Source organism: Pleurodeles waltl, chromosome 8 (genome assembly GCF_031143425.1).
Source record: "Pleurodeles waltl isolate 20211129_DDA chromosome 8, aPleWal1.hap1.20221129, whole genome shotgun sequence".
Taxonomy (NCBI): domain Eukaryota; kingdom Metazoa; phylum Chordata; class Amphibia; order Caudata; family Salamandridae; genus Pleurodeles; species Pleurodeles waltl.
Window position 1 is genome coordinate 1357270141 of NC_090447.1, and position 144179 is coordinate 1357414319.

The 144179-nt window shown below is 44.8% G+C and overlaps 1 protein-coding gene and 1 long non-coding RNA gene across 2 annotated transcripts; one reads left to right on the forward strand and one right to left on the reverse strand.

Annotated features, from left to right (window-relative positions):
* Positions 1–406: 406 nt before the first annotated feature.
* Positions 407–65838, reverse strand: LOC138248638 (inhibitor of apoptosis protein-like). Its single transcript, XM_069202371.1, has 9 exons — positions 65606–65838; positions 26302–28745; positions 26092–26191; positions 14266–14344; positions 6800–6845; positions 6175–6417; positions 5479–5733; positions 1555–1596; positions 407–776 (listed from the first exon to the last, which is right to left on the reverse strand). Exons 2-9 carry the CDS (start codon positions 27227–27229, stop codon positions 583–585), a joined length of 1887 nt encoding a protein of 628 aa, XP_069058472.1. The 5' UTR covers positions 27230–28745; positions 65606–65838; the 3' UTR covers positions 407–582.
* Positions 29780–54796, forward strand: LOC138249230 (uncharacterized). The gene is made up of 3 exons (XR_011194795.1): positions 29780–29925; positions 29965–30193; positions 54230–54796. It is a non-coding gene; the product is annotated as an uncharacterized lncRNA (long non-coding RNA).
* Positions 65839–144179: the final 78341 nt, after the last annotated feature.

Sequence of the window (144179 nt, forward strand, 5' to 3'; positions counted from 1 at the left end):
ATCATAACCCCATCTATCCCTTATGATCATCTGTTTCTGATAGATACATGTAACTTCAGATTCCTCACCTTTAGAATATCCCGAGCCACCAGACTGGATTCAGATTTAAACAGTATTATTCCTGTATGGCGGTAAGTGGCATTGTGCAGCTCTGCATTTACTTCAACCACTACAGTGGCCCCCGTAAAACGATCTCCAAGTATATTAAAACAAATGGCCATTGCACCATACCTATTTATCATCTTCTTCAAGAACTTCTAAAGAACTACATTTTGTTTCAATTTCCATTAGGAAGTTTCATGAAACATTTATGCCAACTGCCAGACCGATTTGAGTAACTGAGATCTTATGGCGGTGGCATTATGCTTCTAGTTGTGCAGGACATTTAACACAGTCAACTTTATAGTTACTGTTGTGAAACTTATTTATTGTAAATGTCTTACGATACAACATACACAAATAAACAATGTCACGTTATGATACATCTTCAAGTGGTTGTATTGCCTTTCAAGAACTGGGTACTTTTAAAATTGTTTTAATTTGCGCAGTTTCAATGAACATCAGGGTTTACCTTTCCTTTCCTCAAGAAAGGAAAGTGCGAACTGTGCCTTTAATTGTGCCCCTACAAATAGGACACTTCCTAAGGGAAGGTGCACAATCCTTGCATACCACCAAATGGCCACATGGAATGAAAACAATAGAAACTTCTTTATCCATGCAAACTTTGCATGTTCTTTCTTCTTGCAGCCGTCGCAGCTGTTCTTCCATAGGTAAACCTAAACAGAAATTACAAGAATAAGTCCCACTGAACATAAAACTGTCTGATGTTCAGAGATGATGAGATGATGGAATCAAGAGAAATGCTTTTTTTATTTTTTTTTAGAGAAATGCTTTTTTTATTTTTTTTATTAGAATGTTGGAGTCTCCTTTGACACAAAACTGTACAGCACGAAATGAACATTCCGTTTGTTTTCTTGATTATAAATTGATTTACAACATTTTGCCCTCATTGGATGAACCGGTTGAGTGTAAAGTCGGTAAGTGGCATTATGCTAGTTAGGCTTTCAACTCACCTTGGTGCAATGCTTATGAAATGAATAACTGATGAGAAAATGTAGAAGGTGAAAACTGAACAAGGAGTAGTTATATGGCATAATAATAATGACTGACATGGTAGTACGATCAGTTTGCCTTGTAGTGTAATTTTACATTTCTTAGGTCCGTCCGCAGGTTTACCTTACACAGTTGAAATAAACTTCTTAAATAAATGCCACATAATAAGATTTTTCACATGCTTTGGCAAACTGAGAAATGTCATTTCCTTTGCGGAACTATCACATATGATGTTTGCTGCGGACACCAAAATTACATCTACAAGTTCAATTATCTACTCCTTAAATGAAAGCATATTATTTTATTTGCTTGCATTAACCAGGAGAGGCCAACAAGAATGTATTGAAAATACAAGCTACAACACTGCACTTTCAATTGTTTCAACCGCTAACTTTTAGGAGAAGGTTTTACTGAAGGCATAAGAAAATATAAACATTTTACCTGAAACATCTTCACTTGGTGTGTACTTTAGCGTATTTTCAACTACAAAAAAAAAAGAAAAACAAAAAAAAAAAAAGAAAATTAGGAATATTTTCTTGACAAACACTTAACATTGTACTTAAATGCTGTTAATGTGATGAATAACAATGTTATACAAAAACAAATATTTAATCTGTTACAAACAAGCTAAATAAGTAAGTCATTATGCCAAATACAGCACATTTCTTTCCATCATATCGATGTCCTAACACTGCATCTGGTTTTCAATTGAAGCATCTACACCTGCCGTACAAGTTAAATCAAAATAAACTAATCACTGCATAATTGCTTTTAATAACCTCCTAAAGGATTACCATTTTTGCTTCAGGAATACTGCATCACAGAGATGCCTACCCTTCAAATATAAAATGAGGTGCTCTGGATCACGGGCTAGGATGTTTCTTGATCTTACTTAAACTCTCTTCAGCTTCAAGAAGGTCAATCACCAAGTACTGATACACACAATGGAAAAAAAGAAGGATTTCTCAAATACTTTGGTGTATATCCTCTCAACAACCGCCATCAGTTCATCAAAATTGCAACCTCAAGATCCTCGAAACTTTTTTTGTGCAGATCCCCAAGGGGTCCATTCAGTCTGTCAAAGTCAACTTCCACGTAGACTCCTTAAAATCTTACTCCACAAGCAGCATCAAGATGCTACCAACACGAAATCTACCTGGAAATCAGCAAGATTCATTCAAAACATGCATTGGCCTCATTCAGAACTGTATGACCAGCACCCATCTAAAACTGAAAACTTAACTAGACTGAATTAATGCTGTTCGATAAAAGCAACACATACAAACAAACAAACAAAAGCCTGGCTCTCCAAAATGAACATAGAGGCTTCACCCCAGGATACAAAAACAAAGTCACATGGTTTCACCTTGGACTGAATACTCGGTTTAAAAAAGAAACAATTGCCAAGAAACCCGGGACCGCATGAGACCTGATAAACCTTATGAGGAAAATTAAACCTATTCAGAATGGCTCACACCCGGTGAAGGCAGGCACCTGATCTACAGCCTCCGAAATAGCACTCTGCTCCCTTGAAACAGTCTACATGCTGAAAAACATCTCAAAGGTTTGAAGATGTCATGATGTAACCGCAATCATGAAAGATCTAGACTGGCCCACCCTCCAATACTCCATCATCTTCAAGATCAGCTGCATCACATTCAAGACCAACACAATGGCACTCCTACATATCTGGCCAAGAGATTAACAATCTTAGGAGGGAGGTGCCATGCTAAAAACTAAGAAATCACTCGACCGGAAGCAAAGCAAATAAGAGAAAGCTGGACGATAGGCCTTCTCCTTTTGTGCTCCTGGCATCTTTTTGACTCCTCTCAGCATTAGATTGGCCTAACCCTCCTTCAATTCAGAAAATCTGAAGACTCACCTTATTAGAGAACACTATACTGCTACACAACAGGAGCCACCAACCTGGAAGGCACTGCCTCCGTTTCTTGTGATGAAAAGGTCTATTAAAAAGGTAGTTCCAGGTCACGAAGACAGCCATTAATGCCACTCAACTGATACCCCACTTGTCTAGAAACTATCTGTTAAACAAAATTGATTTCACACTTATCTAGCTCTTTAAATGGTCACTGCTAAGTGAATGTTATTGTTAAGAGAGAAACCCTCAAGCAGTATAGCCAGCCCACAAAGAGATTGAGACCACATTCCTCCCTCCTTGCTTAGAACAAAAAGCATCATAAGTTTTGCCCATTGTTGAATGTGCAGTACGGTACAGATTCTGCAGGGATGGCCTCCTTAGGGGGCACTGCTCAACTGCATGTACAGTCTCAGTTTTAAAGTCAGTAACTGTTTTTCTTAAATTTTTGATTCAAAGAACTAACTTTCCAAAATCTTGTTTTTAAATCAGTCCAGGATCTAAATGGACCTCAACAAACTATCCTAACAATTACTATGTGAAAAATATCCCAAGAAAGACAGCTCAAAATTTACTTCATAGGTCTTTGTGCTGCTTTCATTTGATAAATAAAGAACAGTCAGTGTGAATTTTAGGCTAAAAAACAGTGACCAAGGAATGTGTAGTGTCATGAATCAGACCCTCAGAAGTGGTGTCCCAGGGGCCTGAGGCGATGCATACCCCATGAAGCACCTTAAATCTAGACTCCGATGGAGTGCAATAGGGATGCAGTGTGCCCAAGTTAATGCCAGAAACAGCAGGAACCAAACAGGTTGCTCAGAATAGGTGCAGTCTGATGCACGAAAAGGGCAGCAAATGGCTTTTTGAGTTCCAAGTGTTCTACTTCTACATCCTGAATACAAATGGCTTATGGACACCTCTGCCAGTTTTCAGTTGAGCCAGATGCCTAAAGTACAGTGCCCAACCAGAAAAACTTGTAACCAAATCTGCAAAACAAAGGTCCAAAGAAGCCATCTGCCCACTCCTCTGAAAAACGTGGAAGAACGACAATCCAAAAGGATAAGCTGTCTGAGAAAGCTGGCTTGAGTGGTCCAAGTAAACTCAAGAAAAGCTACACTGTCTCAGGTGTAGAATCAGATTTATGAAAGCCAGTGCATCCTTTGGTATCAACAAAATGGATGCCTCTTTGGATGCCCTTTATTGGATCCAAAATCGAAGGCCGAACTCTTGGTAGCCTTAACAATCCATACCCATAATGTGTGGTGATGAGACAGGAAGAGATAATGCGAAGGGTAGAGGATATGGTGGGCAGTTCGTCTCTTGGGTACTAATGTTTGATCCAGGCAGAATACCAGTTACAAGTGTTGTGGGTGTTGGTCTGTGCTACGCCTAGAGGCACTTTTACACTGTGGAAGCACCACAGAATGTTCTATTGGGTCACATAGGTAATTTTGCCATGCTATGTCAGCACATAAGGGCATGCCCTGGAATTGGAATGACTGGCACTTAAGACTGAGTGCAGTGGTACTTCTATGAGAGCATCTATTTTAGTCCTCTCTAAGCAAGCTTTACTTTAATGAGGCTGGAAAAGACCAGCATAAAGAGACCTAGTCATTCCTCTTTTAAGATGAGTAGTAGGGAAAGGGGGCGTGTGAGGAAAGGTCTATTTGCTGTGGCTGCAAAGTTTTGCCTTGAGGAAAAGGCAATTAAAGAAATTACATCACTCCTGTTCTTTACAGCTCAAACTGAAACAGAATCAAAATGAGCACAAGTGAACTCAAGATGGCGGTTAACCAAGTACTGCCAGTATTATCTGTAAATTGCACCTTTAATGTTACTTTAAGTCTGCGACACTGAATCAGTAAGCCAAATATCAGAAGGATTCCATAAAGCACAGGGAGTTACACAAAATAAAAAAGCAGCACAATACCCAATCTACACTGTAATAAGTCCAAACTCTTTGATTGGATGGGAGAAACTAAAGAGTGGGGGTAGGGCAGCTAGAGGGAGCCCTGTGCAAGGCTAAGCATGCTCATGAGTTTCAAATTTATCTTGTTGTCAAAAGTATTCTGGTCTTCTTGCTTTCACTAGGCCCATCACATGAAGTCCAGTACCTAGCAGGTGAGTTTAAAGATTAAGACAAGGCAAAGGGTCCCCATCATGAAATCAAATGGGTAATGCCAATTAAGTCAAGAATTGTAGGTAAAGGATACAAAAATACATCAAAGGGTTTATTTTCTTAACTTCTACAAACCTATTTAATGAGCTATGTATATATTTTCTCTCTCACCAAGCATCAGTAATTGACAATGTTGGCCATGTAGCAAAATTTTCAATCCACTTTCATGCCAATTCAGTAGCTGGTATTTGTATTGTCAAATGGCGCCCAAATGTATTATATACACACCGCATACATGACTAATTTGTTCCCTCCTCCCAACACTGAAAAATAAAAAGAATTTTCTGTAAAAGAAGCACATTACACTCACCAAAGAGATCTCTGTACAAGAGGGGATCACATTCCTTCAAACAATTTCGGAAAATAGTGGCTGCAGCATCACCTTTGACCAGAATCATATCTACGAGTTCTCGAGCTTGAAGAACAGTCTGAGTCTTCTGTTTAATAATATCATGCTCAAATTCATTTATAACACGTGCTGATAACAAGCTTTTCAGAATGGGAAGTACACCTGTTAGACGCTGGAATAGTGCCATTCGATTCTTTCGGATTAAAGACAAGTCATCTACAAAAGCAGAAATAAAATTTGCTGTTAAAGATCATTAAATTAATTTGCCATGCTGCTTAGTCCAAATTCACAGCATCAGCAAAACAATACAATTGTTCCCAATAAGATGGTGCCATCATGCATTGAATGTTGGTTAGGAAATTCCTTATTCCTCAAGAGCACCCAAAGTTCGCTGCCAACAACAAACTACTATTTCAATGTACTCAGTATTTGTTTCAAGACAGCATTGGTCTTCCACTTTTCTAACAACTTAGATGCATTAGCTGGCCAAGACAGAATCCAAGAATCATGCTTGATAAATATCCAGAAAGTCTATACATGCTATGCTTACATGAAACAGGTCAGGGTGGCAAGGCGCTCCTCCAACTACTTTAAACCCCTTATGCTCCCATATGAAATTGTTATACATTTTTAAGAAAGAAATATTTAGTAAAGTACCGAATATCATTTCTTCTGCTTTCCTCTCACGCTCTTCTTCAACTTTCTCATCCTCTGCATTTAGGAGATCAGACACAAGTTCATTCACGGTCTTATAATTTTCATTGGTTGCCAGGATTTTACTCTGCACAGTCTGCCTCACAAGTCTTCTGCTAAAGCCCATCTCCAAGGCAGCTTGAACAACAGGTGTGTTCATCATTATACCATCCTCTGTGTTGTTTTCCCCAGGATCCAAATGAAAAACTGTTAGGAGTTAAATTCATTATTACAGCGGTCTCTCCAATTATACAGACAAAAACATCAATTATATTTTTTGCTGTGAACCTGAATACGTATCATCAAATGTTTATGAAGTCCGAAATAGTGCGCTTCTGAGAACGCTGCACAATGTACTTTTGCTTAAGCACTTTTTTCATTTGTTACTCTATAAAAATGGACAGACACTAGTTCTCGCACAAAGGCTACCATGATAAGATGCAGAAGATCATTCTCATAATCTGAAACAGACTCGTAAATTCTACTAATCTTTAAATGTACCAAAGGGATGTGAATTTCTTTTTCAAATCTAACTATATCACACTTTCTAAAATGAATAAACTTAAAACAAGTAACAATATACACGTACTTGGCCTCTCCGTCTCATTGACTGGGGTTTCAGAAGTCGAATACAACTGAAAATAAAGGAGACAAGGTTAAAGTTATTAGGTTTAAAAAAAAAAAAACTGATTGCATGCAGTTCTGCTACCAAGCTTAAACACCAGAAACAAACTTACTTAATTAATCATCAACTCATGGTAATACATGATAATTATTTACATAAAAGGGCATGATCTTATAAAATTAATTAATAGGGGGGAGTGTTTATTGGAACCACTAAACTGTCATTTTGTATCTCCGTATAATGTATAAACTGTAAGGTGTATACAGGTCAGAATAGAAATTTATAATTCTTTATAGGAGGAAAAGAAAAGCTTTCCTAGATTAGCCTTTAATTCGCAGTCAGAGTGATGCGAACTGAAGCATTCAAACCCCACCCTAGGCCTCACCCCGCCAATTTTGTATACAAAATTGAGAGTAATGACCTTAATTTCGATTTCCTCAGGAGTTTCCATCTTTTCCGTGGAGGCAGGAGGGCTGTTTATGAATGTAATGAAAATACACGTAATGGAGGACCAGAATACATGTAAATAACCATCACAAGGTCTTTCCTGATCTAGGAAGAATTTGTTCTACAGATAATGCACCTGTAAATCTAGTGTGGAGTCACAGCCCAGATCTGGACCCATCCCCACATTGCTGCTCTGCAACTTTCTTCAATTAGAAGTCCCAAAGTATAGCAATCACCACCACTTTGCCTCTAGTGGGATAGGCTTTGGGCATACGCAGAAGGCGTAGACTGGCTACTTTTAATGTGACGAATTAAACTCTACACTAAGCCATAAACTGTCTGCAAAGTGTACACTGCTTGAGAAAGATTTGCTTGGGATAAATTGATGATCATGTTGGTGTACTTTAATAATGGTCTCTTTAAACATCTACTGCGTAAACTGGTTCTCTTATAGGAGAAAGCAGATAAGCAAAGGTAGAATGGCTCTGGCTTATATGAAAATCATACAGTGATAAACCCCTCCCCCCCACAAATTCTCAAAGACCCCATTTTTGATTGACAATCTGTAAAACCTTTCATTCAAAAATGCGTCTTAGAAGCCTAGTGTCACTAAATGGCAAGGTTGGTGTTACATTTAATCTGTTTGAATTAATGCATATTAGAAAGGACTGGTTTAAACCTAAACTTATAATTGAGGACATTTAATTTCACAGAGGGGATTCATTTTAAAAGCAGCCTTTGGTTGGTACATAAAAGAAAGTTAAAGTCTCTTTTAGGCATATTCAAGGACTGACGCTATGGCTATACCCCATATGCACAATCACTTCCATTTATTGGCATAGATAACCCTGCGTTTGAGGCAAAGCACTTCACCTCCTTCAGAATTTTAATCCAATCCCGGGAAAGCATTATATGCCCACCTGCAGCTATTTTAGAGCACTACAGTTTATGTTGTTGAAAGTTCACACACGGAATAAAATGCCTGTTAACAGCTCATGTAAGAAGCAAGGGGATGCCATCCCACACACTAAGATCTTGGACCCTTGTAAGGACAGTTTCCACCTAGATTATCATTTTGGGAAAACGGTTTTAAGACATACATTTCTGTACATCTATGAACTATATATCTGTGTTGCCTTCTTGACATGTTTAGTTTCACATCTCAATAAGTTTGCACGTGATTAGGAATAACTAATAGAAACTGCCGAACAGAGATGGTATGTCCTTTACTTCGTACTATTAAAAAGCCAATAAGCAGTCTTATTAAAAAAAAAATGTGACTGGAGATGCCTTTGAACCTCCCCAGCCCCATCACACCTCTAATCATGACAGCAACCACTTGCGTGGCTTCTGAAAAATGAGAGGTACTGGAGTGTTTACACCACAGCGATCAGGATCATCTTCTCCATGGATTTCTCACCTTCAAATATTACCTTCTTCAGAAGGGTGACAGAAGAACTTGACCTGTTGGTCAAAGGGGCAATCCCCTAGCAACTGGATACCCTACTGCAAGATTTTTTTTTTGTTTTCTTTTAGTACTGACTGGAGAGAGATCCTAACATTGTGGATGGTAATTGTAATTTGTCTTCCCAGCTCTCTACTGGTTAGCAGGGTCAATCCTTTAGACAGTCTTGCAGAGATCGGCATGTACAGCCACACACTGGGTCAAAATAGATGCCAGAAGATACAGCTACGGCTAACAGAATACGGTCTGTGAAAGGTACACTATTGCAAAACAGTTCAAAAAGACAGATTTTCTGTGCTTGGGAGGAATTCCGATTTGCTGCATTTTATCTAAAATCACACATTTGCAGGACTGTGTAAAAACACTTTAGAATTTTGTGGTAGGACTTTCAGGATACAATCTTCCACCTATGGATAGGTTAGAGGCACACTTTCAGAGTGGATATCAGGCCAAATGCAGGCCTCAAAAAATCTACTCGCCCACTCGCTAGAGCAAGTCATATTTTAGCAGGGCAAGCTATTTTCAGGACCTACTCGCTCCTTCTGGTTGGTTGACAAAGAACAGGAGTTCTTATCTTGTCACATTTGCTCTGTACTTAGTGACAGAAGTCTAAAGTCGATTTCTTCTTATGATTACTTTTCCTTCTGGCTGCAGAATTCCAGGATTTTATAAGGTGAACTGTCTGACCTGCTCTACAAAGAGTGTGAAATGAAAGGCTGTAGGGTGTCAGGTTTTTCCTAATACAGAACATTTAAATAACTAAGTTAACTGTACAAAAATGTCAAAATATATATTAGTAGTCCTGAAAGACCTTTTTTGTACTAATGTGTGATGAATGAAATATTTTAAGACAATGAAAACAAATCAGAACACTTTACTTGGTAATGTGCAGATGATTAATACATTTTATGAAACCCAATTTTCACAGAGTATAGTTTTAGCAGTAAAGCCGCAAGTTAGTGGAAAGGTTTTTGGACATTTGTTGGAAATGTACTGTCTGCAAATTATAGTGTGCTAGCAATATATTTATTAACAGTGAGTGTTTAAAAATAAACTGAGAAACACTCTGGCCCGGATGACAAAGCTATTAGTAAACTTTAATGGCAAGTCATGGATCACGTGTATCCTATATGTGGGCTAGATTCTTATTATAAATGGAGCAAACATTTATTTCACTTAACCAAACAAAAAAGGGTTTTTTTGTACAGCAGAAATGCTGAACTCACATATTTGAAGGTGCACTTATAAGTAAAAATGAAGGCAAAGTCAACTCTGTAAAATAAATTATTAGCCGAATATCACATAATTTGTGCCGTTTATGAATCAAGTACATTACAGTTATGTTGGGTAGATTATTCAAGTTAACTCGACCTGCAGGTCTAGTAACATCTTTATTATTTTTCGAGGCCTGAAGTGGTAAAGCCTTGTAATGGGATTGACTGCTGTACGATAACAACCTGAGTTTCCTCACAATGGTAATATCGAAATATACATAGTATGGGTCTACTGAGCATACAGATTAGATACAAGTAGAATATTCTCAACTTCCATTTATTAGCAGACTTTAATTCACCTTTTTTGTAAGTAAAATGTACCAGTAGTCTATCCATTTTACCCTTTGATATCTGAGCACGTTTAACTTCCTGTTTATTATTCAAGAGTAAGTGGAACTCCTGGTGCAGCCAATGAAGATGGCTTTGAGGGTGGAAGGTTGGGTAGTACGATTTTGGTCTTCAACACACATCTATTTTATACGACTGACTGCACAACCATCCTTGGTGGCCGTGGTGAGGATATGCAACTTCCTGGTTATTTATTGGTGGACAAAAAAGGAAGGGCTCTGTCATCTGGTGTTTGTTAGAGGCTATGAAAGGTAGCTCATTTACTTTCAAATTGGACCCGCTGCCATTGTTGGTACTGGGAATTTTGGCAAGTATTGCTCTTGTTAATAGGGTGCTGTAATATTTCGTTGTGTGCCCCTTTACCCAGTACTTTCTTCATATTGAGACCTTGTAAATTACTTTCTGCATTCTAAGCCCAATCTTTTATTACCCAAGCTTTATCTTGTAGACCTAGCTGCTGCATGAGGCTGAAAAAGGAGGTAGATGAACTGAATAATTGGGTCTAATCCACGTTTTGAGCAGCTACTTTGATGCTTTTGGGCAACAGGCACACTTCGGTCTCAAGGAGTTGACATGGCAGGGGCAGAAAGGGTCGTTGCTGCACTTATCACCAGACCTGAAACTCCCAATTTCTCAATGATAAATTCCACAGGTCTTGTCCTTTTAAGCTCTGGACATGCAGTGTTTAAATGATTGCTGCAATGAACTATTGTATCTGGTGACGGGACAAAATATTTTGTTCTGAATTCATACCTTTAATTCCCATTCACAAAGCATGCAGCAGAAGATGAAATGAAATACTTGAGCATTGAGAAGACTAATACTGATATTACAGGGTAGTGTAATCCTAAACAATAGCTGATCCAGTTCTCTTTTTGTGGTATAGGGATTACTTCTTAATTAAGGCTGAACTGAATTAGGTTTCAGTTTTTCTTCTTCTGAGAAGGCCTGGCACCAAATACATAAAAGTGCAGGCAGCTCCAGCATTTAACAAAATGACTGGCATTAAATCGGAAATGTTGAATTTGTGGCAGCTCCGTTCAGGGAGGCTAGAGATACAAGTGCTCCACTGTCAAATGGGAGTTATCTCAGGCAATGTCAGAGAAACTTTTATCTCTAGAGTGGGCTTCTGTATCGTGTGCTGTTCTCGTGAAGTGAGACCATCATTTATATGTTAAGATAGGACAAGGCCCACAGGTCTCAAATTGAGTTAAATGGTTGTCCTCTTGTAGATCAGCTGAAGTGAAAAAAGACAAGAGGATTCTATACTTAATGTGGAATTTCTAAAGCAGTACAACTGTTGATTGGGGGAACTCAAGGTCAACTTCATTGATGATAAGAAGTTTGAAATCAACCATAAGGTAGTCCTCAGAGGCAACTGATTAACCTGCTGTTTGATTTATGCTGGGAACCTGGCTTCAGCCTTCCCATGCCTTTGCCCCTCAGGGGCTTTAGGAGAAGCACAGCCCAACAGATATATCATCGCCCGCACCTTCGCCAACAAATGGTCCATGGAAAACCCAGAAAAATGTCATGCTACTACTACTGAATCACATGGCTCATCTAATCATGCGCTTCTAACTTCCTTCTTCCAGGCTCCTGGAATGTTCCAGCTCTTGGTTGGGATGGAGAGGTAGGGGAAGAAGAAATTCTCAATATTCCACTCCTCACCACAAACAAAAGATAATGACTCACGAAAGTACATTCAGCAGTCAGCTACATAGTAATATGACAACAAATTTATTACAGAAACCAGGGAACTCTTCATACCCACCAAACATTGCCTAAACTACTCAGTAGTAGGATACATGATCACCCAGTCCAAAATTAATAGTTCAGTGTCTGCAAGGACGAAGTAAAACACTTTAACAGCACTGCTAAACATACCTATATTATGCACATCACACAGAAAGATACAATTCAATAGAATCCACAGAGGACCTGGCAAACATAATCCAGTCACTGACAGCCATATTCTTGTAAGATGAAAGCCTCTCATCATCAATTGTGATGAACATTATAATGCAAATAGACTACCATGCCTAAACCCAAAAATTCAACTTGAACCCACACAACTTTGAAAAAGACAGCTCAAGCACAAACCTATCATTCTTCGGAAGGCAGATTAGAAAGTGAGTGTGAACCAACAAAATGAGCATGAAAGAAACAGCAGTAAGTGATTTTGATTTGTGATGCCTTTTGTTGGATTCCTGAGGTAGTCAGAGTTTACTACGAGGGGCAATGCAGTTTAGCACTGGTGTTCCAGGGCCACAGGAAAGCTGAACTACAAACTTAAAAGCAGAGAAGATCCCTTAAGACATGTGACACTCAAGGCAGCGAGATGGATTACCATCTGGCCAGTGTTCTACCAACCTAGGATATATTTTTGTTTCAATGCAAGTAAATACATTTAGGAAAAGCAGAGAAATCTGGTAACATTTTCCCTTTTTAAATATAAACCAAAAACAGCAAACATATGAAGAAATCACTTTTGAGAGAATTTGATAACTACCTAAATTACTTTTAAATGATTAGTAAAGCAAAGAGAAGGATACATGCCATAGAAAAAAAAGAATACATTATTTTGCATCTAACAGCCCTTGGTTGTTGCATAATAGCAAAATGTAAACAAATGTCCGGTATTGTTTTGCCGAGAAAGGTGGCCACCCTATAAGCGAGGGCAAGCAGTGATGTCTTACTCCTGAACATAAAGGGGCTTAGAAACCAAATATAGTAAAAAAAACTTAAATAATACATAAGAAAAACTTAACATCCAGTCAATGCTTTACTTAAAAAAGGTACTTTAATGACTGGTAAGCAAACAGTGTATATAAAATATGAAACAAAAGAAAAACAGAAGGGCCTAGCATTTCTCGGCCTGCAATGCAACCTTAAATGTGTATTAGTACCCTTGCAGTAGTTGCTTGAATTCTGCTCACCACTGAGCATTATATAACCAATGTTAATCCATCGGAGATGCTTCCAGTCAGCTCCATAATGTACGGAAGCACTCCGGTCTCTCAACTAAAAATAAGCTTTTGAGTGAAGGCATACAAGACGTTATACTTTTACTTTGTATACTTTTGCTTTACCGATCTGTGCTATCCCAGGATGCTCTAGAATAAAAGGTAGGCACACCTAAAATAGTCCAGACCTATAGTTTTCAAAAATGGCCGTTCTGTGGAATTGTTTGCAAATTATTTGATTTCCCTTGGTAGTGCTTACTAACAACTTGGGTCACAGTCGAAGCCACTCCCATAACGGTCCCTTTTGTCATTGTTGGCAATAGGTGGCAAAATAGTGGGGTACTTCCGACTATATCGTCAAAGGCTGATTTTTAAAAGCAGGGAACTGTGTGTTAAAATTGTACAGTTGCAATAAAACAGTTCCACTGGTGAGTCATCCATAGTTACCAGTCACACCAACCACAAGTTATGGTGGCAACAGTGGCCACTGAGTAGTTGAAAAAAAGTGGTGATCACCATACTTCTAGACTCTTAAGGACAAGAAAGATACATTCACTGTTCTGGGTTCAAGACAGCCTCCATCTGCCCACTGTGTAGGGCAGGCAGACCAGAAGACAATCTGCCCAATGAGAACAGGTCAAAAAAGAACTACAACAAAAAGGATACCAGGCACCATTCTCAAGGAATTGTAAGTAAATTCATGCACAGTTTAGTCCCAGGCAGAATTCTGAATACTAGTTTAAAAAGAAACCTGGATAGATAGCAACATATATACAGATGGAGTGAAGGCTGACGTCTGGCAAATGAAAAGCAGGAGCGTTTACTGCAAACAAAGCATTTGAACATAGTAACAATTGTATTTAAAGTGAAGACAAAAACAGAATAATCAATTTTATTAATTGTCTCCAGCCCCGCATAAGAAAATCTTACCTGCTCAAGAAGGTGAGGAAATCTTGCTTGTATCTGATCGACAAACTCTTCTTTCTTTATGAGTAACAAATACTCACACCTAAAATAATTTTTTGATTTAAATGTGTATTAATCTCTATAAAAATGTACTTCACGAAGAATGTCAGGCAATGACCAGTGAATAAACAGAATGGGTAACTTTATGAACTAAACTCAAAGTATAGTGTAGTAATGTTAGCTCTTTAACAACACAAAAGGATGATGGACAGAGTGCTGAAACTTTTCACACACTCACTCCAGTCACAGATCTGGGTTTAAGGTTAGTTCTTTCCATCAATCGAAACATTACAGGACACGATTTAGGAACTATTAACACTTCCTTTATGTCTGGGGTTAGCTAAATGCACTACCACTTTGGCTCAACTGTGATCCATACCTGGTAAGCTCTCTGGCCAGAAGTTATTTTTTATGATGTCAAATTTAGAAAAGAAAAACATGTTGGATGTTTATGTTCATGGCAAGAGTGAAAAGTGGGACTCAATCTAATCTATAGTATAGTATAGTCTGATGTCAATTCCAAGTTACTAATATCAACAAGCCATACTAAATTAGGTTTCAGATAACTGAATAAATGAATATGTTCGATGGCATGTGTAGCTGCAGATACACATGCTGTGCACTGTTCCTGCCATCTAGCGTTGGGCTCGGAGTGTTACAAGTTGTTTTTCTTCAAAGAAGTCTTTTCGAGTGATAGGACCGAGTGGCTCCTCCCTTTCGGCTCCATTGCGCATGGGCATCGACTCCATCTTAGATTGTTTTCTTTCTGCCATCGGGTTCAGACGTGTTCCTCTTCGCTCCGTGATTCGAATCGGGAAAGTATAAAAATCCTCGAAAAAAGCGTTGGTATTGTTTGCGATCGGGAACACCACAGACACCGACGAGACAACCGTTTCAGTGGCCCTTTGGGGCTTCTGCGCCCAGGTCGGCCCGACCACAGACGTCGAAGCTGTCCGGAGTGCCAGGCGAAGTATCCATACACAGACCAGCATCTGGTCTGTATTCTGTGCCTGTCACCAGAACACAGAGAAGATACTTGCGAAGCCTGCAAGTCCTTTCAGTCGAAAAAGACCTTGAGAGATCGGAGGGCGAGGCGCATGCAAAAGGCGTCAAAATCATCGGAACACCTCGACGTCGAAGAGGAGGAGATGGCTATCTCCATCCAGGGATCAGAATCAGACGACTCAGACAGAGATTGACCGCCTACAGCAGGCCAAAAAGTGAGTACGCCTGCCCCGACCCATCCCCAAAGTCAACCGAAAAAACGTGAGGCCTCGGGAACACCACTGCCTGAAGGCCATGGCTCGACCCATAAAAAAAAGTGGCAACCAAGTAACACCTTCGGCACCGAAAAAGGCCAAGATCGTGCCTAAGTCTTCCGACTCGAGCCGAGAACCCGGTGTCGAAAAAAGTCGACATTGCTTTGTCGAATCAACTAAGCCTCGAAAGAGCCTTTCGGAGCCGAGGCCAACCATCACCATGGGCATTTCAGTGCTGAGAAAACCGGCTTCGGAGCCGAAAAATACCTCTTACACAGAGGAACATGGGCTCTCCACACAACTAAAGGAGAGGCACAGATCTGAAGAGGAGCTCGACATGGAAGAGTTTGACCAAACGCAGGCACGGATATAGATCCAAAAGGATACTGGAAAGATCCAAACTGCCCCTCCTCTCAAATTCAAGAGAAAGCTGGCTTTTCAACCACAAACAGAGATTGAGACTGATCAGCCAAGAGCTAAAGTGGCTAGGGAGAAATCACCAACTCGCCATAACTTTTTCCCCCGCATTCGCCACAAAGGACAGGGTCACCAATTGGCACGCCCACTGCACAGTTACCCACACATACTGTGCAAACGCAAGATGACGTAGACACCGGAGACCTCTACGATTCCCCTCTCTCGGACAATAGCCCCGAGTGCTACCCCTCAAAACCATCTCCACCGGAGGATAGCACCTCGAACACCCAGGTCTTGGCCAGGGCTGCTGCATTTCATAATGGCAGTATGCATTCTGAGCCACTGGAGGATGACTTCCTCTTCAACACCCTGGCCTCCACGCATGCATCATACCAGAGCCTGCCTATGCTACCAGGCATGCTTAAGCATGCACAGCAAGAGTTTCAAGAGCTGGTAAAGGGAAGAGCCATTACACCGCGGGTGGAAAAAAAATACAAACCACCCCCGTCGGACCCAGTATTTATTATGCAACAGCTCCCACCGGACTCTGTAGTGGTTGGTGCCGCAAGGAAACTGGCAAATTCACAATCATTGGGCGATGCACCACGTCCAGATAAAGAGAGTCGCAAATTTGAGGCAGCGGGAAAGAGAGCGGCGTCGCAAGCTGCCAACCAATGGCGTATCGCAAATTCACAAGCCCTCCTCGCCAGTTACGACCAAGCTCACTGGGATGAAATGAGTGACATCATCCAGCATCTACCTAAAGAGTATCAAAGACAGGCTCAACAGGTGGTAGAGGAAGGGCAAGCAATTTCGGACAATCAAATTTGTTCGGCATTGGATTCCGCTGCCACTGCCACAAGAACTGTGAACACAGCAGTCACAATTAGGAGACATGCTTGGTTAAGATCCTCAGGATTCAAACCGGAGATACAGCAGGCAGTATTGAACATGCCATTTTACCAGCAACAACTGTTTGGGCCACTAGTGGACACAGCCATAGAAAAAATGAAGAAAGACACGGACACGGAAAAAAGCCATAGGCGCGCTCTACTCGTCCCAGTAAGAGGGACATTTAGGAAACTGTAATTTAGGGGAGGTTTCAGACAGCAACCTTCAGAGGCATCCACCTCTCAAGCAAAACCCACCTACCAATCCCAATATCAGAGAGGGGGTTTCACGGATCCTTCGGGGGACAATTCCCAAGATCAAGGGGAAAGTTTCAGCCCACCAAGCAGGCCCCTAACTACAATGACTTAACTGTCACCCTTCCCCAACACACATCACCAGTAGGAGGAAGACTAACATTTTACCACAAACATTGGTCAGACATAACCACGGACACATGGGTCCTATCAATTATCCAACATGATACTGCATAGAATTCACACATTTCCCTTCAGATATTCCCCCAAGAGCGCAAATTGTCGGCACAACATCTAGACATGTTACAAATATTGGTACAAGCACTATTAACAAAACAAGCCATAGAACTAGTACCTCACCAGCAAAAAGGAACAGGGGTTTATTCCCTAGATTTCCTTATTCCCAAAAAAGACAAAACACTGAGACCAATTTTAGATCTCAGGACATTAAACCTTTTCATCAAATCAGAACACTTCCACATGGTCACACTACAAGATGTAGTCCCCTTACTAAAACACGGAGAATACATGGCAACACTGGATCTAAAAGACGCGTATTTCCATATACCCATCCATCCATCTCACAGAAAATATCTCAGATTTGTCATACAGGGCAAACATTACCAATTCAAGGTACTGCCCTTCGGGATAACAACAGCACCCAGAGTATTTACAAAATGCCTCGCTGTAGTAGCAGCTCATATAAGGAGACATCACATGCACATATTCCCATATCTAGACGATTGGCTAATAAAAGCCAACACTCAACACCAGTGTCAAAATCACACGCAGTATGTAATAGATACCCTACACAGACTAGGCTTCTCTATAAATCTCACTTACAGCCATCCCAACTACAACAATACTTGGGAGCAAAACTCAACACACAAAGAGTAACTGCCACTCCAAGCCCACAGAGAGTTCAATCATTTCAAACTATGGTGTCAAATATACAACCAAATCACCATTACACAGTCAGATTTGTCATGAAACTCCTAGCCATGATGGCATCATGCATAGCTATTGTCCCAAATGTGCGGCTACACATGCGGCCCTTACAACAGTGCCTAGCAAAACAATGGACGCATGCACAGGGTCAACTTCAGGATCTAGTGTTGATAGACCGCCAAACACACTATTCGCTTCAATTGTGGAACCCTGTAAATTTAAACAAAGGGTGGCCATTTCAAGACCCTGTGCCTCACGCCATTCTCACAACAGATGCTTTAATGATTGTTGAGGTGTGCTCCCCACCCAATCACAATATACAAGGACAATGGGACAATCAACAAAGACAACTACACATAAATCACTTGGAACTGCTAGCGGTCTCCCTAGCACTAAAAGCTTTTCAACCCCTTCTAGTTCACAAACACATTCTTGTCAAAACAGACAATATGACAACAATGTACTACCTAAACAAACAGGGGGGGCACACACTTGTCACAACTATGCCTCCTAGCACAAAAGATTTGGCATTGGGCAATTCACAACAACATATGCCTGATAGCACAATATATACCAGGCATTCACAATCAGTTAGCCGACAATCTCAGTTGAGATGACCAGCAAACTCACAAGTGGGAAATACATCCCCAGATTCTACAATACTTTCACCACTGGGGAACACCAGACATAGATCTGTTCGCAACAAAACAAAACGCAAAATGCCAAAACTTCGCATCCAGGTACCCACACCCTCAGTCCAAGGGCAATGCTCTATGGATCAATTGGTCAGAGATATTTGCTTACGCTTTTCCCCCTCTCCCACTCATTCCTTTCGTAGTCAACCAAAGGAGTCAAAACAAACTCAAACTAATACTCATAGCACCAACGTGGGCTCGCCAGCCATGGTACACCACACTGTTGGACCTCTCAGTAGAACCGCACATCAAACTCCCAAACAGACCAGATCTGTTAACACAACACAAACAACAGACCAGACACCCCAATCCAGCCTCGCTCAACCTAGCAATCTGGCACCTGAAGTCTTACAATTTGGTTATCTAAACCTTTCAAATGAGGGTATGGAAGTCATTAAACAGGCAAGAAAACAGACAACAAGGCATTGTTATGCTAATAAATGGAAAAGGTTTGTTTTCTACTGCCAAGCAAACCAAATCACACCGTCAGATGCCTCCATACAAAACATTGTGAGTTATTTACTACACCTACAAAAAGCAAATCTCGCCTTTTCTTACATCAAAATTAATCTCACTGAAATCTCTGCTTACCTGCAGATTAAACATACAAAGTCACTTTTTAGAATACCAGTTATTAAAGCCTTTATGGAATGACTAAAAAGGATCATACCTCCAAGAACCCCACTGGTGCCCTCTTGGAATCTTAATATTGTACTTACACGACTCATGGGGCCACCTTTTGAACCCATGCATTCTTGCCAAATCCAATTTGTTGGACCTGGCTTTTTGACAGGGTCATCCCCAAACGTTTTGCTTCCTTCCTCCTATTTTTTCTGACCTGTTCTTGTTGGCTTTTGAACTCTGGGCACTTTATCACTGCTAACCAGTGCTAAAGTGCATATACTCTCTGTGTAAATTGTACTGTTGATTGGTTTATCCATGATTGGCTATTTAATTTACTTGTAAGACCCTAGTAGAGTGCACTATATGTGCCTAGGGCCTGTAGATTAAATGCTACTAGTGGCCCTGCAGAACTGATTGTGCCACCCACTTCAGTAGCCCCTTAACCTTGTCTCAGGCCTGCCATTGCAAGGCCTGTGTGTGCAGTTTCACTGTCACCTCGACTTGGCATTTAAAAGTACTTGCCAAGCCTAAACCTCCCCTTTCTCCACATATAAGTCACCTCTAATGTGTGCCCTAGGTAACCCCTAGAGCAGGGTGCAACATGGGTGAAAGGCAGGACATGTACCTGTGTAGTTTACATGCCATGGTAGAGTAAAACTCCTAAATTCGTTTTTACACTACTGTGAGGCCTGCTCCCTTCATAGGCTAACATTGGGGCTGCCCTCATACAGTATTGAAGTGGTAGCTGCTGATCTGAAGGGAACAGGGAAGGTCATATTTAGTATGGCCAGAATGGTAATACAAAATCCTACTAACTGGTGAAGTTGGATTTAATATTACTATTCTAGAAATGCCACTTTTAGAAAGTGAGCATTTCTTTGCACTTAAATCTTTCTGTGCCTTACAATCCATGTCTGGCTGGGTTTAGTTGACAGCTCCTTGTGCATTCACTCAGACACACCCCAAACACAGGGTACTCAGCCTCACTTGCATACATCTGCATTTTGAATGGGTCTTCCTGGGCTGGGAGGGTTGAGGGCCTGCTCTCACAAAAAGGACTGCCACACCCCCTACTGGGACCCTGGCAGACAGGATTGAACTGAAAGGGGACCTGGTGCACTTCTTAGCCATTTTTTGAAGTCTCCCCCACTTCAAAGTTACATTTGGGTATAAAACAGGGCCTCTGCCCTACCTCATCAGACACTTTCTGGAGAAGAAACCTGAACCAGAACCTGCATCCTGCCAAGAAGAACTGTCTGGCTGCCTAAAGGACTCATCTGCCTGCTTTCTACAGAGGACCGCTGCCTTGCTGAACTCTTGCCTTGCTGCTGAAGTGCTCTCCAAGGGCTTGGATAGAGCTTGCCTTTCATTTGGATGCCTTGTGTGCTGAAAAATTTGACGCACAGCTTGCTCCGCGGTGAAAAATTCACCGCACGCCGATTCTGAAAGGCGCCGCTCGACGTGACGCCTGCGGTGCAACCGTAACTTCGACACACGGCCTCGTCTGGACAACGCCGCCCGACTTCAGAAAGGAAAATCCATGCGACGCCTGCCGGGAGGGAGAACATTCCACGCACAGCCCACCAGAACGACACGCAGCCGGAAAACAAGCCTAGGATTCCATACACAGACCCTGGGACATCTGGTAATCCCGCGAACCACAGAAGGAGACTGTCCGCGCGCCGGAAAACGACGCACGACTTCCCCGCGTGAAAAATAACGACGCAAGTCCGTGTGTGCAGGGGAGAAATTTACGCACACACCATTTTCCACGTATCTCTTCCTCTGCGGCCCCTTTGCGGAGATTTTCCACTTTAAACCAGGTACTTTGTGCTTGAAAGAGACTTTGTTTACTTTTTAAAGACTTAAGACACTTTATATCACTTTTTAGTGATATCTTTACAAATTCATATTGCATCTTTGATCGTTTTGACCTGCAAATACCCAGATAAATATTATATATTTTTCTAAACACTGTGTGGTGTCTTTTTGTGGTGCTATACTGTGTTATTGTATGATTTATTGCACAAATACTTTACACATTGCCTTCTAAGTTAAGCCTGACTGCTTGTGCCAAGCTACCAGAGGGTGGGCACAGGATAATTTGGATTGTGTGTGACTTGCCCCGACTAGAGTGAGGGTTCTTGCTTGGACAGAGGGTAACCAAAAACCCCATTTCTAACATAGTTCTTAACTTGGAAGGTAGCTTTTCTAATAGCCATCACTTCACTACGACGAGTTAGCAAAATACAAGCGTTCACTATCGAAGAACCCTTTATACAAGTACACAAACAAAGTGGTTTCCACACAAATCCAAAATTTCTGCCAAAAGTCATTTCACAGTTTCATTTAAACCAAACTGTGGAGCACACAGTCTTCTTCCCACAGCCAGACTCAGTAGCAGAAAGAGCACTGAATACATTAGACATAAAGAGAGCACTAATGTATTATATAGACAGAACAAAACCATTTCGTAAAACTAAGCAATTGTTTGTTGCTTTCAAAAAAACCCAATGCTGGTAACCCTATATCCAACCAGGGCATAGCAAGATGGATAGTCAAATGCATACAAACATGTTACCTCAAAGCTAAAAGAGCTACTCATTACACCAAAGGCACACTCCACAAGAAAGAAAGGAGCAACAATGGCCTTTCTAGGTAACATACCAATGACAGAGATTTGTAAGGCAGCCCCTTGGTCTACACCTCATATGTTTACCAAATACTACTGTGTAGATGTGTTAGCAACACAACAAGCGACAGTAGGACAGGCTGTACTGAGAACATTATTTCAAACAACTTCAACTCCTACAGGATGACCACCACTTTAGGGAGGGTTACTGCTTTGTAGTCTATGCACAGCATGTGTATCTGCAACTACACATGCTATCGAACGGAAAATGTCACTTGCCCAGTGTACATCTGTTCGTGGCATGTTCCGCTGCAGATTCACATGCGGCCTCCCACCTTAGCATAGTATTATTTCTGAATTTGCAAACTGACATCCCTAACTTATTTGCTGGGTCAAGCCTTGATCCCAGTCTCCCTAGGACCCAAGTAATACTGTCCTACATGGCTACTCATGTTGTATGATATGTGCTTACAGTGGATTCCTGTTTTGGGCAGTGCTTTAAATTGGCCCTTACTGTCAAGTATTGAGTACCTGCCCTTAATTAAAGAGTGCTGGCAAGTAGGTACTCTGGTATAGGGTACCTGCACCTCTATAATTCAATTTCAAGAATTGTCTTTAGGCAAGAATAGATGTCAATACTGCTTCTGTTGCATATCTTACAATAGCCTACTCAGTACAAATGATGAAATCAATACTGTCTATTTGGCCTTCAAAAGGGTGTGGGAGCTAGAGAGCTCAACAGCAAAGAAACTCACTACCTTTTCAACTGTTAATGAATCGAGGAAAGGATGGAAAAAGCAAACAAGCACAAACATTTGTGGAAACAAGCCTAAAGGAAGCATACCGCACAAAGTGATCGTGAAAGCTTTATCAGCGTCATTGTGTAGGTTAGACTTGTTTTGGACTTCTTTTCATAGGCAGCTGTATGTGTTAAAAAAGCCAGTGACAAGGTCTGACCTTTAAATATTGCAATGGAGCAGGGCAGGGGCTCACAGGAAGGAGAGGTGAAGTTGTGTCTGGAGAGAGGGAACACTGCAGGAAAACGGTGCAGCAGCTGCCTTAAATGGATGAGAACTGTAGACTTAAGTAAAGTGGCTCTGCAGAACCCAGTGGAGAAGGGTTCCTTCTGCATTACAGAGAAAGCAAGAAGTGCTTGAGTCAGGAGCAAGTCAGAGCAACAGATTCCTGGAAGAAGGGGCACTGAAGGATCACTGAGTGAGGGAAGTTAAAAGGCAATGGTAAACATACCTGTCAAGTTTCCCAGCTCCAACTGTGAGTAGCTGCTCTAGGTTTTTATTTTGTATTATGGGGCTTGTGGTCCAGGGTCTATAAGATAAATAGGACTACAAGTTCCAGAAGGCAAAGAAAAACATGGACTGCAGCAGTACATCATACACAGCTGTGGGGATCTTGGCAGGTATAGATAAAGAAATGAGGCATGCACCAAGAGGGTGTAAATGCTGCACTGCAGAATCCTTTGTGATACAACAGACAGGAGATATGAAACAAATGCTATGGAGTGCTGGAGCACTAAGGAGGGACGGACTGATTCAAGACTAAGTAGGGAAGGGCCACTATGCAAATTTAAAAGTTAGGTAAGGAGATGGCACAAGCTTGGATTTAACATTATAGGAGTCAGAAGTGGGTGTGAGCTGCAGGAGGAAGGATTGGGAAGCCTAAGAGAATAGTCTCCCCTGTATTTCTCATGCCCCCGTATAAGATACAAGGTGTGATTTATTTGAATAAGCTTTCCCACCCTAAATACTCAACTTCTCTCCCAAAACCGTAAGTCACACATGGAGGCTTAAGGAGGCCACCCACCCACTCCCTGAAAGTCAAATATTTTGCTCTGGGAGAATTTGAAGACCACTGCCATGAAGAGATTCTACTTATGTTCCAGGTCTACAAAAAAAGGAGACAGTCATTTTCTGCATTACAAATGTATTTGTTCAAGTGAAGCTGTTTTGTGGCCTACTTATACAGTCCTCAAAATCTCTCCGTTTTTTAATGTGATCTTAATCGTTGCAATGGTTGTATAGCTTTGGTACATGCCTTTCACTTTTTTCTGGATTAGGCGAATTGTTTTTCCTGTACAATTTAAAAATTAAGTTTGGTGTTAAGCACTCACCCACTGTTTAATTAGGTAGGCATATAAACCCCAGATTTTGATTTCCGCCTTTAAGGAAGTATATAACATTGTTCTAGATGCCCTTGCAGACTGACCTCCTGCTTTATAAAACAATAAATATTACTGTAATGGGGACTTATGGAAAACTTCAAAACCTTTTTTCTAGCTGGTTTCAACTACAAAATACTCTCTAACCAGTAAAAATGTTCAGCTGAACATCTAACTTTCTAAGGACTAATTTCCAAAGATAAACTTCATGCCAAGATAAGCATATTTCAATCCAGAGCATCATCAATAACAATATGGTACAAAAAGGCATGTAAAATGTCTTCAACTTTATCCTACAAGTTAAAGACCCCAAAGTTATTTGCCCCCAGTACTGATTTCGAGCCACTTTTAAGTAGGACATATTTCAATAGTTGTATCTGATAGTACTTCTGATAGTTTTAAAATGTATTTTCTATGGACCACAGTTTGAGCATGTGATGAATGTCACCACTCTGCTTTAAGTTTTATCTAGATTCAGACTACACAAAATTCCAAGGTTGAGCTTATTATATTCTCACTATATTTAGAAATGACAGCAGCAGAACATGCACATACATATTCAATGATGAATACATTGAACTGGGAATGTCCTGAAAGGGAAACTATGAAGCATGCAACAAAATAGGCAAGTTTGATAGACTGTCCACTAAATGCTCTCAGGGGCAGTAGGGGGGTGGCATTTTAGGGTCTGGGTGGAAAAGTTATGACCGAGGATTAACACAAACATTCAGATACATCTTTTAAGAAATAAACACTAATTTTAGTCATCAGAGGTAGGGTAACCCAATATGGAAAAAAGGGCTCAATTAAAATAGATAGCAGCAAAAAAAAAAAAAAAAAAGAAAAAAAAAAAAAAAAAGGAGGCGAGTGGGGCACAACTCACTAAATGTCAAACTCCTTTAACTATGAAACAATGCTTTTCCAATTCGAAGATAAGGCCATGACTCACTTGGCAGAGTAGTTACTTTAAAGATTGGCTTTTGCCCTTAGGCAATTAATAATACATGCAACTCTACAAAAAATAAATTCAAAGTTTGCTTTTGATACTCGTATCAAAGCAGTTCTTAACTCTATAAAGGAGATAATGAAACAGATTTTCAGCCATGAAAGAGGGTCCCATAGGCTCACTGAATGCAGGACTGTGGACATGAACTGTTTTTTTGCAATGATCACAGTCTTCGAAGCAATAGTTACTATGATAATTTAAATCAATGAGGAATGTTGGATCGGTGACCAAAAGAGTGCCCACAGCCTCCACAGACCGTGTTTGCTACCCGCATGGTCATCCTACAACCTTAGCAATGTTAGCTCACAAACTGCACGACATATAGCGTAAGACATTTTAGTCAAAAGGTAGAACTCATCTACACAGCTCATCTTCTCATACACTCTGCCACCGATGTCCTGATGGGGCTTCCAAAAGGAAAGGAAGATGGCTGAAGATGGAGGAAAACCTCCTGATCACAGTTCCACTGAGTTAGTTTTCACCATTAATTACAGACGTGAGAGAATCCTTCCCAGGAAGCATGAAAGTTAAAATAAGACTCTAATGTATGCTGCAGAGTTCAGACAAATAATGGTTATTTTTATCTCTTAAGGTCAGTGAGCAAGTGGCAGAAGTGAATTCTCTACTACAAATGCAATCCTACATTTCCTGAAGTGACAAGTACATTAAAGCACTTCACCAAGTTAAGTAATATCACTGTTTCACAAAATATGAGTTAGAAAGGAAGTAGTTTTACAAACAACAATCACACAGGGAAATTGGGAACATGGCAAAACAAGAATTATTACTTTGCAACAGTTCTACAGCCCATAAAATTTGTAAGAGTGCATTGCCCAAACAAGGCGCAACAAACACCAAAAGCTACTGAAAACACAATTGCAACTGTACCTTGGAAACCACTTGGCATGCTCAATCCATGGGTCATCACCTGATTCCCAACATCTCAGTCCACCATCACAGCAAAAGCATTTGACGTCATCATTGCTACCTCAATATAGTAAAACAAATAAATCATATGCAAAGCATGCTTTCCATAAATAATTATTTAAATTAACAAATACCAACAAAAGCCAAAGTCCTTGGATGAATGAAACTTACCCACGTAATAAAAACCAGCATTTGCTAGCTGGTCTGGTCGGACTGGGATTCTTGAAGGCCAACTGATGAATGTTTTGACTCTGGCAGCATAGGTTTGCATGCTGACATTGGAAACATTTAATCGCGACTGTTCTGCCATCTGGCTTTCCAGAAATGGACAGCTCGGAAAATGTCTGCGATGCTCTGACAAAGCGTTATCTTTAGGTTCCCAATTATTGAGTTGCCCTCCACAAGTGAAACAGGTAACTCTGTCTCCAGGTCCAGTGTAATAAAAGCCTGCCCTTGCAAGTTCTGTTGGGGAGAGAAAAGGAAGCGGCCATACCTTAAAGGTGCTCAACCTGGCTTCTTCTGTATTCAGCAAAGAGATGGGCTGGTGGGGCCGAATATTTAAAAACTCTTCAATGCCTTGGGAAGTTACTGGATCCTGAGAAAAACTGGAGTAGGAAGTGCTGAAATATCCACTCCGATCTAAAGTGGATACTAAGGAGGTCGACTGTGGAGACTGCAAGAGGCTACTTGTAGCTGGAGGAGAGAAAGCTGAGTGAGATGATGACCCAAGATTGCTAACTGAATGCAAACCCTGAAGGAAGCTACAGCTCGGATAGAGTTGTTTGTGTTTTTCCAGAGCGTTGTCTCCTTTTTTCCAGTTATCAAGCATCAGGCCACAGCTGAAGCATTTTACTTTATCATTCAAGCCAGTATAATAAAAGCCTGCCCGGGCCAGACTCCGCTCGGACACTGGCATGTTCGGAGGGAAACTGGAAAATGTGGAGAGTCGATAGAGTTCACATGAGAGGTCATACTTGAGCTCGTGCACAGTACTGTTGCTCATCAAATGTGTCAGGAATGGACTGCTCTGCAGAAGATTCATAATGGAATATTTGAAAAAAATGGGGAAGGTCTCCCTCTGGGAGGTAGTTTTGTGCATTATTTCACTTTGTCACTTTTATTGTCACTACGCAGCCACAAGTCAAGAATCATAGTGTGTATTTTTATTGATTGTTACTTTTACATAAACAAATACAGGTTTGACCTCAATTCAATCTAAATCTGTCTTAATGCTCCGCTGGTAAATGTACTAATACAAAGGTCAGCTCCACAAAAAGAAGAAACTTGGACTTCTTCTTGTAGGAAGCCTATGTTCAAGCACACAAGTTCACGTTCAGTGGGAGTCTAAGAAAAGACTAAATTGCTTTCGATGGCGTGTAGAGAAGACACTGGATATACATAACTCTAACTTACTGGCACCCTCTCAAAAAGCTCAATCAAGAGAAGGACGAAACAGATTGCCAAAAGGTTTCGTGAAGGACTAGAGTTAATTTTACAAACAATTACTACACACACATCCTTGGTAACCAGCAAAAGTTAAATGAGTCCTGCATAAACTTTTAAAAAGTCATTTGCAGATCTGCCAAACTGTTAGCAATTGTAATTTAAACTAAATCTTTTCTGCAATAGTCTTAATGTGTTTTATCTGCAATCGGAAAAACCCTCAATGCCTCCAAAGCAGGCTTGGTTTAGCCATGCTCCATTGACAAGGCATCTGCAGTGCTGTGAGAATAGGGCGACAAAAGAAAGAGGTCATTGCTTTCAACGGGGAAAGCAGTGACAATGCCATGTAAAAGGTTTCAGATGACAATTAAAATCTTGTATTTTAGCATTAGCTCTAGCTGTGGTTAGTCTAAAGATTAAATGCAAAGCTGCGATACACCATCAGGATCCATGTCCCCTCAACACACAATTGAATATAAAATGCACTTTCTGCTTTATTTCAGTACTTCCATAACCATTAAATATTCAACTGTTGTTTTCTCAGGGTTTTCACAATCCACAAGAATAAGGTTTAACCTGAACAATTTGGCAAAAGCTAGATCACCAAAAAAGAAACTTTACAATGGCCAAAAAAGATCCATTTACCACTTTTCAATCCAACATCTCAACTGTAGGTTATGTGGCCCAAGTGAATGTTCATTCACATGTGTCACTTTAAACACACACTAGGCTATCGGACTTGCTGTAGCAAAGCTTTTACCTAGCTGTGTATGCAGAGCCACTGAAACAAAGGCAGTAGACAAAGACTTGGCATGATGTATATTGCTTGCTTTGTCAACACAGCAGTATTTTTAAATGAAAAGCTTTTCAGATGACTTGTCTCTGGTTCTCTCAATCATTCGCTGCCTTATAAAAATGTTTCAGAACCCTCCAAGGGAGGGGTTCCATCACGGATTCTTTATAGACCATTATTTGTGTATCTGCTCCTTAAACAAGAACAAAATAATTTACCACTTCAGTATCTGGTTTCTTTTTTGGTTCACAAAACTACCTCCCAGAGTTTAGACCAACATCCCCTTTAAGGGGTTTAGGGTTCCATTTGAAAGAGTATGGCTCAACAGAAGAAATAATGAAAACGAAATGAATCCAGTGTGTATTTTGGCTGCAGAACTCTGAAAAGAAAAAGAAAAAACACACGTTAGAAACAAAACCCATTTTAGTTACTGATCTTTCAATTAAAACACAAAAATAAAAATAGTGGAAACATTTTCAAGACACTATTAGACTCTAACTGAAATATGCAATTCTGATTCTTTTCAGGGTAAGTTTTATTCCTGCCCATCTACACAAGCCCTTGTCAACGTTTAGCTCTGTTCTGGTTTGTTTGTTCGAGCAGTGCACAATCTAAAACTAAAAGCAAACACAAAAAGAGTAGCAGAAGCAATTAAAAAGCTTGTTGTAGGAAACACGATATATAAATATGAAAACATAATGCAACAACAGTCAACATCAAAAAGTGCTACACAGTGGCATGTAGTGCAAGAACATTGTAGGCCCAAATCTTGTACTAACCAGAAAAAGGTGAAGCGTTCACTTGAGGACATAGTAGAATAAATAACCTGAAAGGGTTGCAGTTAAAGGCCAGTTGAAGGCCAACTCTTGTTTAGTAAGTAAGAAGGAATTTATGACTTTAGCACATGGGCTCACTGGCACGTACCTTGTGTTTCCAAATAGATTGCAACTTGAATAGACAATGGGTGTGGGAAATCTAATTAGTTCCGAATGTACGGAGGTCTTAGATTCACAATGGTAAAGCACACGCTATTAAAACATTATTTGCTGCAAATATTCATGCATTCAAGAACAAAGAATTGTTAGTTTGTCAAGCACTGTTACAGCTACAATTAAGAGTGTGTAGAGGATTAGGTCAGAGCTTGGGGTTACAGGGGTTGTAGTGTTTTTCTGTTTTCAATCTGTAACTGACAAGTGAATTATTTTTTGCAATAAAGAACGTGTAGTAATATAGGTTAAAGTTTAGGGTCATTGGGTCACAGGCAGAATGTTGTTTTTCCACAACTAATGTATACTTATGTAGTGATTCAATGTTTGACATTTTGTAAAAAAGGTATTGCGGACTGTGAAGCAGCAAATTGAGACAGGCTGTTTACTTGTGTTGACTCCCTGTTGCAACAGTAAAGAGCTGTTTTTACACCGCCAATAGGCATTTATCTTTCTTTTTATTTTTTAAGTTACCCTGCAACAAGTTCCATGAGAGTGTGGTTATGATTTTGATACCTTTTCAAAAGATGATCATGGATGGCGTGGCCTAACATGATGGCTGAGAGGATGTAGGTCCTGTGAACAGAAAAAATGATTACTGAGAGGATGTAGGTCCTGTGAGCTGAAATCTGCAGAATTCTGCTGGGGGAATGGACCTCTCCTTTTCAAATTTAAGTATCCCATCTTCCCTGATGGAACCTGTGCCACTGGTGGCCCCTGAAAGAATCTGAGGCTTGTAAACCGGAGCCGCTGGGATGCAGTCACCTGAGCACAAGAACCAACAGCGATTTCCCATCTGTGAGTAGGTGCGCACCAAAACTGAAGAGCGAGAAGGTTGAAGGTGAGTGTGAACTGCAGTGGAGGCTGGTGACCACTGTCTGTCAGATACAGTATCTCTGCATGAAAAGATGGGTGTAGGTATGGCAGCCCCTGGGGATAGGATGTGCACTGTGTCTGGCTGTAGCGAGTGACTGATTTGCACATGAAAGACACAGCGGCCTGCCGTGGTGTAAACTGAGGACAGGACGACCAGTTCCGGTACTACCCAGAGGTTTCCTTTCAGTCAATGGCGGTCTCCAGGGAGTGGTGGGTGTCGTGAGTAGGTGAGATTGGACAGCAGTCCTGCCTCTAGTCCTAAGAAGAAGCGTCAGCCCTCACCACTGCCCCTGACAGGGCCAGAGGTGCTGCATGATGCAGCGGTTTGCTGCATGTGGCATAGCGATGCAGAGAGCACTGAATTGTGAACAGGCTGCCTTTTAGATGGAGAAAACACTCAGACTGCTTGCAACACTAAGGTAAAGCCCTTATTGGGCACTAATCATAGGTGTATGGTACACTGCCCAGGTGCCACAGAGCCCTTGAGCTGACTCCACCCCCACCAGATTACTCCCACGTACCTTTTAGTTAAATATTATGCCTGTTTGTATAGTGGCTCAGTGAAGGACCCTTCATTGAGGAGACTCCAGATGAGAAGCTGGTGATCAAATACACAAATAGAGGGCACAGGAGAGGGATGACTGAGAACATACTAGTAGGACGTTAAGAGACAACAGTCCCCCGTTGGCTTGGAAATAATAGAACACTTAGAGAAGTCACTGCATAGTGTGTCATAGGTGATGCACAGTACAAGCGGCGAGGTCTCTGAACCGGCAAACACGTTGGAGGTGCAACTAGGGGAACACCATTACGTAGCACACTATGTACCCGGCCCTGCAGCAAAGAACTAAACCACTGATTGAATTGCAAGGAATGCAGGAACAGAAAGAGCAGATGGTGAAATCCTCTAGGGCAGAACTCTCGACGGCGATACAGGGATACTGAAAGGCCTTGGAGGGTAAAAAAAAAAAAAAAACAGCCTCGGTGGATGTCAATTTACTACGTGCTGTCCAAGCTGGTAGACAGGGTCCACATGGATGAGGGCACAATGAGTGGGCTGTAAACCAAGGTGAAAGTACTGAAGGCGCAAATGGCGAAATTAACATCTGCAACCAAAATCCTGAACAAAAGGACTGAAGACACTGAAAATCAATCACGGCAGGCTAACTTTCATTTCCTTGGGTTTACGCAACAGGTATGCAATTTTTTTTGTTGAGGAAAGGATCCATCGAGAGCGGATACCCACTGGACAGTTTACTGTGGGGGGAGCACACCAGACCCTGGAGGCTCACCTTCTTCCTGAGGCTCAGCTGCAAGCTTGGATACCTGACATACTGAACTATACAGACAGGGTCTGTATCCTTAAGGCAGCCTGTCTGGTAATGCAGACAGTATTTGAGAATCACACCATCAGTGGTCACATGGATTACACTTGGAAGGGGTAGGTACAATAGAAATCTTTTATAACGGACAAGCGAAAAGTCAGGGTGTTAGAAATGCAATATATATTCTTCTTTCCTGCATGACTGAAAATCATTGCTCAGGGTAAGAGGCACTTTTTTTGACAGCCCTGAAGGAGTGTGGACTTGGCTAGAAACATGGGGCAAGGTGGTAGATTGCCCAGTCAGGGCCTCTCAGGACCGAAGAGAAAGCCCCTCATGAACCACTGTTCAACAGCATAGGTGGTGGCAGGGGTGTGGCCATGGCACAGACTTTGACAGGCCAAGCGAGTAACAATTAGTGAGGAGGGAAGCATGTCAGGGAGAGTTTTGGAAACAGCAGGACTATGGTAAGAGCAGATGAGTCCTCTTTTGAGGGACCAGACTCTCCTACAGGTTATACGGCATCAACTCTGGGTGAAGATGTTGGTGCCAGCGAGGTGGAACCCACCTCTCCATAACTCTTGGATTTGGGTGGCACTGTGGTCTAGATGGCTTTGACAAATGTTCAGACAATGGTACGATAATCTTCTAACTCTGAGTGAAATGAAATCCTATAAGACATAGGGGAGCTATTAAGGGCAAATGAAGGGGGCATTTGCACAGATTTGAGACGAGTCATCCTGCAGGTGTGACTGGGGCTGCCTGAAGGACCAGCCTTAGCACTGGTTGTCCTATCTTATTCAAAGGGGGAAATGATAAGAGGTCTCACATGCTTTTATTAGGGTGTTGATGCTGGGGTAATTGGACTGCTTGAAAGGGTTCCCAGTTTTGAGAGGTGGGTTAGGCCTAAAAATCTGATGCCCTCACTGGGAACATCTGAGTAAAGGGTCACTGCTCCTATTATTAGAGCATCTTTCCAGTATTATTAGAGGACCTGAAGAGTTTGCAAGAGTGTTTGGGCTACATACTACTAAGACACAATTTTTCTTCTGGGACGACGGGCCCAACCAGGTGTGGCTCTTCCCTGCGAGATAGGGCTAGGATGGGGAATAAGGACATGCACCGATAACTTTGGGATATGGGAGAGACACGCTGCCACTTCGGCACAATATGACCTTAATTAGGCTACACTGATGGAAGGTTTAGACTGCTCAATTGACTTTTAGATAAAAGTGCTGCTCTCCATAATGGAGCGCTTATCGGAGGTCAAAATGGTATTTCTGTCCTGAAGAACCAGTCCAATTTCAGCCACTACACTCCTTTGGCTTGTTAGGATCCTCAACTCTAGTGTGGACAGGAAAAGAAGCCAAGTGAAATCAGACATGCTAAAAGTCCCTGGTTGGAGGGAGGGCTGGGACTGCATTATCTGTTTTTGTATTATGCGGTAACGCAACTGTGGCATGTCACCAGCTGGTTTGATGAAGGGCCCAATTAGGAAAAATGTCTGCTTGCAGATGTGAATAGACCCTACTGCCTCCCGGAGCTCTTTATGATGGGCGGGGAGTCCCTCAGGACTCTCTGTAGTTAATTAAGCTGACAGCAAGTGTATGACAGTCAGCATGGCACAGAGTGGTCTCCAGAATACTGAAAACATCTCCCTTTGCACAGAATATGCTGCTTTTGGCCCTGAATTTTTTTTTTTTTTTTTTCCACACAGAGCAAAACTTACACCTTTCTAATTAGCAAGGATTTATCCAGCTAGGCCCATGGTGTGTGAGATGTGCGCTGTCCTTGGCTGATTTCCTTAATATGATCTGGACTTGTCTGCAGATATTGGGGGTGTGGGTGGAGGTACAGTCTCACATTACATCACTTCCATTAGAGGGGTCTGTGAAGCTGTGCCTGCTTGGTATATTAAGGAAGCACAAGCACCACAACATGCAAACCTCTATGACAGCGCTGGACAAGGTGCTAACTAAGGTGCATGGGTTGAATGGGCCTATGTTTTGGGTATTCATAGGACTAGAATATGGTATCCTGGGAGATACATCCTGCTGACATGCTAGGAGAGTGTAGGTATACCAGAGCATAGTCCGCGCATAAGGAAATTATATTTTTGCAACCTCATACCTGAATCCCCTAGGGCTGTTTTTGCTAAAATAAAACGTTTTATTTATATAAAACATTTTTTTTTAATGGCTGGGTTAAATCAGTTCCTATGAAATACTTCAATGGTTTACTGGTATGAATACGTGATCTAACCTTTATAGGGCCAGGATCCTAATGATGCAAGCAGAATCCTATCATTTTGACCAACGTTTCTAAGTGGTCCCAAACTTTCACTTATAATGCACACATTTCACACTTTAAGCACTGTAAGCACTGTAAAATAGTTAATCCCATGTATTAGTCCTACAGCCTGCCTTCCAAACATATTGACACAACTTGCATGCACCAACGTGTGCAGGCACGATATACCAGCACTTACATGAAGAAATTAAAAATACCATTAAGCAACAGAAAAACAACATCCAAGCCCATAAAGGGACGTATTGTTTGATAATCGTATTTATCACTGGATATAGTTTGTTGGGGAAGGCTTCCAAACACAAGAGGTCCTTAAATAGAAATGAGCCACAGGTATAGAGTAACAAGGTGCATGACCTACTTAAAGGAGGAGAAATGTATTAGCTTACATCTCACCTACCTTGGAGGCAGACGTGCTGACTGACCAACATGCTGCACATACCTGCAGAAACCATGACAACCCAAGGTGAGGATACAATCCAAGCTACATTGCAAACAGTTTACGGGCGGGCCACTCACTCTTTTCTGTTAAGCCAATGTATATTTATACATGCATCTTTTAAGGGAATAGGATCTGGCAGGCGGAGAGGATGGGTAGAGGAGAAGGTGGTTGGTTGACTAGACTTTAGGATGCGGGCAGCAGCTATGTAGAGGAGCTGTAGCGAAGTCAGGGAGGGGGCGAGAAGCCGGCAGGCTAAAGTGTGCCAGGTGCTTTGTGGTGACTTTTATGTGCGGGGCAGTGCCTCAATCCAAATGTTATTTTGTGGTTGTCAAGATGACTACTACTTGCCACCCACAAACGTATGTTCAGCTAGTGTTGTTTATGCACTTTTTCTTTAACAATGTACCACCAGCATCCAATTCCTGCTGCTTCCATGCTAATAAACGGCACTGAATGAGCATTTTTGTTAACACAAATAACTGCTGCAGTCATGAACATAATCTACTTTAGTACTACTGGCCAAGTCAAATTGCAATAGACCAAAATGTAAATATCCATAAAATGCAGTAAACTGGTCCCAAAATACGGTGGCGAACCCAGAAAGCCAATTCCTGATGGGTACAGGCACCAGCAAGCCACTGGCTTTAAAGAGCTGACTAAAAGCCCCTTTCTCCATCTTAAGCATACATTATTTGTGTGTTCTGCTGATCAGCGGTTGTCAAACTATTAAAAGCAGATTCAGGCAGACTTACAAATATGAAGGAAGCTTAACATGCAATGGGTGTTGGGGTGGGGTGGTACGTGAGCTAAAGCTCCTGTCTATTTTTGCTCATCACATGAGCACGGTCTCTCCATTTCGCAAGTTCAGAAACTTACACAACCTATTTGTAATGATCAAAACTGCTATTGAATCTAAAATAAATGTATTGCAGACAAGCAATTTAAAACTGCCAGGCCATCTTTCAATGTAAACGACTTCAGCAGAGGGCACAGGAATCTCCCACAGGTGTGCTCAGTGGGAGACTGTACCCTGCTTTATGCAGAAATATCCAAGGGGTCCCTTGGACCACCAAGCTCACTACTAAAGGATGCCTTCACACCGACTCTGCACTGCATCATATGTGACGCAGTCATTGCAATTCCTGGCAGCCCATTTGCCTCTGCTTTCAAACTGGGGTGTGGGTCCACAATATACAGCATGGAATATCATGATACCTTAACAGTGAGCAAACTATCGAGGACATAAATATCTACAGGTAAGTATGTATAGGGTTTCTATACCTAACTCCATTCATATGTACCTTGGAAATGTATTATTTTCAAGGTATGTAAATATGGAGTGAAGAGTTGTAAATCTATACATACACACCTCATCTTGGCCATCAGACTCTGTTACAGAGGCACTAGTGCTTTGTGAATGTGTGTGTGTACCAACGCCCAAATAGCTGTCTGACAAATATCCAGGACAAGCACTCCTAATGCCAACACAGTGGTTTAATGTTGGCTTTGGTAGAATGAGCCCATAAGCCTTTTGGAGGCTGCTCCTTAGCCAATGCACAGCAGATCTTAATGCAGAGAACAATCCATTGTGAGATTCCTCATCTTTTGCACTGCCGTGCCCTTTCTTGCCTCAGAGAAGCCCACAAAGATGATCATCCACAGTGTTCTCTGATGGGATCTATATAAAAGCTTAGTGCTCTTAGTGTTCAAATGATGGAGCCTCTCTTCCTCCTTAGAGGGAGGAGTTAGAGCAAAAAATGCCAAAAGAGGGAAATCCTGCCAGACATAAAATGGAGTGACCACCGTCAGTAGAAAGGCAGCTCAGGTCCTCAACACCAACTTATCTGGGAAGAATATTGTATAAGGTGGGTTAACAAAAAGAGAAGGCAGATCACTCGTATGACTAGGCAATTTTATGGGGATGAGAAATAACTCAAGGACAACTGTGCAGTGCCTCAACAGAAGAGCACATAAAAAAGTAAGCACTTAATTTAAGCTCGCTGTGTCATCACAAAGGGTGTTGGTGGAAATACATATTGCAAACTTTTCAAAAATCTCACCACAACAGCTGATTTAAGTAAAGTTAGTTTAACCGACAACCACAAAGAGGCAGAAAAAGCTGACAAATAGGCTTTAACAAATTTGTCCCAATGACTGGTGTACACTGATTTCGTAGACTGATGCCTCGCCGCCAAGGTGCCATCAATGACCTCAGGAGGAAAGCCAAAGGAGGTCAACTGCTGTTGCCTGGATATGTACATTGTGCAAGCACATGCGCAGCATCCTGCCCTGCTACAACAGAAGATACTTACAAAGTGACAGCTTGATCAGAGGACACATGCTGATGCCCAGGAGTTCCAGATAACACATGCTCCCAGCAAGATGTGGCGTCACTAGGATGACTTGGGTCACGTTGTTCATGATATCTTTCAGAACTCTGAGCAGGAGAGCCAGCAGTGAGAAGTTATACAGGAGCCCCAAGGCCCACTCACCAAGAGAGACATTATTGGAAAAGTGATTTCATTGTGTGTTCTTTTCAGTGGCGGAAAGATTGAGCCACTGTTCTCTGTTGAGGTAGGACGTCCACCTCCACACGTAACTGCCAATTATGGTCTTCTAAGCATTGTGGCTGAGTTTGTTTGCCCTTGTGTTCACAAAGATTCCTCCAGGTGGTTTACTGGCAGAGAAATTCCCTGGCAGTCCAGCCACTTACAGAGGCATACAGCCTCCTGGCACAGGAACAAAGACTCCACCTGGCCCTGTTTGCTACAGTTCCATATATTGGTACTGTAGTCCACGAGCACCTGCACCAGCTTTCCTCTAATGGAAGGCGGGAAAGCTTTGAACGCCAACCGTGTCGCAGTAAAATCCAACATATTTAAGGACCTGTTCTCCAGCAATCCACTGACATATCCACATCCAGTTCCATGAATGTTGCCAAATCTGAGTTCTCTATCAAATGGGGCTCTACGCATCACCTTCCCAATCACTTCTTACCGGATTGCAGCCGTCAGCCGTCTGCTTAATCAGGTAAGGTATAGAATGTGTCAACCCCCCCCCCCGCATCAGTACACGCCAGGGTATCGTCACCAAGCATATTGATGTATAATCATTTCTTCCAGTTGTCACCGTCCGGTACCCACCATGTGGCATTTTGTAGATTTTTTACAAAATAGAGGTCATATCCAGGAGGGCAACATCCCCTCCCCACCCCCGTTCATGTCATGCTTAAAGACAGACAACGCTGTCCTACTTCGCTTCCCAGCCCATACTAACGAAGTCAACAAACTGTTCAGTTTACAAAAGAATGGAGGAGTTAGGGGGAACAGCATGTTTTGAGTAAGATAGAGACAGCAGAGAAGAAAAAGCATTATGGGCACGGTCATTCTTCCTATGACGGACAGGGGGAGCACGTTCCAGAATCATATTGATACCTCCAAGCCAGTCACAATTCTATCAACATGTAGACGTTTATGTGATGCCTGTGTGTGTGTGACCTGCATACCCAAGTACCTGAATTCCTTTCTCTCCCATCCTAGACCCACCTCAGGTTGTTGATCTAAATGCTTCCAGACAAGAGAGCCTACAGGGAAGAGGAGGGTCTTCCGGTTATTGACTTTAGGGCCAGAGACCTTACCAAAACCATGGAGCAGGCACATCAATATCGGCACCGACCTGCTAGGAGAGTGTAGGTATACTAGGGCTTTGTCCACGTACAAGGAAATTATATTGTTGCAACCTCATAACCGAATCCCTCATGGCTCCAACTCCTTAGGCAGCAACAAAGCCAATGGCTCAATCGCCAGAGTGAAAAGGAGCAGCGATAGGGGGGACACACCTGCCTGGTTCCCCTTCTAACTGACCATGCTTCTGAGAGATCTCCCCCTACTTTAATACAAACCAAGGGATCAGTGTACAGCAGACGCACCCAACCCGTAAAGATAGGTCCGAACACTATCCCTACCAACACTGCCATCAGGTATGCCCATTCCACAGGGTAGAAAGATTTTCCAGGTTTAGGGAGACCAGGGCCAATTCACGTTCATCCCCCAAAGGTCTTGTGTAATACATGGGTGAGTCGTCTGAGATCGAGTGTTGTGCTCTGGGCCAGCATAAAGCCACACTGGTTCTCCCAGGCTGGTTGCCAAGAGTTTGTAAAGTATTTTTACAACAGAGTTTAACATGGTGATAGTCTTGTATGAGCAGAGGTCCACCGCATCACCTCAGCTTTCAACATGAGAAATATGGTGCCTTCCCTCATGAGGATGGGAGTGTTCTGCTTTTTTGTGCCTCACAAAGGACTTCCAGTAACTTCTCTTTAAGCACTGCAGAGAAGGTTTGATCAAACTCTACGGAGAACCCATTTCCGCTAGAAACCTTGGATCTATCAAGAGCTTCAAGTTCTGATCCCAGCTCCTTGCCAGTAATCTCTCCCTTCAAGTCCTGGGCCGTATCCAGCTCCAGGACCAGCAACCCCACACCGTCAGGAATCCCTTCAACATACCTGGTGGCCCCCTCCCCCACCAGCTCTGTACACCATCGGGAAGTGCTCAACAAATACACTCAGTATATCCTGACGACCAGTCACGAGGCCACCACCAGGGGCACAAACATGCAGTATGGTGGGGGGAAATCTCCTGCCTAAGAATCCACTCAAGAAGCCTACTGACCTTATCACCTTCTTATGCAGGTGCTGTCTATACTTCCAAAGGGTGCATTTATCTAAAGTGCTTCAGGTATTGTGCAACTTCCGACAGGTCTGCAGGACTACTGCACGTGCCTCCGCAGAGGAGGTCTCTGAGCCCTGAAGGTGTGCAAACGTCATTACTGGACCAAAAGGTCTGACTCTAGCTGTCAGCAGACCCCTAAAGTGGTTCCAATACATGCTCCCCTCATGAGTACCTCCCAATCTGCAGCCCTAGAGGATGCAGTTCCCCAATTAGTATCCAAATAAATAGTGAGAGATGTGGCCCTTGCATCCAGACACCCTGCATCAGACAAGAGGTCAGAGGGCATGCATCTGGTGCATACACGGCGTCCTACACTGCCCCACTGCATGCATAGGAGCACTGGTGCATGATCAGAGAGGATCCGCCTCAAGTGTGTCACCGTGACCAAGTTCTTTAAGTGCATCCCTGCTATCAATATGTGATCCAGGCCACTAAAGGTGTCATGAGTCAGGGATTGGCAAGTGTATTCCTGATCCCCAGGATGAAGCACACACCAGCTATCACTATACTCGAGGTTGTGCATGACCGAGTTGAGGGAGGCGGTCATCAAAGGCGTAGTGCCCTGCTTAGGTGGACAGGGATCCAAGTTGCCATTGAGGACACAATTCTAATCTCCTGCCCAGATCATTGGGGACCCCACACTGCCCTCCAGGAGACCCTGCATTTGTTCAAAGTGCCCGTCAACATTTGGGGCATATATGTTCAAGATCGTGATATCCTTGCTGTCTAGTGCTCCCTGAAGTAGGAAATAACATTTCTCAATGTCGGTCTCACTATAAGTGTCCTGAAATGGGACACGGGTGCAATCAAGATGGCCATTCCTCTCTCATATGAGGAGTGTGTAGCTGTGAACAATTGGCCTCTCCATTTCTTCCCCAGTTTATGCGACTCCACCCCTGACAAGTGGGTCTCTTGCAAGCACGCTATTTGTATCTTGTGCCTTCTGAGGAATGAATGGACCCCGTGTCTCTTGGCGTAATAAGCTACTTGATCGTAGCTTGGCCTTTACTACCAGAAAGCCCTTCCTGGACCCCTGGATTTTATTGGTAGTCTGGATAGAGATACGTTATTTTTCAAAATGGGCAGCATCAGTTTCTTGGGCCACATGGAGAATGCAGTCCCTATCCTTGTAACTCAAAATATGAGCAATAATAACTTGTGGGGGCGTCGCAGGGGCGTCACCAAGGCCAGGTAGCTCTTTAAATTGCAAACAGTGGGGACAACCCAGTAGGTTTCAAGACATCTTATTTCCAGCGCTCCACAAAGGCCTCTGTTGCATTTTCCTCCAGCGCTCAGGAAACCCAGGAAGGCGCACATTGTTGCGGCCCTCCACATCCTCCACTCTGGCCCCCCAGGGATCTTGCCCAGGAGGTGACCTCCACAACCTGTTTCCGTATAACAGCACTCTCGGACTGGAATTCAGAGATAGATCTCTCCGAATCTCAAATCTCATCTGACATCTTGCGGAGGTCCACTCAGGGGAGGATGACCTCCAGAGCCACTGTCGCTATCTTTCCCTTGAGGGCCACCCTGGATCCCTGTATCGCCGCAAGCAGCTCCGACCGCGAGGGCTCATCCGAAGCTGGACCAGGCCCTCCATCCTCCTTGTGTCCATCCTGTTGCATCTGTCGCTGCGAGACATGTGCTGGGACAGCATACTGCTCCATAGTATTTCCCTGTGAGGGAGCAGACTGTCTGTGCCTCTCCAAGAGGAATGATCTGGGGTGTACGAGTGACTCTCCTCTGCAGCCTGTCCGTGGCCTCCGGTCTCATTGCAGGACCGAGCTACCAATTGAGCAGAACAGCCCTTTGCTGCTCTGATCTAAACTGTAGTCAGTGAATCACCCTGGGCTCCAATGTGATGTAGGGGAGCCAGATCAGTATTCGTAGGGCAGAGAGTCCCTGATCATGGCAGGATTATTGAGGGTTATTCAGGGCCGGTCAGGAGCCCCTCAGAGACGCGTCCTGCTAGCCATCTTGCAAGGCCTTGCCCATGCTTCTTTTTAGACTTAACCAAAGACTCCGACCAAGACTATGATCTGCTGCTAGAACAGGACCTTCCTTTCAACTTGGACTTCAAGGCATGGAGTCTTTGGATGTCTGGCAACATACAGCTGTGCGATCCATGTGGCCTATGGATTTACCTGGTCACAGTCATCACAGGCCCTGGAATTGTGACCAGACCCAGGCACCACAGGTATACTTCCAGAGGGTCTGTCACAGAGTTCTGTTCCCGACAGTGCCAACATGTCTTGAACCTTGTGGTCTAGTAACATTTTCCTGGCACACTGGCAGAATTGTGTTGAAAACGGTCTAGAAGAGATCAAAGAGTAGCACTAGATCTCCATCTGAAGGTGCAGAAAAAAAAGGAACTATGTCAGCCTGCACGGGTGGGCTCCAGAAGCGGATCCGTTCATTAATTACAGGGCGGAATCACATTAGTGTGGGGAAGCACAAAGCCACCTGCTAGCACACAAAACAAGCATTTTCAATGCAACGGGTCTCGCATTTGTTTGAGTTAGAGCTATTAGCGTTGTAAAGCAAAAATGCAGCCCAATCGCGCTGCGTGGAAAATAAACAGATAAAGTAGTCCGGACTCCAGGCTGAGAACATCGAGCCTTGTATGATTTTGGTACTTTACCGGTGCATTGTAGGTGGGCTAAACACCAGAAAAGGCATGATGTATGCATGCCTTTCACAAATGAAAGCAAGTGGATTTTAAAAGGCAAGCCCACAAACCAATACAAGTGACTGACGTGGCATGGGCGTGGTTTGAAGCCCAAAGAGAGATTACAGAATGGACAGAGCACTTTGTACTTGCCCATAAAAATAAAAATAAAAGACACTGCTGCTGCTGTTGTACATCAGCTCTGCGTGTGCTAGGAGTATTGTTAGTGGGGCACTACTGAAAACTCATTTTTCAACAAGCTCAGTAACTCAGCATTATGCTATGTCACCCTGCAAGCTGTGTGTGTGCCAACGGCAGCAGGGCACATATGAAACACAGCTGCAATGTAAATTGGTCCTCTCCGTGCTCGTTTTGCCGCGTAGGCCAGCTCCGGCACATACCCCCAACCCAGGTAGATTTGTCATCTGTTCAAACACTTATAAGCACTGTGGAAAGAAGGAAGGATAAGGACTGCTGCCACCTGGCACTGTTTCAAATTGGGAAAAAAAGCACGCAAACATACTTCTTCATACACATTTGTTTTCTGCTCATTATTTATTAGTAGCCAATTGCAGCCAGGAATTTTATGCAATCCAAAAACGGACACAATCATGACGGAGTCATTTTTGTCTAAATTGCTAATCAATGCTGCAGATACATTTACGGATTTGTGAACTCCGGCTGATGCCTGCTATCCCTCTGCAATACATAGACACATTTGCACAAATGCAGCAGAACATGCCATGTGCGCAGATGTTTTGACGCAAATAGGTGTGACTTGATTCTCAATTTTCTATCAACATAAATTGAGAGTTTGAGAAACATCTAATGCTCTCTGCGGAAAATGCTATCTTTCATAGTTTTCTGTAAAAGCATTGGCAAATTCCCTCTCAATAAAAAACTTTGATTTGCACCAGGCACTCAGTACCGTTTAAAGATGGCTGTGTCACAGCTCAGTCGCTAATCTGTGCTGTCTAAGCCTGTTTTCTGTGTCTCTGGCCCGGGCACTGTTAGACTGGAGGCAGATGGCGAGCTCTCTGCGCTGGTCTGCACACACACCTGGGGGTTGTTTCGGGAGCAGTAGCGGAAGCCAGAGAGAACAGCAAGGCCAGGTTGTGAGCCGGGCACAGGCAGCTTTTGAGGTTGGTGGCTAAAACTGCTGTTGCTTGGGGAGATGAAAAACGGAAGCTGGTCGGAGGCTATTCTGATTCCTGCTAACAGATGTTATTGCACCCCAGTCCATACCAACCCAAATTCCAGTGCCCCCCATTGTTGGGCCGGGAGCTGCTGCAACTTTTACTGAGTTCTGGATAAGATGGTACACGCTGTGATGTACAATGAGATCCTGGGCACGGCCACTTGCTCCCACATGGGCATCATTCTTTGGTAGGCCAATACTTTACGCCCCCTGCCCCCCACCCCCCAGTTCAATTACCAACTGTTTGTGATGGCAACTAATCTTGACAGAACATCCTCCGCATAGCGTGCCTGCTGTTACCAAAGCATACTCCGGAGAAAAGCTGCAAAACAGCTCCATCAGCCTTGATCACCCCAATCGATTCATCAGTCAACTTTGGTGATGGTAAATGTTTCAGATTGGTCTTGCTTGTTTCTCAAGCATACAAGATGATGAGCCCACTTTTTTACAGTTCTTCCTCCCACTCACTTTAATTCATGGGCCCAGTTCAGGCTTATACACTAGCACATTTAATTTTTCAACAAACACATAATGATCCAAACCACTGGCAGGATATGCAGCTGAGGTAGGACTTCCTTCAGCTCTGCCTTACCTCTAGATTGAGCAGGTACAAGACCTCCCCATTTGACTCCCTTGTTGCTAATTCAAGCAAGAGTCCTGCCTCCCTGCTCCAATCGTTCTCGACTGAGTTATGAGCCTTGCATTATCCCTTATTAAATACTGTTTGCAACCTGCATGGTTGTGTTACTTCTTCCAAAGCTCACGCTCCTTAGAATAAAGCCACTGCAGATGAACAGCCATCGCACAGGAAACAGGCGCTCCATCTTCTCACGCAGGCTTTGACAGAGGTGCAGAGTGCTTGTGGTCATAAACCTGTCACTGACACCAAGGAGAGATGCTGGAAGGAAGGAGGCTCTTTCATGCACCTTCAGCTGTAACTCTGTGTGGTGTTCCACTGTTCCTCGAACTACGTGAGGATGCAGATACCGGGCACATTTTCAACATATTCTCTACATAGTTGGTAAATACCTGCCAAGGACTGCTCATCACCTGTGAGCCGTTGTAGGGTGAACCCAGCTTAATGTCCAAAGCAGCAACAGTAGCCTATGTGCTGCACCATCAGATGTAGACAACCTACAGCCTCCTAGATATGATTTAGGTTTGATAGGGCTTGCAAATACCCAAGCAAAGGGTGTCCTGTCAATATAGCAGAAGACAACTAGGAAATGTCTGGTCGGTAAAGAAGAAGTAGCTAAGAGAAGAAGATAAGCATGTGTATAGGTATGTTTCAGTAGTTTACAGAATGTATTAAAGCAGCTGATACCACAAAGGTGGGTGGGTAGATAATTCCATGATCTGGCAGTGACCACTGGGAAATCCAATACACCTATGACAATTTTGCAACCCAAGGGATAAATGAAAATTGTCTCAGGTGGAGCAGAACGTCCTGCTATTCACTTGATGAGAGAAGTCCTACATATAGCTAGGAGAGGATAAGGCTTTACCGCAAAGATAACAGGCCTTAAAAAAATCATATTTTACAAATGGGTCGGTAAAGAGTTTTTAAATGATAAGAGATTCTGGATCATGTGCTTAAATCAAAACAATAATCCATTCACAATTACATGTATTTACTGAACTATGTGCAGCCAGCCACGTGTGTAATGGTTTACTGAACCATTCATCTAAGCAATATCAAGCAGTCACTAAATTTCTTGGCTACTCAGCCGTGCCCCTTATTTGTTAAAAATATGCTAATATCTGGGTATTATTTTGCCTATAAACCATTTATGTGTGGCATATAGCAACATAACTACTATTAATAAAGAACATCCCTCTTATGATCAGGGTGCTGAGGCACACGTATTCAGAGATGAATGCCTTTGTTATGGAAACAGTACATCAAACCATGGGTGACTGTCAGATATAAAAAATAAAAAAAACCTAGAGACTTCTGTCCCCAGACATTTGTTACAGACACCTTCCACTGAGCCTATGACTGGTGTAGGAAAGTAGCCTCTTTCTTGGCATGGTTCTCTCCATTTTCTGCCTGTTGTCAGTGTGTTTGACGGTGTTCACTGCGATCCTGCTAACCAGGACCCCAGTGATTATGCTCTCTCGCTTCAAACATGGTTACATGAACCATTTTCACCCCACATTTGGCATACTGGTGTCCCCATGTAAGTCTCTACTTTATGGGACCCAGGTACCCAGGGCACTGGGGTACCAGGGGATCTCCATGGGCTGCTGCATGTATTATGCTGCCCATTGGGAGCCCATGCACAGTGTATCTGCAGGCCTACCATTGTAGCCTGAGTGAAAGGGTGCATGCACCCTTTTCACTACAGGTCACTGCAAGTCACCCCTATGGCAGGCCCTTCTAGTCCAGAGAGCAGAGTGCAACTGCCTATGTGTAAGGGCACCCCTGCACTAGCAGAGGTGCCCCGATGAACTCCAGTTCCATTTTCCTGGACTTCATGAGTACGGGGACACCATTTTTATGTGTGTACTGGGCATAGGTCACTACCTATGTCCAGCTACATAATGGTAACTCCGAACCTAGGTATGTTTGGTATCAAACATGTCGGAATCATACCCCAATACTGTTGCCAGTATTGGAAGCATGACTCCATGCACTATGGGGACTCCTTAGAGGACCCCCAGCATTGCTCCTACCAGCCTTCTGGGGTTTTCCGGGCAGCCCAAGCTGCTGTCACCCCTCAGACAGGTTTCTGCCCTCCTGCTGCTTGAACAAATCAAGCCTATGAAGGCAGAACAAAGGATTTCCTTTGGGAGAGGTGGGTAACCCCTCTCCCATTGGAAATAGGTGTTACATGGCTTGGGAGGGGTAGCCTACCCAAGCCACTGGTATACTTTAAAGGGCACATTTGGCGCATAAACCAGTCTACACCGTTTCCGGTACCTCCAGTCACTGCTCTGGCATGAAACTGGACATTGGAAAGTTGAGTGACCACTCCCCTGTCCATCACCACCCCATGGGTGGTGCCCAGAGGGTCCCTGGGTTCTGCTATCTTAAATCCAAGGTTGGCAGGGACCTCTGGGAGCATCTCAGTGGCCAGGACAGGCAGGTGACGTCAGAGCCTCCTCCTTTTAGGTGGTCGCCTGGCGAGGTGACCAATCCCCCTTTAAGGGCTATTTAGGGTCTCTCTCTTGGATGGGTCCTCAGATTCGGCTTGCAAGATTCCAGCAGGACTCCTCTGCAACCTCTACTTCTAGCCACTGAAACTGCGATGACCCTCCGGAAACTGACAGTCTGCATCCACAACAAAGACTCTGCTTGCAACATTGTTTCTACAGCTCCTTCCAGCTTCTGCAACATTTCCCCGGCTGTGCAAGTCTTCGGTCTGCAAGAGAAGAAGGAATCTCCCTTGGAGTGAAGTAGTCACTCCCCTGCATCCGCAGACACCAACTGCAACGACGACCGGCTGCGTGGATCTCCTCTCATCCTGTGCTGTGTGGATCCTGCATCACGGGTGGTGGTCCAGAGTAGTCCTCTTGGTCCTCTCTGCCAGCTGTCCAACTTTGGTGGAGGTAAGCCCTTGCCTTCCTACGAAGGACAGTACGCCTGTGCACCACGTCTTTTGCAACTACCAAGGGATATTCAGGCTTTGTGTAGCCCCAGTCCCCATTCCTGAGACGCACAGCCCTCTGCATGCTTCTCCTGCGGTATGGGACCCTTCTCCAGTTGTGCAGCGTGGGCTCCTCTGCAACTCCTGGTTCCTCGTCCAGTGGGTCTCCTGTGGGGGCTGCTTTTGATTTTGTGGACTCTCTGCCTTTTTGGGAGTTCCCTTAGGTCTCCCCCATGGGTCGAGTCCTCCTGGACCAGCTTCACTGCAACTTCTGCCTTGCCAAGGCTTGTTGGTGGCTTTTCCAGGCCAATTCAAAAACATAAAAAGATCCCTGGTCTGTTCAGGGGCTTGATTAATTTTTTCTATTTATTTATTTTGTTTTCTGTATTTCATCCCTGATATATGTTTTTTTGATTTACATGAATGATTCAGTCTTTGGTGCTTTTTTCTACATATACATGCCCTGAGGAAGGTGGCTGTGAGATTATAAATATTTAAGAAGGTTTAAATCCACTGAAACGCGCTTTGGCACTTGAGTACCGAAGCGGACAACGAAGGACCCTAATTTTATAGGTCTTTTGATTGATCAACAAATCTGGACCCGATGGAGAATGGACAGCATTGTGAACTTGGGCAGTCTTTGACAACCAATGAGTATTTGACTGTCAAGAAACTCTTTAAAAGATTTGTATCACAGTTCATTTACGGACAAAGATTTTTTTTAAAACTCTTTTGGAGATTCATGAACATATAATCGCTAGACGCAGATCATTATATTGCACTTCTATGTAGACATTTGTGATATTGATGCAATTATTTGGTTTGAAATTTGAATATTTGTCATGTGTTTGAGTTGAGATTTGGTTAGAATGCATTTGCCTTTTATATATTTTTTTGTTATATGTTGTCTTTATTCTTTGTTTGTGTAAGTTTATGTTGTGTTGTTAACCCCTTCGCTGCCAGGCCTTTTCCCCCTCCTGTGCCAGGCCCTTTTTTGCCTATTTGGGGCAGTTCGCGCTTAGGCCCTCATAACTTTTTGTCCACATAAGCTAACCAAGCCAAATTTGCGTCCTTTTTTTCCAACATCCTAGGGATTCTAAAGGTACCCAGACTTTGTGGGTTCCCCTGAAGGAGGCCAAGAAATTGGCCAAAATACAGTGAAAATTTCGTTTTTTTCAAAAAAATTGGAAAAAGGGGCTGCAGAAGAAGGCTTGTGGTTTTTCCCCTGAAAATGGCATCAACAAAGGGTCTGCGGTGCTAAACTCAGCAGCTTCCCAGCTTTCAGGAACAGGCAGACTTGAATCCGAAAACCCAATTTTTCAACACAATTTTGGCATTTTACTGGGGCATACCCCATTTGTGCAATTTTTTGTGCTTTCAGCCTCCTTCCAGTCAGTGACAGGAATGGTCATGAAACCAATGCTGGATCCCAGAAACCTAAACATTTCTGAAAGTGTAGACAAAATTCTGAATTCAGCAAGGGGTCATTTGTGTAGATCCTACAAGGGTTTCCTACAGAAAATAACAGCTGAAAAAGAAAAATATTGAAATTGAGGTGAAAAAACCATCAATTTTTCTCTACGTTTTACTCTGTAACTTTTCCCTGCAATGTCAGATTATCGAAAGCAATATACCGTTACGTCTGCTGGACTCCTCTGGTTGCGGGGATATATAGGGTTTGTAGGTTCATCAAGAACCCGAGGAACCCAGAGCCAATAAATGAGCTGCACCCTGCAGTGCGTTTTCATTCTATACCGGGTATACAGCAATTCATTTGCTGAAATATAAGGAGTAAAAAATTGCTATCAAGAAAACCTTTGCATTTCCAAAAAGGGCACAAGATAAGGTGTTGAGGAGCAGTGGTTATTTGCACATCTCTGAATTCCGGGGTGACCATAGTAGCACGTGAATTACAGGGAATTTCTCAAATAGATGTCTTTTTTACACACACTCCTATATTTGGAAGGAAAAAATGTAGAGAAAGACAAGGGGCAATAGTACTTGTTTTGCTAATCTATGTTCCCCCAAGTCTCCCGATAAAAATGGTACCTCACTTGTGTGGGTAGGCCTAGCACCCGCGACAGGATATGCCCCAAAACACAACGTGGACACATCACAGAAAACAGAGCTGTTTTTAGCAAAGTGACTACCTGTAGATTTTGGCCTCTAGCTCAGCCGCCACCTAGGGAAACCTACCAAACCTGTGCATTTCTGAAAACTAGAGACCTAGGGGAATCCAAGGAGGGGTGACTTGTGTGGCTCGGACCAGGTTCTGTTACCCAGAATCCTTTGCAAACCTCAAAATTTGGCTAAAAAAACACATGTTCCTCACATTTCTGTGGCAGAAAGTTCTGGAATCTGAGAGGAGCCACAAATTTCCTTCCACCCAGCGTTCCCCCACGTCTCCCGATAAAAATGATACCTCACTTGTGTGGGTAGGCCTAGCACCCGCGACAGGATATGCCCCAAAACACAACGTGGACACATCACAGAAAACAGAGCTGTTTTTAGCAAAGTGACTACCTGTAGATTTTGGCCTCTAGCTCAGCCGCCACCTAGGGAAACCTACCAAACCTGTACATTTCTGAAAACTAGAGACCTAGGGGAATCCAAGGAGGGGTGACTTGCGGGGCTCAGACCAGGTTCTGTTACCCAGAATCCTTTGCAAATCTCAAAATTTGGCTAAAAAAACACATGTTCCTCACATTTCTGTGGCAGAAAGTTCTGGAATCTGAGAGGAGCCACAAATTTCCTTCCACCCAGCGTTCCCCCACGTCTCCCGATAAAAGTGATACCTCACTTGTGTGGGTAGGCCTAGCGCCCGCGACAGGATATGCCCCAAAACACAACGTGGACATATCACAGAAAACAGAGCTGTTTTTAGCAAAGTGACTACCTGGAGATTTTGGCCTCTAGCTCAGCCGCCACCTAGGGAAACCTACCAAACCTGTACATTTCTGAAAACTAGAGACCTAGGGGAATCCAAGGAGGGGTGACTTGTGTGGCTCGGACCAGGTTCTGTTACCCAGAATCCTTTGCAAACCTCAAAATTTGGCTAAAAAAACACATGTCCCTCACATTTCTGTGGCAGAAAGTTCTGGAATCTGAGAGGAGCTACAAATTTCCTTCCACCCAGCGTTCCCCCAAGTCTCCCGATAAAAATGATACCTCACTTGCGTGGGTAGGCCTAGCGCCGGCGACAGGAAACACCCCAAAGCGCAACGTGGACACATCCTAAATTTTGGAAAAAAACAGAGGTGTTTTTTGCGAAGTGCCTACCTGTAGATTTTGGCCTCTAGCTCAGCCGGCACCTAGGGAAACCTACCAAACCTGTGCATTTCTGAAAACTAGAGACCTAGGGGAATCCAAGGAGGGGTGACTTGCGGGGCTCGGACCAGGTTCTGTTACCCAGAATCCTTTGCAAACCTCAAAATTTGGCTAAAAAAACACATGTCCCTCACATTTCTGTGGCAGAAAGTTCTGGAATCTGAGAGGAGCTACAAATTTCCTTCCACCCAGCGTTCCCCCAAGTCTCCCGATAAAAATGATACCTCACTTGCGTGGGTAGGCCTAGCGCCGGCGACAGGAAACACCCCAAAGCGCAACGTGGACACATCCTAAATTTTGGAAAAAAACAGAGGTGTTTTTTGCGAAGTTCCTACCTGTAGATTTTGGCCTCTAGCTCAGCCGGCACCTAGGGAAACCTACCAAACCTGTGCATTTCTGAAAACTAGAGACCTAGGGGAATCCAAGGAGGGGTGACTTGCGGGGCTCGGACCAGGTTCTGTTACCCAGAATCCTTTGCAAACCTCAAAATTTGGCTAAAAAAACACATGTCCCTCACATTTCTGTGGCAGAAAGTTCTGGAATCTGAGAGGGGCTACAAATTTCCTTCCACCCAGCGTTCCCCCAAGTCTCCCGATAAAAATGATACCTCACTTGCGTGGGTAGGCCTAGCGCCGGCGACAGGAAACACCCCAAAGCGCAACGTGGACACATCCTAAATTTTGGAAAAAAACAGAGGTGTTTTTTGCGAAGTGCCTACCTGTAGATTTAGGCCTCTAGCTCAGCCGGCACCTAGGGAAACCTACCAAACCTGTGCATTTCTGAAAACTAGAGACCTAGGGGAATCCAAGGAGGGGTGACTTGCGGGGCTCGGACCAGGTTCTGTTACCCAGAATCCTTTGCAAACCTCAAAATTTGGCTAAAAATACACATGTTACTCACATTTCTGTGGCAGAAAGTTCTAGAATCTGAGAGGAGCCACAAATTTCCTTCTACCCAGCGTTCCCCCAAGTCTCCCGATAAAAATGATACCTCACTTGTGTGGGTAGGACTAGCGCCCTCGAAAGGAAAGGGCCCAAAACACAACGTGGACACATCACATTTTTTTATAAAAAGCAGTGCCTACCTGTGGATTTTGGCCTGTAGCTCAGCCGACACCTGAGGAAACCTAGCAAACCAGTGCATTTTTGAAAACTAGAAACCCAGGGGAATCCAAGATGGGGTGACTTGCGGGGCTCTGACCAGGTTATGTTACCCAGAATCCTTTGCAAACATCAAAATTTGGCCCAAAAAACACTTTTTCCTCTCATTTCGGTGACAGAAAGTTCTGGAATCTGAGAGGAGCCACAAATTTCCTTCCACCCAGCGTTCCCCTAAGTCTCTCGATAAAAATGGTACATCACTTCTGTGGGTAGGCCTAGCGCCCACAAAAGGAAATAGCCCAAAACACAACGTGGAAACAACATATTTTTTCGCAGAAAACAGAGGTGTTTTTTGCAAGGTGCCTACCTGTGGTGTTTGGCCTGTAGCTCAGCCGGCCCCAGGGGGGGGGGGGCAGAAATGCCCTAAAATAAATTTGCCCCCCCAACCTCCCCCGCCGGGAGCGACCCTTGCCTACGGGGTCGCTCCCCCTGCGTGACATTGGCACCAAAAAAACAAATCCCCGGTGCCTAGTGGTTTCTGCCCCCTTGGGGGCAGGTTGACCTAAACTCAGCCAATCTGCCCCCAAGGGGGGCAGAAATGGCCTAAATACAATTTGTCCCCCAGGGGAGCGACTTTTGCCTGATGGGTCGCTCCCCATCTCTAAAAAAAAAAAAAACAAAGAAAAAAAAAAAGAAAAAAAAGAAAAATTCCCCTGGCGCCTAGAGGTTTCTGCCCCCCCCCGGGGGCAGATCGGCCTAATGATAGGCCGATCTGCCCCCCGGGGGGGCAGAAATGGCCTAAAATAAATTTGCCCCCCCAACCCCCATCCCCCCCCCCGGAGCGACCCTTGCCTACGGGGTCGCTCGCCCTGCGTGACATTGGCGCCAAAAAACAAATCCCCGGTGCCTAGTGGTTTCTGCCCCCTTGGGGGCAGATTGACCTAAAATTGGGCAATCTGCCCCCAGGGGGGCAGAAATGGTCTAAATACAATTTGCCCCCCCAGGGGAGCGACCCTTGCCTGATGGGTCGCTCCCCATCTCTAAAAAAAGAAACAACAAAAAAAAAAAAACACAAAAAAAAAATTGCCCTGGCGCCTAGAGTGTTCTGCCCCCCCCCCCGGGGGCAGTTCGGCCTAATAGGCCGATCTGACCCCCGGGGGGGCAGAAATGGCCTAAAATAAATTTGCCCCCCCCGGGAGCGACCCTTGCCTACGGGGTCGCTCCCCCTGCGTGACATTGGCCCCAAAAAACAAATCCCCGGTGCCTAGTGATTTCTGCCCCCTTGGGGGCAGATTGACCTAAAATTGGCCAATCTGCCCCCAGGGGGGCAGAAATGGTCTAAATACAATTTGCCCCCCCAGGGGAGCGACCCTTGCCTGATGGGTCGCTCCCCATCTCTAAAAAAAGAAACAACAAAAAAAAAAAAAACACAAAAAAAAAATTGCCCTGGCGCCTAGAGTGTTCTGCCCCCCCCCCCGGGGGCAGTTCGGCCTAATAATAGGCCGATCTGTCCCCCGGGGGGGCAGAAATGGCCTAAAATAAATTTGCCCCCCCCAAACCCCCCCCCCCCCGGGAGCGACCCTTGCCTACGGGGTCGCTCCCCCTGCGTGACATTGGCGCCAAAAAACAAATCCCCGGTGCCTAGTGGTTTCTGCCCCCTTGGGGGCAGATTGACCTAAAATTGGCCAATCTGCCCCCAGGGGGGCAGAAATGGTCTAAATACAATTTGCCCCCCCCAGGGGAGCGACCCTTGCCTGATGGGTCGCTCCCCATCTCTAAAAAAAGAAACAACAACAAAAAAAACACACAAAAAAAATTGCCCTGGCGCCTAGAGTGTTCTGCCCCCCCCCGGGGGCAGTTCGGCCTAATAATAGGCCGATCTGCCCCCAGGGGGGGCAGAAATGGCCTAAAATAAATTCCCCTCCCCCCCAGGGAGCGACCCTTGCCTAAGTGGTCGCTCCCTTTGCGTGAAATTCACGCAAAGAAAAAACTCCCTGGTGTCTAGTGGTTTCTACCCCCCTTGGGGGCAGATTGGCCTCATCAAAATAGGCCAATCTGCCCCCAAGGGGGGCAGAAATGGGCAAAATATAATTTTCCCCCAAGGGGAGCGACCCTTGCCTAAGGGGTCGCTCCCCACCAAAAAAAAAAAAAATGAAACAAAAATAAAAAAATGGTCCCTGGTGCCTAGAGGTTTCTGCCCCCAGGGGGGGCAGAAAAGGCCTTCCCGAAAATATGCCCCCCTGGGAGCGACCCTTGCCCAAGGGGTCGCTCCCTTTTGTCAATAACAATAAAAAATAAAAAAAATCCCTGGTGTCTAGTGGTTTCTACCCCCCTTGGGGGCAGATTGGCCTCATCAAAATAGGCCAATCTGCCCCCAAGGGGGGCAGAAATGGCCATAATATAATTTTCCCCCAAGGGGAACGACCCTTGCCTAAGGGGTCGCTCCCCACCTCAATAAAAAAAAATGAAAAAAAAAAAAAAAAAATGGTCCCTGGTGCCTAGAGGTTTCTGCCCCCCCTGGGGGCAGATCGGCCTAATAAGGCCGATCTGCCCCCAGGGGGGGCAGAAAAGGCCTTTTCAAAAAAATGCCCCCCCTGGGAGCGACCCTTGCCCAAGGGGTCGCTCCCTTTTGTCAATTTCTACGAAGAAAAAAAAAAATCCCTGGTGTCTAGTGGGGTTTCAAAAACCGGATTGCAAGCAATCCGGCTTTTGAAACCCTCGGAGGGACTTCAAAGGGAAGGAAATACTTTTCCTTCCCTTTGAAGCCCCTCCGGGCCTCCCAAGTGATTGAAAAAGAAATGCTTTTGCATTTCTTTTTCAATCGCGCTGGAAGCAGAGCTTCCAGCGCGACGAGGGAGGCCCCTGTGACACATCAGCGCGCGCGCGCTGACGTCACAGGGGGGGGTGGGGGGGGGGGGGTCGGGGGTGGAAGGGGAAGGTCTTCCCCTTCCATCCCCGACTTGGGGGGGGAAGGGGGGTGCACGGGGGGCACGCTAGCGCGCCCCCAAGTTCCCCTGTGCCATGGACGAGATGATCTCGTCCAAGGCACAGGGGAACTGTAGCCTTGGACGAGATCATCTCGTCCAAGGCACAGAAGAGGTTAATGAGAATTGTATTATTTGTGTTAAATATGATGTATTAAATCAGGAGTGCATTGTAGTAGGTTAGGTCTGGCTTTATTTAAATTTTCTATTAATGGTAGTTATATATTTTAGTTGTACTTATATATTTTGTCTGTGTTCTTTTGATAGGAGAGTACTGTTTCTTTTTATGTTTTTGCATTTGTTTCCCTGAGTTACTCTCTTTTACCGTTTCAGGGACGCCTTCTGTGTGGTTTTTTCCAGGACACTGACCAAATGCAATCATCCATCCGGCTTGGGACATCAACTGCATCCTCCAGGAACTCTTCACCTGCTCCAGGGCTGCATTCTTGACCGTCTTCGTCCCACCGTCGACTAACTCCTGCAAAGCACAACTGGGTGGGTAGTGACTCCTGCCCCCACAGGACTCTTCTGTCACTTCTAGACTTGGTCCACTTCTTTCACACGTCTTCCTCTTCAGGAATCCACTGCTGGTTTCTTGCAGTCGTGTCTGGTTGTTGCAATTTCTTCTATTTCTTCCTTTTGGGTGGTTTGGGGAAAATCCAGTAACTTACTCCTTTCCTCCTGGTCGCTGGGGAGGCACTGTGGTACCTACCTTTGGGGTTTCCTAGTTCCCTCAGCGCCCCTCTATACAATCCACTTACCGAGGTAGGGGTCCTGCATTCGCAGGACATTTTTTTAGTATATGGTTTGGACTCCCCCTAGGGTCACTATTGCCTAATACTATTTGCACTGTTTTCTATTGCTTTGTATGCCTATTTCTGATTACTAGTGTACATATCTTGTGTGTTACTTACCTCCTATTGGAGGGTTGCCTTTCTCAAACCTTTTGGTAATTGTGTCACTAAAATAAAGTACCTTTATTTTTGTAACACTGAGTGTTTTCTTTCATGTGTGAAAGCGTTGTGTGACTACAGTGGTATAGTATGTGCTTTGCATGTCCCCTAGATAAGCCTTGGCTGCTCAACCACAGGTACCTCTAGACAATGCCTACACTACAGTAATAGGGGATACCTTGACCTGGTATAAGGTGTACCCACAACTCACCATGCCAGCTTCCCACATTGGTGGTGCAGCAATGGGATACGCACTTGCAATTGCCTTACCACTCTGTACTTTCCACAGGAAAGCCCACTTACTGACTGGGGTACACACTGTACGTAGGGTCAGGGAGCTGGTCTCTTAAGCTTAGGTAAGCTAGGGATCTAGGCATAGCCCTTGCTCTAAACTTCTTTGGAGAGACTACTAGTTAGGAACACTTGCACCACAACATGTCTTTGGAGGAGAATACATCTCAGGCCATGGACTCACTCTATGTGGGCCTCACTTTACAGTTGAGGGAGATGTGCTCAGAAAGGAAGTTGAAAACAGGGAGGAACCCTAACAAGAGTCTGCTTTTGGGCCTGCTCCTCCAGGATGACCAAGGCCATGCTCGTAACCAGGAGGAGGATGCAGACTCTAGCCCCCCAGTGTTAGAAAGACAGAGTCTAGACACTGGAGAGTGTTAGCAGGGTTGCTCAGAGGATCACAGTTCCTAGTAAACCCTCTAGCCTAGCTGGGAGCACTTGAGCTAGTGGGAAGGGAAACCATAATAGTAGGGGGCCCTTTGTGCCAGAGGGTTAGTTAAGAGGATCACTAAGAATGGGGACAAATCCTCCTCTGCTCACTCTCATGTCACTTAAGTCGCTGAGTGGACACACTGTTCAACTCCAGAAGAAGGATTTCCTAGATAGGGAAATCAGACAGCTAAGACTGGAGGAGGCCAAGCTGAGGCTGCAGCAGCAACAACTAGTCCTAGATAGGGGGGCCTTGGCAGTGAAGCGAGAGAGACAAGGTTTGGGGTTAGCACCCCATGGTGGCAGCAGCTTTAGTTTCAGGGAACCTAGGATAAGGGAGGCCTCTTGATTCCAGAAATCTAAAAAGGTTGTTCCCCCCTACAAGGTGGGGGTGACATTTACAAGTGGTTCAGTGCACTGGAGACGGCCTGTAAGGTACAACGATACATCAGATGCAGTGGGCTGCTACACTGTGGTTCTCCTTCTCAGACAAGGGGAGAGACAGACTTCTCACTGTTAGGGAGGTAGATGCTGAAAACTATTCAGTTTTGAAATCTCCACTCTTAAATGGATTTGGTCTCACCACAGAGCAATATAGAATCAAGTTCAGGGAGACCAGGAAAGAGTCCTCCCAGGATTGAGTGGATTTTGTGGACTGTTCTGTTAAAGCTTTGAAAGGCTGGTTACATGGCAGCAAGGTCAGTGGCTATCAGGGCTTATACAATCTTATTTTGAGCGAGCATGTTTTCAACAACTGTGTGTCTGATTTGTTATACCAATACTCAGTAGACTCAGATCTGACCTCTCCCCAAGAATTGGGAAAGAAGGCAGACAAATAGGTCAGAACTAGGGTGAGCAGAAAACCTCACACAGGGGGTAACAGCAAGAAAAAGGGAGCAGATAAGTCTTGGGACAAAGACAAAAGTAAGGAGTCTTCGTTAGGCCCACAAAACTCTTCGGGGGGGGCTGGTTCTAAAACCTCTTCTTCTTATGTTAAAAAACCTTGGTGCTATGTTTGCAAAAAACAAAGGCCATAGGCCAGGAGACAGCTCCTGTCCTAAGAAAGGCACCAAGCCACTCACCCTACAAGCAACACTTTACCTCTAGAGCCCCTAGCAACAGCAGTAGGGATGGGTCTGCTAACACTACTCAATCCAAGGGTGTAGCTGAGCTCTCTTTAGGAAGTGTAGTGGGGGGCTGGTCTAGTTGGGGAGACAACAGAGGCTGTCTTACTCTCTGATGGGGGAATTGATCTAGCCACCCTTGCTGCTTGTCCCCTTAATATGGATAAGTACCGACAGCAGCCCTTGATAAATGGTGTTCAGGCAGAGGCCTATAGGGACACAGGTGCCAGTGTCACTATGGTGACTGAACAAATGGTGTCCCCTGGGCAACAGCTACTTGGCCACCAGTACCAAGTGACTGATGCTCATAACAACACTGTATGCCACCCCATGGCAGTTGTTTTCAGGTGTGTGTGTTGGGGGAGGGGTTACTGGTCCAAAGAAAGTGGTTGTGTCCACAGCCCTACCTATATGTACATATAATAATATGTGGGAGTAAGTAACCTCCCTACAGTGAACTTTTTTTTTTTTTTTTTTTTTAACTACAGGTGTCTTCTGACGTCAGAACACATCTATAATAAGAAAAGGACACACTGTGTCACTAGTAATAAGTAGTTACAAGTGACATGTGATGTCATAGTGTTCAAGGAGCACAGAGGCCTTCCCACAGCGTGAAAGAAGTTGGTGTGCATGAGCCCGAATACCGTCTATATGCCAACAGCAGTTTGTAAAGTAAAATGTCTGGTTACAGAGACAGTCTTTAGGGGTCTGCGTTCCAACTTCCTTCATTATATTTGAGAAGGAATAAAAGCTGCCCTAGACAGCCTGCAGGAATGAAGAGAGCAGGTCTGTTGGGATAAGAAAGTACCCCCACCCGAGTGCCCCAGCTTTAACACCATCTGAATCCCTGGTGCTGATTTTTGTTTTCCTGAGAGAACACAGATCATGAGTGTGCGCAATGACATATGACTGTCTCACAGAATACAATTTTTTTGTTACGAGTGGGGCACCCAAAGTGCTAGCCTCACAGTGGTGAAGGGCTACTGCCTTTGCAAGGAGTTAAGCAGCACGACTGTGGTGGTGGCAGCATACTGTTTAGAGATCAATAAACATGAACTGGCTCTCTCACCCGAATTACTAGAGTGAAGCTTACAGGCTCACTCGTGTAATGTTTGGCTACTGTGTGCTTAACTCACCCTTGGTCTTCATCAAGTAAGTATATAGTGCTGAACAGTACTTGCTTGTATGTTTTTGCAGGGTATATGTGTGCCTATGAATGGTGCGAGATATGGACAATTCTGGGTGCCATTTTGGGACACCCAGTGCTGAGTGGAGGAGCATGAGGAGGTAGAGGCCTTCCCCTAGACAGATTTGTGCATTGCTGCATTACCGTGAGCTGGGTGGGACACACACTAGAGGAAGGAGAACCAGACTCTCCAGCACACTTCAAAGTGTGTTCTTTTATTCAGAGAAATTCACTGAAAAGGAGCCTGGACACATCTCAGGAAGGAAATGTGGCTGATAAGGAAATCATAAAGAGTAAGGTTGAGGTCCTTGGTAACCTTTTGATAAACATATTACTGTGGCAGACACCCAGATGTGAATCTCTGGTCCCTCCCATTGACTGTGTTGTGCAGATATCAAATTTGGAGTCGCTCCTGTGACAGACTGATTCCTGGATGAAAAGAAAGGTCAGAAGAGAGGCTGATCCGTATGGACTTTTTTTTTTTTAGGCGCGAAACATGCAGACCTTCCATAGTGGTTGAAGTCAGTCCCTTCTTCCATCTTCTTGTTTTTTGGTAGAGTGGTGGAACATTATCTCCTTCCCACTCACTAGTATTTTTTAATCTTGACCAGGACCCTTCCTTGATCAATAAATTATAGGTTTGGAGGTTCTTGAGCAAATTGTATTGCTTTTTTCTCTCCAGCTCTCTTCTTGGCCATAGGTTTAACTGTATCCCTACTCGCTCCAACCACGGCACGGATTACCAGTGAAGATCTCTGGCAAAGAGCCCACTTGCCGGCCCATCAGACACTGCAGTGCCAGTCTGAAGAGGATCAAGCCCTATGATGAAGCATGACATTCAATGGATGTGTGAGGGCTCTTGCTTATATATATCAAAAAGTGACTAGTGGATTTTTGACTCTTTTTCAAATAGTGTACTTTTTTGTTTTTGTATTACTATTAGGGAGGCTGTACACTGCACCACTTAATCTCCCTGTCCCTCATAAGGTTGTATTGACTTTTGCCTGTGACAAGAGCTAGAGGCTAAGGCCTGTCAGCCCCCCAGCTGGGTGAGGGGACTTCACCCAGGAAAGTCCAAGAGCACCAGTGTCTGCCTGCTTGCAAAGACTAGTGAGCCCTGTGAGGAAGAGGATAGTTGGAAGGAGCAAGGTTCAGTGGGGGAGCCTGGTGATTAGAACCATGTAGCAAGGTGTGAGGAAACAGTTGGTACACTGATCGGGTCATGCCTGTGTGCAGTGTGAGTAGACCACCCCATATGTCAAACGGGGGAGGCTGTGAAGATTGCCATACCAATCGGGTGGTCACCATGTGTGGCGTGAGCCAGCAAACATGTATGGCACCTGGGGGCCACCCTGGAGATTACTGTGTCGATCCGGCTGCCTTGTGCGGCATGAGTCGGCAACCTTACATGACAGAGAAAACTGCTGTGAAAAGGATCCTTCTGCTGTGCTGATCAGGATGTCCCTCGAGTGAAGAGCAGGTGAGATTACCCCAAATGCTAGAGGGGGCCACTGGAAAAAGACAAGGAGCTCAACCTGGTGGATGCTATTGTTGTGAGGAGAAAACGCTGTGCTGATCCGTGCGGGCGTAAGCCCCTGACTGAGGATTGGAATCAGGAACTGCTAACAAACCTTCACTTGAGAGAAAGGTCAAAGGGGGCTTACGATTGTGTCACAGGAACACTGAGGACACCAAGCCGCAGCCCCTTAAGAGCCACGTGTGCAATACTTACACAAGCTGCCACGCCTGCAAGAGACAGACTCTCAAGGACCTTAGTCAGATGATCCCTGCTCGTGCAGATAAGACTGAGCTGCGTACCAGAAAGCCCTGGTACTGCTATTGTGAAGAAAGTAGGACTTAGGGGACTGACAATAAACACTAGAGCCCTTATGGCGGGGGCTGATTGTATTGTTTGTGTACGTCATATTTCCCTGTGATCTTTATAAATACTTCTTTCACCATAAAATGAAGTAGTTGACTTAAATCATTTACTGCTGCTATTGTGTGTGTGAGGTGTGAGCCTGTGTATCTACCACCCCACCCCACCCCATGTAGCCTTGGACTGCTCGGCTCGCGAAAACACTGAGAGTCAAGTGCTTATGGGGTACTTGGCCCAGTTGCTCAGGATCCATAAGAGATAAGTAATACACCAATTATATACACTAGTATGCAGCAATAGCAATAAAAACAGTTAGAAAACAGTGCAATTAGTGAAAATCACAATGGTTAGAAATGGGCCTAGGGGAAACACAAACCATATACTAAGAACGTGGAATGAGAATGTCGGTTTCCCACCTAGGCAAGTGTAGTGTGTAGAGGGGTGCTGGGAGTATTAGAAAACACCAAAGGTAAGTAATAGAACCCACCTCAGAGCCCAAGAAAGGAGGAGTAAATCACAGTGACTTTCCTAGAACACACAAGAACACGAGAAAGAAGATATTGCAAGAACCAGAAGAGACTTCAAGACACAAAAGGTGGATTCCTGGACCTAAAGACCTGTGGAAGAATGGGACTAAGTCCAAGAAGCACAGAAGAGTCCAGGGAGGACAGGAGCCCCTGCTAACCCGGATGAAGGTGCAAACGAAGAACCACTGGTGAAGAACAACAGTCAGTACTGCACCCAAGAAGATGGATGCGGGTTCCTGGTTGGTTCAGATGATATCCCACAAAGGATGGATGACTGCAGTCTGGTTTGCCTCGCTGGATTCCGCCAAAAAGCCTTGGCACACGCAAAGCTCACGGTTAGCGGAAAATGGCACTGCCCAGGACCAGGAGGGACCTGGTGGACTCTACCCAGGAGGGGGGAGTCAGAGAGGGCTCTCAGCAACTCAGAGAGCCCACAGAAGACCAGGCAGCGCACACAGGAGTCCCCCAGCACGGGGACAGAGGAGTTGCAAAAGGAGGCCCACGCAGCACAAAATCAAAGGATCCCACGCCGCCAAAGAACCACTCAGGAAGTTGTGCATCGCAGCAAAGAGTGCTGGGGGCCGGAGCTACATTGTGCACAAAGAATTTCGTTGAAGGATGCCAACAAGCCTTGGCAATTGAAAAACATGTGGTGCACAGGGGTACTGTCTTGCGTGGGAAGACAAACTCTTACCTCCACCAAAGTTGGACAGTAGGACGTCAGAACCATCTGGACCACTTCAGTCCACCACCCGTGATGCAGAATCAATGCAACTCGTCAGGAGAGGGGCCCCACGCAGATGGTTGTCGTTGCAGAGAGGTGCCTGCTGAAGCAGGGGAGTGACTCCTTCACTCCAAGGGAGATTCCTTCATTCTTTTAGTGCAGGCTGAAGACAGGCTGTCCTCTGAGGATGCACGACCGGGAAACAGTTGCATTTGCTGGCCATAGCTGAAGATACAATGTTGCAGAAGTCGTCTTTGCTTCTTTGTTGCAGTTTGTGGAGTTCCTGGAGGGTCCAGGTGCATTTCTTCGGTGAGAAGGTGAAGTAAAGGATGCAGAGGATTGCTGCTGGAATCTTGCAATCCGAATCTGAAGAACCTCCCAAAGGAGAGACCCTAAATAGCCCTGAAAGGGGAATTGGTCAGCTGAACAGGTAACCTATCAGGGGACGGCTCTGACGCCACCTGCTGGCACTGGCCACTCAGATGCTTCCAGAGTTCGCTGCCAACTTGTAATCCAAGATGGCAAAATCCAGGGACCCTCTGGGGGAGCTCTGAGCACCCCACCTGGGGTGGTGATGGACAGGTAAGTGGTCACTCCCCTTTCCTTTGTCCAGTTTCGTGCCAGTGCAGGGACTGGGGGTGCCTGAACCGGTGTAGACTGGATTATGCAAGGAGGGCACCAAATGTGCCGTTCAAAGCATTTCCAGTGGCCTGGGGAAGGAAGCTACCTCTCCCAAGCCTGTAACACCTATTTGCAAAGGAAGAGGGTGTAACACTTCTCTCCCAAAGGAAATCCTTTGTTCTGCATTCCTGGGCTTGAGCTTCTCAAGCAACAGGAGGGCAGAAACCTGTCTGAGAGGTGGCAGCAGCTGGGGCTGCCTGGAAAACCTCAGAAGGCTGGAATGGCAATACTAGAGGTCCTCTGGGGAACCCCCGGAGTGCATGAAATCATACAACCAATGCTTGCAAAAGACTTGGGGTATGATTCCAACATGTTTGATACCAAACATACCTATGTTTAGGAGTTACCATTATGTAGTTGGACATAGGTAGTGACCTATTTCCAGTACACGTGTAAAATGGCATCCCCGCACTCACAAAGTCTGGGAAAATGGTCCTGGAGGTCATGGGGGCACCTCTGCTAGTGCAGGAGTGCCCTCACACACAGGTACTCTGCACCCTGCCCTCAGGGCTGGAGGGCCTTCTATAGGGGTGACCTATAAGTGACCCGGTGCAGTGTAACTGGCAGTGAAAGGGTGCATGTACCTTTTCACGCAGGCTGCAATGGCAGTCCTGCAGAAGCATTTTGCATGGGCTCCCTATGGGTGGCAAAATAAATGCTGCAGCCCATAGGGATCCCCTGGAACCCCAATGCCCTGGGTACCTAATTACCCTATACTAGGGACTTATAAGGGGGGCACCAGTATGCCAATTTTGGGTGAAATACTGGGTTACCAGTATGCAACAACCATAATTTAAGGGAGAGAGCATAACTAGTGGGGTCCTGATTAGCAGGATCCCAGTAGACACACTCAAACACACTGGCAAACAGGCCAAAAGTGTGGGTAACCAAGCTAGAAAGAGGCTACTTTCCTACAAGGTTAGCATCCACAATAATGATTTACTAGCTTTTATACACCGACTTTTACATGAATTACTCAAATAGTGAATCTAGAAGTCATTAGCTCATAGTGCCTATGCTTATGCCAACTTATGTACAATATCACAAATTCAAGTCAAGGTACTTTGGCTGTCGATATTTTGATCCCCTAGGCAAGTATCAGGTTCATCCTAAACCTTCGTTAAGCTTGAGTTAAAAGGGTTACAGAGTGTTTGTAACCAAAACGGCAAAGATAAATCTGACTCACGTCTCATATGAGTGAAAAGGCAATCAACGGAGATCTGAATCTCTAATCAAGCGCCAATGCCATAAAGTAGTAGTAGTAGAGTGGACTAGTGTCACAGTGTAATAGAGTGTCGTGGAGTGGCAGAGTGTCAGAGTGGAAAGGCACAAAGAAGAGTGAAATGGCATAGAGTGAAGTAAAGTAACGTGAAGCGGCATAGAGAAAGTTGGGTAGAGTTTTGTTGAGCATAGTACATTGTTGTATAGTAGTTTGGCATACAGGGTTGTGCAGTGCCGTAGAGTAGAGTATCATAGATTGAAGTGGCATAGAGTGGAGTGGAGTGGTATAGAGTGGAGTAAAGTGGAATGAAGTGGCGTGTAGGGAGTTACAGAGTGGAGAAAGTGTTAGAGTTTCATAGAATAGAGTTTCAGAGTCTAGTATCATGGAGTGTAATGTCAGAGAGAAGTGTCAGAGTGAAGTTGGGTGGTCTAGAGTGAAGTGGCATAGAGTACAGTGGTGCAAAGTAGATAGGCGTAGAGTGTAGTGGTATAGAGTGCATTGGTTTTGAGTAAAGTGGTGTAGAGTGCATTGGCGAAGACTGCACTGGTTTAACGTACAGTGCATTAGTGTAGAGTGGTGAAGAGTAGAGGGGAGCAGAGTGGAGTGGCACATCATAGATTGCAGTGGTGCGGAGTGCAGTGGGGCAAAGTGCTGTGTCATAGAATGGTGCAGTGCATGGTAGAGTGGTGTGGCACATCATAGATTGCAGTGGTTCAGAGTGCTGTGTCAGAGTGATGCGGTGCAAGGTAGAGTAGACTGGTGTAGAGTGTAGTGGTGGTGTGCAGTGATGCAGAGTAGAGTGGCATAGAGTGTAGTGGCATATAGTACATTGGTGTAGAGTGCAGTAGAGTGGCATATAGTTGAGCGGTGCAGAGTAGAGAGGAGTATAGTTCAGTGGCAGAGTGTAGTGTTGCAGAGTAGAGTGTCATAAAGGGCAGTGGTGTAGAGTAGAGTGGCACAGAATGCATTGGCGTAGCGTGCAGCGATGTAGAGTGATGCAGAATAGAGAAGAGTGGCGTAGAGTACAGTGGTGCAGAGTAGAATAGAGCTGCATAAAGTGCTGTGGCATAGAGCAGACTGCTGCAGAGTACAGTATATTGGTGAAGAGTAGATTGTTGCAGAGAGGAGCATAGTTATGTAGAGTGCAGTAGCATATAGCGGTGCAGAGCAGATTGGAGTGGCACAGGGTACATTGGAGTGGTGCGGGTAGATTGGACTGGCATAGCATAGAGTGGAGTTGCGTAGACTGCAGTGGCATAGAGGAGATTATTTCAAAGTAGAATGAAGTGCCCTACAGTGGAGTGGTGTAGAGTAGATTAGAATGCAGTGGTGTAGAAAAGAGTGCAGTGGGACAGAGTACAGTGGCATTGAGTACAGTGGTGCAGAGTAGAGTGGCATGGAGTTCAGTGGCAGAGAGAGCAATGTTGCAGAGGGTCGCAGAGTACAGCGGTGTATTGTAGAGTGGCATAGAGTGCTGTGGCGCAGAGTACAGTGGCACTGAAAGCAGTGGAATAGAGTGCTGTGGTGCAGAGTAGATTGGCATAGAGTGCAGTGGCATAGAGTTCATTGGTTTTGAGTAAAGCGGTGAAGAGTGCACTGGCAGAGTGCAGGGGTGTAGTGTACTATGGTTAGAGTAGAATAGCATAGATTGCAGTGGCGTGGAGTGGTACTGCATAGATTGCAGTGGCGTAGTGTAGAGTGGAGTGGAGAAAAGTGGTGTAGGGTGCAGTGGTATAGGGCAGATTGTTTCAGAGTAGAGTGAAGAAAAGATAATATACTTCAATATGCTTAAGTATGTAACGATAACAACAACATAACTAATAACGCTAGGCATAACGGCCCAAAATGAAATATGGCTTCTCCCTGTTAGCCAAGCTGTAATCAAGCTCTTCATTACCTAGATAACAAAACATTAAAACATAAATGTTAGAAAAATATACCCTTCTAATAGCTAAATTGTTGTGTGAAAAGGTCAAATCTGGGCTCAATCTCGACTTCACTGTTTCACCAACTGGTGTGATTTTAGGCAAATACAAATATTGTGTTTCACTGAGTCTCCTTTCTAGCCTGCAGGCATCAGGGTGAATGGGACTCTGTTTCCTCTTTAGATCTTCCTCATTGTCTTGCAGTTCCTCTTGAAGGCGTCCTGCAGTGCTGCTCTTCAAGGCGCCAGCAGGTGATGCAGACAGTAATCATCAAAATCTATTTTCTCCTTCTCCTGGCCTTTGTTCTTATGAGCACCTTAATGCCCACAGCTGTGAACAGGACAAACAAAAGGGCAGGGGGCGCAGGGGGCCTCCGGACTCACCTTCATTCTGTTACCATCAGATTGGAGGATGGTTGATACAGGGTTTTTATAAGTAGCGCTTTTGTGCGCTAATGGCCCTCTGAACAATAGAAGTGAGAGGGGACTTTTTTGTCCCCTCCACCTTCGTCCCCCGTGTCCCCCACCCTCCAAAATCTGGGGGGGGATACATCCACCGCGTCCCCCACACTTCCTACGCCCATGGTTGTAATCTAGTTTGGTAATGGGTGAGAATATGCGTATATGTGATTGCCTGTGTCCCTCTCGCAAGGTAAGCAATGGTAATAAACGAGTTCTACAGCCCTGGGCCTCTAAACTCCTGCCAATCACTCCAGGTCAGGCCCACCTAATGTCCCTCGTTCACCTTCTCACACACCCGTCCACTCACCTACAGGGAGTCGCGCGTCGGTCCGGATGTAGGTCACATCTTCGACTGCAGCTGAACAGTCAGCGAGCTGCACCCGCACAACCAAAGGTTATGCGCCAGCTCAGCTCAGCCGAGCATCGGAAATTCCCCACCCCAGAGTGCACTAAAAGAGGGCGTGCCCACAGCCGCAAGTGACTCCAGCTTCCGCCGGAACTAAATGTCATACCAGCTAGCAAGTAGCGTTTTAACCCCATGGCGTTAAAGGAGCTGTGGCAATAAGCTGATTCCCCCGCGGTCTAGTGTTTGACGCCCCTTCCTGTTAAACGTCACAATTTCCGAGTTTCCGATAAGGGGGACAGAGTGTTCTTGAAATTCACGGTGTGGTGTAATAGAACATTTTGTTTCGTTTCTTCAGCTCGAAATGAAAACGAGAGGGTCGGCAGCTCACTACGCACTACTGTGGAAACTACCCAGTTTTTTATCGCGCGGATGGATTACATCATTCAAGTACTCGAGCGGCAACGTGGAATTTGGCTAGAAATATCTGCCTCGCTAGGGCAAGGAAGCGGTGTATTTATACTTCGTGCTCTATACATTTTTTTTTCTTTTACATTGCACGAACTCAACCCAAATGTATTGTGGCTTTTCACAGGAGTACCAGTTGCTTTGGCAGGCACTGGAAGATTAAGCTATTTGCCCAGAATCACAGGATGTTGAGTTGTCGCCGAGACTCGAACCTGGTACCCCTAGCTTCGAAGACGGCAGCTGTGGCTGTTATGCCGCAGCCTCTCCAATTCTGCGTTTAGTTCCCAATCATCTGCCGGGTAGCTGTTCCTGGTTTTTATTTTTAGCCGACTGCTCACTGTTTTTTCGGTCTCGTAGATTATACAGAACATGTACCGAAAGTCGTGGTGGGTAAAAAAGCAAGATCGGCAGAAGGTGTCGCCCACAACGTGTGTGTCTGCCTGACATTTAGGGTCATTTTTGCACTACTTAAGATATCCCAGAGATTGAAGTGCATGAAAATGGTATGTATGGTATTGGTGGTATTCAGTGTGAAATTGTGGGGTGGGGTCCGAATCATAACTAAAACAAACATAACTACATTGTAGTATAGAAACTTCTCAAGTCATAACACTCCCTCTAGGAATGTACGATTCGGTGCGTTTTTGGGAGTAAAGTATCGCGAGTGAAAAAGCTGGGGGTTTCCGAAAGAATAGTCTAGTCACTTAAACAGTTAAGCAAAGGGGAATTCCGTTCCTACACACGTATTCATCTGCACAAGTTGTTTACAGTCATATTACTCACCGCTTTCAGTTATTTCCTCCATATTGAGTCACAAGCGTCCCTCTTTTGCATTGAATAGTCTAATTTTCGGGGATGCGTTACGTCCAAAGACGAGCAATAGCTCTGTGAATGATTTTCATGTCGTTGCTAATATTATTATTGATATTGCTATGTATGGCATGTATTCATTCCTTCTTGCATTTTGCTGAAGGACGGCTCTCATGAATCTTATCAATTCTTTTTAATAGGTTATTGTGAATCAGCTTGTTTCAATTTAGGAATATTATTTAAGACTATAGCTGTTTCACAGAGCTTGTGAAGAGAAAAGGGGCAAGCAAGATTGTCCCCCTCTCCGTCATTGCTTTTTGTAAGTGCCGCTCCCATGTTGCCGACTTTTATCAGTCATTGATTGTTAATGGCGTTCATGACACAGATTATTCATACTGCACTACATAGGCATATAGTATTATATTGGTTCGGCTGTGAAGTGAGTCTGCATGGGGAGGAGCACATCTCTTTTTGTCTGCCTTAAGTAAATGGGGACTTGCAGAATGCCGGGGTAGATCTAACCCCCTTGCAGTTATAGGACTACTGTTGTGCCTGACTAGTTAGTCCTGGTGACTCTCTGGGCTTCTCAGGCCTTGTGCTGGGCAAAGCGGAAGCTGTGAGAGCTGTGCCAGCCTGTAGAAAGCGAATGCCAGTTGCAGTTCAGTCCTGCATGACCCCTCTGCCCCAGAGTATGCCATTGTCCAGCCTGATACCACAGTGTGTATCCACCAGCCTCTATAACCACAGTGCACTGTGTTGTAGCTTTATGAGTGAACGGTGTGTGTATGCTGAGTAGCATGTGGAACACTTGGCTTTAGTGAACTCCTAGTCGGGATATGACTGGCCTGGAAAACACACAGTCTGTAGTTGCTGCAGTACTATAGAAGTCTTTCACTCTTTACTTGCTGTCCTGAACACTTTTTGGTGAAGAGGAAGGGATAAAAAAATTTCTAGCTTACGCGTCAAGAATTTTCAATTCTATTAAGGACACGGAGGCGAGGATTATGCTATCTCTTTCTTTACTGTATAAAAATAGCAGCCAATCAAATAACTACAAACAAAAAACTACACATCCCATGATGCTGTTCATCAAGTATCACATGCTTCAATCACTGCACATGACCTTTGTCCATATTAAACATGACCTCCATGTCATATCCTCTTTCTTTGACCAGATAACCTTGAAACTTCTAAAACGAAACGCCCTTCCGAAATGTAGAAACAAAACTTTTCCAGGACGATCCCTACATGACCGGACTTCATAGTAAACTGGAAGTCGAGACAACCTTCTAATGGCTAAAGAAGAAGAACATGTTCCTCAATACCCACCAAAACAGGCAATCAGGCATTCTTCTGATCTGAACCTAAAAGAATAATGATGAAAGGTAATACCTCATAGTGCCGACATAGTCAGTAAAATATATCAAACTTATTCAATAACCCAGGGCGGGCATAATAGTAATACAAAATCTGACACAAGTATGCATTTTTATACATGTATAACATCATAATACGCTTAAGAGAGGGATAATCCTCACCTCCGTGTCCTTAATAGAATTGAAAATTCTTGACGCGTAAGCTAGAAAATTGTTTATTCTATGTCAGGACTGGAGGCTCCGATTATGCACGTTCAAAGCTGATTAATTACAACAGATGCAACATCTACCACAGGTTTATGGTAAAAACATTTAAATGTAACCTCAGAAGACCAGTCTGCTGCCTTCATAATATCTTCCAGTCTAGAACCTAAAGCATAAGATTTCAAGGCCATAGCTCCAAAATGACTAGTATCTATACCTGCCTCACTCATTAACCATTTTATCCATCTTGATAGAGTGGCTGAGGAAACTGGCTTAAAAGGTTTCTGCAAAGAAATTAGTAATTGCCGATTAGCAGACTGCCTAAGTTCCTCTGTAACCACCTCATAATCTTTTAAACGTTGCACAACACAGAGTTTAGGATTATCTGAATACATAGGATAGGTTACTGATCTGCAATTCGTTTTTGTCCTTCTGGTAATGGTAAAAGTAACGCCATTAGGGGAGTAAACTCTACCCGATAAATCCAAAGCCTTGACATCAGAAACCCTCTAACAAGACATTAAGCATAATAACATAGTTAATTTGGCTGAGATCTGTTTACGAGAAAGATATTTGTTACTAGGCCAGGAAACTAGAAATTTTAACACAATGTTCACATCCCATAAGACCGGATACTTAGGCTGAGGAGGATTGAAAAGACGAATACCTCTCAATAATTTACAAATTATGGGATGCTCACCCACCGGTTTGCCATCAATATGTCCATGACCAGCAGAAATGGCTGATCTGAAATTATTAATAGATCTATATGCCAGACTCGAAGAGGCCAATTCAGCAAGAAAGTTAACAATCACTTCAATACCTACCTCCATGGGATTACTACCCCTTCCGTTGCACCAACTATTCCATCCGCACCATGCTGAAGAATATCTTTTGTGGGTGCCAGGGGCCCAAGCTTGTTTGATAAATTCTGCAGCTTGCTGCGAAAGGCCTGGGGTTTTCCATCTTGCCCCGAAACCTTCCATACCATCAGCACCAATTTCCCTGCTAAAATCAGTGGATGTTGAAGGCCCTCCGGATTCAATAAAAGATTCAGACCAGGAGGAATGATTAGCGGGAGAGCACAAGCTAATTGAAGAGCAATTGGGAAACAGGGTTTCGACCTCCAAAATGGTGTCACCAGAATCAGGTCTGACTTCTGTCTCCGAGCTTGCGACAGTACCCTGAGAATCAGCAGAAAAGGAGGGAAAGCACACCCCTCAAAGTGGGACCAGGCTTGCAGGAAAGCATCTGTCGCTAGAGCCAGAGGGTCTGGGCGCCAACTGAAGAATTTCGGAATCTGGGTATTGAGCCGAGATGCAAAAAGATCCACCTCGCAAGGACCCCACTCTTTGACTATCTATTGAAAAATCAAAGGATCCAATTTCCAATCGCTGGGATCCGTCAAGTACCTGGAGTTCCAGTCCGCAATAGTGTTGTGGACTCCCGGAAGGTACTCTGCCATCACAGTTAGTCGATGGTTCAAGCAATATTGCCAGAACTCCTTGTCAATCTCTGCTAGAATCCTGGACTTCGTTCCCCCTAGCTTGTTGACATATTGGACTGCTGAAATGTTGTCCATTCTCAAAAGAATGCAACAATCTGTTTTCAGGGGGGAAAGGCTCTTTATAGCAAAAGACCCTGCTAGGAGTGCCAAACAATTGATATGTAGGTTTTGTTCCATCTGAGACCAAAGGCCTCCAGTCACTAGGGACCCGCAGCGTGCTCCCCATCCCCACTGACTGGTGTCTGATTCTATCACTACTTCTGGGTGTGACCCAAAGATGGCTCTGCCATTCCAGGCTTCCATGTGCTGAAGCCACCAATGAATCTTCTCCTTTACTTCTGAGGTTAATGGAATCGATTCTGAATAGCTCAGACCCTGACGTAGGTGTCTGACCTTCAACCTCTGTAGAGCACGGTAGTGCAGGGGGGCTGGAAAGATTGCCTGAATAGACAAGGCCAATAGACCCACTATTCTGGCAATGTTCCTCAAGGAGATGGTCAGGCTGGCTAAGGCTGATCTCAATTCCCTCTTGATATTGGGAATCTTTAACGAGGGAAGGATCAACTCAGAGAGAACTGAGTCTATCTTGAAACTCAAGAACTCTATCACTTGAGTCGGATTCAAGAACGACTTCTGCACATTGATCAAAAAACCTAAATCCTGTAACAGACTGATTGTCCAATTCAAGTGTATCTGAAGAGAACAGGGTTCCTGCACCATCAATAAGATGTCGTCCAAATAAATGATCAAACGTACATCCTGGGTCCTCAAACACTCCACCACTGGTCTCAGCAATTTCGTGAAACACCATGGTGCTGATGACAGGCAGAACGGTAGGGCTTTGAATTCTAGACAATGGCCCTTCCAAAGAAACTGAAGGAACCTCCTGTGAGGGGGGAATACCGGAATCGATAAGTAAGCATCCTTTAGGTCTAGGCGGACCATCCAGCCTCCTTCTAATAGAATATCTCTCAACATGTGTATCCCTTCCATCTTGAAGTGTCTGTACACGATCCAAGAATTGAAATCTTTTAGATTTAATACCAGTCGATGACCTCCACCCTCCTTGTCTACCACAAAAATGGGATTGCAAAACCCTGAGGGGTGGGGACATGAAAATTCTACTGCTCCTTTGTTTATTAACGCCTGAACTTCTGCATCTATAAAATTCTCATCTGCGTGGGAAAAATGCATTTGAACTGGAGGTCAAAGTTGGATTGGAGTACCAATAAATTCCAGATGAAAGCCTGTGACCGTCTGAAGGATCCAGGGATCCCCTGAGATCTTTCTCCAGTTGTCCACATACAGACCCACTCTGCCCCCAAGAATAATTTGTGAATGGGAAATAATGTTTACCTGTATAGGCAGCTTCCTGGATTGCTCCTTGCTGACCCCTGCAATGTCCTCTGCGGAATCTGGGTCTACCACCTCTGGAGCAAGTGGGATAGAATGTAGAGTCGGATTGTTCTCCATACCAATTACCACGTCCTCTAGGATTGTAGTTCTGGGGACTAGAAAAAGATCCACGGCCGGGCATTCGCCCACCAAAATGACCAGCCCTGACAAAATGCCTCTTTTAAAGACTTTTTTAAGAGACATTTGTGCTTTGTCCAATGAAGAAAAAGTGGAACAGAATTTTGCTAGTTCTTTGATGAATGAGGAGCCAAAAAGCAGACCTTCTGCTGCTGGACCTGCTTCAGAAGAAGCTAAATCCACTAATTTAGGGTCAATTCGCATAAGAACAGATTTCCTGCGTTCCGCAGAAATAGCGCAATTGGTGTTACCCAGATGACAAACGGCTATTTGAGCCCGTCCCATCAGAACTTCAGTGTCTACCGGAGTGCCTGACTCTTTAGCAAGAAGGGCCATGTCCAAAATTGTTGTTAGAGGGCCAGTTAAACCTAGAAGCTTGTCTTGGCACAGACGCCAAGATCTATCCAGACCTTTTTTAGGATCCTTTCCAAACTTTTTCATAAAGGTCACCATTGTAGGATCAATTTCCGGAGTGTCAGAAACTTTATTATCCAAGTCTGGTCTAGGACATTCTGCTCTCAGCCGAGAGCGAACCTCTTTATCAAATCCACGTCTCAGATTAGCATGGATATATTGAGCTACCTCGTCTGACGGAAGCCAATTAGAAGATCTAGGGTGAATTATTTCAGAAGGGTCGAAGTCCAAAACCTGAGAAGCAGAGGGTTGTTTCTTTGACTTTTTACTAGGACCAGGATTGTTAGAATTATCAGAGTCACTGTCTGAAGAGCTCTTATCTGAAGAGGATGGAGAAGTATCTCTAGCACTATAATTATGTTCCGCCACTCGTTTCTTGCGGAGTTTCTCGAAAATATCCCCATGAAAATCCCCAGCCGGGGTATCAGAACCTTCAAGATTCTTGGATTTGATCTTAGATTTAGTCTTTGCCTTAGGCTTATCCCCTTCGGGTAAAGATGAGGTTTGACTAGTCAACCAGCCCTGTGACTGAGCGTATCCAAAAGGTTGACCTGAAAAGGGTCGTAACGCTCTCACTAGGGCATCATTAACGGACTGTTGAACCCTTGAGTCCAATGCTTCAACCAGATCAACCTCTAACTGGTTGTTAGAATCATCAGGATAATATCCTGCATCTTGGTCATTCCTCTGAGCCATATCAAGATAGGGTACATTTCTTTAGTAGTACCTGGGCAGCAATATAAAATTCTAGGGGGAATGTAAAAACCCCTTGCAGGCACTAAATTCTGTAAGGCCCAATAAGATGTGGAGGGAGCTGCCTGCAATAACACTCTTGGCAATGCCTTAATTAATTTTACAACCCTAACGTTAAAACGCTGGGCGTCAGGGAGTTAAAATATATTTTAATAAGAGGCCACCAGTTTCCTAAACACACCGCTGAAATCACGAGCCGATCGCCAACAATACAGGAAAGATCGGCTCGTGAAAACACGCGTGCACGAAACCTGTCGTGCCAAAAATAGAAAGAAGACTGAGCGCGTGTAACTCCCGCTCCACCTTAAGTAAACAAAATAAGGGCACCGATATCGGCACAAAGCCGAAGGTTAATATAAATATAAAGGCTAGCGAGCAGAATCGTGTCGCTATAAGCCTACACAAAAATAAACACAATAAGCATTAAATACTTTTACTTATACGGAGAGAAAAGGAAAATGCACTTATCTGCTGCGAAGCAGCAAAGAAATAGGATATGACGTGAGGGGTCATGTTTAATATGGACAAAGGTCATGTGCAGTGATTGGAGCATGTGATACTCGATGGACAGCATCATGTGATGTGCAGTTTTTTGTTTGTAGTTATTTGTTTGGCTGCTATTTTTATACAGTAAAGAAAGAGATAGCATAAACGGAGCCTCCGGTCCTGACATAGAATTCAAACCCACATGTGCACTTGATGCACTGACCCATAGCAGATGTCTGAATCAGATTATTTAATTCCCATGAGTAATCCTTCTGTGCAGCATGTCTGCGTTGGAACCCATAATTGATTTCCTATTTTTTTTTTAGCGTTTTCATGTTTGACCCAAACTGGTCTTCAAGTGCAAGAGTTGGTGGAACATGCTCCACTTAAATATATAATACTGTGGATGCCTTCCACGTGCTTGGAGTACTTTGCAGTTCTCAAACATATATACTGGCTTGTGAAGTACCAGGGGTGGTGAAACACGTCTGCAGCAAAGTCAAGTGTGTAGTACGAATATGTTGTGTGAAATGCATCTCTACTTACAGAGAGGTGCCAACTCACCGCTATCAAAGGAGCACTGGCCAGTGAAAAGTATCTGTGCAGATAGGAGCTGTGATTGTTCTCTTTTGCCATTGAAAACTACATGAACACTTAGAGCCTAGAGAGATCACACTCATTAGTGTTGGGAGGACCAAATGACAATTCTTTGTGCTTGAAGACAATATTCAACATTACAATCTTAACTCACAGTACCAATTGATAAGGGAAGTATGCTAATGTTGCAGGAACTTTTCCATGTTCTATAAACATCTCAACAATTCTCATACATTGGGTTCTGCAGCCATGTATTCCTCAGGGATCATTCACCCACCACTGTTTCTTGAGCAGTCTGTACTTCCACCTAGAGTGTGTGAAGAATGGGTAGAGTTCTTTCAGTATTATATTGTTGCCCTGGAAGGAGTGACCGTTAGCTGGAGCAGAAAAAAAGATTCTACTGGTAAGCGCTACAAGGACAGATAAACCGCTAATGTTCAAATATATACCAGTATCAAAGAAACACACAGGGACCCAACATTCCAGATGTTTACATGGAAGCAAAGTTGAGGACGAAGAACATATTTCTGGAATCTGTCAATTTAGTAATTACCAAGTACAAATTTCATACTCAGCCACAGAGACCTTGCAAGACTGTGAAGGAATTTGTAACAACACTACAAGAGTTAGCTACAGAATGACAAACAGACCAGTTAATTGTTCAGTGTTCAAGTAAAAATATGCAGGAGCGTTCATGAATGGCTAGGAACCTGACTTTGAAAAAAGTTATATAAATTGCATGAACCCTAAGGCACTTAAAGAGAGGGAGGCGAAATTGTTCTTGGCTCGATCCAAGAAAAAGAAGGAGAGGCGTCATCGGAGGGAGTCTTCTTCGAGATCCTCGAGATCTCATCACCATCATAGTGACTCTCTGCGCCGTCACGGATCTCGGTCGAGCAAGGGACGGTCTAGATCAAGATCGGCTTCTCCGTCAGCTCGGCGCCGTCCGACGTGGGAGGTTAGCCCGACCGTCACCCCTACGACCCCGACGTCACCCGGGTCAGTCTTTGAGGTCGAGCCTCCTCAGAGGCCAGAAGGTTCTCCTGGCCAGGAGTTACTTGGACCTTCTTCGGCATCTATGACGGCACCAGTGCAGCAGCAATACCCGGCTTTCCCGACTCCAGGAACGGACCCTGCGGCGTTCTTAAACGCCATGTTTAACATTTTTACTTCCATGGCGCCGGGTGGAAGTCATGCAGCTCCGTCAGGCCCTTTTGCCTTTAATTTGGCGTTACGGCGTCTTATAAATCGACGCCCTTCACCCTTTTATCTGCTGCACCTGAAGCGGCGCCGATGCCCTTGACGTCGCCCAGACCGACCACCTGCTACGGCGCCGTTGGATTCGCCTCGGATCCGATCAACAGTTAAGCATCGTGTGGAGCTGGAGGGTCCGGCTTCGGACGGATCCGAGGTTCGCCGCCGAAGGAGTTCTTCGGCGTTGGCCGACGCCGGGTCTGGAGTCAAGGCTTAGATCTAGACGTCTGGCTCTGCGTCTATTGGAGGAGGAAGAGTATGCAAGACAGCACCTGGAGGAAGGTGAAGTTTTGGAGCCCTCTGGTGACTTCCAGGGTCTGGATACAGCTAGTGGCTTGGACACTTCCCCGGAATGGGATCTAGCTTCTCCTGGAGCGATCACTGAGGAAGCAGCTTCATTCCACGCTGTTATTCAGAAGGCTGCAGACTTTTTAGATCTTCCCCTCCCTACTGCGGAAGTCAAAAGAAATTTGTTAACAGAGGTTTTGCACCCGGCTTCTGCTTCTGCTGAGCCTCTTTTACCCTTTAATGAGGTGCTGCTGGACCCCATTAAGGACATCTGGATGAAACCTGTGTCCACCGCTGCTGTCAACAGGGCGGTGGCTCGTCTCTATCGGGCGGCGCCTGGTGATCCGGTGTTTCTCTCCAGACAACCCACACCGGAGAGTCTAGTGGTGCAAGCCTCATGTTCATCCAGATCCTCTCCTGGCTCGTTTCCCAGAACACCTGCGGACAGGGAATCAAAGAAGATGGACCATACTGCAAAAAAGACCTTTTCATCTTGCAGTATGGCCTTAAAGTCATCCAATGCGACCTGCATACTGGGGCGTTACATCCATGCCCTTATGGAGGAAGCGAAGGGCCACCCTAATTTGTCCCAGGAGATGTTGCAGCTGCTGGCGGATACTCAAGCGGCAGCGACTCAGGTGATCCAGTCGGGATTGGATACTTCAGACTCGGTGGCTAGAGCTATGGGCACAACCATAGTTTCTAGGAGACAGTCTTGGCTACGGTCATCTGGCTTCTCGTCTGACGTGCAGGCAACTCTTCTCGATCTTCCCTTTGATGGCAAGAGGCTCTTCGGCACAAAGGCGGACTCTGCCCTGGAACGTTTTAAGGAGAGCAGAGCTACTGCAAGATCTTTGGGACTCCAGTCTTCTGCTTCATCCTCCTTTAGAGGTTTTCGGAGGTTTAAAGGATTTGGACGTGGCTCTTCCTTTCGTGGAAGATTGCAAGGACCACAGCAATCTGCTTCTACCCTGCCATACAGATCTTTCAGGGGCAGGGGCAGAGTCCGTACGAGAGGAGCCACCATGCAGCACTCTGCCTCTTCCTCTTCCTCGGGAGGGGTGCAGCAAGGAAAGCAGCCGTAGTCCTCCTCCACTCCCTGTCCACTTGTCTTCGGTAGGGGGGAGACTTGCCCATTTTCTTCCGATGTGGGAGGTTATAACATCGGACTCCTGGGTCATCGATATTGTGAAGAAGGGGTACGCTCTTCCCTTTCGGGAATTCCCTCCTCCCTTCCCTCCCCGCCCATCCTTCTGTTCGGAAGACCATCTTCTCCTATTACAGCAGGAAGTATTGTCCCTATTGGCAAAAGGTGCGATAGAGTTGGTTCCCGAGCAAGAGAGGGGTCAGGGCTGTTATTCAAGACACTTCCTGATTCCCAAAAAGGATGGTCGGTTGAGACCGATTTTGGACTTGAGGGTTTTGAATTGGTTCCTCAAACAGGAAAAGTTAAAAATGCTGACCCTGTCACAGGTTCTTTTGGCATTGAACGAAGGAGACTGGATGGTGTCGGTCGATTTGCAGGACGTGTATTTTCATATTCCGATCCTCAAATCGCACAGGAAGTATCTCCGCTTTGTGGTGGGATCACAACATTATCAGTTTGCGGTCCTCCCGTTTGGTCTTACTTCAGCGCCTCGAGTCTTCACAAAGGTGATGGCGGTGGTAGCGGCAGAGCTCAGAAGAAGGGGGATAGCGGTATTTCCCTACCTGGATGATTGGTTGATCAAAGCCAAGACTCCGGAGCTCGTGCGGCGCCATCTCCAGTCGACAACTCAATTATTGTACAACCTGGGTTTTTCAGTCAATGTGCCCAAATCTCACCTAGAGCCCTCTCAACGCCTCCTGTTCATAGGGGCAGTATTGGACACGACATTGAATCTGGCCTTTCCTCCACCCCAGAGGGTCCAGGACATTCAGGCGTTGATTCCAATGTTTCAAAATGGAGCTGTAGTTTCAGTTCTCAAGGTCCTTCGTCTGCTCGGTCTGTTTGCTTCTTGCATACTGTTGGTCACTCATGCACGCTGGCACATGAGGGCTTTTCAGTGGTGCGTCTGCAGGCAGTGGTTTCAACACAAAGGGGATCTCGAGGAGTCGATAAAGATCTCCAGAGACACTGCAGTGGATCTTCAGTGGTGGGCAGCGGTCGACAACCTGTCACAAGGAAGGCCGTTCTCACTACCCCCACCAGTGGCCTCAGTGGTAACGGATGCTTCCACTTTAGGGTGGGGAGCTCAACTGGGGGCCTTTGGTCTCCGGTAGAACAGAGATTACACATCAATCTGTTAGAATTGCGGGCAGTACGTCTGGCTCTCAAGGCCCTCCTCCCTTCCATTCGCCGTCAGTCAATCCAAGTTCTAACAGACAACACTACAGCGATATGGTATATAAAAAAACAGGGAGGAGTGGGGTCGTATCTTCTCTGCAGAGAAGCTCTTCGTCTCTGGTCCTGGCTTCAGGAGAAGAAGATCTGCTTGGTTGCACATCATTTGGCCGGAGTCCTGATCGTGCGTGCGGACATTCTCAGTCGACGCAATTCGGCCGACCACGAGTGGCATCTTCATCCAGATCTGGTTCTGTATATCTTCTGGATGTGGGGATATCCACAAATAGATCTGTTTGCAACTCAAGAGAATGCGCAGTGCCCGCTATTTTGCAGCCTCCAGTATCCGGTGCAAGGAGCTTTGGGGGACACGTTTCAGATGTCCTGGAAGGGTTAGTTTCTTTACGCGTTTCCCCCCATACCCTTGATTCCTCGAGTTTGGAGGAAGATCCGCCAAGACCGAGCTCAAGTCATCCTAATAGCTCCGGATTGGCCAAGAAGGGTGTGGTATTCGGACCTTTTCCAGCTCTCTCAGTGCCCGCCGCTCCATCTCCCTTGCAGGGTGGACCTCCTCTCGCAGTCGCAGGGGCAGATTCTACACCCCCACCTCCAGAGCCTGCATCTTCATGCCTGGAGATTGAACAGGGCAATCTGAGTTCCTTTTCTCTCCCACCAGATGTGGTGGATGTTATTTTATCGGCCAGACGACACTCCACCAAGTCAATATATGCTAATCGTTGGGCTAAATTTGCATTCTGGTGTGGAGAGAACAGTTTAGATCCCTTAAAAGCTAGTTTATCTGACATTTTGTCATTTGCACTCTATCTGGCACAGAAGGGTTGTGCGTTTGTCACAGTCAAAGGTTATTTGTCTGCTCTATCCGCTTTTCTGTGCCTTCCTGATCAGCCATCCTTCTTTAAATCTCCTATTGTTTTAAAGTTCCTAAAGGGGCTCACTAACAAGTTTCCACCAATGCCATTCGTTATGCCTCAGTGGGACCTTAACTTAGTCTTAGCGTTTCTAATGGGGTCCCCGTTTGAACCGATGTACTCTTGCTCTTTACGGTTGCTAGTATTCAAAACTCTTTTCCTGGTGGCCATAACATCTGCCAGAAGGGTTAGCGAGCTTCAGGCTCTCACTGTAGAACCCCCATACCTTTCTTTCTTTAAGGACAAAGTGGTGTTAAGGACCAAGGCGGCTTTCCTACTGAAGGTTGTTACACCCTTTCACCTGGGGCAGTCGATTACTCTCTCTTCCTTTTACCCTCCACCTCACCCATCCAAGGAGTAAGAGAGGCTCCACCGGCTGGATCCACGAAGAGTGCTGAGCTTCTACATCGCCAGGACGAAAGAGTTCAGACAGGATGATCAGCTCTTCGTTGGATACGTGGGGAAGAGGAAAGGTAGAGCGGTCCACAAGAGAACGCTATCGAGGTGGATCATTCTATGTATTAAGATTTGCTATTCTTTGGCGAAGAAAGAATCCACCAGGGCCAAAGCAGCTTCATCGGCTTTGGCTAGAGGTGTTCCTGTGGCTGACATCTGCAGGGCAGCGACCTGGGCGTCCCTCCATACTTTTGCCAAACATTACTGTTTGGATTCTGAGGTTAGGAGGGATGGCTATTTTGCTCGCTCGGTGCTGCAGGATTTCTTGGTTTGACCATTCGGGCACCCACCTCCGGAGGTAGTACTGCTTTGGGACTCTATTCTTTTGGTGAGGAATCCACAGGTAGGTGTATCCATCAGAAGAATAAGTTACTTACCTTTGGTAACGCTTTTTCTGGTGGATACAGTAACTACCTGTGGATTCCTCACGGTCCCACCGCCTCCCCGTTGCCTTACTGGTGAAACCGAGATATCCTTGGGTGCGCATCCTTGATCTTGTACATATGTATATAACTGATTCATGTATATAGTTATGATAACTGTATATACAATTTCTTTACAAATTAAGATAGTTCAAAGAAGACCTTTTGATCTTGGTTTATATATTTATTTCTCTCTGGTATTGAGCATTCATTACTGTTATTTAGAATGTGTTCTATAATAAATGTTCTATTTTCATTCATTTTGGATGAATATGTGCTCTTTAGGTTTAACCTGTTCGCCTCTTTGGCACGTAAAAAAAATGGTGATAACTGACGTCTGCACGTCGACGAGGGCTTCTTATTGTCTGGATGACGTCATACGGCGTCGCGTGGAGTCGGGCAATTGTGACATCATCGTCGACGTGCAGAGCTAGAAGAAATTTCCGTCGAGGCTGGCGCGAGGGGGAGAATTCTTTTGGTGAGGAATCCACAGGTAGGTACTGTATCCACCAGAAAAAGCGTTACCGAAGATAAGTAACTTATTCTTTAGGTAGGCAGAATTGAGGCAGCTTAGAGTCGCATGCCTGCATGTGCACAGTAGGCGCAGAAGCCTGCGGCGATCCTTCAGGGTTTTGGAGCATAAGCAGAACTTATGGGGCACGGTTTCAACTGCTGACCTGCCGAGCCAGCAGTGTTCATCTTTTTGCGGGGCGTCGCCATGGGCTCTTGTGTCTGCCTACTGAGAGGAACCCCAAGCGGCAGAGCAAGTACTTCCTCCTGTATGCTGTAGGTTAAGACTTCTCCCAGGTATGGCTGGGGGGGCTAGAGTCTTATAGCTCTTTAGCTATAGCTCTTTAGAGTCTTATAGCTCAGAACTAGGCAGGCGTGATGCCTTTTCTTGAGAGTTTTCTTGTCTTCAGTAAGCGACAGAAGCTTTGTTACTTTTTTATTTGAGGTTTCAAATAGTTTGTGGTTAAGCTCCAATGACCATAAACTCTCGATGTCGAACAGCATTATTGAGATGTCAAGATATTTTTGTGCTGGCGAGCATTTCCAGATTACATTGCTTTGCGTAACTGAGATACCACTTCAAATGAATCACAGAACAGCCGGAGAGCAGGGCTTAATTATTAGTTCCTCCCATATGTTGTAGTTTATAGTGTTCCTGGCCGCAATCCTTGTTTTATGAAAAAAGTTGATATAAGCTGCACACCTTGCTAGAGACTGTTTGGGTAAACTGAACTTCATCCTTATCTGTGCTGGTGATGTGTAAATTGGAAGCTTGAACATTTGCCTGTATATGCTCACTATAGTGTCATCCAGGACCTTAGAGTCTGCCACGAAGTACAATGCTTCCATAAGCTAACGTAGGCACACCTTAGCTGTCGCTACTTCTAGCAATGGGCTGAGCTTGTACTTGTTCAGTTTGGTTGACAATGTCTGAAGCTCCTTGGAGAGAGCAGCCCCTTATTTCTTCATTGTGTTTAGGAAAGGATCCATGACAGTCGAACAGAAGACCCAGGTATTTATAAGTTGCTGTTTCTTCAACCGTGCTCCCACTTAGTCCCCAGGTTGCGACCGCCGTCACGGATCCCTTGCCTAGAATCATGTTTTAGTTTTTTTGTGGTTGATTTGCAACCCATTCTCAAGGGAGTAATCTTCTCAGGCTTTCAAGAGACGTCACATGCCTACCCTTGTTCTACTGATTAGCTTGACGTCATCTGCATATAGGATGTGCAACAGTTGCGTCTTACCCAGTCATAGTGTGTGGGAGTTGATTGAAGAGAGCGCTCTTGAAAAGTCAGCCATGAAGAGGTTGAATACAGTGGGGGCCAGAACACAGCCCTGCTTTAGGCCTCTGGTTGTTGGGATCCTTCTGGATAGGTTTGATCCATTGCCCAGTTGAATCCTAGCCTATGTGCTGGTATACAGGGTCTCAGTGGGTTTCAGGAGTTTCAGTGGGATTTGCCAGCTATTAAGTTTCCCCAGAGCCTGCTTCGATTGATGCTGTCAAAATCTACTTTGAAGTCAATAAAGCAGAGATAGAGTGGGAGTTTCGCAGCCGTTGAGGAATCAAGTATGAGAGATAGAGCCATAATATCAGTATCCCTGCCTAAATTGCTAGTGAACCCCGTTTGGTTTGAGGGCATTATTGGTTCTTGTTTTTTTTCAGTAGAAGTTAGGGTTATTGAAAGGGTATGTGCATAATATCAGGCTGTGGGATGGAGCCATACCAGTGTTCATCAGGCCTTCTGTTTCGCCATACTGGTGAAACAGAAGGCTTAATGAACACTGGTAACAGTGAGGGAAAATTGAGAAAGGTGTTTCCAGAGATGGTGTCTAAAGGGGTGAGCAAGCCAGTGGAGGCAACCGAATGGGTATCTCCAGTGATAATCATGAAAAAAAAAATTGAGTGGAAAGTTGAAGTTCTGTGTGGATCTTAGGAGTATCAACTGCAATATTATCATGGATAGTTTTTCACTTCCAAAGATTATTGAAATGGATTAAGGTTGACTGGTGATAAGTAATTATCAAAATTCGATTTCAGGAATGCTTACCACCATATTAAATAACATTTGGACTCTAAATCATTAACAGCCTTAATATCTCACAAGGGTCTTTTCAAAGTCCATGACTTCCATTTGGGTATGCTTCCACAGCCAGTGTTTTTCAAAGAATAATTTTTTGACAAAAGAATATATTATTTTTCCCAGGTGATATTTTGGTTTTTGGAAAACCTGTCGAAAATATAATCTGTCTCTGAAGAATGTACTAGATGGATTGGGGGGAAGTAGGCTGACTTTATAGAAACAAAATGCAGGTTCCAGGAATCGGAGGTCGATTGTTAGGATTATGTAGAAGGAGTAAGACCCAAATGGACTTATGAAGGACTATTAAATTCTCACCAAGCCCTAGAGACAAGGACCAAGTAAAATCGTTCATGGGTGTTGGTGGAGTACTGTTCCAAGTTGGTGCAAAAGTTGGCAGAGAAAACCTCTAGTAGAATTGTTGAGAACGGGGAATATTTTTAGTGCTCTCTTAGGCAGGAAGAGGCCTTTGAGGAGGTGAAAAGTGAGATTTGTGAAGCAGACATTTGTGATAACTTTTGACATAAAAATAAAAATTATTATTATAAATATGGATGCTAGTGAAAAAGCTTGTATTTATAAAATATTCGCATCACTATTAATTCAGCCTCACACGGAACGGTATAATTACATTCTTGAAGAGGAGAAGCTACCACTTTCCTTTAAACTTACGCCTATATTTATACTTTTTTAGCGTCACACTTGCGCCGTTTTTTGATGCAAAAATGGCACGAACGTGCAAAATACAAGATGAGGTGTTGAGAAGCAGTGGTTATTTGCACATCTCTGAATTCCGGGGTGCCCATACTAGCACGTTAATTACAGGGCATTTCTCAAATAGACGTCTTTTTTACACACTGTCTTACATTTGGAAGGAAAAAATGTAGAGAAAGACAAGGGGCAATAACACTTGTTTTGCTATTCTGTGTTCCCCCATGTCTCCGGATAAAAATGGTACATCACTTGCGTGGGTAGGCCTAGCGCCCGCGACAGGAACTGCCCCAAAACAGAGCGTGGACACATCACATTTTCACAAAGAAAACAGAGCTGTTTTTTGCAAAGTGGCTAGCTGTGGATTTTGGCCTCTAGCTCAGGCACCCAGGGAAACCTAGAAAACCTGCGCAGGTTTGAAAACTAGACACCTAGAGGAATCCAAGATGGGGTGACTTGTGGGGCTCTGACCAGGTTCTGTTACCCAGAATCCTTTGCAAACCTCAGAATTCGGCCAAATAAACACTTTTTCCTCTCATTTCGGTGACAGAAAGTTCTGGAATCATAGAGGACCTACAAATTTCCTTCCACCCAGCGTTCCCCCAAGTCTCCCGATAAAAATGGTACGTCACTTTTGTGAGTGGCCCTACTCCCCGCGAAAGGAAATGCCCCAAAACACTACCTGGACACATAAAAATTATGAAATACAAAACTACCTGTTTTTGCGGGGGGCACCTGTGTTTTTGGTCCTGGGCTCAGCAGCCTTCTAGGGAAACCTACCAAACCCAGACATTTATGAAAACTAGACACCAGAGGGAGTCCAGTTAGGTGTGACTTGCGTGGATCTCCCAATGTTTTCTTATCTAGAATCCTCAGCAAACCTCAAATGTAGCTAAAAAATCAAATTTTCCCACATTTCTGTGTGGGATCACCACACTGGGACACATTTCATACCACCCAATGTTCCCCTCAGTCTCCCGGTAAAAATGATACCTCATTTGTGTAGGTGGGCCAAGTGCTTGTAAAAGGGAAGAGCCAAAAACATGTTGATATTGCGGGGAATCCAAAGGGGGTCCAAAAGAGCAGTTTGCAAAAAAACATTTTTAGGCTGACAAGTGCAGCAGAATTTTTATCGGTATAGATGAGACAATGCTGGGTGGTAGGAATTTTGTGGATTCCTGCAGATTCCGGAAGGTTCCATCACAAAAACGTGGGAAAAATGTGTGCTTTCCAGCAAAGTTGGAGGTTTACAGGGCATTGTGGGTACAAAAATGGTGAGGGTGCATGCGAAACACCACCCTGGAATCACCCAGATGTTTAGTTTTCAGATGTGTCTAGGTCTTGTGGATTTTCTACATGGCAGCGCCCAAAAGTCCATAAAGTGCAGCCCTCACAATTCCAAGTGGGACGATTTTGAGAGTTAGCCAAGCTCTCATGGCCCAAACGTAAAACCAAAACCCAAAATAATCAAATGTCTTCTTGCTTGCTGTGGGATAAGATGTTTTAGAGTGCGGGGGAGAGCTGATAGACTGTTACCCCCTTCAGTTGGGGTGGGGGCATAACCAGGCCCATACTGGTTGGTAGCCACCACCCCAATATTCTTAGTTTTTTTAAATTCCCTGGCATCTAGTAGACTTTAAGCCCCCCTGGGGTGTGCATCAGGGGTAATTGCCCCATCTGCCCACTGGTGGGCAGAACAACTTTGGCCCCATTTATTTGGGGTGGGGGTATGGCCTTACCCCCACCTTCTTATTTTGGAGAAAAAAAAAACTTCCCTGGTCTCTGGTGGGCTTTCTGCCCCCTCCTTGGGGGCAGATGGGCCTTCCAAAAATAGATATGGCAACAGTAATGTGCCCCCATGGGGAGCAACTCTTACCCAAGGGGCTGCCCCCTTAAAGAAAACACATGCATATACACACACCAATCCCTGGTGCCAAAGTGGTTTCTGCCACCCTTGGGGGCAGATTGGCCTAACAAAAATCTGTCTAAATACAATGTGCCCCTCAGGGTCGCTCCCCACCTCTAAAAAACAAAGAAAAACAAAATAAAACCCCAAAATGTATCCCTTTATAACAATAGGCAGATCGGCTCCCGGTGGGGCAGAAATGGCCTAAAATAAATTTGCCCCTCCCCCCGGGAACGACCCTTGCCTAAGGGGTCGCTCCCCTTGCGTGAAATTGGCGCAAAAAAAAGATCCCCGGTGCCTAGTGGTTGGGCAGATTGGCCCAACAAAAATCGGCTGATCTGCCCACAAGGGGGTCAGAAATGGTCTAAATACAATGTGCCCCCCAGGGGAGCGACCCTTGCCTAAAAAACAAAAACAAAAAAATCAAAAAATATATTCCTGGCGCCTAGAGGTTTCTGCCCCTCCGGGGGCAGATCGGCCTAATAACAATAGGCCGATCTGCCCCAAGGGGGGCAGAACTGGCCTAAAATAAAGTTGCTCCCCCCTGGGGAGTGACCCTTGCAGATGGGCCTTCCAAAAATAGATATGGCAACAGTAATATGCCCCCATGGGGAGCAGCTCTTACCCAAGGGGCTGCCCCCTTAAAGAAAACACACTCATACACACACACCAATCCCTGGTGTCTAGTGGTTTCAGCCCCCCTTGGGGGCAGACTGGCCTCATAAAAATAGGCCGATCTGCCCCAAGGGAGGCAGAATTGGCCTAAATATAATTTGCCCCCTAGGGTGCGACCCTTGCCTAAGGGGTCGCTCCGCAAGTAAAAAATAAAACTAAAAAAACACCCAAAAAACAAACAAAAAAATGATCCCTTGTGCCTACCTAACAATAGGCCAATCTGCTCCCGGTGGGGGCAGAAAATGCCTTGCAAAATATTGCCCCCCTGGGGCTCGACCCTTGCCCAAGGGGTCGCTCTCCTCATGCCAGTTTCTTTTGAAAAAAGAAATCCCTGGTGTCTCGTGGGCATTTCAAAAGCCGGATCGCTTTACGCTCCGGCTTTTGAAATGCTCTGAGAGACTTCAAAGGGAAGGAAATTCCTTTCCTTCCCTTTGAAGCCTCTCAGGGCCCCTATCACATGATCGGAAGAGAGATCGCGCTAGAAGCTGAGCTTCCAGTGCAGTGGGGAAGTGGCCTCTGATGAGGTCAGCGTGCGAATGTGCGCTGAAGTCATCAGACATCACTGGAAGGGTTGGGGGGGTCGGCGGTGGAAGGGGAAGGGCTGAGCTCTGCGCTCAGTGCCGAGGACATAATGGCTACGTCCTCAGCACATGAGCTCTGTGCCGGTGGAACTAACCATTATGTCCCTGGCACAGAAGGGGTTAAAATCACTGGTTGTCAGTCAAAATAATGGAAATAGATATCTCTCAATATTCTCTATAGGACTGATTATCTTGTTGAAACAGTTATGACACTACAAGTCCTATCCTGATGCAGAGGAAGCCGAGAATGGGGGGCACCGAGGGGGCTACAGCTTAACCCTTGTAGACACCAAGGAGAGACTTCACTTGCACCAAGTACACCGAGCCTACCGATCACCAAGAAGCCCGGGCAGAGATGCAGGGGCCTGTCCTGTGTGCCATCTATGTCAGGCACTACTCACCTTGAAATACAGCTGCGGGGTGAGCAATAGACCATCGCATCAATCATCGCACCCCCCAGGGGTGCCCCAACTTTATTTTGGCACATTGCTGCGGGTTTGAGAGCCTGCAGCACTAGAAAATTTACATATTTCCTATGTGAGCCCAAGGACTTAGGAAGACCACATGCCTTCACCCGCTCCAACTCCGCAAGCTAAGGACATAAGAACACGGGCTGATGGCCCCTGGAGAGTGGTACCAGGGAAGGCCCGCTGCCTGCCCTCAAAATGGTGGATGGACCATGCAGTGTTCCACAGCAGCAGTGCTCAACAACACCGCTACTGCACTGATGACCCAGTGGTATATTGTACAGAATGGCGCTACCCCTGCTGTAGGTAAAAGACTGTCCAGCATTGCTAAATAAGGGTGATATTTGCACAAATTCCACCATTGAATGCTCTAAGTTGTAAATGGCAGATGCTTCTTCCGCAACTGGTAGCCGTGTAATTCTTCATCTCAAGCTGTTCTAGAGACCCAGGCCTGCGGGGCCCTGATCTCACACCTGGTGGCGACGAGCAAAGTATGAGGAGAGCGAAATTCATCCGAGGTCCCATTTCTGGTGGTCTTGATGAATTTTAGAATAAAAGACAGACTTTCTGAGCTAACACAAATTTTGCCTTCCTCTACTGTGCTCTGCCTGTCCAGCTCTAGTAAAACCTGGCCAGAATAGTGAGTGTGCCACAGAGAGCCCCAACAGATTCAAACTGACCCACCAGCTATCAACCCTCCTGTTGTGACCTCCACAGGGCTTGAAAAATCTACTCGACCACTCGCTATGGCGAGTCCTATTTGATCAGGTCGAGCTATTTTTAGGACTTACTCACCCCTCCTGGTGAGTTGACAAACAGGTGTTGTATTCAGTTGAAAAGTGGAAGGGCAATAAAAGATGGCTTTAAATCTTGGTCTTGTGTCACAATTGGTTCTGTGTTCACAGACAGAGGTCAAAAGTCAGTTTGTGAGGATATAGGGTGTCAGGTTTTTCCTAAAGTCAACTGTGCAAACATTTCAAAATATATTCCAGTAGTCGTGAAAGCCCATTTGTTTATATTTCTGTGATGAAAAAAATATTTTAATGGGATGAAAACAAATCAGAATAATTTAAGTGTAAATGTGCAAAGGATATGTCTTCTGAAACCCATTTTTCACATATTGTTAATTCACTATATAGTTTTATCAGTAAAGCTGCAAGTTAGTGGAAAGGTTTTTGGGCATTTCTTGGAAATTTAGGCTCTCATTATGACATTGGCGGTCTTTTCCAAAGACCGCCGTGGTGATGGTCGCCAACAGACTACCATGGAGGCGGTAATCTGCCTGCCAGATAATGACACAAACACAAAACCAACAGAAACCAGCCACAACCACAATTCTGCCTGACCCAGTGGAGGCGAATAACTGTCGGACCCACCACCCTCCCCGCTACGCCAGAAATACACCACCTTCCAAATTATGACCCACGAATCACCACAGCGGACATTCAACGGCAGTCAGCCATTGGCAGTGCATACCGCTGCGGCAGAATTAGGCACCCACCACCACTGGAAGCCAACACTGGCCAGATTAAAAAACCCACACCTGACACATTCACACACACCATACATACCCCCCAACAGCACTATAAAATACCCCCCCACACAACCCACAATCCCTTGCAAACACAAAAAGACTGCTACACTGTCACAGGGTCCTTTCCTCAGGATCTGCACGATGCTAAACAAAAGGTCCACTTTCCGGCGTCACCAACTCAGAAAGCTATTATAGCACAGAGTTATGGTGAATCCAGTCGGGGGAAGGGAATTTAGGGAAGGGAACAGCAGGGAGAGAGATCTGAAAAGGAAAGGTTACTACAATATGCATTTACTCATTCATGGAAACGTAAATCATTTATATACTCTTGACTAAATATATATCAGGTGGAGACCTCTTCTGAAATGCGGGCGAAGCCCCTTGTGAAAACACGACCTCAGATTCAAGAGATAGCAAGAACGTTGAACTATGTTTTTACACAGAATATTAATCCTGTAACATTTATGTATTCACATCACAAACCTTTGATCATGACTTAGAAAATCTCCTAGATCTAAATGTTTTTTCATATCTTAAGTTATTCAAAAAACAATGAAAACTTTGATTAGTTTTATCTCCAAAATACTTTGACATTCATAATAATAAATGTCAAAAAGGTTTTGCTAATTAAAACCTAAAGCGCCTTACTTAATAACACCAGGAAGCGCTTTTACTTAAGTAATCTAAATCACTTAGATCATTGTGCCAGGAACCTTTTCCTTCTGTGAATTGAAGCGCTTAATATCTGGGAACTGAAACACCTTGAATTACTTGTGCACATAACGCGTTATCTCTGTGAACTGAAACACTTTGAATTACTGTTAGACTTTTCATCCTTGGCGTGGTCTCCCTTAACTTTTTGCCTCTGTTCCCCAGGTTATTGATGTGTGCTGGACTCTGATTTTGCTGTTTTTATTACTCTGGGCACTTTACCACTGCTAACCAGTGCTAAAGTGCAAGTGCTCCTGTTTAAAACGTGTATATAACTGGTTCTGCATGATTGGCATATTTGTTTTACTGTTAAGTCCCTAGTAAAGTGCACTAGAGGTGCCCAGGGCCTGTAAATCAAATGTTACTAGTGGGCCTGCAGCACTGGTTGTGCCACCCACACAACTAACCCTGTAATCATGTCTCAGACCTACCACTGCAGTGTCTGTGTGTGTATTTTTGCACTGTAAATTCCACCCACTTGCCAGGTGTAAACCTTCCCTTTTCTTACATGTAAGGCACCCCTAAGGTAGGCCCTAGGTAGCCCCAAGGGCAGGGTGCAGTGTATGGATAAGGTAGGACATATAGGGGGTTATTCTAACTTTGGAGGAGGTGTTAATCCGTCCCAAAAGTGACGGAAAAGTGACGGATTTACCACCAGCCGTATTACGAGTCCATTATATCCTATGGAACTCGTAATACGGCTGGTGGTATATCCGTCACTTTACCGTCACTTTTGGGACGGATTAACACTCCTCCAAAGTTAGAATAACCCCCATAGTAATGTGGTTTATATGTCCTGACAGTGAAATACTGCCAATTTCGTTTTTCATTGTTGCAAGGCCTGTCTCTCTCATAGGATAATATGGGGGCTACCTTTAAATATGATTAAAGTGTAGATTCCCCTAGAGAGTAGATGGACATGTGGAGTTTGGGGTCCCTGAACTCACAATTTAAAAATACATCTTTTAGTAAAGTTGATTTTGAGATTGTGCGTTTGAAAATGCCACTTTTAGAAAGTGAGCATTTTCTTGCTTACACCATTCTGTGACTCTGCCTTGTTTGTGGATTCCCTGTCTGGGTCAGTTTGACAGTTGGGTTGTTTTTCACCTCACACTAGACAGTGACACAAAGGGAGCTGGGGTGTAACCTGCATTTCCTGATTAGTCACCTCTGCTAGGAGGGAGGGGTGGAGTGGTCACTCTCATCTGAAAGGACTGTGGCTGCCTCTGACCATGCAGACTCCAACCCCCTGGTGTGTGTCTGAGGCCTTGCCTGGGCAAGGCAGGATTTCACAAGTAGGTGTGAGTCCCCTTTGAAGAAAGGTGACTTCAAAGAATAAAATGGGTATAAGAAGGGCACCCAAATCTACAGACTTGAGAAACACTTCTGGAACCAAGAGGAACCTCTGCCTGGAGAAGAGCTGATAGCTGAGGAAGAAGTGCTGCCCTGCCTGTGACTGTGCTTTGTGGAGCTTTCCTGCAGTGCTGCTTCTGCCAGAGTAAGAGGGCAAAGACTGGACTTTGTGTGCCTTCCATCTTGTTAAGAAATCGCCAAGGGCTTGAGTTAGAGCTTGCCTCCTGTTGTTTGAAGTCTCAGGAACAGCAAAGACTTCTCTCTGCCAGCACCTGGAGTCTCTGGAGAGACTCCTGCTCTGACAAGTGGTGCCGTATCCAGTCCCTGGGCCCTTGAAAGGAAAGCTGGTGGAAATCCAAGGAAATCGACTTCGGACGACTCGGACCGACGCTGCATGCACCTGACGCCGCAACCTTCGCTGGAACGCAACGCTCTGCGCAGGCCCGACGCCGCCGCAGCCCCGCTGAAGTCCGCGACTCCGTGGAAGTCGCCGCACCACGTCGTAAACGATGCCGCTCGAAGTGCGTGGACTCAACGTTTCGCACAGACTTCACGCATCAGCTTGTTTCCACTCTTCACCAAAGGTACTGTACTTGGGGGTCTACACGACTCGGTGTCTGGCGCCGCTGGTGTCGGCTTGTTGGGAACGACTCCGTCACAACGCCGTGTTAACATCTCATCGAAGCATTTTTGTTTCTAAACGCTATTTTTTTTTGTTTAATCTTTAAAAATTCATATGACCAGTGGTGCGCATAAAGCGCTGCAGAGTTGCGCAGCGGAATTTCGGGCGAGACCTGGACCGCGCCTGGCCTTATTCCTGACATACACCGTGCCAGGCCAGACCCTTAGAGAACTGCACACACACCACATCCACCTATACACCCATCACGCATCACACACCCTACCTCAACACCAAACACCCTCTGCACAACACACACACTACACAATAGGCATATCCCCATAAAAGCACCCCCATTTCACTGATGAGGAGTTGCGGGTGATGGAAGAAATCGTCAGGGTAGAGCCACAGCTGTTTGGTGCACAGGTCCAGCAGATCTCCATTGCCAGGAAGATGGAGCTATGGCGGAGGATCGTGGATAGGGTGAACTCCGAGGGACAATATCCACGCACAAGGGACGACATTCAAAAGAGGTGGAACAACCTACGGGGAAAGGTGCGTTCCATTGCATCAAGGCACCAGGTCGCCATCATGAGGACTGATGGTGAACCCACACCTCCTCCCCCACAGTTGACAGCATGGGAGGAGCAAGTCTTGGCAATCCTGCATCCTGAGGGCCTCATTGGAGTCACTGGAGGGCTGGACACTGGTAAATCACCATTATTACACTACCTCCACCGATACCTGCCTGGCATGTCGCCTCCTCACACTGACTCCCTATACCCCACTTTATCCCATACAGTGCACCTCCCCAATAACCACCCTCAGTTGTGCACCCTTGCATGTCCTACCCACTGCAAGCACACCCCTCCCAGCTTTGCATGCACGCACAACAGCAATGCATGGGCAGCATGTAGCACTACCAATCCCACAATCCATCACCATACACTAACCAAAGGTGGGAGGACAACACCAAACCCATAGGGTAAGCCAGAAATGTGGAACATGTGACAGACAATGAATCTAACAAATCACTTACATCTTCATAGGTGCCCCAGCCAATGCCATCGGCGAGCAGGTGCCACAGCAACCCAGTCCTCCACCAGAAGATGTGCTCAGTGATGACAGTAACTCTGGATGTCCCGAGCTGGATGAACTCCCTGGCCCATCTGGGACCACAGGTCAGTTGGCTTCCTCATCCCACAGCCAGTCCACCACAGGGCCCCTCCCCTCCGACTCCAACACCACAGCAGCCAGCCAACGTCTCCCTAGGACACGTCGATCAATAGTGTGCCCACCTGTACAGGGACCCAAGTCGACACCACACTGATGGTGGACCCCCACCTCCTCCCCCACAGTTGACAGCATGGGAGGAGCAAGTCTTGGCAATCCTGCATCCTGAGGGCCTCACTGGAGTCACTGTAGGGCTGGAAACTGGTAAATCACAATTACTATGCTACCTCCACCGATACCTGCCTGGCATGTCGCCTCCTCACCCTGACTCCCTACACCCCACTTCATCCCATACAGTACACCACCCCAATAATCACCAGCAACTCTGGATGTCCCGAGCTGGATGAACTCCCTGGCCCATCTGGAACCACAGGTCATTTGGCTTCCTCATCCCACAGCCGGTCCACCACAGGGCCCCTCCCCTCCGACTCCAACACCACAGCAGCCAGCCAACGTCTCCCTAGGACACGTCGATCAATAGTGTGCCCACCTGTACAGGGACCCAAGTCGACACCACACTGATGGTGGACCCCCACCTGCTCCCCCACAGTTGACAGCATGGGAGGAGCAAGTCTTGGCAATCCTACATCCTGAGGGCCTCACTGGAGTCACTGTAGGGCTGGACACTGGTAAATCACCATTACTATGCTACCTCCACCGATACCTGCCTGGCATGTCGCCTCCTCACCCTGACTCCCTACACCCCACTTCATCCCATACAGTGCACCACCCCAATAATCACCAGCAACTCTGGATGTCCCGAGCTGGATGAACTCCCTGGCCCATCTGGGACCACAGGTCATTTGGCTTCCTCATCCCACAGCCAGTCCACCACAGGGCCCCTCCCCTCCGACTCCAACACCACAGCAGCCAGCCAACTTCTCCCCAGGACACGTCGATCAATAGTGTGCCAACCTGTACAGGGACCCAAGTCGACACCACACAGGCAAGATGGTAAAGGTCCTGGTGTAAGTGTGAGTGGGCACACCATTCAGGGGATACAGGCACAGGGGGCCAAGAACAGTGGGAGGTCAGCTGTGCACCAGGGGGAGGCCAGGCCCAGGGAACCAACTGCCCAGGAGGCACTCACACATGTCCTGAGTGCATACCAACAATCCCAGGACAGGATGGGCCAGGTGCTCACCATCATGCAGGAGAAACAGCGGCTGCAGGGGGTACACCACCAGGAGGTCATGCAGCAGTTGCAGGGCCTAAATGCCAACATGGCCTCCATTGTTGGGGTGCTGGGTGACATGGCCAACACCATGCGGGAGAACAGAGCACACCAGCGGCCAACTTCCACTAGCCAGTCCACTCACCAGCCATCAACATCTGCTGCAGCTAGTGGATAGGAGGACCTGCAAAACTACCCACAGGCCCTGCAGAAGGTGAACCACCCCACAAACGTTCCCTGTGACCCAGACAGATGCCAGAGGCTGTTGCCAAGGCCAAGACCACTGCCAGGAAATAAGCCCCTCCAGGATATCCCCTAGTGTGCCACTGAGTCATCGTGTTCACTTTGGACTGCCATTGCTCCTTTTTCTATGGCCCCATGGACACTGGGACCTGTGCTACAAACCAACTGGGCCACTACACTGAAGTTTTCATCCACCATCACCTCACTTTATTGCACTATCCCTTCCTTTTTGTCACTTGAATAAACACAACTGAAGTATTTGTGCTTTTTCATACAACAGTTAGCAATGTATTGAACTGCATTATCCTGTGCAAATGTCCTGTAATGTGTGAATCCATCCAACACGTGTTTAAGCAGTCTTTTATCATCACATCAGTACACAGTTCTGATGACATCAACATCTGCAAAAAGGGAAAGCATACGTGACAGTCAGTTGAAAAGTAGAGGTAGTGGTTGGCACTACACAGCAGGCACACAGAACTTAACTGAAATGGAGATCTGAACAGAAGTACAGTTTTACCTGAGTGTCATTGGAAGTACTACTTTATGATATGTGTCCTGTTGTCCACATCCTCCTCCTCATCACTGTCTTCAGTGTCCTCTGCTGCCACAGCTGCATTGTCTCCACCCTCCTCCTGCAGGTAGGGCACATGGCATCTTAGGGCCAAATTGTGCAGCATGCGGCAAGCCACCACTACCTGGCAGACCTTCTTAGGGGCATAGCATAGGGATCCACCTGTTGAAATGGAGGCACCGGGACCTGGCTTTCAGTAGACCAAACGTGCATTCAACAACCCTCCTGGTACGGCCATGTGCTTCATTGTACTGATTTTCTGCCCTTGTTCTCGGATTCTTCTCTGGGGTCAACAGACAGGACCGGTTTGGGTAGCCGGAGTCACCTGGAAATAGATAGGGACGCACATTACTCATGTAGAATGGCATAGAGTATAACTCCAGTTGGCATACACTGACTTACATTGTGGGAAGACTCAAACTCACCTATGAGCCACACTCTGTGCCTCTGTAGTCGTGCCATACCTGTGGGATGCTGCTGTTCTTCAATACATAGGCATCATGCACATATCCAGGAAACTTGGCAGTGTCGTGGGAAATGTATTGATCAGCAAGGCACACCATCTGGACATTTAGAGAGTGGTAATTCCTCCTATTCCTGTAGACCTGCTTGTTTGCCTTGGGAGGGACCAAGTCAATATGGGTCCCGTCAATGGCCCCAATCACATGGTATGTGTCCAATGGCGTAGAATCCAGGTATGGGCAGTTGTATGGGCCTCCAGACCAACAGGTGAGTACATCATGGGTACGTTGGATGCGACATGGCTGCATGAAGATGTATGTGTGTGGTGGCAGTATGTCATTTGGGGGTGTTTTGGCTGCATGCATTGTGTTTGCAGAGGTACGGGTCATGTGTGTGCCTAATGTGAAACCTATGCAATACATAAGCCATTTCTCTTACAGAGTTTTGAGTTCATGGTTTCCTTCTCCTCTGTGTTCCCTATGCAGGGCAGCTCCCATCAGAAGAAAGGGTTGTGGCGTGCCATCGCCAAGGACGTGCGGACCCTGGGGGTCCATAGCCGGCGGCGCACCCACTGCAGGAAAGGGTAAGAGGCCCATCTGACCCCCCTAATAGCCTGCATACTGGCGGTGGCCAATCCTGAGTTGGATGGGCGCTTGAGGGCAGCACAGCAGCCACAAGAGTACAGACTGTGTGGTATTTATTTTTGTTGCCTGCCATCGGGTTTGGGTGCAAGGTTCTAGTCAGTGGATGCCCCAGTATGTCGGTTTAGCTATTCTTGTGGGGTCATGCTTAGCAATGTAGGGTGGTATGTATATTTGGTATTGGTAAGTAGCTAGCATACCATGACAGCCATGGCTTAGTGAGTCCCAGTAGGGGTGCAGATGGTAGTGTTTGGGTTCTTTACTGCTTTTGTACCCAGGTAATGGTTTGTCATTGTGGTTCATACTGCACAGTGCTAGCCCCAGTGAGTGATTGTGATGTGTATGCCATATGTGCTGTTGTTGCTGTGATTGACCCTGTGCCTCCTTTCTTTCTCCCCTACCCTCTCTCCTTTGCTCATCCTGTCCTTGTGTGTATTAGTATCATCTGGCAAAGGAGCAGGGGCACCGATGAGTGAGGGGGGGGGGGCTGCAGCCCACGGGACCCAGGAGGTAGAGTCCACAGGCGCCGAGGGGACCAGTGGGTGGGAGGGTGAGGGAAGCACCATGGAGGAGTCTGGAGCAACAACATCTGACTCAGTTTCCTCCTCCGATGAAAGCTCCCTGGTGGCCACCCCAGCTACAGCATCTTCCACCACCCTTGTACCTGCACCGCCCTCCCAGTAGTGCCCCACCCAGTTGCCTGTGCCCACTCACCCAGTAGGGTGGGCGTCTCCTTCTCTCCAGGCACCTCAGGCCCTGCCCCAGTCAGCACTGCTGCCCTCACTGCGGAGGCTATTGACCTCCTGAAATCCATCTCTCTAGGGCAGTCAACCATAGTGAATGCCACCTAGGGGCTGGCATCCCAGATGCAGCAATGGAATGCCTACCTAGACGGCATTCATGGTGGATTGGCTGCCCTACAGAGATCGTTTCAGGCTCTGGCCTCCTCTTTGATGGCAGCCAGCATCCCTGGTTGCTCCGTACCCCCTCCAACTACCTGGACCCAGTCCCAAAGCCCTCTCCGTCAATCCATTCCATGCACACTATCTGACAAGCATACTCCCAAAACATCGGACAGGACTCGCACAGACAAGCACAGGCACCTCACTTCACTCCACAAGCACACACAGCTAACACACAGAAGCACAGACAACAACAGTCACTGTCTCCCCCTCCTCCTCCCTCACAGTCACATCAAAACTCACACCTGCATGCACTGCAACATCAGCCCCAGATCCTGCCACCTGTTCAGCCTTTCCCACAGTCACCACAACAGACACGCAGACTAGCACTCCATTCACAACATGCGCAGTCACCACTACCACCATCACAACCTCATGCAGCATACCCACCTCACTTGTAGACACCACCACAACAACATACATGCACACGTCCTGATTGTTCTCTCCCACCCTTTCTGTCCCCTCCCTCCAAAAACACATACACGCTCCCACTCAGACACTCAACAGTCATCCACCTCACACACGCACACTGTCCATGCACCTGCACCCAAGTCCAGCACATCTACTCCTCCTACAACCACTCCCTCTTCCTCCACTCCCAAACCTTTTCCCATAACCCGCCCCATTGGACTTAAGAAACGTTTCCTTTCCCGCCTTGACCTCTTCCCTCCCCCGTTCTGCCCATAAGAGAAAGATCCCTCTGCCCCAGCCCAGTACCTACAGCTCCCAGCCCAGTACCTACAGCTCCCAGTCCACTCCTGGTTCTCCCCCTGTAGCTTCTCCTGCCACTAAGGGGCACAAGAGTGGCACTCCGGCCCCCTGCCCCAAGCAACCATCTCTGCCCCCTAAACAACAAAGCAAGGGCCCGCCCCATCCTAAACCCAATTCCAAGGCCCCCCCTCCTAAGAAACGCCCCCCATGCCCCCAGAGGTGCCTGCCTACTATCAGCATGATGCCCCTGCCCAGTGGAGTGACTTGGGCTGTCAGGAGTCATGTTGGGCCTTGGACATTGCCCTGTGGCTTAATAGTTACATTGGACTGACCAATGGCCTTTTCTGTGAATATTTATATTTTGTTTTCTTGAGGTCGCCGTACCCAGTGCATTACAGTGATTAGACCAAACATATGTGTCCTAGCTTGCTTTGCTCCTGGGTTATGTTGTTGTTGAATTCCTCTGCAGATTGTTCTCGGTGTGTCGTATGTGTGTATGGTATGTGTTGTGGGTGTGTCACTCTCCCCTCTATCCCTTGTGTGCTAGGCTCACCGTAGTTGTCTTCGGTGTTGCTGCTCCTGGTCTGCCATCGCGTGGTACAGCATCGGCAGGACTTCCTGTGTCCCTGTAGGTTAGTGTCTCCTTTTATATGATGTGTTTCTGCCAAGCTTTTGGTGGCCGTGGTCCCGCCCTGGAAATCCTGGCGGTCTGCTATTTCATAATATGGTGGGTGGGTCATTGTCTTCCGCCAGCCTGAAGATGGCTACCACCATGGTCAGTGGATGGTCCTCACTAGCAATTTGGGTAGTACATTGGCTGTCTATGGGCGGGATCACCGCCATGGTCATAATTTGTCAGTCTTCACTGCAAGCCTGGCGATGGTACTACTGCCTTCGCCGGTATGGCGGTCAGCTGACCGCCAATGTCATAATGAGGGCCATAGTGTGTATAGATGACAGTTTGCTACCAAATTATGGTGTAAGAAAATATTTATTAAACATAAGTATTTAAAACAAACTGAGAAACACTCCAGCCCTAATGGCAATGCTGTTAGTAAACTAAAAGAAGTCAGGGGTCATGTGCCCCCATACGTGGGCTAGATTCTTATGACACATGGAGCAAACTTTAGCCTACTTAATCAAACAAAAGAGTTTTTTTGTACTGAAGAAATGCTGAGCTTACATATTTGAAGGTGCAGTCATCTGTGAGAGTGAAGAAAAAGGTGACTGTAAACTATTTGCCTAGGATCACACAATTTGAGACCCGTTTACTGGTCAAGTACACTGCAGTTAGGTTGAGTAGATTATTTAAGTTACTCAACCTGCAGGTCTAGTAACATTTTTATGATTTTTCAAGGCCTGCTCCATACCTGCGGTAAAGAAGCCTGCACCCCTACCCCCAATAAGGCCGTGCACTCTATGCCCTCAGCCTTACAGAACCTCTCCAGGTGGACGTGCAGGCCTCACTGTAGCCAAATGGACCCTCCCGCAAACTCAGAGGAAGACCCTGAGATACATAAGGAGGCCATGGCCCATTGCTTGGCTCCCCAAGATACATCTGGGAGTGCCCTTAGTGCTTACTCGCCAATCTTTTACTTGTGTCAGCAACCATATTCTAAATGCCTCTGAAAAAAGCACAGTGTCGAGCTAGTGACAACCCACTGAAGCACAAGACTCATACTCTCCTGCAGCCACAGTAGGCGGAATGGCATTAACTAAAGAGGATCTCCTATCCTCCTTTCACAACTTATAAAAAAGAGAATTGCAGGAAGAACTTAAGGCAGACCTAATTTCTTCTGGAGGTTCTCCAGATGGACTTCACCTCCAAACTTAGTACTGTACAACAGGATGTAGACTCCATTGGAGTGGGACACTTGACCTCGTTACCAATTACCAAACCCTAGAACAGAGTGAGACGCCTGGAGAGCTCCACAGACCACATTAAAGACCACTTTCAAGCTACCCTACTGAAATGCGAGGACCTAGATAACTGCTCAAGAAGCTACACTATTCGGCTGCTAAACCTGGAGGAGGGAGCAGAAGGTCCAGACATGGAGGTCTTCATGGTTGGTCTGTTATCGGAGCTCCTGGGGGAGAATGGCCCCAAGGTCAAGCTGGACCAGGTCGGTCCACTGATCCATGGTGAGGGAAAGCACCTCAGAGATGTCTTTGCAGTTACATTCTTTCAAAGAAAAATATGCAGTTCTACAGGTGGCAAGGAAAGTTGAAGAGATGTCCTTTCAGGGCGTATCATGCTCAGTATACCAAAACATTGCTCCGGCAACCTTAACCAGATGACTCCAATTCAGGCCAGTTACTGACAAACTAGCATCAAATACAGATGGACTTACTCTTTTGGTCAAGCCTTCAACTATAAGAACAAAGCGCATCACTTTACTGACTTTTAGAAGCAGCAGCTTGGCTTGGGATGACGATCTCTGAACCAGAACACTCCGAAAGGACACTTGGAAGGACCATCCACCAGCTCCAAGACTGGCACAGACCAAAGATAATGGCTTCCACAGCAGCATCCACAATGGCAGGGAAAACACTGGGCTCTAGGCTGAAATGTCCTACCACGCTTTGTTTCTAGAGTGATAACTGTTCTGAAGAAGAGACTCAACCTTATCCACCTGTGCAAATTTGTTTTACCTGTTGTGCATTTGTATGTTAGACCCCAATGCAGGAACATGTTCTTTATCAGTTCATACCATGCCTCTTCTTCATTGTGAAAGTCGATAATTTACATGGCGCCCTGTGAAGGCTGGCGATCACTTTGTACTTCAAATATACCTTTTGCAACCTGGATCGTATGTTACCCAAGCGCGAATGCCTATGTGGCTTATGATGTACAGGCACGCATTAACATGATCTACATTATTACTACACAACTGTTGGGGAACCAGGTTCCCAAATGTTTCTGTTTTGTTTTTTACTTTTTATTCCATAAGTGAGATTTTATCTAGGGAGGTAGGGGAAGTCTGGGGGGAGGGGAAGGGTGGGAGGGGTGTTTGGAGGAGGGGTCCAACATGGCGACAGGGGGGAGGCCTGACAAGAGCCCTTGAATGTGGTTGATCACCTAACACTAAAATGGTGTTAACTACACTGACAAGGAACATCCAAGGTCTTAACTATCCAGCCCAATGGCACAAATTGTTGTCATACATTTTAGACAGGAGACACAATATTGTGGCACTACAAGAGACTCTCCTTAAATGTAGCGGCGAACACAGATTACGCCATAAAGCCTACCCTGTGATATATCGATCTTTCGCTCCCACCAAACATAATGGGGTTGCCCTTCTCTTCCACTCCTTTCTCAAATTTCAACCACTAGGGAGCAAATTGGACAAAGAAGGCAGAATAATAAAGGTGAAGAGGATGTGCATGATGGCATCAGTCTACACCCCAAACTCTGCACAAGCTACCTTTTTTCACGCATTCCTCACTCTTTTGGGGGGCTTTGCAGAGGGTGAAATACTTATGGGAAACTTTAACCTCTTTTGGGATCCTGAATTGGATAGCACCCACCCACAACGTGCCAGTTCAAGATGTTTCACTAAAGCTCTAAAACAATCCATGCAGTCTGTAGACTTAATAGATGCTTTGTGGACAACACATCATACTACTTAGGACTACACTTTCTTCTCACACGCCCATCACTCCTGTTCACAGCTGGACCACACGTTTATCAGACAATCTCTGGAACATGCCATTATGCAACCAATGTTCATCCTACCGCACTGTCGGACCATGCCCCTGTGTAACTAATGCTAGACTGGGCAGCCCCCCCACCCAAAGTCCGTTACTGGTTCTTCCCAGGTCATCTTTTCCGAGACAACATGCAAAGAAAATCTGGAAATTGTTCCAATTGAATGAACTCTAGGACACAAACCTATCTGCCACACAAGATGCTTCAAGGTGGTGCATAGACGAAAATGTATCTCCCTTTCATCTGCGTTAACTAAACAAAAAGCCCAAGGTAGACTTTGGCCATCATTATGAACACAGCGGTGTGAACCGCCGTGTTCAGGCTGGCAGAATGGGTATCATTATCCTGCCCTGTCGGATAGGAATACACCACCCCTGCCAGCATTACCGCTGGCGGTGGCGGTGTTTCCCGCCATGGGGTTTTGGGGGGTTCATAATATGGCGGTCTGGGCCGTCATGCCGGATGGTGGTATTTACCGCCACCGCTGGTATGGCGGACCAGGCCGCCAAGCTCATCATGAGCCCCTTTGTCTTGAAGCAGAGCTTCAAGTGGCAGAAATGGCCCATGAAGCTACTCCTACCCTAACACTACAGAGGAAGGTCACAGCTTTGAGAGGGAAACTAAAGGCGATATACACAAATAGAGCAGCAATTTACCCTGCCATGCCTTAAATACATGACATGATAGGGGGAGCAAGCTGGGCACTCTCTTGGCATGACAGTTATGGGATAAACACGAGAAAGACTACATTAGGCACATCAACAAAGAGGAAGGTTAGGTGGCCACATCCGAGCAATTTAATGTGAACAGTTTCCAAAACCCTATGCACGTCTGGGGTGCTGATCGAGGGGAGACAGCTTGAATATTTGGAAGGGGTCGAGTTACCCCAAGTGTCGTCCGATCAAAATGAGTAACTGGGTAGTCCAATTAGGGGGGAAGAAGTTTGGATAACTATAGAAGCTCTTAAAGCGCATAAATCTCAGGAACCCAATGGGTTCACAGCCCAATTTTTATAAAACCTTCAGCTCTGAATTAATACCCCATCACACACTCCTATTTAACCACATGGCATCCAATAGAATAGATACTCCCTCAATGAGTGTGTTGCTACTCATGGTCAACCCTAAACTAGGAAAGGACCCTAATTACTGTACTTCCTACAGGCCACAGCCCTGCTTAATCTAGACATGAAAATTTACACTACGATCGTGGCCACTAGACTGGAACGTATTAGGCTGGACTTGTTCCATCCAGACCAGTAGGGCTTTATTCAGGGGAGACAAACACATGATAACCTAAGGAGAGGGGTCCACCTTGTTGAAAAAGCTACTAAAAATCCCAGCAATCCTTCTGGCAATAGACACTGAAAAAGCCTTCAAGTGGTGGACTGGTCCTGTCTTTTCTGCACTCTCTGCAAAGTCGGCATTAGCAAACTCTTCATAACCATGGTCCAGGCAAACTATGCGAATCCATGTTCGTTGCTGTTGGTTAATGGAATGGGCTCAGATTTCTTTAAACTAGGTTGTGGCATGCATCAAACGTGTCCACTTTCACCACTTTTATGTGCACTCAGTATAGGACACCTTACTGTCAAAATTTGTAAGCCATCCCCTTCAGCTCTGTAGACCACCAAATCTCACTTTGCGCTGACAATGTGTTACTCTTTCTTACCTCCACTTCCACATCACTGACAGCCCTGCAACAGGAATTAGCCTGATATGAAACTGTGGCAGGCTACCGCATAAACCACAAATCTTACCTTCTAAACCTGATCCTGCCCATGCCAGAAATGGAGACACTAGTGTGCACAATTCTCTTTCAGTGCACAAAGAAAGAATTCACCTATTTGGGGATTAAAATCATCCCCAAGATCTCAGACCTCTACCACGCCAACTTTCCTCCACTTCTCTGCCAGTTCAAAGTAGCCTTTAAATGGGCGCCCATTTACTTGTCATGGCAAGGGCACATCAACACAGTTAAAATGGTGATCTTGCTGCGGGCTCTATATCTTTTCCAAGGCCTCTTGATCGAGCTGCGCTGGGACATTTTTTCAGAACTCCTATACCTGGTGGTAAGCTTCATATGGCAGGAGTGGAGAGCCCGACTCCCCAGTGAACAATTGCAGCTGCAGAAGGAATCTGGGAACCTAACATTGCCTGACTTATAAGGCAGCGCAACTGAGAGTAATATCCTGACGGAATCAGACAAACATTGGTGCCATATGGATAGAGCAGTGGTTGGCCGTTATGTGTGAGGTGTCTTATGGAACCCGAAAATTGATCGACCCCCTAACGCACACCTAAGCACACCCACCCAAAGGACCCTTAAGGTGTGGGACTCTGTGATTCAGGTGGCATGGTGGGCTACCTTCCCCCTCCCCCTACACTCTCATTAACTTTAACCCTGCCTTCCCTCCTGCTATCACACGGGCCCCTTTGATCTATACAGGGGGGGTGCCTAACCATTTATGACCTAAATACTGCTATATTTGTTTTTCACTATTGCAAGACCTATCTGTCCCATAGGGTAACATGGGGATTGCCTTGAAATATATTTTTAGTGCAATGTTCCCTTGAGAGCAGATAGAGATGTGGAGTTTGGGGTCTCTGAACTCACAATTTAAAAATACATCTTTTGCTGTATTTGGTTTTTAAATTGTAAGTTTGAAAATGCACTTTTGGAAAGTGGGCATTTTCTTGCTTAACCATTCTGTGCCTCTGCCTGGCTGCGGAATACACATCTGGGTCAGGATGATAGTTGGGCTGGTTGTGAATTCGCTCTACACAGTCTTCCTGTGCTACAGAGGTGGGAGAAGATGACACTTGCACCTGAATAGGGCTGTGCTTGTTCTTACACAGAGGAGTCTACAACCCCCTGTAGTGTGTCTGGGGCCAGAGCAGGAAAGGCAAGGTCTTGTGCATTAGTAAGGCTTTCCTTTGAAGTTTGCCTACTTCAAAGGCAGAAATGAGTAGAAGTATTGGACCTCTGTGACCACAACCTTAGAACAATTCTGGACTGAGGACATTTTGCCAGGAAGATGAGCTGGATGCTGTAGGAGGGACTGCCACTCTGCCTGTTTGTTGTACTGGTCTGCTGCTTGTTGCTTCTGTCCTGGGAGTGAAAGGAGTGGACTTTGCTTTCTACCTCCTGTTCTCCAAGGGCTTGAACTGAGCATGCCTCCTGTTAGAAGTCTCAGGACATCAAATACATCATCTGCCAGTGCCTAGGATCTTCTTGTGAGAGTCCAGACTTGCCAAGTGGTGCCAAATCCAGTCCCTGGGAAGTGGAAGCTGGTGACCTGAAAAAGAAATTCCATGCATCGGCACACAGTGGCAGAAAAATTGACACAGCGCCTGCCCTGCAGCTGAAAAATGAACATAGCACTGGCCTAGTGGCAGAAGAATCAATGCAACACGTTTCATCGTGGATCCATCAACACAGAGGCCCTCATTCTGACCCTGGCGGTCGGCGGAGAGACGGCGGTCGGACCGCGAACAGACCGGCGGTATTAAAAATGGCATTCTGACCGCGGCGGTCCCCGCCGCGACCGACCGCTACTTCTCCACTCCGACCGCCGCGGCGGTCATGACCGCGGGGCTGGAGTTTGCGCACTCCGGCCCCGCGGTCGTCCCAAGACCGCCAAGGGTATTATGACCCTGCCTACCGCCGCGGTTTCTTGCGGGCGGGAACCGCCGTGCGAACCATGGCGGTAAGCACTATCGGGGCCAGGGAATTCCTTCCCTGGCACTGATAGGGGTCTCCCCCACCCCCCACTACCCACCCGAGTCCTCCCCCCACACCCTCCACCCCCCTGCCACCCCCCAGAGGTGGTACGAACCCCCTCCCCACCCCCACCCCGACATGTACATACATGTACCCCGACATGCACACACCCCCAACATGCACATATACACACCCCCTACACACACATACACAACGGGGACACATACCCGCACACATACATGCCGACATGCGCACCTGCCGAACAGCACACATTACCCATAGACACAACAGCACCCCTCTACACACTCACACGCACACCCCCATGCACGCACACATCACACAACACCCCCCCACCCCCTCCCCTCACGGACGATCAACTTACCTTGTGCGTTGGTCCTCCGGGAGGCGACGGGAGCCATAGGGACGTGACCGCCAACAGAAGACCGCCAACAGAAGACCGCCACACAGAAATGTGGGTCGTAATTCTGGGGGCGGTGTTCTGCTGGCGTGGCGGTGGAGGTTGACCAGTCTCCACTTTCCCGCCGACCGCCAGTGTGGCTGCTGGCGGTATTCCGGCGGAACGCTCCCAGCGGTCGGAATACGCGCAGCGGCATACCGCCGCGGTCGGCGGTCTTTACCGCGGCGGTAACTCGGCGGTCTTGCGAAAAGACCGCCAAGGTCAGAATGAGGGCCAGAGTGTCTTGGTTTTCCACGCATCGTCCCTGGCTGTCATTTTCTCATCGACCCCACACCTTAGTGAGGAACCAAAACATCACCTCACTTGCGAGGAAAGAATTGACTCATCACCTCACCTACAAGGAAGGAATGAACGCATCGCTTGCTTTTCCGACACCACCTCCTTTGCAGCCCTTATCGTCTTTGTTTTTTGATGCATCCCAGGTACTGTGTGCTAAAAGGATATGACCATTGATTCCCAAGGACTAAGACTCTTTTAAACCTTTAAAAAGTGATATCTCTACTTGTGTATGTTAGATTTTTGTTGTTTTACTCTTGCTGGTGTAGAGTACTTTTGTGGTGTTTTCACTGTGTTCCTGTGTGTGTGGGCACAAATACTTTACACATTGCCTCTGAGATAAGCCTGACTTCTTGCGCCAGGCTACCAAGGGGGTGAGCAGGGGTTATCTTATCTGTATGGCTCCCTTTCCCTGGATGCAAACCACTGCCAACTAGAGACCCCATTTTTGGTGCAAATTAAAGTCATATTAAGTTAACCTCTTCTGTCTACATCAGGCTTTTCTCTTTTGGGTTTGCTTGACGAGACCCTTAAGCGCCAAACCTCCTGCGAACGCTCCATTATGTGGTTGTGTTTAGGAGCAGCTAAGACAGCCTTAGTGGCAGCTTGGAAGAAAACCACTGCACGCTTACTCTCACAATGGCACTCCAGGCTCTGGCAAGTGCTGACAGTGGAACGAAAGGCTTACATTTTATTGGATAACTATAAGAATTTTGAATATCAAAGGGGACCCATAGACACTTTCTTGTTGGAGGGTCTCCCACTCACCACTTGCCCCATTTGCACAAGAGCGCTTCAACTCTTTCAATTCTGATGCTCTCAGAGGAACTGATGGGCACCCCTCATTGACATGTGATCACAAATATGAAGCCCCATGACCAGTGGCTCGATTCTCACTCATCACATGCCTCAAGGTTTCACACTCACTCATGGTTTATTATTCAGGATCATTGTGGGGGGTAAGTTGGGAACTGGGATTATTCAATGTAATGCTTATGTGTTTACAGAGATGCATTTTACCTTGCATGATTGTTAAATCTGGCATCCTTAGGGTGGTCTTACCCCAGACTTTTTGCCTTTTTACCTCCTGTTTTGTTGCTTTATTTTTGTTGGCCCTAGGGCTCTGAGCTTTTACCACTGCTAACCACTGCTCAAGTGCATGTGCTTCTCTGTTTCTCCCCTAAACAACACAGGTGTATCCACAATTGGTATATTTAATTTGCCTGTAATTCCTTTATAAAGTGGTATACCATATACCCAGGGCCTGTAAATTAGATGCTACTAATGGGCCTGCAGCACTGATTGTGCCACCCACTTGTGTAGCTCTGTAAACGTGTCTCCGGCCTGCCACGCAGAGCCTATGTGTGTAGTCTCACTGCCGCCCTGACTTGCCTTCTATATCCTCTTGCCAAGCCCATAACTCCCCTTTTCTCACATAAAAGTTCCCCCCCCCCCCCCCCCCCAAGGTAGGCCCTAGGTAGCCCATAGGGGAGGCTGCCATGTATGCAAAAGGCGGGACAGGTACTCTTACATTTTTCATGTCCTAGCAATGAAAAAATCCTAATGCCTTTTTTCATTACTGTGAGCCCTGCCCCTCTCATAGACCAGCATTGGGGATTCCTTATAATGTCTTTAAGCTCTAATTCCTGATCTGAGAGGAGTAGTTGCACCATATTTAGTACCATTGGAATGGTAGTAATACATCTTCTTTACTAATAAAGTTAGATTTATTATTACTATTTTAGAAATGCAACTTTTAGAAACTGGACATTTATCTGCACTCTCTGCTCTTTGTGACTACGCCCTATCTCCAATACACATCTAGCTGGGGTAAGGTGACAGTTACACTTGTGCATTCTTTTCAGACACCTACAACACAGGATACTCAGCTATATCTGCATTCTTATGGATACTGATGGGTCTTCCAGGGGAGGAGGTTGGGAAGGGCTCATACTTACATCTCAAAGGGTAGTAACCAGAGCCCTCATGAAGGGGCTGATTACCACCCCACTGATAGTCTAGGGCAGAGGCTGAGCTGAAAGTGGGACCTGTGCACTTCACAGAAATCCTTTGTAGTCCTAATCCACACCAAAGGCACTTTCTAGTATAAGTACTGGTCCTCTTGACCCACTAAGACAGTACACTACTGAGCTAAGAAGAAACTCTGCTGGAGCAAAGGCTGACACGCCAGATGAATTGCCACTTCGCTTTGCCTGACTGTAGGAACTGCTGCCCTGCCTTTTTAAGCTACCCTGCTGCCTACTGACCTCTGCCTTGTAAACAGAACCCTTAAGTCGATGTGAAGTGACTCCAAGGGCTTGTTAGCTAGCCCCTGCCCTTTCCTGAGGTCTCAGGAACAACACAGACCACGCTATAAGGAGACATGACTGCTCGCAGCGTCACCCGAGTATCGAGGTTTGAATGTTGACAGAGCGCAGTAGCACGACCTCTGGGGTTTCAATACAAACCCTGGTTAAGCATCGACGATGTTTGGGGACTTTGTTCATCATCTTAAAGAAACACTTGAACTATAGTGCATTTCATCAGGTGCCTGCCGCCTGCTGCTCTGCATCGGTCTGCTGGGTGAAGGGGTGGCAATAGATCGTCATCCTCATCTGACTCTGTATCTGTGGATTCCAGTGGTATGCCTCTTGTAGCGATGTTGTGCAACATAGCACATGTTGCCACAATCTTACAGGAGGTTTCTGGACTGTATTGTAGTGCGCCCCCACTTTTGTACAGGCACCGGATGCAAGTCTTCAGCAGGTCAAAGGAACTCTCCATAACACTTTGTGTTCTCCTATGTGCCACATTATAACCCTGTTCGCGCATGCATATGCACTGTCTCCTACAATGACAGTAAAGAAAATTGAGTCATTGTTATCTGTGACCTCACCTGTACGATATGCTACATTGTTCTCTGTTACATCACCAAGTAGGTATCCTTCTCCAAACACTCCAGCACGAAGTTGAGTGTACATTCCACTATGTCTGAAGATGTACGAATCATGTGTGCTACAAGGGAATCTGGCCACTAAATCAGTAATGATGTGGGAGGCATTGCAGATGATCTGTATGTTTATGGAATGGCTATTTTTTCTATTCCTGTCTATGTACTCAGTTTTAGATGGTGGACAGATTGCCACATGCCAAATTTGATTTTGTGAGCTGCAAGTCCTGTGGGGGTTGGGGACTTTGATGTGCCAATTAATTTGAGATAACATTACATTGAGGAATGCACTGAAGAAGCGCGAGAGCGCACTTTGAGACACACCTCTAGCTGCTGCTATACCCTCCTGATGGCGTCCTGAGGCTAAGAGGTGCAGAGAGCATGATACCTGCACATGAGTGGGTATGGCATTGGTTCTGTGTGTGTCTCGCTGCAGTTCTGGTTGTAAAACTGCTATTAGGTCTAGTATTATGGCAGAGTTCAACCTATGCTTTTCAAATTTCTCCTTTCCTGTCTGGTCAAAGAGAGTAATGCGCACTCTCAAAATGTGCTCCTGTCTCCTCCTCCCTCTCCTCAAACCTGCCAGGAACCTCATCCTCCTCGCCATGACATAAAGTGCAGCCATTGTTGAAAAGGCCTGATGCCCTCTGGGCCTCTTTTTATAGATTGCACCTGATTACCACCTGATTTGAGTTGGTGGTAAATTGCACATGCAAAATCCCCATTTTGCGACCATTCACAATTGGTCCATACATTTAAATTGCGGTTTCCTATTAGTGATTTGCAATTTGCAATTCACAAAATTGAGTCGCAATTTTGGGAATCGCTTTTTTAGCAATTCCTTAAAATTGCATTGCGAATGCCTTTCATAAATTGTGGTAGGCTATTTTGCATTCGCAAACGGTGAAATGTTGCGATTTGCACCGTTTGCGAGTGCAAAATAGTTTGATACATCTGGCCCTTAATCTCTTATCCCTTGCTGTATGTTCATTTAAAATTATACCGAATGTTTTGCCACACTTCCTCATTACTCTTGGGCTGGATTTTTTGACTGAAAGCTCCCCTTGCTATAAACAATGCATGTGTACTGTAACTGGTGCTCATGTATAGTGCCCCAATACCTTCCAGCTGAGTTTGCGTTATATTTAAAAAGAAATGCACTAATAGGTAAAAAAATGACTGATTTCTACAAGGTGACACCAGAAAACCTGGATAAATCACAGTTTCCCTGCTTAAATTGTGTGATCTTTGGCAAATATATATATATATATTTATAAACTCTTTTTATTCTCCATTATTGCTTATGTGGGCACTTTCAAATGCATGAAATTATGTTTGTCTTGAGCAGACAAACATTATTTAAAAGCAGATTTATAAAAAATAATCGTCCGCTAAAGGAAATGAACATCTGTATGAAATACGCTTTTAATGCGTGAAATCATCGTCTGAGCAAGTCAACAAAATGGTTAACAAGAGCCAACGCACCCCAGTAATAAATAAATTGTACTCAGATTCCCAAAAAAGCAAAGAACCATTCGTTAAGAAGAGTTTATACAACTATGTGAAATCCTGCTCCAAAGATTTGATGAAAGGAGTGGCAAGAACTAAGTAAAATTACGCTATAAAACATTGTTAGTGAAAGTCAACAGAATGCTTATATCCAGTCAGTGCGGCCCAGTAATAAATAATTTGTAGTTGGATTCCCTAAAAAGCAAACAAACATTTGTTGAAAGGAGTGTGCTACAAATATATGAAATTACCCTCATCTTCCCCAAAAAGCAAAGAAACATTTGTTGAATAGAGTGTGGTACTAGTAAATAAACTAACATCTTAAAATGCGTGCAGTCATCGTCAGAGAAAGTCAAGAAAATACTTTTAAAAATAGTCTGTGGTTCAATGCGTTCAGCCAGGAATGTGCTCAGCCAAGGGAAGGTAATAAAAGGTAATCAATAAACAGTGTGCACCAATCAAAGTTAAATAAAAAAAGTTCCACGCATTAAAGCTAGGTGGATGAGAATGAGGATTTAGGCCCTGGGAGCCTAATAAGAGGAAACACAAGGAGTACTACCAATTGAAAGAAGGAAAACAAAATTGACAAGCACACGCATCAATATGAAGGGAAGGTGAAGGGAAGGCGGGATATAAGCCCCTTTTAAAATGTATTTAATTGAATAGATTTCACAAGCACAGCGCAAGTGCTGTGCAGACCAAACCTAAAAAAACAATGAGCAAATGAAGCACACCCTGACGAGTTTGCAGAGTATGGACTCCTTTTCTTATGGCTCATGGGCCATCTTGCACTCTAGACTTGCACCTGAGGGTTCTTCCTCATCCTTTGAGCATTTGAGTGGTTCTCTCCAGCAAAAGTTTCCCACGCAGCAGTGGTGATGCATTGTTTCCAAGATGCAATAAAGTTTGGGTGCAGGTGTTGTGGGTCTATTTTAGTCCCTTGCCTGGGCACAGTACTTGACTTAGCTTAGGCTTGCGGCCTGTGCCCTTTTATTCAGACAATATCCTCTCTTTTCTTTTATTTGATTTTATTCATTTTAGCACAGATTGTTTTAGCAGCAGTGTTTTTTTTTATTCCCTATTCTTCGAGAGCATCACTATCAGTGTTATGGATGAGATATTTTTCATCGTGTTTCTTTTCCCCGCGTTAGCAGGAACAGAATGCAAGGCACACTGGATAATATTTTATATTGCCGCCACAAGATTGCGTAAACAGGCTAGTGCTTAGGTATATACCCATGTCAGACTTCTATGCAAGAACAAAACATGTCTCCTAGATCATGTGAGACACAGGGCATTAGATGGGGTGCCAGCCAAGATTTTCTATCCATACTTCATGCCGGGTTTGCGTCCTGTGTGTCTCTACGGAGGTTTACTTGGAGACTAGAGGCCTGTCCTTATGCCAAGGTAATGGAGGTGCGGTGTGCTTTTCATGGACATTGCACGGATAGATTTTGACTTACATCGCCATGCTCTTGCTAGGGGCTAGACATTAGTTTCTGGGTAGGAATCATATATTTTGATTATCACAATCCTGACTTTGTTATTCCTCATTATCCAGCTCATGCATTTTATGCAGTCTTTTTTATAAATGTATTGAAAACTATCCTGCATCTCTTTTTCTTGCCTATGTGTGTGTGTTAGAGACTTGTGGAGAGAAAAGGGTAAGGCTTGTTCACAATGATTTTCCTTAAGGGTCTTCAGAGTTCCATGTGCTTCTAGAGAGCCGCAAGGGTTGGGCCGACAGCTGCGACTGGTGTGGGAGTGACTCAGTTGCCTACAAGCGGAGGTGCTGCCACCCCAAATCCAGCAGTCTCATTGAGATACAAGAGACCTTACAACACAGGTGGAGGCTGTGTCTACACTAATTCCAGTGAGCACAGTGACTGCAGTGCAGAGTTTGGCATTGTCATTTAGGCTGTCATCAGCATGGATGCATGGACTTTTCAGCAAAGAGAACACTGCTGTTCCGAATGTGAGTGTCCGATTCCTCCAATGCAGTGGCAGTGGTACGCCAGTTCTGCCCATGCAAAAGCAGATATGCAGTGGTTCTGCTGGAGCAGTACCTTAGATCTGCTTCCAAGGATTGGGGAGGCACCACTTGGCAGGTCAGGTTCACAGCTGGCAGAGTCCAATTGCAGGGTTGGGTTGGTTGGAAGTCTTTTAGATCCCTTAGACTTAAGATCAGAAGACCAATCAGCTGGCTCTTGGAGTCACTCTGGGTTCTGGGTTGGAGAGATGCAGGCTAGTCCTTCTCTCTCAGGGAAGGAGGGCAGCAGGCAGCAGTAGGTCAGCACAGTCAGGCAGCAGTTCATCCAGAACACCAGTCCTGCAGAGTGGCATTCTTTCTAGTAGCACAGCAGTCCTGCTTCCTGGCAGAATATCCACAGGCCCAGAAGTGTCCCAAAGTGGTAGGTTCTGAGGTCCATATCTTATATCACGTGGTGCCTTTGAAGTGGGCGAGGCTTCAAATAAGTCTTTGAAGTGCACAGACTTGGCTCCAGACTCACTAAGGGTTGCTTTTGCAGCTGTTTGTATGGAGACAGAATACAGCCTATTCAGGTGTAAGTGTGAGGGTGTGGCCAGCTCCTACCTCCCATCCTGTCAGGACGGCCCATCAGGGCCCATCAAGTCACACCTAAACTCCCATTGTGTGTGTCTGTCTAGAGGGAATACACAACGCCCAGCTGTCACCCACCCCAGACAAGTGGTCAGAGACAGGCTGCAGGCACACAAGGCTAAGCGCTGGAAAATGCCAACCTTCCAAAAGTGCAAAAAGGACTCTGTGACTGGGGGTGAATGTGTGCATTGTTCAACATTCTGTCCATCATCTGTTCTTTTTGCTTTTGTTGCCTTTAGTGGGAAGGGTAAGCCCAGACATGGGTCCCGTGCTCACTGCGCCACTAGATTCAAGCTAGCCTGACTGATGACGGGTGATACCCAAAACTGGTTCCAGGATGCTTGTCTATGGTCTAGGGAGGACCTGGCCTGGCAGTTCGGACTGGTCTATTCCCACAAGGAGCAGGGTCAAGACTGATTTGCATAGGACTGGGTCTAAACTGGTGTGGTGAGCAAAATAAATGGACTAAACCTAGATCTCGGTGACAGGGGGTGAGTGTTTGCATTGCTCAGCATTCTGTCCATCTTCTGTTCTTTTTGCTTTTGTCATCCTAAGTGGGAAGGATATGCTCAGATGTAGGACCTGTGCACATTGCTCCACTGGATTCAAGTTAGTCTGGCTGATGAGGGCTGATATCCCGAAACCAGTCCCAGGATGCTTGTTTCCGGTGCAGGGAGGACCTGGCCTGGCAGTTAGGGCTGGAACTGTTCTCATGGGGAGCAGGGTCAAGAGTGCTTTTCATATGGCTGTGTCCAAACTACGGTGGCATGGTGGGAAAAAAATGAATTAAATCCAGAGCTCTGTTACTGGGGGTGAATGTTTGCATTGTTCATCATTCCGTCCATCATATGTTCTTTTTGATTTTGTCACCCTACGTGAGAAGGGTATGCCCAGATTGGGGTGAAGTGCCCACTGCGTCGCTAAATTCTAGCTAGCCTTTATGATGAGGGGTGATACCCCAAAACTGGTCCCAGAATGTTTGTTTCCAGAGAGGACCAGGCCTGGCAGTTCGGGCGGGACTGTTCCCATGGGGTTCAGGGTCCACACTGGGGTGGTATGGTGGGGAAAAACGGTGGATAAAGCCCCGATCTCTGTGACTAGGAGTAAATGTCTGCATTATTCAGGATTCCGTCTGTCTGTACTTTTAACTTTCTAAAAGTGACATTTTTCAAATTGTAACAATAAATCTGACTTGATAAGGTTTTATATTACAATGCCATATGTACTAAACATGACAGATTCACCAGTTCTCAGTTAGGAATTACAGCTTATTAAATTTAATAGGGAATCCCCGTGTTATCCTATGAGAGGGGTAGGCCTCACAGATGTTAAAAACAAATTTGAGATTTTTTCTTTACCAGGACATATAGGACCAAATACATGTCCTACCTTTTAATTACATAGCATCTTGCCCTATGGGCTACCTAGGGCCTAACTTGGGTGTGACTTATATGTAATAAAAAGGGAGTTTAGGGCTTGGCAAGGGGATTAAATGCCAAATTGACATGGCAGTGTGATACTGCATTCAGGCTGCAATGGCAGATCTGGGACACAATATAGAGTACTACATAGGTGGGCGGCTCAATAAGTGAGATGGGCCAGCTAGCAGCATTTACATTTACAGGCCCTGGGTATATGGTATAACTTACTTGTAAGTCTACAAAAGACTTACAAGTAAGTTAAATATGCCAATTAGGTATATATCATTCAACCCACTTTTAGTGGAGTGTGAACAAACACTTTAGCACTGGTTAGCAGTGGTTAAGAAAGTGCACAGAGTCTTAAGGCCAAATAAAACCAAATTCAGCAAAATGGAGGAAAGCAGTCAAAATGTTTGGAAAAAGACCACCACAAGGCTAGCAGGTCTAACAAATCCTTTGTAGAGTCTTTGACATAATCGTCTTCAACATCCTTGCAAACTGGCAATCATTAGCCATACTGTACCTTCCATTCGGTTCTGTTCTCTAGTTCGCAGTGCATAGAGCCTACCCAGAGACAAGCAGCTGCCAATCAAACTTTGCTGTGAATGATTACATGGTTGGGCATAAAGATCAGATAACTCTCCCATTTAGCAGTGTTGCCCAGCAAAACGTGGAAGCTATCATATATAGTGATATATCTGCAGAACACAATTGCCACATTGACTTCTTCACTTGCATCATCTGGTCTCCAAATATATTATGTTATCTCCGGTCTTAATAAGCTGGTTTCTAAAGCTACAGAGGCAATTTACATGTTGCACAAGCGTCCAAATCATTTTCCACTCAAATGATCTCTCGTCAACTCTTAGTAGTTTTTAGTCCTTCCATGCTCATGCCTCTCAGCTACAGGATTGTTTAAACAAGATCAACAAGAATTTGTGTTACTTTACCTAAACATTTGACAGTTTGGAACCAAGGGTATCAGATCTTGAAAATAGCAAGGCCCAGAATCAAAACAATTGAAGAGATAGAAAAGCATTCATGTTGATTCAGTTTACAATTTCTGTGTGTTCCAAAAGATAGAGAAACAGAGGATGGCCCAGTTCAATTTATAGAGAAACTGACCAAGCAATATATTCTTCCTGAATTCTCCCATGATCTTTCTATAATGCGGGCTCACAGGGTTACAGGCCAGTGGAGTTCACATGGTAGGTTTCCACAAGCTACCTTAGTGAGCTTTGCTGATTTCCAGGTAAAATAACATACTCTTTGAAAAGCCATCCTTTAAAAGTCTTTTGGGGTATCTGATGATTTGAAGTGTCAAGTCTCTTCTGACATGACTATTGCCACAGCTCATCAGAGGAAAGAGTTCTGGGCAGTTCTTTATTCTTTCAAAGCTCCTGGCACGCAAGCTTCTCTTTTTCAGTAATCCAGACTCAAGGTTCTGTCCAAGGGCAATTTCCAGACTCGTAATCAGTAGCTGAGGCAGAAGAAGTTATTAAACAATCTAAAAAATAAGCAGTCTCTTTTAGGGAAGAGTAATCGTAGATTTGCATAACATTCTAATTGCTTAAAATGGATTGTTAATTACTTTTTCTTTATAATTTTGCTTCTTTTCGGAAGTATTGTTTATTTGATTTTTTTCTAGGGTAAAGGTGCTGAAAGTTTTACTTCAGGCAACTTCTAGAGACAAAACGTCACCAATTTAGAACAGTTTGGCTTTTATTGTAATATGGCGATGAGGATTCTCCTTCCTGAAGTAGGAACGTTAGGTGCTACTACACGGCACCTTCCAACAGGGACTTATTTTCAGAGGTTTAATACTTGGCTCTATGGAGATGACAGGCATTTCCCTTCTAAAAGATACAAGGACAGGGGTAGTGATTGTAGGGGGTGGGTTTGGTTGACACTTGAGGGCAGATTTAAGAAAAGTCGCGCTGCACCTAGTGCAGTGCCACTTGGCCTATGCCTCTTAGCACCCCCTACCGCCACCACGTGTGCGCCGTATTTAAAATACGGTGCACCATGGTGCATTTGTTTTACGCTATTGATGTACTCTGCAAAAGTAGCACCAAACGTTTGGTGCTACTCCTGCAAAGTACATAGGGGCCCTTTATAGATAATGGTATACCCCCTATTAACGTCTGCTCTGAGCAGGCATTAAAAGTGCAGAGAAAAATGGTGCAAGAAAATCTTTTAGATTTCCTTGCGCCATTCCCCCCCCCTTAATGGGGAATGCCCCCTTGCATACATTATGCCTGGTGCAGGCATAATATGGCGCAAGGGTTTACAAAATGCATGCACTTTATAAATATGGCACGGGGAAAATGCCACTTTAGCGTCACCTTAACATAAAAAAGTGACGCTATGGTGGCGCTAAGGGCTCTTAAATATGCCCCTAAGTGTTCTAATTAAAAATATGTATTTTTTTAAGGTACACATTTTATGTGGATTTTGCCACTGCTTTGTTCTTTTTATAGCTGTGCTAAGAGTAATTGAGATTATGCCATGCAATTTAAATGGTTTAAACAATAATCTTAAATATTCTGCAACTTTTAATACGATTAAAACCTTCAATCCAAATGTGATAATTTGGTAGGGGAGGCATCTATAATCAAATAATCCAAAGGCATTCATTCCATGGTCGATCCTCTGGGCTATTTGTGCATCAGCTGATGCTGTTTATAAGTGTGTGGTCATTTTTTTCAATCGCTCATTAAACTCGAAATTAATTCAGGTTAAAAGGGATATTTTAGGTAGGTGGCTTTGGGTCGCTGCCACTTCAGATATGCAACAGTTTTTATGTTGTTAATTATTTTGACCCTATTGAAGATCAAGTACTTGCTCTACAGCAGATTTATAACCTAGCCAGAAGTTCAACAGGTCGACTTCATAGTGGGTGGTTGAATGCTTCCCGTATTGAGGAAAAACAAATAAGACCCAAGACAGCATCATTTATTTCCATTCCAAATGGGGGCTGTGGTCTAAATCCATGGCATGTTGATAATCCTCAGACCAAACAATACACTTGCTTTTCTGCAAGGTTCAATGCCCCCTCAAGGTAGATTTTTTTTCTTTCTAATCACCCAATTCTTGTTTAGAAAAAAGGTTTACTTTTACTGCAAATGATTTTTCATATCATGCCTAGAAATCCTGGATGAGTATAATCCCAATTCAACTTCCTGCTGGATTTTCGATAAAACACTTCTCTTAGTCTTAAAGTGAAAAGAAGTATTTCAAGATTTTTCAACACAATCTTACTACTGTCACACTTTTTATAATTTGGGAAACTCAAAAGCGTGCTTCATGGGTCAGGGTATTTCTCAAGAAAAAGCATACAAAACAATATTGTCATTACAAAAAGTACTTGATAGAGCACTCAGGCTATTTCTACATTAAATTTGCCTTAAAATATTTTAAGATTATCCCAGGCTTGGCAAAACCTGAAAGATGTTTTTAACTTTCTGGCCAAGGAACTTTTAAATGAGAAAACTTATAAACAAACATAAAGAAAGAGGGCAGGCAGGTAAAATCCTAGCTGGGACTTCAAAAGCTGTATCTAATAAAAATGAAATAACAGAATTGTTTGACCCAAAGTTTAGCCTTTCCATTCATTAAAAAATGTTATTCAGAAGGGTTTAAAAAAAAAAAAAATTATAAGTCTGTAAATCATACCTCAAAAATAACCTCTCAGGACGATACTGATAAATATCTGGAAGAAAATCATCTATCAAAGGTGTTGCATGATCAACAAGAAACCTTGATTATTTCAGTCACTGCTGCGGAGGTCGAAGATGGTCTAAATAGTGTAGAACATTATGGTATAGTGATTGAGGTTTATAAAGAGTTTTTTTCCCCAACCTCAAGCTATTTTCCCTCAACTTTTTTTATCAAATCATCAAGGAAACACAAATTCAGATTTCCTTTTCACAAGCCATTGTAAGTTGTTTTAAAAAAAGGGATGCTACCAACTGCTCACAATTAATATAGACCCACTGATTTACTTAATACCAATTGTAAACTTTTCACCAAACTCATAGCCAATCTTATCATGCCCATTGCCTAAAAATTGATCCGCAGTATTCAAAATGGCTTTCTTCTTCAGAGCGCTATATCAGTTCACACATTTTTTGACTCAGGCTGTTGATTATTTTTTGGTTAATAACATCAAATGATTGATGCAGAAAAAGCATTTGATTAAGTAAATTGGACAATTCTTTTTTATATCATTCACAGTTTCGATTTCCCTATTCAATTTCTTCAAGATCTGAAGAAATCTATCTTCGGGTGTTTATTCCACAAACAGCATTCATTCAAAAGAGATGGGGACAACTATTATCTCCCTGGGCACTCCTCTGGACTGCTCAGTGTCTCCTGTTTTTGCTTTTCAGTGACCCCTGGGCCACTGTGATCAACCATAGCAAATCAGAGATTATTGTATTTAATGCATTATCTGCAGATCATGTGCTTGTAAGAAAAGATTAATTTTTCTCACTTGCCCAATTCGATGTTTAGGGATTTATGTTACTTCTAAATACATTGATCTATTGAAACCAAATAATGAATGTACTTCCATAAAGTATGCACATTTTTGTGAGCCTTGGCAGTTACTCCTTTTGTCAATTATGCACAGCCTGCATTGGTCAAAATGTCTAGTTTACAACTTTTTACTTCCTTACTCTCTAATGTTCCTATGAAGATTACCAAAGTATATTTTAATCGAATTGATGCATTAATCAGAAAATGTGTCAGGAAAACAATTGCCAGTGTTGTTAAGTTCTTCCCTCAGCAAAAACGATTCCCCTTTTCCTTGTACCTACGTTGGTTGCAGCGGCGTCCTCCCTACTGGTGGCTCTTACAGAGACTGTTCTTAGAATTAACTTCTTCAAGTTTAACTGCCACTCAAGATACTGCCCGCAAATCTTTGTGAGGTCAGCGCTCTAGTGGTTCTACCTTAATCTCGTGCTGAAGCTTCCCTCCAGCTGTTTCTCTCTGGGAGCTGTGCACTTCAACTGTCATCCTGAGGAGAATGAGCAGTGTTCCTGAGGTGCTTCATGTCATAGAGAAATCATCCAGTTTTGAGTAATTCATTCTTTTTCTTGTTACAGTGTGCACACCAGCTACTTTTTCCCTTCTGGAGAAGCTGAATTTCATCCTTCTGCCAACAACTGGCTATTGGATTTCTGAGGAGAATTAGTTTTGGCTTAACAGATCTTCAAGCAACTGCAATAAGGAATCCTTTTGTATGATTTCCAGGCTTGCCAATATATATTTGTACATATATATTCAAAAACACTTCCCCTTGCACACTTGCCAGTCTTAGAGACAAACCTCAGTGCTCAGACAAATTCCTAGAGACTGTGATTGAGAAAACTGAATCTTGAGAAGGAGGTTTTGTTTCCTGTAAAAGACGTTAGTAGATTGTATATTGGTGAACCTTTGAACTGTTCTCCAGAGAACCTTGGATACCTCTGACTCCTGGAGAAAACAAGATATTAAGTTAATATTGTTCTCTTAGAGAGAGGCTAGTCTCTCATAAGATCCGGGTTAGGAGAATGATAGAACTGGGTGAATGTGAATGGCTGAACAGTTGAATGCCCAGTAGGAATGTATTTATCTATTCTCTTATCACCCAACTGCAGGTCCTTCCTTTAAAGAAATCCCAATAAGAAGGAAGGTGCAGATAACAGAAGAACACACTGAATATCCTATTTTCAAGTGTGAAACACAGGCCGGAACTGGATCTGGAGTTGATCTCTCTTTTTCTAGTCCTATTCCACTTTACCCCTAGCAGATGCAGGGTTCAGATAATCAGTAAAGTTTGAGCATGCATCTGTTGGAGGGAGTTCGGTAAAAGGCATCTGCTCCTGTGGAAGTTTGATTTAATGGGTAATCTTCTGACAAAATGTATTTAGAAAAATCAAATAATTAATTTACAACTAAACAAGGAGCTGTGTGGTTTTGTCTTACGTCACTTAAGAGTATAATATCAGGCAGCCTTGTTAGATGCTATATCACGTCTTCATAATAATTTAACTTTTCCATTCTGTGACAATTCTTTTTTATCTTTAATGAGTAGGGAGTTATAGATTCAACTACAGGCTTTCTCAAAAATGTGGAAGCTCTAAAAAAGGTAGATATAAGGTAATTAACATTTTGATGTTTCGCAAAATGTTGTTTTTTGTAGAATGCAAGCTACCAGATTGTCATGGATATATGTCATTGGAAGAATGTGCCAGTCTGAGTTTGATCTTATATAGCAAACTGATTAAGTCCTGGAATGGTATTGGTTTTAAAACTCAAGTTGACTTCAAAATTAAAAATTCTTGGAAGACATGGGAATAAGTTAATCTGCTTGGTATTAATAGTATTACAAGGCTCTGGTTCGGTTTTATCAATATAAGAAGATTGTTCCAGGTCTACCCAGCAACCCTGGATGATATAGGTTGTATAATTTCGAAATGGTTATTCAAGAGTAACCTAATAGGGTTTGGGTGTTGGTATCAACTTTTGCATCTGAACGTACAAGCCCTTGTTTCCCCCAGACATTTGGACGAAGTTTCAAAAGAAGTAGGTTGCAATATTATTCCTATTGAATGGTGATACATTTCCTAATTTGGCTAAAACATGTTTAGAGCTGACATCTAAAGGAGAATGGAGTTCTTTTCAAGATGAGTGCTTTATTGTACTCTGAAAGTTCGACACAAGACCTTTCCATCTATTCGCAATCATTGATTTTAATGCTGGTCTGATTCAGTGGGTGACTCATTACTTGTCTTTTTCACTTGCCCCTCCCTTTCTTACTTTTTTAATCAGCTGTTTGACTGTATAAGCCTCAGGCATAATAGAAAGATCATACCAGATTCATACAAAATTCTTTTTCAGCTGTTTAAAACATTGTACTGCCACATCTATGTCAGAACATAAATTCATATTTATTTCTCCCCCGTAGCAACTCCTATAATACTTCAACTTTGGAAATCTGTAGAGTCACCATCTTTCTTGCAATGGCAATCTAAGGGATGCATTGCGCCACTTTGTAACGCTTTGCGCTACATTATGCCTCTGCCAGGCATAATGTATGCAAAGGGGGCGTCCCTCCGTTAGGGGGACTGAAAAAATGACTTAAGGAAATCTAACAGATTTCCTTACGTCATTTTTTACAGCACTTTTAACGCCTGCTCAGAGCAGACATTAAAAGGGGGCTTCCTTTATTTATAATGGGCCCCTTTGTACTCAGCAGTATTTTGGTGCTACTCCTGCAGAGTACTTCAGTAGCGTCTATAAAAATTATGCTATTGCCCCCTACCCTGCGCAATGGTGCACCATATCTTAGATACGGTGCACACATGGTGGCGCTAAATGGGCGCTAAGGGGCACAAGGAAAGTTGCGCAGCACTAGGTGCAGCGCTACTTTTCTTAAATATGCCTCATCCTCTCTTGCTATTCTTGGACCTGTTGGTGTAGTTTGTCCACTTTCAAAGTTACGTATGATATTCTGGTTTTAGCATATGTAACAATATCTGTCATTTGTTGGCCCTTCTGTTGGTCTGAGTAGACTGGCTTCAACTGCAAGAGTGTCCATCTTCTGTTCTATTGCCGACATGGCTTTCTGTATGGGCAAGTCGATGCACTCAAACTGGCCCTCAAATAAAGTCGTCTGCACAGGGCCAGGGGTCAGCTGGAGCCCTTGGGGGTGGTGATCCCATTTGTGGAATGCTGAATGGATGGGAACTTTTCTCATAATATTGAAAAGCCACTTTGGGCCGTTTGGTTACCTGATATTTAAAGTATATCATCGGTAACAGTGCAGCTGGGTGCAGTACTGAGGGGCTCATCATATGTTGGTACAGTACAGGATCACTGATGAGCCCTGCCAAATAGCAAATGCCAAGTTCAGTGAGCTGCTCCAAGGTCCACCATTATGGTTCATCTGCAGTAGAACCTTAATGTGCCATAGACATCCACTACCTTTGGGCACCCATGAGGAGTTCCACACAGCAGTTAGTAGCAACGATACATGCCCCCAGGGAGACACCCCAGAGCAAAATTTTACTGCAGTGTTCACAGTTCTACAGGAAGGGGGAGTGGGAGAATAGATTTGGCCTTTAATCTGCTTACGTGTCTTGTTAAGATTTCCACTAAACAGAACTGGCGCTTCCTACTTGCCTCATGGAGGTAAGAGAGAAGGTGAGTTGAGAATGCCTTGCTCACTCCCTCAAAAAGGGTTAGGTGTATATTTTTGTTCTGTCATACTGACTTGGGCAAAGTAGTGGGAATATTCTGCTCCAGTTACCCACCTTAGTAGATTCCAAAGTTCTCCCTGCCTACAGAAGGTCATGTGGGGTGTGCCGCCGAAGAACCAAGCTCTGTCACTGCCTAAAGAAGCATAGGCCTACAGGCCATGACCTCAAGTAGACAGCCCCTCTTACCACCTCAGTTAGACCTGCAGGTTCTATCTCTAATGATTGAGTGGACCCAGATGACCACTGGTGCCATCAACTCGGGCCGCTCAGTCTGTGCCCATATATTTCCGTTCACCACCATGTAGGTTTGAACGGCTACAATGCCGTAGGTCAAGGTCCAGGTACTAAGGCCAAGCTCCTGTGAGTGGAGTGGCTTACCAGTCTGTGGAATGCTGTTGAACGATATCAGCCCTTACTGGTGCTGAGGGACATCCTCACTCCATGATGGTTACCATATAATACCATGGCTGAAATGGATTTTGTGTCCTGATGATTACCTATTTCACCTTTCATCACAATTACACATTATTCACTCTGCTACTTGTAGTTTGTAGCCACCTCTACATACTAATATATGGGTAGATGTACAGAATACAGTTTCCTGATTGTCCTCCACGTTATTTTCAAATGTAGCTCAGATTTCTGTGATACCTGCACTCCACAACCCCAGATCAGAGAAGCAATAAGCGCTGGTGAAGGTGGGTAAAAAAATGGACCATCATCCGCCGTAACTTCACCTGACTCAGACAAGGTGGAGAAAGGCTGCTAAGAATAGCTCCTCTCTGTTCTATTACTGCTGTGAAAAGCATTTGTTTTTTACTGCTGTGATGTGATCATAGTGAATAACTGCATTTTGAATCCAGTATTCAAGCTAACTACTTCCAGTGGCAGTCGTACATAACTTTGCTAGTATAAATTGCTCCCTAAAATTTGGAGTGTAATTAACAAAAAATGTTTTGTAGTTGGTTTATTGTTTCGTGGTGTCATACCAATAAAAGGCTACATTAAACAAATATTATTACTTTTGGTGATGTCTCCTCTATTATCTTTATATAAAATCCACCTTTTTATATATGCTCTTTTTTCTGACCATCAAAAACAGATTTTCAATCCAATGCATTTCACTAACTGTAGTACACATAACTGCTGTCCATGGCAACCCACATCCTTGGTAACTAGCTCCAGCAGCCTCCTTGGCCTTCTATTCAACATTCATCACCCGAGCTACTGTCAGGGTTCACATCATAATATTATAGAATGACATAACAATATTGCTAAGTGCCGATTATAACACATCCCCTTTGCTAAAAATGCCAAGCACATAACCCAACACGTTCTCAATCACTGTTCATACTTATACTACACAACCTATACATGGATTCACTTGTTCACTATGTTCTCAGTCCAACTGTCTTCACACTACCTACTTTAACTGCCCTACCCTTTTTGTAGCCTATGCTGTCTTCCGATATTGCATCTGACTCACCTTCTAGCACACTAGGAGACTTGTTCACTTTTGCTACACCTATAACCTCTTTCACCACCCTTGCACAAGTTTGTCCTAACTTTTTACCTATTGACACTGCTTTTGCCCTATTCACACTTCACCTCCCTTCTATCAAAATTCAATTGATTATCTATTTACAGCCCCCCAAACTTTAAGCTAATTCTACAATGCCACTCCTTCATTATCACAAACAACTAATCCCTGTCACAGTATAAAGGACAGACTTGCAACATCACAACCTTTAAACAAATATTTTCCTATAACTCTTTTGTGTCACTCTCAACAGCTGTACACTACCTTTTACGATAGGATTAATCTTTTCTACTACCCCATTAGGGTTTGTAATAGTGCATTATACTCTGCCCACTTACACATGTTACCATTCCATCGCATTGCATGGTCAATAATTCTATTGTCTTGCCTTGCAGCACAGCTCCTCTTGCCTAAACATTCCCTATAAAGAGTTCCATATATTTCTTGTCATTACGTCCCTAACAGACAAACCTTTCAGATACAGTACTCCCCCAAACCTAAAATAAAAATCTTTTCATTCTGTGTTTGGGACAATATATCCAGTGCCCATGAGAGCAGGGCACTTCACTGAATTAATGGATGTTACCCTTGACTCATTTGTCACAATTACTGCATGTTTTGTCCTTCTTGACCACTTTTTCTTTTTTCCTATCTATATGGGGCCACCAATTCCCTTCTCTTAATTTGAATTTTGTGGTGTTTTCTCCCAGGTTTATTTGATTTATTTTTGCAGTTTTATATAGTGCAAATGTGGCCCAAGGCCATTAGAGTGCTTTACAAGAGAATGGTAGTTTGTAACAAAAGACATTCCAAAATTAGAAGTACAAATATCCATAACAGTCCAGCCAGTACGATGCAACGAAGATTAGGAGACATAGCTAGGAACATACATTAACTAAAATGTATCTAGAATAGGAGGGATTTGAGTTTCCCTTTGAAGGTGGCAAAACATGGGGTCATGTGGAGAGAAACAGGGACAGAGTTCCAGATCCTTTTTGCACTGCTGGAAAAATACTGCTTAATGTACTGCTCATGCATGACTGAGGGGATCAAGGAGGAGAGATTCTGCATTCCTCAACAACTGAAGGTCACTGGAGATTTTCAATTTGCCAGCCAGAAATGCAGGTGTTGAGTTGTGGGCGATAAATGGAGTCTTCTATTGACCTCTTGGCTCAGTGGGGAGCCACTGAAGATTTAGAAGTAAAGGAGAGATGTGGCAAATTGTGGGACCCAGAAACAAAGCAGATAACTGTGTGTAGCACTGTTTTAACAGAAGCCAGATGAACCTTTGTCTTAAAGAGAGTTTACATAATCCAGTTTGGAAAGAACAGGCACTTGGACGAAATACTTTAAGTCTTGATCAGGTTTGAACTGGCTGAATCTCCAAAAAAGTCTGACTTGGTACCTTGAATTCCTGACAATATTCTAGAGTTACTTTTGTAGATTAAGCCTATTGTTGAAAATGAAACCCAGGGATTTTGTGTTCTCCATATTAGATGTTTGAAATCTAGGGGAGAACAGGAGTCAATCCCTATTTGGATGGAAAGGCTGGGTTGTTTTGGAGAGATTAGTAAGACTTTAGTTTTATTTAGTTTCAGTTTTAGGTGGTGGCTTGATGTCCACGTTTGAATTTTGCTCAAGGTGTTGGCGAGCAGGTAGATGATGCATGGAAATCTTCATCTAAATCTATCATATTGGTGATAAAGTATGTCCTATACTGAGGACCCTCCAAGTGGTACCAAGTAAAGGGTGAGAAGGATAGGGATAAAATTGAGTCTTGTGGAACTTGTGGAAGGGTGAGCTTGCTTGGTATGGCGTTTTCTATTTTAACTACTCAAGAGTGGTTGAAAAGATACAAGATGACCCAACTTAGACCTTTTCCATCAGTGCGTTTGTGATGCTTCAAAATCTTAACAAGAGTGCTATGAGTTACTGTAACAAACACTGGAGAGAGGTCAAGATTGACAAGTGAACAAGAAGTACCAAATTTGAGGAAGCAGGGAGCATTGTTGACCACTTGAATAAGGGCAGTCTTATTGCTGTAACCCTGTGTTACAATTTGGGTTTCTGATTGACAGAGGTGTGCACTCTGTCCAAGCAGGAACCACAATCCTAGTCAGGGTAAGTCAGATGCACACCATAAATTACCCTGTGCTCACCTCTGGTAGCTTGGCACAGAGCAGTCAGGCTTAACTTAAGAGGCAAAATGTAAGGGCCCGTATTTATACTTTTTTTGTGCCGCATTTGCGTCGTTTTTTGACGCAAAAACGGCGCAAACTTGCAAAATGCCATTGTATTTTGTAGGTTTGCGCCGTTTTGCGTCAAAAAGCGGCGCAAATGCGGCGCTGAAAAAAGTATAAATACGGGCCAAAGTATTTGTGCAGCGCTTCAAACAGTAAAACAGTTAAAACACCATGCAAAAAGGCACCACACAAGGATAGAAAGATAGAGCTTAATTCTGTGAGCAAAACAAGACCAAAAGGACAAACCTCTAAGAAGTAGAAGTCAAGATATGAATTTTCAAAGAATAAACTGAAATGTAGTGCTTAAAACATAAAGGGCCAATCAGTGCTATCTGGTCATGCTACACTGGGTGAAATCCAAAAGTTCAAGCGGACCGCAATGGAGCGCGGGTTGGATACAGTCCCAGAGAAGTCCCACTGAAAATTTACCATCTCAGAACTGAGCCAAGAGTCCCGTCTGTGGGGAAGAAGTTCACCGGGAGCAAGGACAGCATCGCTGGCAGTGGTCTGTGTAATGGAAGAGTCGACCAGGCATTGGGAACGGGCAAACTGGAGCTTTGCGGTCAGGAGCCATGATGCTTGCTGTGTGAAGAGATGAACTTGCTGTAGCTCATGCTGATTCTTCATGGGAGTGGCTTGGTTCTGGAGTGAATGGGTCCATTTGCTGCCACAAAGAGCCCAAAGCTTGATTTCAGATGCCAAAAACCACTTCCAAGTGCCCACGACTGGAGAGGCACCTCTTGTGGGTCAGGAGCTGGTCAAAGACGTGTCCAAGAGCTGTAGCAGGTGAGTTGGAAGTCTTTTGTGTCCCCGAGACTTCAGAAGAACAGGAGGTAAGCCAGCAAGCCCTTGGAGTCAGGCTGGTTCTGGGTTGGAGAGATTCAGGTCCCGTCCTTCTCACTACTGAGCAAGGAGGGCAGCAGGTCAGCACATCAGAGCAGGAGTCCAGCAGAGTGACAGTCCTTTCAACAGCACAGCAGTCCTTCCTGGCAGAATGTCCACAGGTCCAGAGGCATACTGAGGTTTTGGGGGTCTGAGGTCCAGTTCTTATGCCCACTAGTGCCTTTGAAGTGGGGGAGACTTCAAAGAGAGGCCTTTGAAGTGCACAGAGTCCCACCCCTTCCTGCCCTGGCTCCAGACTCACTGCAGTGGAGTATGCAACCCTTTGTGTGGGATAAGGACACAGCTCATTCAGGCTTGTCAGCTACTCCCTCCCATCATGCCCAGGATGGCCCATCAGGCTGTGGATGGCCCATCTGTCACACCTTCACTCTCTTTGCGTGTGGCTGTCTAGAGGGAATGCACAAGAGCCCTGCTGTTACCCAGCCAGAGGTGTATTCAGAGACAGACAGAAGGGACCAGATTATTAAAGTAAGAAAATGCTCACTTTCAAAAAGTGGCATTTTCAGAATTACAATTTAAAATCCGGCTTCACCATAAGTTGTGATTTAAATTGTGATTCCATAGACACCAATTGTGAGGATCCCATCTCTTACCAATTGGAAATTACACTTATAAAATGTAATAAGTCAACACCAAAGTTTCCTACAGGACAGAGAGGCCTTGCAGAAGTGAAAAATGAATTTAAGGGTTTTTCATTACTAGGACATGTAAAACTTAAAAGTACATGTTTTACTTTTGCAATAGAGTGCCCCCTGCCCTTGGGCTGCCTAGAGGCTAGCTTAAGGGTGACTTATATGTTTTAAAAGGAAGGTTTAGGCATGGCAAGAGGGTTAACTTGCGAGGTCAACATGGCAGTTTAAACTGCACAAACACGCTACTCAATGGCAGGCCTGATACATATTTAACGGGCTACTTAAGTGGGTGGCACAATCAGTGCTGCAGGCCCATTAATAGCATTTAAGTTACAGGCCTGGTGCATGGGTAGTGCACTTTACTAGGGCCTTATAAGTAAATTAAATATGACAATTTTGGTTAAGCCAGTGTTACACTTTTTTCAGCAGTGAGCACATGCACTTTACCACTGGTTAGAAGTCGTAAAGTGCCTAGAGTCCTAAAGTCAACAAAAACAAATTCATCAAAACAGGAGATCAAAAAACAAAGTTTGGGAATGACCCTGCCCATCACCCTGTTTATACCCAAGTTGGAGATCATTGAGGGAGTTATTTGCCTGGATACGAAGCAAGAATGGGAGGATCACAATGCTTATAATCACATTTTCTAAAAATGGAAAGGGCTGATAGGGTGGAATTAGTTTAGGTCACAGGGGGTCAACTGACATTTTTTTCAAGAAGGGAAACGCCTATCCAATTTTTAGTACCAATTAAAGTCACCAAATAAGATGCTGGATTTGGAAATCAAAAACTGTGACATGACGAGTTCCAGTCTTCAATGTAGGAGCTAATTTGATCAGAGGGTGGTATATGTCATTTATTCTATACATAGATACCTGATGAACAGAGATGTCCAGCAAAAGGCATTGGAAAGAATGTAAGTAAGCTGAAGAAAGACTCCTGCAGACCAATGAGTCCTTATGGATATCAGCTACTCTACCAACATACCTATCTGTGCTGTCACACATTAGGATGGAGTAGTGCGGTGGCAGAAGGAAGTCCAAGACATTGTTAGAAAAGTAATTAACGCAAGATTTATTCAGTCCTAGGTTGCCAAGTGCCCTTCATGGGCTATTTCAATCAACAGTCCCTACCAAAACATTTTTAATATCAAGTGTTAGCCCTTCTTTACATCAAAGTACCCCAAACGTAATCTTGTTCACTCTCCAAAAGTACTCCAAAGTAGCTATCACTCTTTCCAAATAATACACAGTGCCCACCCACCTGTTTGTTTCGTTATCCATGTTCTTTTCCAAAGCCATTCCACTCTCCTTTGCTGTTGCTCCCGAACAGCAGTCCTTGCAACAGTTGTCTTTACCAGCCACATTTTCCAGAACAAAATTATACTCTTGCAAACACACGTTGCAGTCCTCAGTAATACCTTAGCGAATCCAATTAGTGTCAGAGGAGTAGAGACAAGGAGTCATCTCTGTAGGATATTTCTAAGGTGAGAGCCTTCATTCTGTTATTTACTGCTAATTTTTGGCTCTTGCTCACCCAGCATCAGTTTCTTCTGATGAGGTTAGGGGAAATACACAGGTGCAGCTCGTAGGAGGGAAAAGGGGCAGGGCGGTGCATGGCGGGGAGAGTGGCTGGAGGGAACCCCCCCCAAAAAAACAATAATAGAATAAAATGTACCTTTTTCCCGTGCTGCTCCATCTGCTCCGCTCCTCGGCTGCAGGCACAGGCTCCCAGCCTGCACTGCGGCCAATCCAGACGCTGCTCAGAGCAGCGTCAGGATTGGCTGGGAGTGCCCAGCCAAGGCGCTCCGCGGCAGACTGGAAGACTCTGATGGTCTCTACAGCCCAGCAACTGTGTTGCTGGGTTGGACAGAGCCTACTGTGCATGCGTGTTTGGCCAGCCAAACATACATGGGCACTGAGGGGGAGTGCTGTGCACTCCCCCTCTGTCCCTATCACACCCATGGCCCGTCCACTTTTATAGTAAAAACATAATAAACTAAGTTTATTATGTTTTTACTATAAACGTTTGGCAGCTTCTGCTGCTGGCGGGCTGTGACGCTCCTCACGCCATAGCGGAGGAGCCGCCCATGTAAATACATTCACTTTTGAGTATCAATTTGAAATTGTGGCCCCAGCTATACAGGGAGTGCAGAATTATTAGGCAAGTTGTATTTTTGAGGATTAATTTTATTATTGAACAACAACCATGTTCTCAATGAACCCAAAAAACTCATTAATATCAAAACTGAATATTTTTGGAAGTAGTTTTTAGTTTGTTTTTAGTTTTAGCTATGTTAGGGGGATATCTGTGTGTGCAGGTGACTATCACTGTGCATAATTATTAGGCAACTTGACAAAAAAAAATATATACCCATTTCAATTATTTATCATTACCAGTGAAACCAATATAACATCTCAACATTCACAAATATAAATTTCTGACATTCAAAAACAAAACAAAAACAAATCAGTGACCAATATAGCCACCTTTCTTTGCAAGGACACTCAAAAGCCTGCCATCCATGGATTCGGTCAGTGTTTTGATCTGTTCACCATCAACATTGCGTGCAGCAGCAACCACAGCCTCCCAGACACTGTTCAGAGAGGTGTACTGTTTTCCCTCCTTGTAAATCTCACATTTGATGATGGACCACAGGTTCTCAATGGGGTTCAGATCAGGTGAACAAGGAGGCCATGTCATTAGATTTCCTTCTTTTATACCCTTTCTTGCCAGCCACGCTGTGGAGTACTTGGACGCGTGTGATGGAGCATTGTCCTGCATGAAAATCATGTTTTTCTTGAAGGATGCAGACTTCTTCCTGTACCACTGCTTGAAGAAGGTGTCTTCCAGGAACTGGCAGTAGGACTGGGAGTTGAGCTTGACTTCATCCTCAACCCGAAAAGGCCCCACAAGCTCATTTGATGATACCAGCCCAAACCAGTACTCTACCTCCACCTTGCTGGCGTCTGAGTCGGACTGGAGCTCTCTGCCCTTTACCAATCCAGCCACGGGCCCATCCATCTGGCCCATCAAGACTCACTCTCATTTCATCAGTCCATAAAACCTTAGAAAAATCAGTCTTGAGATATTTCTTGGCCCAGTCTTGACGTTTCAGCTTGTGTGTCTTGTTCAGTGGTGGTCGTCTTTCAGCCTTTCTTACCTTGGCCATGTCTCTGAGTATTGCACACCTTGTGCTTTTGGTCACTCCAGTGATGTTGCAGCTCTGAAATATGGCCAAACTGGTGGCAAGTGGCATCGTGGCAGCTGCACGCTTGACTTTTCTCAGTTCATGGGCAGTTATTTTGCGCCTTGGTTTTTCCACACACTTCTTGCGACCCTGTTGACTATTTTGAATGAAACGCTTGATTGTTCGATGATCACGCTTCAGAATCTTTGCAATTTTAAGAGTGCTGCATCCCTCTGCAAGATATCTCACTATTTTTGACTTTTCTGAGCCTGTCAAGTCCTTCTTTTGACCCATTTTGCCAAAGGAAAGGAAGTTGCCTAATAATTATGCACACCTGATATAGGGTGTTGATGTCATTAGACCACACCCCTTCTCATTACAGAGATGCACATCACCTAATATGCTTAATTGGTAGTAGGCTTTCGAGCCTATACAGCTTGGAGTAAGACAACATGCATAAAGAGGATGATGTGGTCAAAATACTCATTTGCCTAATAATTCTGCACTCCCTGTATGGGATAATCCTCTCTTACTGGTTATGGTTGTCTTAATTAATGCCTCAGGTGTAATGTATTCCCACACTGGTCCTGTAAACGCATGAAAGACCTTGCGTTTGGGACATTTTTGTAAGATCTCTCAGTCGGGTTTAGTATCATCTCTTCCTTGTCTGGCTGCTAAAGAATGTTAAGGAACAAACCTCTGGCTAGTTGTCTGCCTTCTCTGTATTCCATGGAAGTCAATACATTCTATTACAGTTGCATTTTAAGTGATTTTCCTCGTCCTCCAGGCTGTTCTTTAACATATTGATCTGGTTAATCATCTCTTTCGTATTTACAGCCTGACCTTTGGGCACAACCTCCAGGTGGCCTCCACCTCACAGACTGGAGTTTCTAGAGTTACAATGTTCTTAGCTAAGTTGCACCAGCTTGCATGAGGTCTGCCTTAACAGTACTGACCTGCAGTTTTATTTCCCTTGTAGATGGTTGAGATCTCTTTTTGATGTAGAAGCACCAAGTGGTTTGATGCTATTTTACTGTGATTTGTCGAATTTCTTCAGTGCTTTTCATGGATTTAACTTGTCGAAGGGGGGCTTTCATATGGCAATCACTGTTAGTTTCTGATCTCCTGCACCGGTCTTTCTTGAGAGGTTGTATGCCAAGAACTTTGATAACAAAAGTATTGTCTGACATAAATGTCATGGCCTAAATATTGTTTAGAAAATATAGCTCCATTGGCTACTGATTTTCTAATATTAAAATCAGTAGGGCAACATCTTTGTAAATGAAATGTAGGGTGTAATATTTTGTCAGACAATAGGCCTGAGTATTTAGCTGTGTGGATTAGTTCCACTGCATTTCCTGTGGTATAGATTCTGGTAATGGAGCACTGCAAGAAACTTTATTCACACATTTTTGGGTTAACGTTGGCTATGCCTACAACGTTGTCCCCGGTGGGCATTGATTATTCTGGTTGGGTGTTTCGTCTCGTGATTATGGAAGATGAAATGCAGAAAGTCATTTTAAAATTCACATAAATCTTAAGGCTAAGGCTAAAATGTCTTTAACCTGCGTGACTTCAGTATTTTTCATCTCTGGCAAAAGACTTGGGAGTCTTTGTTTATTAGCATCTAAGATTGTGCTTATTGAAAGCTCAGTTTCTTTTGGCAAGCAGTGTTGAGAGAAGGCCTTTGGCTTTTTTTTTTATATCCCGTTTTAAGGCAAGGATGCAACCGCGCTGTCTGTCCTACAAAGCCAGCCAACCTGTTGGTAGTGATCAGATGGCTATTCACCTGAGTACTTATACATCACAAGGCCAAGGCTCATAGTCTATTTTTGTAACAAAGCGCAAGATGCGGCAGCAGCGCTGTTTTATTTACTTTTGTTCCTAAAATGGGTGGAGTTGTTTTTTCTGCCCATTACCTATATGACTATGGCTGCTAATTCGTGAGTGCTTTATTTTACTGAAGTGTTGGGAAGATCTCAGGTAGAACTCCACCCTCCTCCCCAGCATTAGTTGACCAACTTATGGTGTCTGTTTTTGTGTGACCTAAGACATGCAATGTGAGCTTGAAGGTTTTCAGACCTTCGGTTGGGGAAAGTTCCTCCCTTCTGTTTGAAACTTCACAAACTCATGATGAATGTGTTAACGAAGGAACTCTGGAGCAGAGAGGTCACATGCAACTCCGACTATGGATAACCCAGGAGCTCCAATATTCAGTCTGACCAGCCAAATAAGGAGTCTTTCTTACCAAGGAAGAAGCAGCAGAACATTCAGGACTATTTTACTCCTTTGAACAGAATTAAAAAAAACACCAGGTCTGAGTAGATCATCAAGAAGTTGTACATTTACCCCAGTTCAATCGCCACCTCAAGATCTGGTCCCTGATTGTTCGCTGTCTTAAGTCTTCATCTAGAGAGAGAGAGAAATTGTAAATAAGGAGCACCCTTTGGAAAATGCACTTTGATATACTACACCTTTGATTGGCTTGTTGCCACTCTTTAATGCTTCTCATGCTTAAGAAGACTTTAGGGCTAGTTGCCTAATTGAAGAGCCTGTCTCTCTTGATCATGACGACTTAACAGCCACGGATGAACTTTTATTAAAATACCCTTCTATAGTGGAATGTAGGGCCTCTTTTATTCACACATCAGGGTTGGAGGAAACTACTCATGAACCTCTCACACCAGAAGGTCCAGTTTCTTCCATGATGAAAGCAATGTCCTATGTGCTATCTTCAATCTTAAAATTAAACAACAAACAACTCATAGTACAAGAGCAACCAATGTCAACTCTTTCTCTTGTTTTAAGGCCCTAACTGCAGATGTAGTTCAGAAGGTTTGTAATGAGATCCCGAATGAGTTGACATTTTACCAAGCATGGATTGGATAGTTGTTCCACCTAAGGGCAACTATGATTGAAACAGTTACCCTTTCTCAATAAGATCACATTCATGTTGTACAATAATTGTGACTGACAGGCTTCTCTGTATTGATTAGGACATATTTATGATTTCTTCCCTTTATTCTCTGTTTAATTTCACTCACGCTCAGTCCGATTTGAGCACTTCCTTTTTCCTATGTTTTCTGTCTGGTGCAACCATTTGCAAACATTTAAAAAAATAACTTATTCATATTGTTAAATTTACATATATAAAACAAATCCATGCATCTACTTCCTTGTGTGTGATAAGTAGTGATAGTCATATATGCATTATGCAATATTGCTAAAAATATCTTACCCCCTACTTCAAAGTGGAGGAGTTGGGTTTTGTTAATTAGGAGTAGAATAAGCTGATTGATTTAGACTTGTCCTTTGTACTGGTCTTTCCGATTGGACCACTGTGGTTATGTGTCACAAGCTACTCAGGTCCCTCGGGCTATAGTTGGGTTACCCCATTGTTATGTAATGGCTATTCAGATCGCCAGCAGAACTATAACATCTAAATATGATGGGCAAAAGACTATCGCTGTGTCAGAATTTTCTGGTCTTTGCCTGATGCGGTTTGGCAGTGCGACCACCAACATCTAAATCAGGCCCGCAGTCTTGTCATGCTAATGAAGCTCCTTTGGTTCTCTGTTCTCGCTTTGAGAAGGAGATCTCGTCATAACAGGGTGATTAGATTCCTGCTAATAATTTCTTTGTTTATAAAGAAAATCATGTTTTGAATTTGACAACAAAGCATTTTGTGCCATCATCTGTCTGCATACAAAGGAACTTGGATTTACTAAATGACCGAGCTAAGCGTATGAATCACTCTGCAGATTATCAGTCTAAGCCTTTTATTATTCCATCAGACCCTTTCCCTTTGTTTGAAGAGGATATTGTTTTGAATAGACATAATATTTCAAAATTGTTTTATAACATTTACGATCTTAGACTCATCTCCTCTAGTGATGTTGATTGTGTTAACATTTCTTCAAGGTGCATAAAAATGTGTTCAAGGCACACAAATGGTCAGGTTCATCATGAATTTACTGTTTTCATTTTACCAAATATAGATGTAGAACAAATCTTAAAATTTAGAGAAGAACTGAACCTGATGTTAAGATTAACACTTGGTCACCTTGTTGTTAGAATATTGCTGGCCTAAAAAATCTATTTGCATTTCCTAATTTTATTTCTTTTTTTAATCATACATTGTGATATGTTTGCAGGAAATATGGTCTTGTAAAGAGTATGAAATTAAAGCCTTTAAGGTCTTTTCAGTCCCTGTGATTCCCACACTAAAGGGACATGCTGAAGGGGGTATTTGTACTTTATTGAAATCAGCTATGGGATGACAATCTACTAGACTAATTTTCTCCTTGAATTTTGCAATTATGGTTTACTGTTCTGTTTTAGGTATTCAGGATTGTTTAGTGAATTATTTTATCTGTAATGTCTATGTTTCACCATCTTGTCATCCTGAGAAGGATTTGTTAATTCTTCAAATAGCCATCTCAAAACCAGATAATTTCTTACCCAAAACCACTTTACTAATTGTTGGGAACTTTAGTACCAAAATCTCAACTCTTCTTTTCTTTACCAGAAGCATCGATTTTCTAATCTTGATTCACTTTGGGACCTTGCTGATTCAGTACTCCAGTACTCCTGATTAAAGGGCGGACAAAAATAATGGTTAATCTCAAAGTAAATTTTTTATGAGGGGGCCAAATTAGAAATAGTGCAAGTGCAAAATCATCTCAGGACTATATCTCAAACAACCCTTCATGGTCTAACCATGTCAAGGGTAAAATCTTAAGAGCCACTGCAATTGGGTTTGGCTTAATGACATTTTTTTAACTTGGTGGGGGTAGAGACATTTCATTATTATCAAAAGTGTATGTCTCAAAAATCCCTTCCGTAATACAATATGCAACAGAGGCTCACTCAATATCTGCTTTGAAAACTTACACTGGCATTGCTTCTAAACTTTGGAAATATCACTTAGGTTTGGGATAATCATCCACAGTAGAACTGATTTGCTTGGCATTGGTGTTAACTAGTATTAACTATAGGGCCATTGGTTAAATTCTCAGATACGCCTATGAGCTCTTTAGTAGATGTGAAGATGCTATTAAAAAAGTCATTTGGAGAGTATTTGTGGACTATTTTGAAAGGCCGTTTACCATTACTAAATTATTTTGGTACTTGGTGGCTCAATTACACATCTCAAAAGATTATGAGCCTGATTCCGAGTTTGGAGGTCGGTGTTACGTGCTATACAGGCAGGACCACCGACCGCCAAGCTAAAAAGGCAGACCGCCAGTGGTGTGGCGGCCTGGATATGGGTGGTCCGACCTCCAGTGCCGTCAGCACCAGGGCCATGCATTGAGCAAATTACAATCACACAGTTGGTGTGGCGGTCCCCTCATGGTGGTCAGCCAAGTAACAGACAACTGCACATTGGATTAATTAAAAAACGACACAGCTCACACACATTGGCCAAGTGGACACACCTGCAAAGGACACTTTAAAACACACCCATTCATAGACTACAATCCTTTGTATTTCCACTGGAAGACAATGAAGCCCGAGCACCCTTTTTTGTAGAGTACTTAGTTTAGGCACCCCTTTTTTCACCATCCCACAGAGCACCCTGCACACCCTTTTGTCTATTCACAACCTATTGCACTTGCCCTGTTAAGTAAGTACCTGTCACCCTTTCTCTTTTTTCCACCATGTCATGTACAAAAAATACCAGTTTTTCTGAAGACGAGTTAAGAGTCATTGTTGGACCTGGCCCTTTTTAGAGGGTCATCCCCAAACATTTTGCCCCCTTCCTCCTATTTTCTCTGCTAACCAGTGCTGAAGGGCATATATGTTCTCTGTATACATTTTATTGGTGATTGGTTTATCCATGAATGGCATATTTGATTTGCCAGTAAGTTCCTAGTAAAGTGCACTATGTGTGCCTAGGGCCTGTAAATCAAATGCTACTAGTGGGTCTGCAGCACTGATTGTGCCACCTACATGAGAAGTCCTGTAAACATGTCTCAGGCCTGCCACTGCAATGCCTGTGTGTACAGTTTTGTACTGCCAGTTCGACCTGGCAAGTTTACCCACTTGCCAGGTCCAAGGTAGACCCATGGGCTGGGTGCAGTGTATTTAAAATGTAGGACATATACTGGTGTGTTTTACATGTCCTGATAGTGAAATCCTGCCAAATTAGTTTTTCACTATTGCAAGGCCTGTCTCTCCCATAGGTTAACACGAGGAATGCCTTTAAATCTTTTTTAAGCCCTGTTGCTTCAACATCCACCACTGCCAGTAATTACCCTAATCTTTAAGGACCCCCTTTGTATGTTACACATTCACTCTGGACTGATCCTGAACCGCCTACCATTTCCAATGGTAGGAGTATTCTGGACTTTGGACTCCCAATGTTTGGCATCTACTCCAATGATTTCATTCACCATGACTGACCCCTTCACATTTGAATTTTTGTTGAGTCATGTCACGTATATTTTCTGTTAGCCATAGCTGCACAATACAATCACCCCTCACTGACTCATTGTCTGCTGATTTTTATTTTTATATTTAGCCATATAGATATGTCAGACTGTAGGAAGTTGGCTCTGTATGCACTATTTCAAAGTAAGGAATAGTATGCACAGAGTCCAAGGGTTCCCCTTAGAGGTAAGATAGTGGCAAAAAGAGATAATACTAATGCTCTATTTTGTGGTAGTGTGGTCGAGCAGTAGGCTTATCAAAGGAGGGTGTGTTAAGCATTTGTTGTACATACACACAGGCAATAAATGAGGAACACACACTCAGAGACAATTCCAGGCCAATAGGTTTTTGTATAGAAAAACATATTTTCTTAGTTTATTTTAAGAACCACAGGTTCAAATTCTGCATGTAATATCTCATTTGAAAGGTTTTGCAGGTAAGTACTTTAGGAACTTTGAATAATCACAATAGCATATATACTTTTTACATAAAACACATATAGCTATTTTAAAAGTGGACACAGTGCAATTTTCACAGTTCCTGGGGGAGGTAAAGTAATGTTAGTTCTTGCAGGTAAGTAAACCACCTACGGGGTTCAAATTGGGGTTCAAGGTAGCCCACCGTTGGGGGTTCAGAGCAACCCCAAAGTCACCACAACAGCAGCTCAGGGCCGGTCAGGTGCAGAGGTCAAAGAGGTGCCCGAAACACATAGGCTTCAATGGAGAAGGGGGTGCCCCGGTTCCAGTCTGCCAGCAGGTAAATACCAGCGTCTTCGGAAGGCAGACCAGGGGGGTTTTGTAGGGCACCGGGGGGGACACAAGTCAGCACAAAAAGTACACCCTCAGCAGCGCGGGGGCAGCCGGGTGCAGTGTGCAAACATGCGTCGGGTTTGTAATAGGAATCAATGGGAGACCAAGGGGTCTCTTCAGTGTTGCAGGCAGGCAAGGGGGGGGGCTCCTCGGGGTAGCCACCACCTGGGCAAGGGAGAGGGCCTCCTGGGGGTCGCTCCTGCACTGGAGTTCCGATCCTTCAGGTCCTGGGGGCTGCGGGTGCAGGGTCTTTTCCAGGCGTCGGGATTTCAGAGTCAGGCAGTCGCGGTCAGGGGGAACCTCGGGATTCCCTCTGCAGGCGTCACTGTGGGGGCTCAGGGGGGACAACTTTGGTTACTCACAGTCTTGGAGTTGTCTGGGGGTCCTCCCTGTAGCGTTGTTTCTTCACCAGTCGAGTCGGGGTCGCCGGGTGCAGTGTTGCAAGTCTCACGCTTCTTGCGGGGATTGCAGGGGTCTTTAAATCTGCTCCTCTGGAAAAAAAGTTGCAGTCTTTGTTGAACAGGGCTGCTGTTCTCAGGAGTTTCTTGGTCTCTTGGAAGCAGGGCAGTCCTCTGAGGATTCAGAGGTCGCTGGTCCTGGGGAAAGCGTCGCTGGAGCAGTTTTCTTCCGAAGGAGGGAGACAGGCCGGTAGGGCTGGAGCCAAAGCAGTTGGTGTCTTCTTCTTCTCTGCAGGGTTTTTCAGCTCAGCAGTCCTCTTCTTCTGTAAGTTGCAGGAATCTAAATTCTTAGGTTCAGGGAAGCCCTTAAATACTAAATTTAAGGGCGTGTTTAGGTCTGGGGGGTTAGTAGCCAATGGCTACTAGCCCTGAGGGTGGGTACACCCTCTTTGTGCCACCTCCCAAGGGGAGGGGGTCACATTCCTATCCCTATTGGGGGAATCCTCCATCTGCAAGATGGAGGATTTCTAAAAGTTATAGGACACCTTAGGGGCTGTCCGGACTGGCCAGTGACTCCTCCTTGTTATTCTCATTATTTCCTCCGGCCTTGCCGCCAAAAGTGGGTCCGTGACCGGAGGGGGCGGGCAACTCCACTAGCTGGAGTGCCCTGTGGTGCTGGAACAAAGGGGGTGAGCCTTTGAGGCTCACCGCCAGGTGTTACAGCTCCTGCCTGGAGGAGGTGTTATCATCTCCACCCAGTGCAGGCTTTGTTACTGGCCTCAGAGTGACAAAGGCACTCTCCCCATGGGGCCAGCAACATGTCTCGAGTGTGGCAGGCTGCTAAAACCAGTCAGCCTACACAGGTAGTTGGTTAGGGTTTCAGGGGGCACCTCTAAGGCGCCCTCTGGGGTGTATTTTACAATAAAATGTACACTGGCATCAGTGTGCATTTATTGTGCTGAGAAGTTTGATACCAAACTTCCCAGTTTTCAGTGTAGCCATTATGGTGCTGTGGAGTTTGTGTTTGACAAACTCCCAGACCATATACTTTTATGGCTACCCTGCACTTACAATGTCTAAGGTTTGGCTTAGACACCGTAGGGGCACAGTGCTCATGCACTGGTGCCCTCACCTATGGTATAGTGCACCCTGCCTTAGGGCTGTAAGGCCTGCTAGAGGGGTGACTTATCTATACTACATAGGCAGTGTGAGGTTGGCATGGCACCCTGAGGGGAGTGCCATGTCGACTTACTCGTTTTGTCCTCACCAGCACACACAAGCTGGCAAGCAGTGTGTCTGTGCTGAGTGAGGGGTCCCCAGGGTGGCATAAGATATGCTACAGCCCTTAGAGACCTTCCCTGGCATCAGGGCCCTTGGTACCAGGGGTACCAGTTACACGGGACGTACCTGGATGCCAGGGTGTGCCAATTGTGGATACAAAAGTACAGGTTAGGGAAAGAACACTGGTGCTGGGGCCTGGTTAGCAGGCCTCAGCACACTTTCAATTCAAAACATAGCATCAGCAAAGGCAAAAAGTCAGGGGGTAACCATGCCAAGGAGGCATTTCCTTACACAGACCATGTGAACCATACAATGAAGATCAAAGGTACTTGTTCAAGATGGGATATGTTGCATGTACACAGTGTAAAGATCAGTATTACAACCCTCTCATGCAAACACATACATACAAGTGTCTGCGCAAGCTAAAAAATGTATTGCAGTGTTCAGCACATAGTCTGTCAATATGTCTGAACTTTTGGAAATCATGAATGATTGGCTCATACAGAATAAATGAACATATTGACAGGTACAGACTCCCAGACCACAGAAGGAAGAGATTTGTCAGACATTATCATGTAGAATAGGCAAACGATGTGGTTTATGTAATCAGCTTGAGCCTTAGCTCATACCACACCAAAGTAATTCAACATCACATAGTCCAAGATACAGACAGATGGCAATGGAAAAGTCCCTGATCACAGAGCCATCATAATCCAATGCCCATGCATCTGGTTGTATGACACAGACATATGTCAGTGTTGTGGCACAGGCACTGTAGCCTTCATCATTGATGAATCTCATCTACAGCTACATACAGGTCATACAAAAAGAGTGTTTAGCCAATGTGAAGGAAAAATAACGTGGTCATAAGCTAGGAATACATATTTTATGACCACATGATGGCACACATGATGCATCAGGCCCACCACAGCACACAAAACAAGTCCAATGGGCATGTCTGACCTTTTACCCAAACACACTGCAAGCTTTTTTGGCACGGGTCTCATACACCCAAACTCTGTGACCTAGATTACCTGGAACAATCCATGTCCACTTTGTATGTCAGAACAGCATCACATACCTGCCAATGTCACAACTGTGAAATGCCCACATGAAGTTACTATGGTGAAGGTACCTGTACAATGAACAAAACAAGGAGAATAGACTTGAAACTATACATATGACAGAAGTCGCATAGCAAGATTCTGGGAAACAAAGTGCATTGTAAGGAAACTGACACAAAAAAGCAACATCATCAAGGTGGGGATGTGTCAAAAGCTATCTATCAAGCAGACTTTTGCTGATTATCCAAAACACTCAACTCCACACATTCTCACATCTACTGTTCATTGTACAGTCACAGTCATGACATCACATGACATACTTACACCCACGAAAAGTAGCTGTAGATAAGTTCTTCTCACAAGTCAGCTCCTTCCTCTTCACCACTGTCATCCTCAGTTGGTATTTCAGGATTCTCACCAGGTGGCACTGCAGGAATGCCCTCTTCTGGGTTTTAATGGGACATTCCTCCACAGGGCGATGTTGTGGAGCCTGCAGCATGCCATAGTGATCTGACACACTTTCTCTGGTGAGTAAAGGAGGGCTCCACCAGTCCTGTCTAGACACCAAAGTCTGGCCTTTAGAAGCCCAAAAGCCCACTCCCCTGCCCGCTGTGTTCTTCCGTGGGCCTCACTGAAGCGGACTTTGCCTGGCGCAGTTGGATTCCTCAGCAGTGTCAACAACCAAGGACAGTTTGGATATGCTGAGTCTCCTGTTAAGGAATGGGACATAAGTGAAACAATGAGTCATTCACTTCATGATTATAGCATTGCTCACACACAATCAGGACAGACGTGACTTACCAACCAGCCAGGCCCTTTCTGGTATGTATGGTGCTGTTCCGCATTGTGAAGGAATCATGGGTTGATCAAGGATAACGGGCACACACATTTGAGAAGTAGAGATCCGCGAAACATAAAACTTGAACATTGATGGAATGGATTTTTTTTTCTGTTGCAATAGACTTGTTTAGTGGCCTGCGGTGGCACCAAGCCAACATGTGTGCCATCAATTGCCCCCACCACATGTGGGAGGCAGGCGAAACCATAAAAGTCAGTGGATGGTAGAAAAGAGGTTGTCGCATCCTCCCTTTCCCAGGCTACCTATGTGTGACAAGTCATGACATTAGTCAGTGTGTCAACAGCAACATACATGATGCATGCCAACAGTACCACGTGACAAAGTATTTCTAACTGGATAGGCATGACACACAGTACACATCCCAGCTGGCAAGTACAAAAGGGTCACATGTGACCCCCAGGGTGGTCAACTCATGTGTCCACAGCATGGATTCAGGCGAAACCCAACTATCTGCTACACAATTGCCCCTCAAAATGTGAATATATTTTCCTACCACAAAAATGCTGTAGGCGGTAGTAGACTGTTCACCGCCGTCTTATGCCATCTGTGCCCTGCAACACACTACACTGGTGATTGTATAGTAGGACCTACATAACAAGGCTGATTAAGGATGTTTGTGATGATACAACACTTATATTGTAGGTGTGACGCAGTTTACGAAGCTATATACTGTATTTCAGACCGCCAAAGTGGCGGATGCCTGACCTGCTCCACTGGACATTAGGAACTGCCCCTGACCGCCGGTGGAAGTAGTCTGACACAGCCATAGGCTAATGTTGCTGCCTGTAGTTGCCTGTAGCAATCGCGGTCGAAAGGCTGCGTCTGTCAGCGGTGATTATCGCATATGTGGCGGATGTGACCACCATGTAGTGCAAAATCAGTCACTTGACTTCTGACATTGCTACCCTCAACAGCTCCACTACATGAGCTGCTGTGTGCCGCCTCTGGGAGTAATCATGTCACATCCAGCAGGTGATAGGGCCCCTGCCTTCTCTCCAGAGGAGCTGCTGAGGTTTGTGATTGAGGTCCTTCCCCCCGTATGGACAGTTCTATGGCTCACCAGAGCAGCAGGTACGTACCTCATGTGCACAATTGACTTTTCCTCCTCACAGGATACATTGTTCCTTCTGTGTGTCTGTTGTAGCAGTCTGTGTGGCATCAATGGGATGCACATGGTTCAGGTATTGGTGACCAGTACTATATGTTGTGTTCTTTCGCATTGTGTTGAGTGATGTATTTTGGGGTCCTAGATCCTCCTTGTGTTGGATGCACCTAATTGACAAGGAGACTTTTACTGCCATCCAATTACATTTCTTTGTATATGATTGTTATAAATGTTAGACAACATGTATTTGCATGACAGCATGAGCTGTGTATGCATCTTGTCTGAGCCATTTGAGGATCTTGTAAGCAATGTGTATAGTGCCACACATCTTTCAACCCACATCTGGCCTTGCCTGTTGTCTCGAAAGGCATATCATGACTCGCTTTACCCTTCAGTTTGCCACACAAACCACAAGCCACATTGATGATGGCCACATGATGTACTGCCATGCATGGAAGTGATGGAAATGTGAGTGACATGTATAATGCAGAGACCAGGGCCTGTCAAATGCATCTCCCAGTATGGGTCATAGTCAAGGCTGTGGGAGAATCACGGTGGTTATGCAACCGTGGCACTATGCCTCACTCCCTGTACACCAGCAGATCCTGTCATGTGGCCAATATGAATCTCTAGTTGCAACACTTGCCCTGAATACCTCAGTCCATTGACTAGATTAGGAATGGGTACAGAGGTAAATCCCAGAATTAGTCCATATATGAATTTTACATAATTATCAATTTGTGTCTGTGACTCATCAAAGCTCTGTTGTCACTTTCACAGAAGTCATACTTGTCCTATACAGGCACATTGCACAAATGACAGACCCACAGTGCAGACAGTATGCAGATTCCTGGGAGGCCATGACATGTGATTCAGTAGCTTGGTTACATAGCAGAAATTGGACAATGCATACTTTTGTATGTTGGATGCTATGTCTTTAGTTTAAACACATATGTCCAAAGGAGTGGTCTGTGATACAGGTACATATCACAGCAGCACTCGAAATGGCATGAGTCTGCATTTGGTAGGTCACATGTCCACACATGCACAGGGAAGACACTTTCTGTACCCACCATGCCAGCCCCTTCATGGTCACTCGAGTGTAAGGGTGAAGTCTGTACTATGGACATTGCCTGTTGGGGTTGTATGCAGTGAGTCAATCTCTCAGAGTGTAAATGTGTTGGTCCAGTCAGGCCTAAGGTGTTCCCGTTTAGAAGCAACATATGTATGTAGTGTTTGATTGTGGCTCACATCACAGTACATGTTGCTGGAGCATGGGTACCTGATGTGAGTAGGGTTGCTTGGTCATTGTAGGCCCTGAGCAGGGTAGTAGGTTAGTCTGCAGATGGATACAAATGTGTATACTCATTCCCCTGTACTTATTGGCATGTGTGATTTACAGTTGTGGTGAGTTGACAGATTGACCATTTTTTGCCTGGTGCTTCTGACATGTGGGACACAACCATTTGGGCAAAAACTTGTGATTGTAATCGCTTGGTTTGTCTCTTGCATCCATACAGGTAAACTCCCATGAGAAGAAGGAGATATGGAGAGCCGTCACCCAGAAGATGGGGACCATGGGGGCCCACAGCTGGCGGAGAGCCCACTGTCGCAAGAGGTGGGAAGATCTTAGACTCTGGGTCCTGAAGACCACGGAGGTCCAGCTGGGGCTGTCCTCCCAACGTAGGAGACGCGCACGTCAGACCATGACCTCCCTAATGGCCCACATTCTGGCGGTGGTGTACCCGGACCTTGAAGAACGTTTGACGGGAACACAGCCACCACAAGGAGGTGAGTATAGGGCATATTCCTGCCTGTCACATTGCAAAGTTAATGTGTTAGGTTCTGACATCTCCCCCTGACAAGTGGGGATGAGTTATGTGTGCAACAGTAGATGTGTAACTGTTTGTATAAATATTTAATGTGGTGCATACTGATGTGCCTTGCCTATTACCCCAGGGACCTAGGACACAACTGTGTACAATCCACAAATAATTTGCTCCCCAGGGACAACACATGGCTGTGTACATTGATCAATCAAGTAATGTTTGTTGGTGTATGGTACATACCTCTACTCCTCAGTGTTACATGCCAAAGACAAAGAAGTGATGGATCACTGTCCTCAGTCATATGTCTTGCCAAATGAGAGAATTGGCATCTGCCCCCCCCCCCCCCAGAGGCC

What these genes read in the sequence shown, in the direction of transcription:
- LOC138248638 (XM_069202371.1), bottom strand. Translation starts at nt 27,229, where the DNA reads ATGCACAAAACTACCTCCCAGAGGGAGACCTTCCCCATTTTTTTCAAA. An exon ending in TTCCTCACCTTCTTGAGCAG is followed by an intron (nt 6,846 to 14,265) that starts GTAAGATTTTCT and finishes CTTTATTTTCAG; the next exon opens with TTGTATTCGACTTCTGAAAC. An exon ending in CAATGAGACGGAGAGGCCAA is followed by an intron (nt 6,418 to 6,799) that starts GTACGTGTATAT and finishes AACTCCTAACAG; the next exon opens with TTTTTCATTTGGATCCTGGG.